At 63.2% G+C, this 132920-nt stretch overlaps 8 protein-coding genes across 13 annotated transcripts in view; 6 read left to right on the top strand and 2 right to left on the bottom strand.

Moving 5' to 3' along the window:
• Positions 1-9590, top strand: part of FAM120C (family with sequence similarity 120 member C) — a 14783-nt gene extending 5193 nt beyond the window's left edge. Inside the window, exons 3-16 of one of the 2 annotated variants that reach the window (XM_074937673.1) lie at positions 1332-1414; positions 1985-2113; positions 2524-2626; positions 3208-3293; positions 3695-4005; positions 4338-4617; positions 4752-4923; positions 5305-5554; positions 5854-5968; positions 7321-7530; positions 7852-8053; positions 8547-8685; positions 9061-9118; positions 9349-9590. In XM_074937673.1, coding sequence (XP_074793774.1) covers positions 1332-1414; positions 1985-2113; positions 2524-2626; positions 3208-3293; positions 3695-4005; positions 4338-4617; positions 4752-4923; positions 5305-5554; positions 5854-5968; positions 7321-7530; positions 7852-8053; positions 8547-8685; positions 9061-9118; positions 9349-9588 — 2378 coding nt within the window. In that variant the 3' untranslated portion in view covers positions 9589-9590. Of the gene's footprint in view, positions 1-1331; positions 1454-1984; positions 2114-2523; positions 2627-3207; positions 3294-3694; positions 4006-4337; positions 4618-4751; positions 4924-5304; positions 5555-5853; positions 5969-7320; positions 7531-7851; positions 8054-8546; positions 8686-9060; positions 9119-9348 lie in introns of both variants that reach the window. The other variant, XM_074937672.1, reaches the window with a different exon arrangement.
• Positions 9591-16640: 7050 nt separating this feature from the next.
• PHF8 (PHD finger protein 8) lies at positions 16641-25269 on the top strand. Its single transcript, XM_074937674.1, is given in 22 exon segments — positions 16641-17035; positions 17976-18061; positions 18223-18340; positions 19070-19230; positions 19415-19556; positions 19836-20022; positions 20119-20281; positions 20717-20804; positions 21058-21164; positions 21253-21344; positions 21701-21790; positions 22478-22711; positions 22886-22983; positions 23493-23646; positions 23648-23669; positions 23761-23791; positions 23793-23846; positions 23931-23989; positions 23992-24029; positions 24031-24056; positions 24590-24855; positions 25085-25269. Coding segments are annotated over 22 exon segments (2484 nt in total). The 5' UTR covers positions 16641-16937; the 3' UTR covers positions 25255-25269.
• A 6458-nt stretch (positions 25270-31727) lies between these two features.
• Positions 31728-90382, top strand: HUWE1 (HECT, UBA and WWE domain containing E3 ubiquitin protein ligase 1). The gene is made up of 84 exons (XM_074937459.1): positions 31728-31884; positions 36547-36691; positions 50803-50873; positions 51619-51717; positions 52240-52446; positions 52663-52815; positions 52899-52961; positions 53674-53751; positions 54371-54418; positions 54514-54582; positions 54913-55012; positions 55222-55322; positions 55556-55706; positions 55794-55921; positions 56383-56523; positions 56593-56704; positions 57201-57362; positions 57454-57555; positions 57768-57848; positions 59262-59368; positions 59678-59855; positions 60183-60274; positions 60940-61151; positions 61834-61891; positions 62333-62509; positions 63046-63291; positions 63399-63532; positions 63907-64007; positions 64219-64413; positions 64722-64938; positions 65441-65563; positions 65767-66001; positions 66400-66630; positions 66859-66981; positions 67096-67191; positions 67355-67624; positions 67772-67924; positions 68657-68784; positions 69036-69117; positions 69479-69655; positions 69743-69902; positions 70188-70546; positions 70766-70961; positions 71218-71385; positions 71477-71622; positions 71735-71801; positions 71975-72189; positions 72333-72544; positions 73063-73245; positions 73408-73580; positions 73898-74046; positions 74139-74214; positions 74630-74728; positions 74955-75088; positions 75292-75463; positions 75881-76109; positions 76227-76405; positions 76488-76577; positions 76657-76811; positions 77026-77071; positions 77882-78148; positions 78299-78554; positions 78698-78831; positions 79210-79424; positions 79907-80195; positions 80459-80561; positions 81720-82263; positions 82477-82915; positions 83170-83285; positions 83368-83524; positions 83713-83845; positions 83925-84127; positions 84818-84945; positions 86060-86156; positions 86491-86640; positions 86744-86989; positions 87416-87533; positions 87875-88015; positions 88418-88705; positions 88844-88949; positions 89086-89203; positions 89453-89634; positions 89823-90013; positions 90226-90382. Exons 3-84 carry the CDS (start codon positions 50829-50831, stop codon positions 90326-90328), a joined length of 13107 nt encoding a protein of 4368 aa, XP_074793560.1. The 5' UTR covers positions 31728-31884; positions 36547-36691; positions 50803-50828; the 3' UTR covers positions 90329-90382.
• Positions 90383-97270: 6888 nt separating this feature from the next.
• Positions 97271-101897, top strand: LOC141976616 (Golgi-associated RAB2 interactor protein 6-like). Its single transcript, XM_074937681.1, has 6 exons — positions 97271-97426; positions 98887-99068; positions 100094-100361; positions 100524-100831; positions 101079-101131; positions 101757-101897. The coding sequence occupies exons 1-6, from the start codon at positions 97271-97273 to the stop codon at positions 101864-101866; spliced, it is 1077 nt and encodes a 358-aa protein (XP_074793782.1). The 3' UTR covers positions 101867-101897.
• Positions 101898-102153: 256 nt separating this feature from the next.
• On the top strand, positions 102154-105054 carry APEX2 (apurinic/apyrimidinic endodeoxyribonuclease 2). Its single transcript, XM_074937679.1, has 6 exons — positions 102154-102291; positions 102807-102890; positions 102993-103179; positions 103405-103551; positions 103865-103934; positions 104111-105054. The coding sequence occupies exons 1-6, from the start codon at positions 102183-102185 to the stop codon at positions 105029-105031; spliced, it is 1518 nt and encodes a 505-aa protein (XP_074793780.1). The 5' UTR covers positions 102154-102182; the 3' UTR covers positions 105032-105054.
• Positions 105055-110377: 5323 nt separating this feature from the next.
• On the bottom strand, positions 110378-117392 carry ALAS2 (5'-aminolevulinate synthase 2). Of its 4 annotated transcripts, XM_074937677.1 has the most exons (12): positions 117322-117392; positions 115875-116066; positions 115476-115637; positions 115179-115301; positions 113663-113870; positions 112940-113124; positions 112514-112693; positions 112259-112423; positions 111297-111565; positions 110951-111030; positions 110868-110904; positions 110466-110606 (listed from the first exon to the last, which is right to left on the bottom strand). In XM_074937677.1, the coding sequence occupies exons 2-11, from the start codon at positions 116050-116052 to the stop codon at positions 110883-110885; spliced, it is 1572 nt and encodes a 523-aa protein (XP_074793778.1). In that variant the 5' UTR covers positions 116053-116066; positions 117322-117392; the 3' UTR covers positions 110466-110606; positions 110868-110882. The 4 variants fall into 4 exon arrangements, with proteins under 4 accessions (XP_074793777.1, XP_074793776.1, XP_074793779.1 ...); XM_074937676.1 differs by having other exon boundaries at positions 110378-110606; positions 110868-111030; positions 115476-115634; XM_074937675.1 differs by having other exon boundaries at positions 110379-110606; positions 110868-111030.
• A 1148-nt stretch (positions 117393-118540) lies between these two features.
• PRICKLE3 (prickle planar cell polarity protein 3) lies at positions 118541-129514 on the top strand. The gene is made up of 9 exons (XM_074937526.1): positions 118541-118609; positions 121320-121405; positions 122628-122811; positions 123242-123355; positions 123926-124063; positions 124890-125093; positions 125310-125496; positions 127037-127453; positions 127669-129514. The coding sequence occupies exons 1-9, from the start codon at positions 118568-118570 to the stop codon at positions 128319-128321; spliced, it is 2025 nt and encodes a 674-aa protein (XP_074793627.1). The 5' UTR covers positions 118541-118567; the 3' UTR covers positions 128322-129514.
• Positions 129515-129727: 213 nt separating this feature from the next.
• PLP2 (proteolipid protein 2) overlaps positions 129728-132920 on the bottom strand; it is a 7964-nt gene continuing 4771 nt past the window's right edge. The window contains exons 2-5 of one of the 2 annotated variants that reach the window (XM_074937527.1): positions 132568-132723; positions 131691-131786; positions 131135-131225; positions 129728-129815 (exon numbers count right to left, since the gene is read on the bottom strand). In XM_074937527.1, the coding sequence (XP_074793628.1) occupies positions 129733-129815; positions 131135-131225; positions 131691-131786; positions 132568-132723 (426 nt within the window). In that variant the 3' untranslated portion in view covers positions 129728-129732. Of the gene's footprint in view, positions 129816-130229; positions 130893-131134; positions 131226-131690; positions 131787-132567; positions 132724-132920 lie in introns of those variants that run through there. The other variant, XM_074937528.1, reaches the window with a different exon arrangement.

Below are 132920 nucleotides of genomic sequence, written 5' to 3'. Positions count from 1 at the left end.
GTAGGTTTCCGGTACAGGGTGGTGTTTATGTGACCATCGTTTATTAGCACTGTAGAATGCTATCAAGCATTCTTACAACTACAACTAAAACCCCTCCAACGCATTATTAAGGATCTACAACCTATCCTGAAGGACGACCCAACACTCTCACAAATCTTGGGAGACAGGCCAGTCCTTGCCTACAGACAACCCCCCAACCTGAAGCGAATACTCACCAGCAACCACACACCACACAACAGAACCACTAACCCAGGAACCTATCCTGGCAACAAAGCCCGTTGCCAACTGTGCCCACATATCTATTCAGGGAACACCATCACAGGGGCTAACAACATCAGCCACACTATCAGAGGCTCGTTCACCTGCACATCCACCAATGTGATATATGCCATCATGTGCCAGCAATGCCCCTCTGCCATGTACATTGGCCAAACTGGACAGTCTCTACGTAAAAGAGTAAATGGACACAAATCAGATGTCAAGAATTATAACATTCATAAACCAGTCGGAGAACACTTCAATCTCTCTGGTCACGCGATTACAGACATGAAAGTTGCGATATTACAACAAAAAAACTTCAAATCCAGACTCCAGCGAGAGACTGTTGAATTGGAATTCATTTGCAAATTGGAGACAATTAACTTAGGCTTGAATAGAGACTGGGAGTGGCTAAGTCATTATGCAAGGTAACCTATTTCCCCTTGTTTTTTCCTACCCCCCCCCCCCCCGACGTTCTTGTTAAACCCTGGATTTGTGCTGGAAATGGCCCACCTTGATTATCATACACATTGTAAGGAGAGTGATCACTTCAGAAAAGCTATTACCAGCAGGAGAGTGAGGTGGGGGGGAGGTATTTTTTCATGCTTTGTGTGTATAAAAAGATCTTCTACACTTTCCACAGTATGCATCCGATGAAGTGAGCTGTAGCTCACGAAAGCTTATGCTCAAATAAATTGGTTAGTCTCTAAGGTGCCACAAGTCCTCCTTTTCTTTTTGCGAATACAGACTAACACGACTGTTACTCTGAAACCTATGATCAGAATGGAGCTGTGCGGGGGTTGGAATTGCATGAAGAAAGGGGATCACTCAGAGGGGATCCCAAGAGAAAGAGGGGATACATTTATGCAAATGACAGCGCCTAGTCATCTAATAGTCAAATCAGGGCTGCCTCATTTGCATAAAAGCTCCAGTTTTCTGGCCCTCTGGCCTGAATCCTCCTCCAATCAGAAGGGTCTGTGACAGCCTCCCCTTTTCTCTTTGGGGCGGGGTGGGGGCACCAAATCCTTTTGGGGTGCAGTAACCAGGGACTGTGTTATTCCTGCCTCCCCCAGGTAACCACATCCTCCCGGACGAGGACCTGGCTGCTTTCCACTGGAGCTTGCTGGGGCCAGACCACCCACTGGCATCGCTCAAGGTAGCCTCACGGCCCCTGGCTCCACCCCGCAGCAGCCTGGTAGGGCTGGAACGAGCTTGGCCTTGTGGACAGGCATTGTGGGTTGGAGCAGAGGGGACTGAGCCAGGATTCCTGGCCCTAGGAGGGGAGTGGGGTCTAGTGGTTAGAGCAGGGGAGGCTGGGAGCCATTGTAGGGAAGAATCTCTATAGTTAGAAAACACATAGTTAGGCTGTGGACTCTGGGCAGGTGTCTATGATCGGGGAGCACACAGGGGGCTGGGGACTCTCTGGGCAGGTGTCTATGATCGGGGGGCCTGGGGATTCTCTGGGCAGGTGTCTGTGGTCGGGGAGCACACGGGGCCTGGGGACTCTCTGGGCAGATATCTGTGGTCGGGGAGCACGGGGGGCCTGGGGACTCTCTGGGCAGGTGTCTGTGGTCGGGGAGCACACAGGGGGCTGGGGACTCTCTGGGCAGGCTTTCTGGTCTGTGGTTGGGGATCACATGGGGGGTGATGGAGGGTGGGATTTCCAGCCCGGCTGCCCATGGGGCGCCAGATGCTGAGCACTGTCTGTGTCTCCCTCCGTGCCCAGGTCCGAGCCCACCAGCTGGTGTTGCCCCCCTGCGACGTGGTGATCAAGGCTGTCTCGGAGTATGTCAGCGCCATCAAAGACCCCTACAATCTGGATGCCTTGGGGAGAGACGTCTTCAAACACTCTCAGGTGAGCTGGGAGGAGCCTGGCTTGCTGACTGGAGCTGCTGATCTGGTCCCCTGGTGCGCCGTGAGACCCCTCTAACCAAGATCGGGGGGGCCCTGGTGTGCCCTGGGCCGTGAGACCCCTCCGGCCAAGATCGGGGGCCCCTGGCGTGCCGTGAGACCGCTCTGAGCAAGATCGGGGTCCCCGGCACGCTGGCTTCTGCCCCATCTCTTTTGGGATCTGACTCCCAAGCCCCACTGGGCTAACACTGCAGTCCTGTGTCGCTCTGTAGCGTCAGAGGGGGCAGAGCAGCTCCTGCTTTTTGAGAGGGTGGGTTCGATTGCCGGGGTGGGGCTTAATGACGCAGCCCCAGTGTTGGGACCCTCTTAGCCCCCAGTTCCCCAGCCAGTCTCCTGTCTGCTTTGCTCCCCCAGTCCAGGACGGAGGATAAGATCGAGCGCTTCAAGAAAGCCGTGAACTATTATTCGGTGACTGCCAAGATGCCACCGGCTCCTGTGGGCCCATCCTCGTTTGTACGTGAGTATCTGGCAGGGGCTGTTCCCCACAGCACCCCCTGTTGGGAGAGGCTGGGGCTGGAGTAGCTGGGAGCCCCCCACACAGCCAGCACCCTGCCCCGCTCCCCACAGCGCCTCCTGCTCTAACCACTAGCCCCCACTCCCCTCCCAGAGCCAGGCAGAGAACCCGGGAGTGCTGGCTGCTCCCACTAACTGCTAGGCCCCACTCCCTTCCCAGAGCCAGGCAGAGAGCCCAGGAGTGCTGGCTGCCCCCCGCTAACCCCCACTCCCCTCCCAGAGCCAGGCAGAGAACCCAGGAGTCCTGGCCGCCCCCACTAACTGGTAGGCCCCACTCCCTTCCTAGAGCCAGGCAGAGAGCCCAGGAGTGCTGGCTGCCCCCCGCTAACCCCCACTCCCCTCCCAGAGCCAGGCAGAGAACCCAGGAGTCCTGGCCACCCCCACTAACTGGTAGGCCCCACTCCCTTCCCAGAGCCAGGCAGAGAACCCAGGATCTTGGCCGCCCCCCGCTAACCACTAGGCCCCACTCCCCTCCGCATGCTGAGCTGGTTTTGACGCCAATGCCAGCCCCGCTCTGTGTCTCAGTGCCAGGCTATGGATCCAACCACTTCGGAGGAGCAGCCCCTGCACAGCACAGCCCGGTGGGATCCCTCCCCATGGGGAAGCCGATGGTATGTTCCAATCCGGGGTGGGGAATGGGATTGGGGTCTCTGGAGTCAGTGGGTTGAAGTGGGGGTGGGGCAGGCTGGGAGCCAGGACTCCTGGGTTCTCTCCCCCACTCTGGGAGGGGAGTGGGGTCTGGTGGTTAGAGCAGGGGGGCTGGGAGCCAGGACTCCTGGGTTCTCTCCCCCACTCTGGGAGGGGAGTGGGGTCTGGTGGTTAGAGCGAGGGGGGCTGGGAGCCAGGACTCCTTGGTTCTCTCCCCAACTCTGGGAGGGGAGCGGGGTCTGGTGGTTAGAGCGAGGGGGGAGGGGATTGGAGCCAGGATGCCTGGGTTCTCCTCGCTCTATCAGGGGAGTGGGGTCTGCCACTTTTTGCTCACCTCTTTCTCTCTCTCTGCCTCCCTCCCCAGTTCCCCCACCACCTGGGGCCAAAGATGCAGTACCAGCCACCGGCCCCTCCCTCCTCCTCCTCCTCCTCAGCCGCCTCCTTCCCCCCGGGCCCCAGTGCCAGCCTCCTCTTCTCCCCACACCCGCTCGGAGACGTGCCCCCCTTTAACGAGGACCCGATCCTGAAGGGCGGCGAGTTCAACAGCTGGCCCAGCGCCTACGACGCCAAGTTCCCCCCCCACCACCGTGGCCCCAAGCCCTCCCCTTCCTCCGGGCCAGCCTCCTCCCCCTCCTCCTCCTCCGATGGCGAAGAGCACAACGGGGGCAGTGCCAAGTGAGTGCGGGCTAGTGGTTAGAGCCAGGTCGGCAGGAGCCAGGACTCCTGGGTTCTCTCCCCAGCTCTGGGAGGGGAGTAGGGTCTGGGGGTTGGCGCAGGGGACCTGGGATCCAGGACGCCTGTGTTCTTTCCCTGGCTCTGGGAGGGGAGTGGGGTCTGGTGGTTAGAGCAGGGGGAGTGGGAAGCCAGGACTCCTGGGTTCTCTCCCTGGCTCTGGGAGGGGAGTGGGATCTACTGGTTAGAGAAGGGGGAGTTGGGAGCCAGGCTGGGTTGTCTTCCTGGCTCTGAGAGGGGCGTGACTCACCACCTTCCCCATGTCTCCTCCCCAGCCACATCTCCGAGGTGCTGCAGCCCAAGTCTGGCTGGGAGGGGCCCGGTGCCGAGAAGCTGAGCCGGGGCTGGGGGCAGGCGGGGGGCTCCGGCGACACCGACGGGCCCCTGGCTGGGCCTGAGCCCTCCATCCCCTCGCTGCTTTCCATGGCCACCCGCAGCCACATGGACATAACCACCCCCCCGTTGCCCCCTGTCGCCCCTGAGGTCCTGCGGGTGGCTGAGCACCGGCACCGACGCGGCCTCATGTACCCCTCCATCTACCATGTTCTTACCAAGGTGAGCCTGGCACCAGGACTCCTGGGTTCTCCACCTGGCTCTGGGAGGGGAGTGGGGTCTGGTGAGTTAGAGCTGGGGGTGCTGGGAGCCAGGACTCCTGGGTTCTCAGTCCCTCTCCTGACGTTCCGGTGTAGGGCGAGATCAAGCTCCCGGTGTGCATCGAGGATGAGTGTAATACTGAGTTGCCTCCAGCCGCCGTCCTCTTCCGCGGCGCCCGCCAGCATATCTATGGGGTGCTGTTCGGCGTGGCTGAGAACCAGCGCCGGGTGGAGCGCCTGGCCATCCGCCGCCGCATCCCCACGGAAGGTAGGGGCCCCCGTGGCAGAGAGCTGTAGCCTCCGGACACCTGGGTTCTGTCCCCAGCTCTGAGAGAGGAGGGGTCTAGTGGTTAGAGCAGTGGGGGCTGGGAGCCAGGACTCCTAGGTTCTTTCCCCAGCTCTGAGAGGGGAGTGGGGTCTGGTGGTTGGCAGGGGGGACTGGGAACCAGGATTCCTGGGTTCTCTTCTTGGCTCTGGGAGGGGAGGGGGGTCTAGTGGGTTGGAGCAGGGAGCCAGGACTCCTGGGTTCTTTCCCCGGCTCTGAGAGGGGAGTGGGGTTCAGTGGTCGGGAGGGGCTGGGAGCCAGGACTCCTGGGTTCTCTCCCCAGCCAGGAGAACCTGAACCCTTCCCCCTCTCATTGCCCCTCAGTGCCGCCTGTGATCATCAAGGAGTGGGCGGCGTACAAGGGGAAGTCCCCGCAGACGCCAGAGCTGGTCTCGGCCCTGGCCTTCCGCGAGTGGACCTGCCCCAACCTGCGGAAGCTGTGGCTGGGGAAGGCGGTGGAGGACAAGAACCGGCGCATGAGGGCCTTCCTGGCCTGCCTGCGGGCCGACACGCCCGGCATGTTGAACCCCGCCAACGTACCCACGCACCTGCTGCTGATGTGCTGCGTGCTACGGTGAGCGGGGGCAGGGCGGGGTGTGTGGGGTGACGAGCGACACAACCAGGCCCCCACTCTCACCACTAGACCCCACTCCCCTCCCAAAGCCAGGGAGAGAACCCAGGAGTCTTGGCTCCCAGCCCCCCTGCTCTCACCACTAAACCCCACTCCCCTCCCAGAGCCAGGAGAGAACCCAGGAGTCCTGGCTCCCAGCCCCCCTGCTCTAGCCACCAGCCCCCCCACCCTTAGCCGGGGCGAGCTGCTCCGTGTGGGCATGCCAGGCCTGGCCGGGTTCACGCTCTCTCTTCCGTTTGCAGTTACATGATCCAGTGGCCCGGAGGGAGGATCCTTCATAGGCACGAGCTGGACGTGTTCCTGGCTCAGGCGGTTTCTTCTCAGCTCTACGAGCCGGATCATCTGCAGGAGCTGAAGGTAGGGGGCTGCCGCGGCGTTCCCCGGGGCACAAGCAGCCGTGTCTCCTCACTTCTCCAGCCTGGGGTGCCTCGCACCCCGCTTCGCTGTGACAACAACTGCTCCTGGCCGGCCCACGCAGCCACCCGCCTCGGCGTCACTGCCTGCTGAGTTACACCAATGCTCCGGCTGGTCCCTCACCGACTACTCCCAGCCCCAGACCTTCCCCAGGACGGTGCGTCTCGTCCTGCCCTGTCTCTCCTGGACAATGCAGGCTCCTCAAAGGAAACTGACCTGCCTGGACCCCATTCTCTCCAGTGGAGGTTCCCAAACATGCTGGGGTAGAGAAAAGAATCCAAGAAGTTGATTAACCCCAGGCAGAAAGATTTGAAGTGATGACAGGTGGGGAGACGTGAAAGTCACACTGGGTCCCAAAGAAAATAAAAGGAGAGAAGATACAAACTGGTACCTAACGTAACAAGCTAGGGGAACTTCAAAGCAAAAAGGTTTCTCTCCCTATAAGGAGCCCACTGGCTCGATCTTTCTGCCAGGACCCCGGCCCCAGTTCAGTGATGCTTCATTTGTCTTTCAAATGGGGCTGCTGCCGTGAGTAGAGATGAGGGGAGAACATGATTTGGAGTCCTCTGTTTCCATTCGTATACCCCTCTCCCTTCCTTGAGGATTGTCTCCAGCTGGGGCGCAGGCGACAGCCAGTCTGTGGGCTGGGAAACCCCAGCCGTATCTTTGCCAATGTGTAAAGTTCTTGCTCGCACCCTTCTTCGCGCCAAAGATTGGCCTCTTACCCAGGTGATAGTCTGCTTTATTATGCTGTCACCTGGCTGGGCCGTTAGTGTGTCCCTTGTCTCTGAAGAACTGGTTTGTGCCTGCATGTCACAGCGATGTTATACAGTGGAGTCTCATAACTTGCCATACAACATCCATAGAATATACACATATTTTACCGGGACAATAATGTTCAGAAGATTGGTTGTCAAATGATACCTCACAAGGCACGTTTTGTACACAATTTATCCTAGTCTGTAAAAGCGGTGAATATGCGGTACAGTTGGTGACAGCCAGCACTGGTGCTGTTTGGGAGAAAGGTGAATGGGAGCGGGGTGCAGTGGTTAGTATAGGGAGTCTAGCAGCCAGGACTCCTGGGTTCTCTCTCCAGCTCTCACCGGAGAATGTGCAGGAGTTATTCCTTTACTAGATTAAAAACTGCTGATCTGCTCTGTTCCCCAGCTGCCCACATCTCAACGCCGGGTGAGCCTCCCCATGCAGTGTTATGTGTGGCTGTTCCCCAGCTGCCCTGCCCCAGAAGTGGCTGCACTCCTTCCTAAGTTAAAGTGATGGGAATGGTTCCCTTGCAGATCGAGAAGCTGGATGCCCGGGGCGTGCAACTGGCAGCCCTTTTCATGAGTGGAGTAGATACGGCTCTGTTTGCCAACGACGCCTGTGGGCAGCCGGTGCCCTGGGAACACTGCTGCCCCTGGATCTACTTCGATGGCAAACTCTTCCAGAGCAAGCTCATCAAAGCCACCCGTGACAGGGCTCCCCTCATTGATCTGTGTGACGGACAGGTATGGGGCAGGACACCTGGGTTCTCTCCCTGCCTCTGGGATGGGGGGTGGGGTCTAGTGGTTTAGAGTGGAGGGCCTGGGAGCCAGAACTCCTGGATTCTATCCCCGGTTCAGGGAGAGGAGGGGAGGGAGGGTCTAGTGGGTTAGAGCGGTGGGGCTGGGAGCCAGGACTCCTGGGTTCTATCACTGTCTCTGTGGGGGAGGGGGTTTGAGAGGCTGCTCTCTTGGTCTGGAAGTACCTGGATGTTCTGACATTGGGGCAGGCTGTGGGGGAGGGGCAGGAATGTGGGGGATGAAGTCAGCTGGATTCATCTCCCCCAGACGGAGCAGGCGGCCAAAGTGGAGAGGATGAGACAGAGCATCCTGGAGGGCGTGAACTTCAACCGCCAGGCCCCGCCCCCTCTGCTCCCACCCCCTCCCTTTGTGCCTGCCATGGCTGCGCCCTTCTATTCGATGCCCCTCTACCCCCGCACCACGGGCTCTGCGCCGCTGCCACCCCCTGGGAGGAGCAGAGGGTTCACAGGTGAGAGATTGTGTATCCCCTGAGCCGTGTCCCTGCCCCTTTGCTCTGTGGCCTCACTCACCGCAGGGCATTGGTGGCAACGGTAGGATCCCCAGAGGGCTGGATTGTGTGCCCTCTTGAAGGCAGGTGTAGGGGAGGCCTCTTTTCTCCCCCCTCCAGTTGTACATATGTGGAGTGTGGGGAGCTAGTGGGGTGCTCCAGAGCAGTGGGGCTGGGGGGCATCATCCTATTGAGATGCATCGGGGCAGATTCCCTCTGTCAGGGCTATCGGCTCAGGCTCTCTGAAGACTCAGGCAGGGATCAGTTATGCCAAGGGCAGTTCACACCTCTCCCAGTGACCGGCTCAGGCTCTCTGCAGGCTCATGCGGACCCTGTTTCTGACCTGAAAGATGATGTTCTGCTGCTGTTCCATATCTGCTGGGGCCTGGACATGACCCTAGTGTCACCTGTCACTCATCTCTTCCCCCCCCCCCCCCCGTCTCCGCTTCCCTAGGTCTCCACCCCATCCCGCCTCAGGGGGGCAAGCTGGAGATCGCCGGCATGGTCGTTGGCCAGTGGGCGGGCAGTAAGCCCTCGCGGGGGCGGGGCTCCTTTGGGATGCAGGTGGTGTCTGTCGGGGGGCCAGGCAAGGGGTAAGTATCACAGCACTGCTGAGGGGTGGGCTGGAGAGAGGTTTTGCTGGCTGCTGGGGGCCAGCATCTTCTCCTTGGGTCATCTCTGCACTGGGCAAGTCATTTGTGTGTGGCGTTCTGTGCAGCTGTTCGCCAGCCGCCCCGCCCCAGAGACGGCTGCATCTCCACGTTGGGCGAACCATCCCTGTTCTCATGAATTATGCTTAGTATTATTTGTAATTATTAGAACTATTAATGACCATTGTTGTTCATCCTCGTTAACGTCACCATGGTTATTAGGCCTATTACTTAATTACTCTTATTACGGGGGCGTCAGTGTAACAACCCTGCTGCTAGCTCATCGGTATTATTGTTCTCCGCCCTGTTCCACCCCAGACGCAGTCGAGACGGGTCTGGAAAACTCCCCAAAGGAAACAAGAAACTGAGCAAGCAGGTACGTTTGCCTCAGCCCCACTGGTCTGGACCCTCCCCCCAACCAAGGAGAGACCCCAGCCCTTCTCCGTGCCCCCCATCCCCCCACAGCTGGGTTGCTGTCCCCATGCAGTGTTATGTGCGGCCGTTCCCCAGCTGCCCCGCTCCAGAGCTGGCTGCATCTCAGCACCGGGCATACTGGGATGGGATTCCAGCGGGTGTCCGATTATGTTGCACTTCTCTTCTCCACAGGGCTCATTGGAGGGAGCAGCCAAAGCAGCGGAGTTGCAGAGCGGGCAGTCCCCGTTGCAGGTGAATGGGGACGAGGATTCGGGGGGCGGTCCCTGCCCCCCAGTCCCATCACAATGTGCCTTAGCCAGAGACGCTGATCCCTGCAGTGACGAGGGCCAGTACTGCGGGCGGCTGGCCCAAGAGGTGGATCGCGGCCCCGACACCAAGCTGCCCCTCCCAGCTCTGCAGAAGGAAGAGTGATGGGGACCTGATTCGGGGATGGGTGGGGCTTTCCGGGGGGGCGGGGCCTGGAGTGTGAAAGCCTCAGGGTACCATGAGGACAGTGGGGTTGGAAAGGCAGCACCCCAGTGCATTGTGGGGGATCGTCCCCTAATTAAAGGGATGATCTCCTACAGCGCCCCAGTGCATTGTGGGAGGATGTGTACCTGTTTCCCTACCCCCGCCCCCTCCTGGCACTGACCCCCCTCCCCCCCCATCGGGTCCGCAACATGGCGTATTTTATTATTTTTTTATTTTAATATTTGTGGGGTGGGGAGCTGATGGTTTTTAGGGTTTTTAACATATTATACATAGCGCCTTCCCCGGCTCTTGCAGCAGGGGGCAGGGAGAAATGCTGTTAAATAAAGGGGGAGCCGTTAAAAGGAAGCCAGCCAGGATGAATCAAAGCGAGTGGGGAGGGGTGACATTTGGGGGCTCAACCCAGGCTGCTAAGGGGTCGTGGCGCCCCCTGCCCTGCAACACGGTGTGCCCTATATGCCCTGGCACCCGCAGCCAGCTGAGGAGCGCACCAGTCATGCCCCTCGCTGCTCTGGAGGGAGCCCCAAAATGTCACGGGGGTGGGGAGGCGGATTTCCCCAATATTTGGCGGGTGCAGATGCCCCCAGCCCGTGTTCATTTTGGGCAGCGCAGAGGTTCATACGTTACCCTGGGGGCGAGTTCGGGGCAGACGTGGTGACGGCGGAAATCCGCCCGGGCTTTGTACAGAGAGAAGAGAGATTATATTTACAGAGACAGATTCTATATAGAAACTACGTATCTCGGGGGGAGGGGGGGAATTCCCTTGTCCCCAGCCGCAGCTCCAGAGCTGTCCACGTCGGACCCAGGAGGGCAGGGGCAGTCGGGGGTCCCTCCAAAACCAGACAGGTCCCCCTTTGCTTCCGCGGAGTCCCCCGTCCTGGCTGCAGTTCCCAGCAGGGCTGATCGATGGAGGAGGGGTTCAGGTTGGTGATTCATGGGGAGGGGTGGGCAGGGATATTGAGGCTGGGCGCTATTAGGGTTTCTGTCCCATGGGAGGGGAGTGCAGGGATTTGGAGGCTCACTGACCGGGGATGTATTGGTGCAGAGGGGGGGGGACCCCTTTAAAGACCCATTAAAATCTGGACCATACAGGGTGGAAAATTTGAAGGTTTTGTGGACTATCCTACCCCCTGCCCCAACTCTAACTTCAGGCAGGGGGGCTGGTGGTGAATTCCTATCCTGGCCCCCCAGACGTGTATAAAAACTGGGCAGTGCGACTCCACACTTGATCAATCCGCGCCCCTGTCGGCACGGGAAGGCTTGAATTCCCCTGTGCTGCGCGTGGCTCGGTGTGGTCCTGCATCCTTCATTTTCTGAGCACGTCACTTCCCTGGTAGCCCTGGCAGCCGCCCAGAAGCCGGGCAGAGACGGCCAGGCCGTGGGGATTTGGGGAACAGGGAGGGGGTGGGAAAGAGCCCAGATCTCGATAAAACTTATTTTCCCCTCCCCTCGGGGTTGGGGGGATGGGAGGAAATCTGAACACGCCCTTGTTTGATCGGGGCACTGAACCCTTTTAACTTGACTGATATGCCAGCAAAGACTCTGGAAAACTATCTCCGGACTCTGATTACTTGAGCTTTCGAACTGAGGCCAATTCAGAATCTCAACGCTCAGAAGACGCCTGCCCACCTGAGGCAGCTCATCGGCAGAGCGATCTTCGACGCACGCCAGCACTTGGAGCCGTCACCCTGTAGTTTTTTTTATAACTTTAACCGTGTTTCAAAGTCAGACCTCAGATCAGGCCTCTCTAAATGTCTGGAGACAATCGGCTGTGTCTGCGAATCACGAAGGAGTTAATCTGAAGCTTTTGGGGTTGGGAATCTTCGGGGCAGACGCCTGGAGTTGCAATCACTTTTATTGCTGGAATAACCCCCCTTTTTGGGGGGAGGGGAGAGAGATGATTTGAAGGAAACTCGGCATTTTACAGAACTTATCCCAATTCAGGGCAGCCATTTTTTCTCCTCTGAAATCCGGAAAATGAAACCCTAAATCACAGCCTCCCAAACTGCTTCCGCTAAACTCCCAGGGGGAAATTCTGAATCGCATCTGCCAGTCATTGGTGCTTTGGAAGATTTGTAGTTTTTGCCATCCCAGAGATTTTAAACACGGAGACGCTTTGGGGTGCGGAGTAGAGCTGTGGAAATGATTTGAGAGGCGTAAGCAGCCCGCCGTGTTTGGAAGGTCTAGAGGGGACTGGATTCTGCTGGAGAATCTTTGGCAGTCACTGTACTACAGGGCTCTTCTTTAGTCTGGTGGGGAGAGGCTGACTGAAAAGCAAGAGGCAGGAGGCTGAAGGCAGACCAATACAAATTGAAAATAAGGGACCAATTCTTACCCATCAAGGTGATGAATAGCTGGGACGAACTCCCAATGGAAGTGGTGCGTTCTCCAGCTCTTGGGGTCTTGCCGTCCAGGCGAGATTAAGTGACATAAACTAAGCTGAAAACACAGAGATAAGCATCCTGCCTGGCAGGGATGAAGCAGTCTTGAATAGATCGGCGGAGAGTCACCTTTTAGATTTACACTGGAAATAAAATTAGGGCAAATCTGAACCTCAGATGGGGATTTGAACTAATCCGAGTTGGGGCTGCTGGCTTGGTTGGCTTTGCAAAAGCCCCTTTCTTGGCACCATTCGGTGGAATCACCGATTCCCCGCGCTGGAAATCACTTGTCCCCTTTGGAAAACCATGGTCAGTTTCTTCGCCTTTTCTGGATCTGCTTTGGGGGCTCAGTTCCCACCCACGGTGCCTTTCCTGATGTTGTGAGGTGCCCCGCAAAGCTGACCGGAGGTAAGAAGTTCCCCTTCTTTCACCGTTGGCATTCAAGAGGCCTCGACTGCCCCACCTAGCAAGGCACTGTTCAGCTTAGCTTGTCAAAGAACAGCTGAGGAGATGATTCGGGAATCCTGTTGTTGGAGGTTTTTAGGGACAGGTCAGACAAACCCCTGTCAGGGATGGTCTAGGTTTATTTGGTCCTGCCTCTGTGCCGAGAGCTGGACTGGACTACCTCTTGAGGTCCCTTCCGGCCCATGGAGTCGTCCTTGCTCCTGGCCTGGAAGACCCTGTGTTTCCATGTCCAAGGCTGGAACTTGAGTCTTGCGCAGGGCAGGGCGTTCGGTTTCGCTGAGCCCAAAGATGGCGGTTGGCCTAAAGGAGACTGAGCAGGTGTGAGGGGCCGCAGGGAATCCATTTAGGTGAGACGTGCCCAGATGATGCCAGCAGGCCCAGGCTGCAGTGGAAGATGAAACTTCCCAATTGCCAATCTGTCGATGCTCCGCGCAGCAGCTCCAAGCACCTTATCCAGGGTCCCGTCTCCAGCCGGGACTGGTCCCAGCTGCTTCAGAGAAGGTGGAAAAGCCCCAGACAAACCCATCAAAGCCCAGAGTCATGCGCGTGGGAAATTCCTGTTGGCTGAAGCATGCGCTTGGCTTGCTGCGGGCGTCGTGTCTGGCAGCCCAGGGCAGTGGAAACCAGCGGACAAAGGCAGGAGGAGAGGTATTTCCTCCCAGTTTCAGCCCCCCAGTGAGCGGTGGAATCGAGAGGACACACCTCTCTCTCTCTCTCTCAGCTGTCAGGCTGGCTGCAGGAGTGACTGGTGAAAGTTGCTGGCCTCGTGTGTCGGAGCTCGGCTCGGCCGGTCGTTCATAAGAGCCTGGGATATGTTGGAGGCTTTGGGATTGTGCTGCTAAATTTCTCCATGGGTTTTTTTCCGTATCTAGGTGAAACATTTTATGACTAGCATGGAGCCCGTTTCCTCTGCTGGTGTCAATTGGGGATTCCCACAGCTGGGGGCCTGGCCCCATTGACCCAACGGAGCTACGGCCCATTGACCCCAACTGGGGGTCCGGCCCCATTGACTCCATGGAGCGATGGATGATGGACCCCAGCTGGAGGTCTGGCCTCACTTACTGCACTGGAGTTACACCCATGTATCCCAGTTCGGGCTCTGGCCCATTACAGCTCTTTGTGTATTTAATCTGGGCAGCTTTTTCCCTTGTGAGCCGGAGAGGAGTGCGTGGGTTGGACCCTTGGCTTGGCCCCAGTCAGCAGCATCTGAATTAACCCTTCCACTTCCGGATTACTGCTTTCGACTCTGATCCAGCGAAGCCCCGTGGACGAAGCCCACGCCGAAATGGAGTTTTCCGTTTCTTTTTCTTGCTGACTTGAAGCTTTAAAAGAGAACAAAAACCACAAAGAAGTTTGAACCAACCCACCTGCAGTTCTCTTGACTTTTAAGCCAGCCAGCTTGCCATGGGCCAGGGTGTGGCTACTGATTTCCTACCTTTGGCCACTAAATCAACCGGCTGATGGAGTAAACTGGCCACTCCGACATTATTCTCCCACTCCTTGTCTGTGTGACTCGTATTAACTCTCCCGTGGATGTCTGTTTTCTCTCTGTGTCCCCTGTTGTGTGTCAGAAACTGGCCCCCGACCACTTTCTCTCGAATTTTCGTTCGACCCGCACCCAGGAGAGAGAATTTTCTCACAAATCAGACAAAACCCGTCCTCGGGAATTGTTTGTGGCCGGCCGGGAGAAATTGCTCAGACCATGGGCTGGAATTGAGCCAGGCCAGCCTGGAAGCAAATATAAAGTCTGACGGCACAGCTCCGGCCCCAGCGTCCGAGACTCTGTGCTCAGATTAGCTGGCCTTTCAGTTCTCGCCGCTGCCCCAGCCGCACGTGAGAAGCAACTGGGCAACGAGCGACCCTGGTTTTTTCAGTTTTAATCTAGTTAGTGGAATTCAGTAGAGCCAGGTCTGGGCACTAGCTGTTTCCTGATCTGTATTTCTGCTAACTAGGCCTGGTCCCCTTTCTGTTCCCCCGGCCTCCCTGCGTCATGGCATCTTTCTCCTGTTGATTTCTTTTGCTGTTGATTTAATTTAACTTTTTAAAATCAAGCCCCATTGCCCTGCCTGCAGGGTAGAAAATCCTTTGGGTTTATACTTCTATTTACGGTTAAGGGTTTTTTTAAATAATTTGTGTTGATGTTAAGAACGTTCCCTCCTCCCCTTTTGAAATAAAATTATTTCAATCTATCCATCTGTCTGTCCTCACCTGGGGCATACACCTTTTTGACGATAGCCATAGCCCTTGTATGTTGCTACAAGCTTTTCTGGATAGAAACTAATGACTAGTGAGATTTTTTTTAAATCAAACCTCAGAAGTCTCAACTGTATTTTTTTGGTTCTTAAATTGTAAACCAGCGGACTTTCCTTTCCACACTTTGCGCCCCCCCCATCCTTCAAATAACTCTGAAGCTTCTGGTTTTTGTAACTGTATCTATCCATATTTTTCTCTCCCCAACTTTTAAAATGCTTTTAGCATAAGAACCTAGGTTTGGGGTTTTTTTTTTTTTTTTTTTTTGTTTAAACCTAAAAGTATCTTTCACTGAAATGAGCAGTCGGGTTATTTTCTTCCTTGCGATCTTGTCAATTTACAGTTGTGTGTTATATTTACGAGGGGAAAAAAAATCCAAGTAAGAAATTTCATGGTTTTTGTTGTTAATCTTATCATTTAAATCCCCACCCCCCCCTTTTTTTTTAAAGCTACTGACATGTTTATTAGTGGATGGATAAATGTTACCTCTACTTCCCTTGCACCTCAGCCCTATGACTGTAAAAACCCTGTTGTCCCGCTAGCCCCAGATCCCACGACTTGCTCCCTAGTTTATCCATGTAAGTTGGGACGGGTCCCGCTTCGGCAGGAAAAGTGGCAGTGGTGGGGACGCGTGGGAAGGCTGCGTGGCGGGTGGCGGAGGTGAAGCCGGCAGGGGGGATGTCTTTGGGAATGTGGTTCGCTTGGGTGGATCTGGGCACGTGGTACGGTCAGCTGTGACCGTGGAGAGAGACTTACAGTACTTAATAAAAGTCTATTCTTTTAGTAAACTGCAGTTGAGCTGGATTATTCTTCTGAGCGGCCGCTGAAGGCAGGGGTCTGAGAGCCAGGACTCCTGGGTTCTCTCCCCTGCTCGGGGAGGGCAGTGGGGTCTAGTGGTTAGAGCGGAGGTGGGGCTGGGAGCCAGGACTCCTGGGTTCTCTCTCCAGCTCTGGGAGGGCAGTGGGGTCTAGTGGTTAGAGCGGAGACGGGGCTGGGAGCCAGGACGCCTGGGTTCTCTCCCCTGCTCGGGGAGGGCAGTGGGGTCTAGTGGTTAGAGCGGAGGTGGGGCTGGGAGCCAGGACTCCTGGGTTCTCTCTCCAGCTCTGGGAGGGCAGTGGGGTCCAGTGGGTTAGAGCGGGGGTGGGCTGGGAGCCAGGACTCCTGGGTTCTCTGGGTGTGACACAAGTGGCCACCTGCCACACTCAAGATGGCGACCAGGGCCCACACCTGAGGGTGTGTGGACTGGTGCCACTCCCAAGATGGCGACGACAGTTACTGGCGTCAGGGCGGCCAGTCCCGCGCTGGGGGCCGGGCCGGGCCGGACCGAGCCCTGAACCCCCGCGAGCTCACACTTGCCCTAGGTCGGGGCCTGAACGTGTTCTTGCCACTCCCAAGATGGCGTCTTCTTCCTGTTCCCTTCCCAACATGGCCGCTTAGCCTGGGCCGTTGCCACTTCCAAGATGGCAGCCGTGGTCGAATTTCTGGCCAGTCCCAACATGGTGCAGGCTGAAGGCCACTCTCAAGATGGCCAACGTGTTCTGCTGCGTCAGGCCTGCCACTCCGACGATGGCCGCCGCTCGCTGGCCCGTGAGCGGTGTCACACTCAAGATGGCTGATGGGCCCGGCCGTTTCCCGGGCCAACATGGCTTCCGCACCCAGCCAGGCCACTCCCAAGATGGCCGCGTCGCCCGGCCGTGGCCTGGGCCGCTCCCAAGATGGCGCCGGGGCCCCTCCCCATGTTTTGAATAAACTTTATTGGGAGGCTGGAGCCGGAGCAGGATCCTGGGGCCTGGCCAGGCCGAGCGGGACCGGACCGGGCCTGGAGAGACCCCGCCGCGGGGCCTGGGCGGGGAGACCCCCGGGCTGCAGGAGGGAGGCCCCCCCGCTCTAGGCCGCAGGGAGGGGCTGTGGGGTGACCCCGGGGGGTGCAGGGGGCGGAGAGACCCCCCCGGGCTCAGGCTCGCTTGGGGGTCAGTGGCCCCAGGGCAGGGCACCCCGAGGGGGCACGTGCTCTTTTGGGGTGCCGCGGGGACCCCACTTGACCCCTAGGGTTTTTTGGGCGGTCGGGACTGATTTGGGGGGACCCCGGGGGTGTCCGCCCCCCTGGGCTGGCCTCTGGCAGGGGCGCGGGGACCCCCACGTCCCCTGCCCCCCGGCTGGTCCTGAGGGGGCGTCAGCCCTTTGTGGGGGGCAGCCATGGCCTCGGTGCCCGTCTACTGTCTCTGCCGCCTGCCCTACGACGTGACCCGCTTCATGATCGAGTGCGACACCTGCCAGGACTGGTTCCACGGCAGGTGGGGCGGGCGTGGGGCGGGGGCCGGGCTGGGGGGCTGGCTCGGGGGCGGGGGCCTGTCCCCTCGGGGGGGCCGGCTCCGGGCCGGGGGGCAGGCTGGCTCGGGGGGTGGGGCGGGGGCCTGTCCCCTCTGGGGGGGGCAGGCTGGCTCGGGGGGTGGGGCGGGGGCCTGTCCCCTCTGGGGGGGGCAGGCTGGCTCGGGGGGTGGGGCGGAGGCCTGTCCCCTCTGGGGGGGGCAGGCTGGCTCGGGGGGTGGGGCGGGGGGCAGGCTGGCTGGGGGAGTGGGCCGGGGGCCTGTCCCCCCTGGGGGGCAGGCTGGCTCGGGGGGTGGGGCGGGGGCCTGTCCCCTCTGGGGGGTGCCGGCTGGCTCCGGGCCGGGCCGGGGGGCAGGCTGGCTCGGGGGGTGGGGCGGGGGCCTGTCCCCTCTCGGGGGCAGGCTGGCTCTGGGCCGGGCCGGGGGGCAGGCTGGCTGGGGGAGTGGGGCGGGGGCCTGTCCCCTCGGGGGGGGCAGGCTGGCTCGGGGGGTGGGGCGGGGGGCAGGCTGGCTGGGGGAGTGGGCCGGGGGCCTGTCCCCTCTGGGGGGCAGGCTGGCTCGGGGGGTGGGGCGGGGGCCTGTCCCCTCTGGGGGGTGCCGGCTGGCTCCGGGCCGGGCCGGGGGGCAGGCTGGCTCGGGGGGTGGGGCGGGGGCCTGTCCCCTCTCGGGGGCAGGCTGGCTCCGGGCCGGGCCGGGGGGCAGGCTGGCTGGGGGAGTGGGGCGGGGGCCTGTCCCCTCGGGGGGGCAGGCTGGCTCCGGGCCGGGCCGGGGGGCAGGCTGGCTGGGGGAGTGGGGCGGGGGCCTGTCCCCTCGGGGGGGCAGGCTGGCTCGGGGGGTGGGGCGGGGGCCGGCTCCGGGCCGGGGGCCGAGCGCTGGGCAGCGGGTAAGCGACTCTCTGTCTCCCCAGCTGCGTCGGGGTGGAAGAGGACGCGGCCGCCGACATCGACCTGTATCACTGCCCCAACTGCCAGCTGGCGCATGGCCCCTCCGTCAGTGAGTAGCCCGAACCCGCCCGCCTCGGGCCGGGGCAGCCAGGCAAGGGGCTGGGCCAGGCTTCGGCCCCCAGGCTGGGGGTGGCTGCCTCGGGGTGGGGGGAGGGGATCTTCGCCCCCCCTGGCTTGATCTCCCTTGACGGGGTCTCCTGTCTCCCGCAGTGAAGCGGCGCCGTGGGCCCCCGAAGCAGCAGGACGCGGGGCTGAGAGAGGCGGGTGCCGCGGTGCGGACGGGCAGCGCCCAGTTCATAAAGGAGCTTCGGGCCCGGACGTTCCCCAGGTGAGAGGGACAGTGGAGGGCACCGTGGGGCCGGGGGGGCTGGCAGTCAGGGCCGGGCGCTGGGAGGTGCCGGAGGGCTGGGCAGGGGGGCCTGTCCCCTGGCAGGGCTGGGCGGTGTCATGGGGCTGGGCAGGGGGCTGGGTAGGGGGTGCTCACCCCTGGTAGGGCTGGGTGCTGGAGGGTGCCGGGGGGCCTGGGTAGGGGGCACTCACCCCTGGCAGTCAGCGCTGGGCACTTGGAGGTTTCTCAAGCTGTCAGCGCTTGTCTCCAGGACCTTAGTTTAATTCTAGGTCCCTGTCCCTAAATCTCACGTCAGCACCAGGCGAGCCATCCCTACGCAGTGTTATGTGTGGCTGTTCCCAGCCGCCCCGCCCCAGAGGTGCCTGCATTTCAACACTGGGCGAGTCATCCCTGTCCCATGTTCTATGCAGCTGTTCCCAGCCGCTGCGCCCCAGAGGCGGCTGCATCTCAGTGCCGGGGGAGTCATCCCCAAGCAGTGCTATGTACGGCTGTTCCCAGCCGCTGCGCCCCAGAGGCGGCTGCATCTCAGTGCCGGGGGAGTCATCCCCAAGCAGTGCTATGTACGGCTGTTCCCAGCCGCTGCGCCCCAGAGGCGGCTGCATCTCAGTGCCGGGGGAGTCATCCCCATGCAGTGCTATGTACGGCTGTTCCCAGCCTTTGCGCCCCAGAGGTGGCTGCACCTTGCTGACTCTCCCTCCCGCCCGGCAGCGCGGACGAGGTGATCCTGAAGCCCAGTGGGGCGCAGCTGACGGTCGAGTTCCTGGAGGAGAACAGCTTCAGTGTCCCCATCCTGGTGCTGAAGAAGGACGGGCTGGGCATGACGCTGCCCCCCCCGTCCTTCACCGTGCGGGACATCGAGCACTACGTGGGTAAGGCCGGGCCGAGGGGCTGCCAGTGCTGGGAACAGCCCTGGGTGTGCGTGTGGGGCAGGGGGCGGTAAGGGTCCATAGCTGGCGTTTCAGGGGGGCCGTGGCTGGGTGTGGGGAGTCAGGGGGCCGTGGGGGGGCCCATAGCTGGCATTGGGGCCGGTCGCTCTCACCCTGCGCCCCCCAGGGCCCGACAAAGAGATCGACGTGATCGACGTGAGCCGCCAGGCCGACTGCCGCATGCACTTGGGCGACTTCGTCGGCTGTTTCTGCGCCGCCCGGCGGGACAAGGTGCTGAACGTCATCAGCCTGGAGTTCTCCGAGAGCCGGTCAGCGGGGGCTGGGGCGGGGGGGTCTGGAGGGGAAGGGGGGCTGGGGTGGGGGGAAGCCGGGGGAGAGCGTATTACCTGTATTGTCTCCCGGACACCTGGGTCCCTGAGATGTAGCCTCCACCCGCTCCATTCTGGGCTCCCAACTCCACCCTGCGCTCCCTATGCCTGGGGGCCGATGGCCGGGCCCCCCTCCCGGACGCCGGGGTCCCGCGGGCGGGCAGCCGGGCCCCCCTCCCGGACGCCGGGGTCCCGCGGGCTGACGGCTCTGCCCCCCAGGCTGTCCAACCTGGTGGAGACCCCGAAGATCGTGCGGAAGCTGTCGTGGGTGGAGAACCTGTGGCCGGGCGAGTCGGTGTTTGAGCGGCCGAGCGTGCAGAAGTACTGTCTGATGGGCATGCAGGGCAGCTACACCGACTTCCACATCGACTTCGGGGGCACCTCCGTCTGGTACCACGTGCTGTGGGTACGGGCCGGGCGGGACCAGGCGGGGGGTGGGCAGGGGAGGCGGTGGGGGGTGGGCGCGGGGAACCCCCTCTCACTGTCCCATCCCCCCCCGAAGGGCGAGAAGATTTTCTACCTGGTGCGGCCCAGCCCAGCCAACCTGGCCCGGTTCGAGGCCTGGAGCAGCTCGTCCAACCAGAGCGAGACGTTCTTCGGGGACCAGGCCGACCACTGCTACCGATGCCCCCTGCGCCAGGGCCAGACGCTCTTCATCCCCACGGGTACCCCCTGCCCCCCGCGGGTACCCCGGCCCCTCCGTCCCCATCGCTCCTGGTGCCCCCTGCGCCAGGGCCAGACGCTCTTCATCCCTGCGGGTACCCCCTGCCCCCTGCGGGTACCCCGGCCCCTCCGTCCTCACCGCTCCCGGTGCCCCCTGCGCCAGGGCCAGACGCTCTTCATCCCCGCGGGTACCCCCTGCCCCCCACGGGTACCCCGGCCCCTCCGTCCCCACCGCTCCCGGTGCTCCCTGCGCCAGGGCCAGACGTTCTTCATCCCCATGGGTACCTCTCTTCCTCTCCCTCGTGGGTACCCCCCAGTCCCGTTCATCCCCACGGGTACCCACCACCCCCTCCTGCTCCCATACTGTGGGTCCCCGATCCCCCATCGCCCCTTCCAGGGCCGGGTTCCCCCAGAGTCTGACCCTGCTCTGTCCCCAGGCTGGATCCACGCCGTGCTGACCCCCGTTGACTGCCTGGCCTTTGGGGGCAACTTCCTGCATAGCCTCAACATCGAGATGCAGCTCAAGTGAGTGTCGGGGGTGCCGGAGACTCCCAGCCCCGCCCCAGGGACCTGGACCCTGCCGGGAGTTGGGCTTGGTGCAAAGCACTCTGGGAAAGGGCTCACAAACGGGCGGGTGTCCCCAGGCTGTGTTATGTGTGGCTGTTCCCCAGCTGCTCCGCCCCGGAGGTGGCTGCATCTCCGTGCCGGGTGAGCCGTCCCCATGCGGCTGTTCCAGAGCTGTCCCAGCCCAACCTGGCCTGGTTGTCTCCTCCCGCAGGGCCTACGAGATCGAGAAGCGGCTGAGCACAGCCGATCTCTTCAGGTTTCCCAACTTTGAAACCATTTGCTGGTACGTCGGCAAACACCTGCTGGACATCTTCCGAGGTGAGCGGGGCCGGGGGCGTCTGAGGTGAGAGGGGCTGGGGGGCCCGTCCCATCCCCTGAGTCCTACCTGTGCCTCTCGCCCCCCCAGGCCTGCGGGAGAACCGCCGACACCCGGCCGCCTACCTGGTCCACGGAGCGAAAGCTCTGAACACGGCGTTCCGCGCCTGGACCCGCAAAGAGGCAAGTGGGTCTGATCGGGGGGGCCGGGAGCAATCCCCGGCTGGGCGGAGCTGGAGAGAGGCGAACGCTGTGTTACAAGGAGCTGTCGTGCCCCACCCCAGCGTCAGCCGCATCTCAGGGCTCTCGGGGGGACGTTGGACTTACAGAGGCGCCTGCTCTGGGCTGTGTCTGTTCGACAGCTGTCACTGTGTTAGCTCGACGCTCAGCCCCCCCAGGAATTCCCGCTGCCCCCCCCCATCCGCCCCCCGCAGCGCACGCCCTCGCAGGGACCCCTTCCTCTGACGGGACTCCTGGCCTCCCAAACCTGACCAGGCCCGAGCGCCCCCAGTAACACCCCCCCCCCCCCCCCCCGCCAGGTGCTGGAGGAGCACGAAGACGAAATCCCCGGCTCCGTGCGTCCTGCACAGCTCATCAAAGACCTGGCCAAGGAAATCCGTCTGGTCGAGGTGAGGGGCAGTCCTGGCGCGAGGGGGCCCCGTGGGGCAGGGGCCACTGGGCAGGGGGCGGTCTCCCCTGGCACTTGGGGCTGGGCGCTGGGGGGCAGGGGCTCTCCCCTGACAAGTGGGACTGGGTGCTGTGCGGCGGGGACAAGGCAGGGCCAGGCACCGGGTCTCCCCTGGTAGGTGGGACTCGGTGCTGTGGGGTGGGGGCCAGGCAGGGCTGAGCGCTGTGGGGCAGGTGGGGGGGGGGGGGAAGGAGGGGGGTCTCCCCTGGCAAGTGGGACTGGGCACTGTGAGGCAGGCGGTGGGGGGACGGGAAGGGGGTCTCCCTGGTAGGTGAGGGGGCACTGGGGGGGGCAAGCAGGGCCGGGCACTGGGGGGCAGGCGGTGGGGGACAGGAGGGAGGGGTCTCCCTTGGTAAGTGGGACTGGGCACTGTGAGGCAGGGCAGTGGGGGGCGGGAAGGGGGTCTCCCCGGTGGGTTGGGGGCACTGTGAGGGCCAGGCGGTGGGGGACAGGAGGGGGGGTTTCCCCTGGCAAGTGGGACTGGGCACTGTGGGCAGGCGGTGGGGGGTCTCCCTGGTAGGTGGGGGGGCACTGTGGGGGGCAAGCAGGGCTGGGCACTGGGTGGCAGGTGAGGGGGGGGCCTCTCCCCGGCAGGCAGGGCCGGGGTGGGGGATTGAAGCCCTCCCAGGATATCTTTCAGCAGAACATCGGGAAGACGGGCAGCCCCTTTGGGGTGCAGCAGGGCCCCCCCCCTGGTGCCAGGAGGGGGGACCAAAGCCCCCAGGAGCCGGGCCGGAGGGGAGGGTGGAAGGGACGCGAGGGCCCAGCTGCCGGCGCCCCCACGAGGCTGGACTTGGAGCTGCTGGACACGCGCACGGAGCCGCCGGTGTTGGAAAGTGCCGAGAGCCCCCACGAGGAGGAGGTGATGGCGGGGCTGGGCGGGGGGCGCCGTGGGGCAGAGGGGCTGGGCAGGGGCCTTGATCTCCTCGCCGGGCAAGCCGTCTCTGGGCAGCGTGGTGTGCGGCTGTTCCTAGCGGGGCTGCGTTCCCCTCAGCCCGGCCCCCCGTTGCTGAGCCCCTCTCCCCTCCCTTGGCAGTTTGACGTTCCCAGCTCCAGCCTGGAGGAGACGGACGTGGATTCGGAGGTGGCCGAAGGGGAGCTCACCTTGGTGCTGGCCGACGGGCGGCCCGTGCAGTGAGTGGGGCTGGGTGGATGTCAGGGGGCGGGCGGAGAGTTGGGGTTGGGTAGGGGGTGCTGCAGGGTGGGAAGTGGGCAGGAGGTGCTGGGGAGCGGGCCGGGGGGCTGGCAGGGGGTGCTGCGGGGCGGGGGGCTGGCGGCTGGCAGGAGGCGCTGGGGAGCGGGGCGGGGGGGTGCTGCGGGGCGGAGGGCGCTGGGGACGGGGCGGGGGGCTGGCAGGGGTGCTGGCGGGGGCTGCGGGGCGGGGGGCTGGCGGCTGGCAGCGGGCGCTGGGGAGCGGGGCGGGGGGGCTGGCAGGGGGTGCTGCGGGGGCTGGCGGCTAGCAGCGGGCGCTGGGGAGCGGGGCGGGGGGCTGGGCAGGGGGTGCTGCGGGGCGGGGGGCTGGCGGCTGGCAGCGGGTGCTGGGGGCAGGCAGGGGGTGCTGCGGGGCGGGGGGCTGGCAGGGGGTGCTGTGGGGAGCAGGGCGGGGGCCGCCTGGGGTCTCTGGACCTGCTCTCCCCCGGCAGGACGAAGCGGGCCAGGGCCTCAGGGCGCCGGCGGCCCCGCCCCTCCCGCTCCCCGTCGCCCCCCAGCTCGCCGGGCGCCCCGGGCTGGACCCTGGACTCGGAGGAGGATTTGCAGATCGACGAGGCGCCGCCCCACACGGACCGGCGGGGCCCACGGCGGCCCCAGGAGACTGGCCAGTAGTCACTGCCCCCGACCCCACAGCCCCCCCCCAGCACGGCAGCCCCCCCTGGGCCATTCGGTGAGTGGCTCTGCCGTTCTCTTTCCCAGAATTCCCCAGGAAGCTGCCAAGGGCCAAACCCTGCTCTGACCCCAACCGCGTGCGGGAGCCTGGGGAGGTCGAGTTCGACATCGAGGTAAAGGGGTGATGGGGGGCTGGGAGGCCGGGAGCAGGGGGCTGCACTTTGCGGGGCGCCCCATGTCTCTCTTCTCCCCCCCAGGAGGATTACACCACGGAGGAGGAGGGCGGCTCAGGGGCTGAGGGGCCGGGGGGCAGCGCGGCCGGGATCCTCGACCTGCTCAAGGCCAGTCGCCAGGTGGGGGGGGCCCCACTACGACGAGCTGAGGTGAGACGCCTGGGGGCTGACTGGGGGGGCGCTGTCCCGGGGGAGGGCAGGGTGCTGGGTGTCGCCAGGGGGCGCTTTGCTGGGGGGGAGGGGGGGCGCTGGGTGTCGGCGGGGGGGTGCTGTGCCAGGGGGAGGGGGGGCGCAGGGTGTCGCCGGGGGGGCGCTGTGCCGAGGGGAGGGGAGAGGAGGGGAGGGTGCTGGGTGACACTGGGGGGGCACTGTGCCAGGGGGAGTGGAGGGCGCTGGGTGGCACCGGGGGGGGGGGCTGTGCCAAGGGGAGGGGAGGGCGCTGGGTGGCACCGGGGGGGGGGCTGTGCCGAGGGGAGGGCGCTGGGTGGCACCAGCGGGGGCGCTGTGCCGAGGGGAGGGGAGGGTGCTTGGTGTTGCCGGGGGGGCGCTGTGCCAAGGGGAGGGGAGGGCGCTGGGTGTCGCCTGGGGGGGCGCTGTGCCGGGGGAGGGGAGGGTGCTGGGCGTCGCCGGGGGGCACTGTGCCAGGGGGGATCCCACCCCCCCTAATCCTCCGCCCCCCCCAGCGACGCACCGGCCTCGCCCAGCACACAGGAGGCGATCCAGGGCATGCTCAGCATGGCCAACCTGCAGGCCGCTGGCTCCTCGCCCAGCCGCCCGGCCTGGTGGGTCCCGGGCCACGAGCGGGGCTGGGCGGGCGGGTCGGGCACCAAGCGCCCCCGCAGGAGACCCCCGAAGCGGGCGGCTGCCCACAGCACGGACAGCGAGGGCGAGACGGGCAGCCTGGACGAGCAGGAGAGCCTGGGCACCTGCTTCAAGGACGCCGAGTTCAGTGAGTGCCAGGCCAGGAGGCAGGAATGGGGCTGGGGCCTGTCCCCTCTGGGGGGCGCCGGCTCCCACCCGGCCCTGGGGAGGGACTGGCAGGCTCAGGGGGGCAGGGAATGGGGCAGGGTCTGTCCCCTCTGGGGGGCGCCGGCTCCCATCCGGCCCTGGGGAGGGGGCTGGCAGGGTCAGGGGTATGGGGGCCCCCCAACTTACCTACTGCCTCCGCTGCCCCACAGTTTACCCCTCTCTTGAGTCGGATGAGGACGACCCAGCCTTGAAATCGCTACCAAAGAAGAAGAAATGTACGGATGATGCCCCCTGGAGCCCGAAAGGTAATGGAACCCAGGCGTCCGGGCTGTGGGTTCTCTCCCCAGCTCTGGGGAGGGGAGTGGCGTGTAGCGGTTAAAGCAGGGGTCTGGGAGCCAGGACGCCTGGGTTCTCTCCCCAGCTCTGGGCAGGAAGTGGGGGGGCCTGGGTCCTGCCTGGTTACCCGCTGGCACGAGACGCCCTCGGGCCGAGAACTCTGCGGTACCTTGTCTGCTCCCCCAGCCCGGGTGACCCCGACGCTGCCCCGCCAGGACCGGCCCGTGCGGGAGGGGACCCGAGTGGCGTCTGTCGAGACGGGGCTGGCGGCTGCCGCGGCCAAGCTGGCCCAGCAGGTAACGGCCTCGCGGGGCTGGGCAGCAGGCACGCTCTGTAGGCAGAGGTGGGGGGCACCGGTGGGGGGCTTGCTGGGGGTCGCTGTGGCGTGGGAGGCAGGCGGAGAGCACTGTGTCATGGGGAACAGGTGGTGGGTAGGTGGGGGAGGGTGCTGGGGGTACTGTGCCGTGGGAGGCAGGTGGGGGAGGGTGCTGGGGGTCGCTGTGGCGTGGGGGGCAGGCGGAGAGCACTGTGTCATGGGGAACAGGTGGTGGGTAGGTGGGGGAGGGTGCTGGGGGTACTGTGCCGTGGGAGGCAGGTGGGGGAGGGTGCTGGGGATCGCTGTGGCATGGGGGGCAGGCGGAGAGCACTGTGTCATGGGGAACAGGTGGTGGGTAGGTGGGGGAGGGTGCTGGGGGTACTGTGCTGTGGGGGGCAGGCAGGGGGCGCTCCCCCGTCCCCCTCCCCATCCCGCGCTCCGTCCCCCAGGAACACCAGCGGCTGCAGCGGCGGAAGAGTCAGGCCAAGAGAAGGGCCCCGTCCCCCAAGGAGCCCGACCCAGAGCCCGACCCCGACCCGGAGCCGGAGCCAGAAGCCGAGCCGGAAGCAGAGCCGGAGCCAGAGCCGGAGGCGCCCGCTGGGCCGGACGGTGCCCCGGGGTAGCTCTGGCGCCCCCCACCCCTGAGCCCAAGGCGGAGCCTTTCGCCGGCAGCCTGGCTGACCACGAGTACACGGCCCGGCCCAGCGTCTTCGGCATGGCCCAGCTCACCCGCGGCACCACCCCCATGGCCCCCGGCGTCTTCCTGTCCCAGCGCCGCCCCTCTGCCGGCGCCCCCGGCACCCCGCCCGCTCAGGGTAAGCCGTGGGGAGCCTGGGGGCCAGGACGCCTGGGCTCTCTCCCCAGCTCTGGGAGGGGAGTGGGGTTTGGGGGCTGGGGGAGCCAGGACACCTGGGTTCCATGGTGGGGCTGTTGGTATCTCCTGTGGGTGGGGGAGGGATCCGTCCAGCTCCCCTAACCCTCCACTCTGCCCCCCAGGAAAGCGCCCCAAGAAGGGGCTGGCCACGGCTAAGCAACGGCTCGGCCGCATCCTCAAGATCCATCGCAACGGGAAGCTGCTTCTCTGAGCCCCATGGAGCCGGGGAGGGCAGCATGGATCACCGCTTCCCCCCCACCCCCGGACTGCACCCCCCCATGGACCTGCACAGGGGAGGGGCTTCCCTGGTGCCTCCAACGATTGGCTGCTGTGTCCTGGTAGCCCCACCCCCAGCCCCCCAAATGCTCCCTCCCCCTTTGGGTCTGATTGGTCTCTTCTGCCCTGGTGGGGGGGCTCTTGGGAACCTGGCTTGAGTGCCCCCCCCACCCTCCTTCGGAAGGTATCCAGACTTCACCCCATTCCCTGCCCCGATCTTTGGGGTCCCCCGGCCTCCCTTCCCCACAGCAGGACAGGCCCAGGGAGGGAGGTGGCTGGGGGATCCTGAGCCCACACCGTCCCTCCCCAGCACTGGAGGAATGACTCCCCCCATCGCTGCCATCAGGGGTGCAGTTGGCCCACGGGGGTGGCAGGAGGGGGACTGTGGTAGAGGGTCCCTGTTCTGCCCCCCACACCAGGAGTCCGGGGCTCCCCAGGGCTGTGGGGGTTCGGGCCCAGCCGGGGCTTGCGCCAGACATTTTATATCCAGGGTTAGAATAAAAATCTGTCAGTTCCGCTCGTCTCGGGGAGACCCCCATCTCTTAACTGCGGCCCCCCGCCACATGGACCCTCAGCGTGCTGCCAAGACACCCCCCGACTGAGATCAGAGCCCCCATCCTGCCAGGCGCGACACAGACCCTGAGCGACGACAAAGCCCCTCGTGCCAGGCCCCCCACTCTACAGAGGGGCTCTGTGCTCCCCACGCCAGCCCCACTCAACACACAGGCTCTGTGTCTGCTATACCAGCCCTGCCACTCCCCTCAGGCACTCTGTGCCCCCCCACCAGCCCCCGCCTCCCCACAGGGCCTCTCTATCCCCCCTACCAGCCCCCGCCTCCCCACAGGGCCTCTCTATCCCCCCTACCAGCCCCCTTCACCCATGGTCTCTGTGCACCCCACAGCATCTCCCCCACTCTCCCCAGGGGGCTCTGTGCCCCCCATACCAGCCCCCCCACTCCCCTCAGGCACTCTGTGCCCCCCCGCACCAGACGCCGCCTCCCCCCAGGGGCTGTACCCCCCTACCAGCCCCCGCCTCCCCACAGGGCCTCTCTATCCCCCCTACCAGCCCCCTTCACCCATGGTCTCTGTGCACCCCACAGCATCTCCCCCACTCTCCCCAGGGGGCTCTGTGCCCCCCATACCAGCCCCCCCACTCCCCTCAGGCACTCTGTGCCCCCCCCGCACCAGACGCCGCCTCCCCCAGGGGCTGTACCCCCCTACCAGCCCCCGCCTCCCCACAGGGCCTCTCTATCCCCCATACCAGCCCCCTTCCCCCATGGTCTCTGTGCACCCCACAGCATCTCCCCACTCTCCCCAGGGGGCTCTGTGCCCCCCATACCAGCCCTGCCACTCCCCTCAGGCACTCTGTGCCCCCCCACCAGCCCCCGCCTCCCCACAGGGCCTCTCTATCCCCCCTACCAGCCCCCTTCACCCATGGTCTCTGTGCACCCCACAGCATCTCCCCCACTCTCCCCAGGGGGCTCTGTGCCCCCCATACCAGCCCCCCCACTCCCCTCAGGCACTCTGTGCCCCCCCCGCACCAGACGCCGCCTCCCCCCAGGGGCTGTACCCCCCTACCAGCCCCCGCCTCCCCACAGGGCCTCTCTATCCCCCCTACCAGCCCCCTTCACCCATGGTCTCTGTGCACCCCACAGCATCTCCCCCACTCTCCCCAGGGGGCTCTGGGCCCCCCATACCAGCCCCCCCACTCCCCTCAGGCACTCTGTGCCCCCCCGCACCAGACGCCGCCTCCCCCCAGGGGCTGTACCCCCCTACCAGCCCCCGCCTCCCCACAGGGCCTCTCTATCCCCCATACCAGCCCCCTTCCCCCATGGTCTCTGTGCACCCCACAGCATCTCCCCCACTCTCCCCAGGGGGCTCTGTGCCCCCCATACCAGCCCCCCCACTCCCCTCAGGCACTCTGTGCCCCCCCCGCACCAGATGCCGCCTCCCCCCAGGGGCTGTACCCCCCTACCAGCCCCCGCCTCCCCACAGGGCCTCTCTATTCCCCCTACCAGCCCCCTTCCCCCATGGTCTCTGTGCACCCCACAGCATCTCCCCCACTCTCCCCAGGGGGCTCTGGGCCCCCCCTACCAGCCCCCCCACTCCCCTCAGGCACTCTGTGCCCCCCCGCACCAGACGCCGCCTCCCCCCAGGGGCTGTACCCCCCCCTACCAGCCCCCGCCTCCCCACAGGGCCTCTCTATCCCCCATACCAGCCCCCTTCCCCCATGGTCTCTGTGCACCCCACAGCATCTCCCCCACTCTCCCCAGGGGGCTCTGGGCCCCCATACCAGCCCCCCACTCCCCTCAGGCAATCTGTGCCCCCCCGCACCAGAGGCCGCCTCCCCCCAGGGGCTGTACCCCCCTACCAGCCCCCGCCTCCCCACAGGGCCTCTCTATCCCCCATACCAGCCCCCTTCCCCCATGGTCTCTGTGCACCCCACAGCATCTCCCCCACTCTCCCCAGGGGGCTCTGTGCCCCCCATACCAGCCCCCCCTCTCCCCTCAGGCACTCTGTGCCCCCCCGCACCAGATGCCGCCTCCCCCCAGGGGCTGTACCCCCCTACCAGCCCCCTTCCCCCATGGTCTCTGTGCACCCCACAGCATCTCCCCCACTCTCCCCAGGGGGCTCTGGGCCCCCCATACCAGCCCCCCCACTCCCCTCAGGCACTCTGTGCCTCCCCACAGGGCATCTCTATCCCCCCTACCAGCCCCCGCCTCCCCACAGGGCCTCTCTATCCCCCCTACCAGCCCCCTTCACCCATGGTCTCTGTGCACCCACAGCATCTCCCCCACTCTCCCCAGGGGGCTCTGTGCCCCCCATACCAGCCCCCCCACTCCCCTCAGGCACTCTGTGCCCCCCCGCACCAGACGCCGCCTCCCCCCAGGGGCTGTACCCCCCCTACCAGCCCCCGCCTCCCCACAGGGCCTCTCTATCCCCCATACCAGCCCCCTTCCCCCATGGTCTCTGTGCACCCACAGCATCTCCCCACTCTCCCCAGGGGGCTCTGGGCCCCCCATACCAGCCCCCCCACTCCCCTCAGGCACTCTGTGCCCCCCCGCACCAGACGCCGCCTCCCCCCAGGGGCTGTACCCCCCTACCAGCCCCCGCCTCCCCACAGGGCCTCTCTATCCCCCCTACCAGCCCCTTCACCCATGGTCTCTGTGCACCCCACAGCATCTCCCCCACTCTCCCCAGGGGGCTCTGGGCCCCCCATACCAGCCCCCCCACTCCCCTCAGGCAATCTGTGCCCCCCCCGCACCAGACGCCGCCTCCCCCCAGGGGCTGTACCCCCCTACCAGCCCCCGCCTCCCCACAGGGCCTCTCTATCCCCCCTACCAGCCCCCTTCACCCATGGTCTCTGTGCACCCCACAGCATCTCCCCCACTCTCCCCAGGGGGCTCTGTGCCCCCCATACCAGCCCCCCCACTCCCCTCAGGCACTCTGTGCCCCCCCCGCACCAGACGCCGCCTCCCCACAGGGGCTGTACCCTCCCTACCAGCCCCCGCCTCCCCACAGGGCCTCTCTATCCCCCATACCAGCCCCCTTCCCCCATGGTCTCTGTGCACCCCACAGCATCTCCCCCACTCTCCCCAGGGGGCTCTGGGCCCCCCCTACCAGCCCCCCCACTCCCCTCAGGCACTCTGTGCCCCCCCCGCACCAGACGCCGCCTCCCCCCAGGGGCTGTACCCCCCTACCAGCCCCCGCCTCCCCACAGGGCCTCTCTATCCCCCCTACCAGCCCCTTCACCCATGGTCTCTGTGCACCCCACAGCATCTCCCCCACTCTCCCCAGGGGGCTCTGTGCCCCCCATACCAGCCCCCCCACTCCCCTCAGGCACTCTGTGCCCCCCCCGCACCAGACGCCGCCTCCCCCCAGGGGCTGTACCCCCCTACCAGCCCCCGCCTCCCCACAGGGCCTCTCTATCCCCCCTACCAGCCCCCTTCCCCCATGGTCTCTGTGCACCCCACAGCATCTCCCCCAGGGGGCTCTGGGCCCCCCATACCAGCCCCCTTCCCCCAGGGGCTCTGCACCGCCATTAGCCTGGGGGGCCATGTGACATGACCGCACGGGGGAGGGACGGGGCCTCGCTCAGGCCCCGCCCCCTCGCGTGTCTGCCTGGAGCCGGCTCAATAAAGTTACATTTGTCTCAAGAACGGCTGGGATTAGGCCTTAGCAGCGAGGTCTCGCGAGACTCGGGATCTAAGGCGGAAGTTCGTCGTCAGAGATCTCGCGAGAGTTGAGAGTGGGCGAGACAGCTTCCTGAGATCTCGCGTGATTAGAAGCGGCCTTGGAGGGAGCGCGATACCGTCGCTGGTCGGAGCTCTCGCGTGGTTTCCTCTCATCGCGATACTTCACGGCGGCTCTTGTCTAGCCACCCCACGCGCAGCCGGCCGTTCTCGCCCCCTGTCGCCCTGGAGACGGTGAGTTCTCGCGCGATTTCCCCTCAGGGCTCCCATCGCCTTCGATCTCCTGGCACGGCGGGGGGGGGCATTCATTTCCCCCCCCCCCGACTTCTCGCGAGTTTTCTCGTTTTCTTACAGCTTGAGGAGTGAGTTCTCGCGAGGATCCGTCTCCAGTTATCGCGCGATTTTCTCACTGGGCCGAAGGTAGTTTAGTCTCATGGGGAGGGCGGGACCAAAGCGAGATCTGCGGCCTCAAGTCTCGTGAGATCTCGCCTCACCACTTTATTCCGGGCCGTAAACGGTTAAAGTGATGAGTCTTGCCACCCCTGCGAGATTTTCACCATCACGTCTCGCGGGATTTTATGCTGAGCAGGCGGTCTCGCGGTGAGGTCTGCTCCCCGAACTATCGCGAGATTTCGCTCGTCCCTTCTCGCTCCGGGGATCGCTACTCCGGCATTGAATGTGCATGGGAACCGTCAAGGTCTCGCGAGATCTCGGCCTCCATTCTTGCGGGAAAGCTCTGCGGCGAAGTCTCACGTGAACTGTCGCCTGAACTCTCGCGAGATCTGTCCGCTCTGCTCCAGCGCGGTGAAGTCATTCCCGCCAAGTCTCGCGGGATCTGCCCCATTCCGTTCTCGCGGGAGAGAGGGGGCGGAACTTGTCTCGCGGGATCCCGTCCCCGGGCGGTAGGCAGGGAGTTCTCGCGGGATGTGCCTGCTGGGCTGAGGCTCGGGGCTGCTATTAAGATGGCGGCGGCGGGAGGCGGCTGGGCCTGGCACTGACCCCGCGCCCGGAGCAGGTACCGCCGGGGCCGGGCAGGGACCCGCCTGCGCTGGGCCCTGCTCCTTGTGGGGGCGGCTCCCCGCCACCCCCCCATATATCCCCCCGGCCGTGGGTCCTGCCTCCCCCGCCGCCCCCCCCCCGGCCGTGGGTCCTGCCCCCCCCCCGCCGCCCCCCCCTCATATTCCCCCCCCGGCCGTGGGTCCTGTCCCCCCCCCGCCGCCCCTACCCCATATCCCCCCCCGGCCGTGGGTCCTGTCCCCCCCCCCCGGCCGTGGGTCCTGTCCCCCCCCCCCGGCCGTGGGTCCTGCCCCTCCCTCCCATATATCCCTCCCCGGCCGTGGGTCCTGCCCCCCCTCCCGCCGCCCCCCCATATATCCCTCCCCGGCCGTGGGTCCTGCCCTCCCCCGCCCCTCTCATATCCCCCCCCCGCCGCCCTCCCCTCATATCCCCCACGCCCGGCCGTGGGTCCTGCCCCCCCCGCCGCCCCCCCTCTCATATTCCCCCCCCCCCGGCCGTGGGTCCTGCCCCCCCGCCGCCCCCCTCTCATATTCCCCCCCCCCCGGCCGTGGGTCCTGCCCCCCCCCCCGCCGCCCCCCTCTCATATCCCCCCCCCGGGCGTGGGTCCTGCCCCCCCGCCGCCCCCCCCTCATATGCCCCCCCGCCGCCCCCCCTCTCATATCCCCCCCCGGCCGTGGGTCCTGCCCCCCCCGCCGCCCCCCCCCATATCCCCCCCCCGGCCGTGGGTCCTGTCCCCCCCCCGCCGCCCCCCCCCTCATATCCCCCCCCGGCCGTGGGTCCTGCCTGCCCCGCCGCCTCCCCCTCATAGCCCTTCCCCGGCCGTGGGTCCTGCCCCTCCCCCCCATATATCCCTCCCCGGCCGTGGGTCCTGCCCCCCCCTGCCGCCCCCCCCATATATCCCTCCCCGGCCGTGGGTCCTGCCCCCTCTCCCGCCGCCCCCCCCCCATATATCCATCCCCGGCCGTGGGTCCTGCCCTCCCCCGCCCCTCTCATATCCCCCCCGCCGCCCCCCCTCTCATATCCCCCACGCCCGGCCGTGGGTCCTGCCCCCCCCGCCGCCCCCCCTCTCATATCCCCCACGCCCGGCCGTGGGTCCTGCCCCCCCCGCCGCCCCCCCTCTCATATCCCCCACGCCCGGCCATGGGTCCTGCCCCCCCGCCGCCCCCCCTCTCATATCCCCCCCCGGCCGTGGGTCCTGCCCCCCCCGCCGCCCCCCCTCTCATATCCCCCCCCGCCGCCCCCCTCTCATATCCCCCCCCCGGCCGTGGGTCCTGCCCCCCGCCGCCCCCCTCTCATATCCCCCCCCCGGCCGTGGGTCCTGCCCCCCCGCCGCTCCCCCTCTCATATCCCCCCCCGCCGCCCCCCGTCTCATATCCCCCCCCCGGCCGTGGGTCCTGCCCCCGCCGCCGCCCCCCGTCTCATATCCCCCCCCCGGCCGTGGGTCCTGCCCCCCCCGCCGCCCCCCCTCTCATATCCCCCCCCCGGCCGTGGGTCCTGCCCCCCCCGCCGCCCCCCCTCTCATATCCCCCCCCCGGCCGTGGGTCCTGCCCCCCCCCGCCGCCCCCCCTCTCATATCCCCCCCCCGGCCGTGGGTCCTGCCCCCCCCGCCGCCCCCCTCTCATATCCCCCCCCGGCCGTGGGTCCTGCCCCCCCCCGCCGCCCCCCCTCTCATATCCCCCCCCCCGGCCGTGGGTCCTGCCCCCCCCGCCGCCCCCCCCCTCACATATCCCCCCCCCCGGCCGTGGGTCCTGCCCCCCCCGCCGCCCCCCTCTCATATCCCCCCCCGGCCCTGGGTCCTGCCCCCCCTCTCATATGCCCCCCCCGCCGCCCCCCCTCTCATATGCCCCCCCGCCGCCCCCCCTCTCATATCCCCCCCCCCCGGCCGTGGGTCCTGCCCCCCCTCTCATATCCCCCCCCCCGGCCGTGGGTCCTGCCCCCCCGCCGACCCCCTCTCATATCCCCCCGCCGGCCGTGGGTCCTGCCCCCTGTCCCCCCTGCCGCCCCCCTCATATCCCCCATGGCCATGGGTCGTGCCCCTTGCCACTCCACTAATCAGGGACCTGCCCCCCATAATATCACCCCTATTCCGCCATGGGTCCTGGGCCCCCCCCCGTGTTCCCCCAGCCAGGGCCTATCCCCCCGCCATGGTTCCTGCCCCCGTCATAGCCCCCTACCTTGCTAGGCTGCCTCCCTGCCCCCCCCCCCCGGGACCTGCCCCCCACAGGGGCAGAGCGGAGACCTGACCCCTGCTGGGAGATGGGGAGCACTGCCCCCACCACCGCCACAGGAGAGAGGGGACTCTGCTTCCCATGGAGACCTGTGCTCCCAGACTGTGACCTGCCCCCCTCCATGAGAGAGGAGATTCTCTCCCATGCTCTGACAGAGACCTGCTTTTCCACTCCCCATAGAGCTCTCACCCCCAGCAAGCCCTGCCTCTCTCCTCCCCCCCTTCCCATAGAGACCTGCCCCTACAGGGTTAACCCATTTTCCTTCGACAGACCTGCCTCTCTCTTACCACCCCCTGGACAGGGACCTTTCCCTCCTCCCCACGGAGACACCCCCCCCCCGAGCCCAATCTGCACCATTCTTCCATAGACCACTGCCCTTCTCCCACCCCCATTGGGCAGGGACCTTCCCCCCCGCCATCTGTGCAGGATGGGTTCCCCCCGCCCATGAGGGTCCATCTCCCCCCATTCCATGCCTGGCCTCCCCACTCCCCTGAAACCTGTCAGTCCCCCAAAGTCTGTCATTTCCCCTTCCTGGGCAGTGAATTTGCTACCTTCCACAGGGTCTTCGCCCTGGAACCCCTCCTCCCATGAGGACCCCTGTCTCCCTCCTTGCAGGGTATTTGCCCCAGTTCCCCTCAACTCCATAACAGAGCTTCCGTACCCCATGAAACCTAGAAGGCTTTGAAGGGGCATGGATGACCCCCAAAGGCAGGGGATGATGGAGGGAATGAAGAGCTCAAAGGGGGACCCCTGAAGCTAGTGTAGGGGGACGACACTAGCTGAGACTTGCCCAAAGGGGGAGTTATTTTGGCGGGTGCTGCTGCGGTAGGGAGATGTGAAAGAGGGTGGGTCAGGGAGGTCTCCCTGATTTCTTTGGGTGGGTGGGGAAATGGTGCCCTGCCCCAAGGTTTGGATGGGAAGCCCACCAGGAAGCTTTGTAATTGGGGAAATCCCTCCCCTCCCAGCTGGGAGAGATGCTATGGGGCTCCCCTCCCTCCCAGGCCAAGCTGTAGAAATCTCTCCAGAGGAGGACCTGGAGCTGGCAGTTCTTCCCACACCTTGCATGTGGGGCGAAGCTGCAGAACCCCCCAATTCTGGGTCTAAATTGAAGTGGCGGCTCGGGGAGGTTTTTCTCCATCTTCTCTCCTCCCTCCCGCCCCACACGCCTTTTTGCCCTGAGAGGAGCCCCAGCTTTGCCTGGACCCATGTCTGGGCTCTGCTCTGGACCTAGCCGTGCTAGGTGGGCGGGGAACTTCTAGAGAAGTAGGGCTGCTGAAATAGCTGGAGCAATTGACAAGCATAGCATGGGGGCGGGGATTGCTCTAGCACTGCAGGGCTGCCCATGCTCGTCCTGTAGCTGCCAGAAGTTGGGTCTGCCGCGGCCGAGCCCTGATCAGCTTCGAGCCCAGCCGGCCTCTCCCTGCTGCTGGCTTTCAGCACAGTTTGGGGGTGACCAACTGCGTAGTGCGTGGTGTGCAGAGGTGGGAGACTCCCTGTAAATAACCGTAGCGCTTACGTTAAGGCAGGATACTTGTTGGGTGACTAGGGCTTGCCTGGCTCTTTATTGTTTTGTTTGCATGTATAACAGCACTCAGTGCTTTTCTCAGGGGGGCTGATGTGGTGTGTGAAGCAAATCTGTCTAGGGTGGGGGGTAAGACTAGCTCACAATGTCCCTTTCTGTGTAACGCAGACCAGGGAATTTCACCCCCTGATTTCCTGCTTTGTAGCAGGTGAGAACATAAGACAGGCCAGAGTGGTGCAGAGCAATGGTCCATCCAGCCCAGTATCCCATCTCCTGTGGTGGCCAGGCCCAGAGCTTCAGGGCAGTTTTGGAAAGACCCCCCAGCATCTTCCCCTCCCAGTTTGTGGCCATCAGAGAGTTGGGCTGCCCCAAGTGTCCCTGACTGTCTTGGCTAATAACTTCATGGAGGATAGATCCATCGATGGGGCTGCCTAGTTCTTTTTGGACCGCAGTGATCTACTTTTGGGCTTCACAACACCTCAGTGAGGTGGCCGTGGGTTCCACAGGTTAACAGCGTGGGATGTGTGAGAAGAGGCATTTCCCCTTGTTTTGTATTGGAGCTGTTGCGTATGAATGTTATCAGGTAATTCCTGGGTTTTGTATGGAGGGAAGGGTAAATACCACATCTAGGTTCACTCTTTCTACGCCAGGCAGGGATACCGTAGGGTGAATGCGATGGTATTGCAGGTACCTCACTTGCCTTCCTGTCTGCTGTTAAGTTGCTTTGACTTGTCCCCCAATATATTGCCCAATTCGCCTGCTAGGGATGTATCTGCTCTTTACCCTGTATAACACAATACCTAGGTCTCCATGGTCTGGCCTCTGCCCCGTGCCCATTTTGGGGTCTCGGTAGATTCTGCCCCACTTGCCCCCAATGCCAGGTCTCTCACGTGTCTCTGGTTCCTCCTAGGCCCTCAGTTAGTCTGGTCGAAGTGGATTAGAGCGACCGCGAAAACCGGAAGGTGTTTCCCTTGGCCGGCTGGGGCGAAGCGTGGGTGCTGGATTAGTGATTCGGACAGCAGACCGGACTGAGCATGGACTGGCTGTGATTCCAGGTGGGTGTCCGCGCCTCTGGTGCTCACTTCTGTCAGCTAGCCATGACTCTGGCTTGTCGGTGACCTAGCTGGGCTTTTTTGCTCTGGCAGTGATCCCTAGGTGTGGTTGTGTATCAAAGGTGAGAGGATGGAGACGGCGACCCACGCCGCTGAAGCTCCTCTGATGTGGGGCCATAAGGGTCCACGGTGAACTGGCTAACACCGCAGCCGGCAGGTGTGTTCTCTCTGGGTTGATCTTTATTCTGAGGGGGTGCCCTCCTCAAGGGCAGGGAGGCTGCCTGTGTGCTGGGGCCCGCACGGATGTGCGGTGAGAATGCCCCTATCCCAAGGTGTTGGTGGGAGGGGAAACTGAGGCACATCTGAGCTCACAACAAGGCAGAGCTAGGCATGGAGCTCTGGTCTCCAGACAGTGCTCTGTCTCATGTTGCAGAGAGGGTGCCTGGTGGCTGAAGGTGAGGAGGTTCTGGCTCTGAAAGCCCTGGAGCCAGCTCTGATGCTGGCCAGGGCATCCACCCTCTCTGAAAGATAAGGCTTCTGCTCACCAATCCCCTGGTGATGTGCTTGGAGATCCTCGCATGGAATATGTGCTGAAGGTGGTGGGTGTTAAGTAAGTCCTTCTGGGGTTTTCAGAGCCTTATGCGTTCTGGCTCTGGGCAGAGGTGAGGTGGAGTGGGTTAGTGGAGGTGGCAGGGCTGGGCGCAGGACTCCGGGGTTCCATGGGTTTTGGACACCTAGGTTCTTCCCAAATTCCCAGCCTACAGCAGCATGGAAAGTTGCCTGATTAAGTCCAGTTAGCTTCAGGTGAGGTGGCGCCCGATGTGATGCAGCGGAGTTGTGTGTCTGAGCTCTGGGTCTTGGCTCAAGTCCCAGGGTTTCAGCCCTAGAAATGTCCCAGGTTCATTCCCTGGGACTGTCGGCCTGCTCAGGGCCTGGAATTGCAGGGAGGTGCTTACAGGCTCCCCTTGGTGTTACTACATTGCCTTAAGAACATTGATTTGGTCGCTGTGTAGTGAAGGGAGTGTGTCTAATGGTTAGCGCAGGGCCCTGATAGCTCTCCTCCTGCAAGGGAGACTGAGTGGTCTGATGCCCCAGCACCTGTGGGATGACCCCCCACTCTGGCCTGAGTGCTGCTGGTGTGAAGTACTGGGTGTCAGGTCTCCTGGGTTCTTTCTCCAACTCCGGGAGCAGAGTGGTGTTTAGTGATTAGAGCAGCAAGGCTGGGAGCCAGGACTCCTGGGTTCTTTCCCTAGCTCTGGGAGAAGGGTGGGGTCCAGTGGCGAGAGCAGGGGGATGGGGCTGGGAGCCAGAATTCCTGGGTTCTGTTTCCAGTTCTGCCACTGACTGTGACCTCTGTCAAGTCACCTAACTTTCTGGTGCCTTTCACTAGTCAGGACCCAGAGGACAGCACGTAGAGGGTGTGTACTGCCAGGTTAGATGTTTTAGGTTCCAGTGGCGATCCGTTCTGGAAGAGTTCAGACCAGCATGACTCCGTTTCAGTCCCTGAGCCAAGTCCAGCAATACCATTCACGCCGCCCGTATGTGCAGTGTCTGCAGCACCCTCTGCTTTGCCCTGTGATCTGGAATGGGTGTCAGACCCGGTGCGAAGAGCTGATTTAGCGGCATTCTCCAGTCTCTTGGCTTGTCTGTGAGGCTTGGGGTTAGCCCTGTGGGGGAGCTATAGTTTTTCTTTGAAAAAAGGCTGATTCAGACGGCTTGGTGTACCGATTAAAATGCAGCGTCACTATGGAATCCCGTATTTAGCCTTGTGAATCAAACAGAATTGAACGAACCTTTTCCACTTCAACTCCCCCTGCTTTGGCATGCCTGTGAGTAACGGCGAGCCGGTCCTGGAGGCAGGCTCACTCGGCGGAGCTGTGCCAGAACTGGAGACCGCCAGCCCTCCGGGCATTGTCCACTGTCGGCTGATGGGAGATTCAGGGTAACTGAGTCCACGATGCCATTTTTTTCAGTCTCTTAAAAGCCTGCATCTTAGAGAACCATGAAACTGATTGGAGCAAGGATCAGACCCTGCAGGTAGTCATTGGGAGTGCGGGGGGTGTGTGTGTGTGTGTATAGAGATGCACTAGACTGGCTTTGTGTCCTGGTGTCTGACACATTTCCTCAGCAATAGCTAAGTGGTGGCTGCGTGGCCAGATAAATAGGACATCACTGGTGGAACCAATTCTGCCCTGGATCTTTCAGAGACTCTTAATCGGATGTGTGTCATAATGGCAGAGTTACTAAAACTTGCTCTACTTGTTGCCTGGCTCACTGGAGCAATTTTCCAGATGAGCCAGTGAGTTGAAGTGAGTGGCTGGGTGTATTCCCAACCCCCGCCTCGTTAAAGTATTGGCAGATTTCTCCTCTCGAACCAAGCGCTCTGCTTCTGTTATGGAGGACAAGACCCCCGGCCAAAAATGTGTGAATGTGCCTTCCAACCTCTGCAGTTTAAGGGTGTGATTCCGAAGAGCTGGCCTCGCTGCTAAAGCCTGCAGCCTACCATATACTGCTGTCACCACATCTAGAACCTGTGCAGAATAAATCACTCTGGGGTAGAGAGATCACTGGTCAGAGTATCTCCGCGCTTTCCGTGTCTCAAACTTCTGCCTGTTTAATCAGTGGGGAAACTGAGGCTTGGAGGTAGTGACTTGCGTGTGGTCCCACCTTGTCAGTGACAGGAATAGAGCGGGGCACAGAACCCAGGAGTCCTGGCACTCAGGCGGGTGTTGTACTTGACAGAGGTAGCCGGTTCTTCCCGGGTAGGTCTTGGGTGAGCAAAGAGAATCCGACTGGAATATTATAAAGGAGCCTGACGTGACCCTGATCGACTCCTCTTAACGAGCAGTCAGACACACTGGCCCCGTTCTCTTTCGCACCCAGGATGCTTCATCCTGTTGCTTGTTAGACACTAAAGGGGATTAAAGTTTCTTGGGTGTGTTTAAGCACCAGTGTGGAGCTACAGCACAGTGTGATCCATGTCTAAGTACCTTCATCCCAGGCTTGATTACGAAGCCCCTTCTAGTGGTGAAACGATTGGAAGCTAAAGCCAGCCAAACTCAAATGGCAAATGAGGCGCCTGTCTCTAAAAGAGAAGATGATTTACTCTTGGGACACACTTCCCGGGGATGGAGATGGAGGCTCCCATCCAGACTGCCTACCTTCTGGGACATGCTTTTGCCAAACACAAGTTGTCGGGCTCCACCCCTGAGGGGAACTGGTGAAATTCTCTGGCCTGTGTTAGCCAGGAGGTCAGGCTTAGATGATCCCTTCTGGCCTTGGAATGGCAAGTTACAAACTTCAGGGGCCACTGTCCAACTGAAATCATGCCAGTTAAAACACTTTGCTGATCATGCACCTGTCCTCCTGCCTTTGCAGGTCCCTATGCCCCCAACTGACCCCTCTTTCACTGGGAAAGCTCAGAACAAATGAGGGCTAACGGCGAAGCTGACAGTACAGAGCTAGAGCTTTACAAAGTGAACCAAAGAGCCTGTTTCTCCCATCGATCGTAGGTGGTGTTAGCAGGCAGGGAAAACTATTAGACATTCGTGGAGAATGGAGGTGGTGCCCCATCAAGGAGCCTCTCTGGACTATAGATCAGGCTAGTGCCGTGTCTTCGCCTGTTGGTTTCCCACGGATGCACCAAGCTGTGGGGTGTTGACTGTAGGGGGGCGAATGTTATACACACCCAGTTTCCTCTTGGGGGTCAGCGTTCGACAAGTGCTTTCATTTCCGTCTAGAACAGCGGCTGCGTAGTGAGGGACAAGGGGCGCGGAGGTTGGAGGCAGGACTCCTGGCTTCTGCTGCTGCCTCTGCCTTGCTGTCTTCACGTCTGTGTGTGTTTTCCTTTCCCCGGCCTTTGTTGGGCTGCAAGGCAGCGAGCGGCCTCCGTACAGCACCTGGCAAAGGGAAGACGCGTGAGCGGAGCACTGCAGGAGCGATGGTTGCTGTCGGGCAGGAGGCGAGAAATGGACTAGCGCGCGCTGAGGGCTGCCGTGTGGCTGATCGATGCCTGTCATTGGAGCTGTTAGTGGCAAGGCTGAAACTGGGAAGCTAGCGAGGGAGGCCTGGGGAACGTTTTACATATGCCAGGGAGTCCCAGCTGCTAAAGTGGGGGGTGCACCTACGCTGGGTACATTAAAAAACCTGCAGAGACGGGGCTGTGTCACTGGGAGGCTGCGTCTGGGTCTGGTGCCCCAGTGGATCTAGAACGATGCTGGGAAAACGAGGAGAGGGTTTGGAAAAGAACCACGGGGGCCATCCAAGTTTCGCGTTGTGAACAACTGAAGTAGCTTTATGGAAATGAAGGTTAAGAGGTGACTTAACCATAGCCTGGGGAGAAGAGATGGGACCTCAGACAGCTCTTGAATCTCGCCCAGGAGGCAGGTTGAGATCGCTGGCTTGGAGCTGATCCGCGATGGATGAAAGTCAGGAGTAAGCTGGCTGGCCATTGGGACAGACCTGTGCAGGGATGTGGTACGAGTGTCTCCATCACGCAGGTCTTCAGTCGAGACTGGGTGTATTCCTAAGAGGGATGTTTGCTTAACTGCAGTTTGTTGAGCTCAGCACATGGGTCCTGTGGTCTCACTGTACAAGAGATCAGACTAGATCTACGGTTCCTTTCTAGCCTTAACGCTTCCGAGGGGATGGCTGCCTTTGGAAGGGCAGGACTGGTTGGGTGGATTCGGAACGTTTGGCCTGTGACCCCACAAGACCGGCAGCCCCGCTGCCTGTCCACGATCTCCTAGCCAGCTCAGCAGTGGGGCAGGGCCTGTAACTGGCAGCTAACAATGTCCTTCAAGACCTGGAATGAAGGCGTTCAATGACAGATCCGTAGGTCTCTCTTTCCGGCTCTGCTTCTCACAGGTGGGCCGTGTTGGGCCAGAATGTCTCTGGTTGGATCTTGGCTCAAAGGGCTCACTCGTCTTTACCGGTGGGTGACTTGTGGTCACACTCTGCTTTGCTATCAAGGACTGAAGCAAACCATCCTGTTTGAAAACAGCAAGCCAGAAAGTGTATTTGAAGACCCCAGCAACATTTGAAGAGTGGAGATGGCCGAGCAGGATTTCTAGCTCAAACAGGGGTACTGACCCTGAAGAGTTTGCCACCTCCCCTGTTGGATTTAAGCACGCTGTCTTCCCTGAAACCAGCTTGACTCCCAGGTCACACTGGACTCAACCTGCATTGATCTCTCCCAGAGCATCTTGCGTCTCACTTTGTTAGCATCTTCAGCCAAGGTCCCTTCTGCTCTGCACAGGTTACTTGTGTGGTGGCAGTCCCGGGAGCCCCTTGTTTTAGCCGCTTCACAAACGCAGAACAAAAAGAGCCCAGAGTCTTAAGTAAGCTGCTAAAGATCCTGTATTGCTCTTCATGGGGCTTCCTTGGTGGCCCAGAATTCCCCCTCCCTCACTGTCCTGCAGCTTGCTGTGTTCTGTTTAGCTGCCGCTCTCTGCACCAGAGGTGGCTGCACTTCCTTCTGCATCGGAGATTTCTCAGATTCCACAGCCCGACTGTTCGCATTAACATGACACAGAAGGCCAGGGATTTGGGGGGAAAAACGCCTTTTAGTCTGATAACGTTGGAGCCATGCAGTGCTGTATTTCGTCCAAGACTTCAAAACCTCCGGCAACAGAGTGCTCACAGCAGCCAGGCCCCTGCCCCCGTGCCACGTGTTAAGTCACAAGTGTCACTGCACAGTCGGATCAACGTGCCATGGGTGTGAGTGGGGGCTCTTGCAGGCTGAAGCAACGTAGCGTAGCGGGTGGGGTCTGTTCCCGCTGCCCCATCTGGAGACTCTTCACTGTCGGTGCCGCTGTCCCTCTCCCATCCTGCGTCTCATTGTCTTTGTACAAAGTGGCTACCGTAATGCCCAAACCACTGCAACTAAAATCGTCACCAGACTTGCACCTGTGGGGGTTTTGCATTGAATGCAGCGTGTTGCCCAGCAGGCTTTTTGGGGCTTGGGTGTGAGCAGAATGACTAAGTGCTGCTTGCTGAGCAGTGTCCCTAGAAGAGACGGTCCCCGCCCCAAAGAGCTGATGTTCTCGCTAGGCTAGGAAACCTTCTGTGGAGATGGGGACTTGAGACACGCCTGACTTGGCCAGCTTCACACGGGAAGGACTGAGATTGTTTCCTTTGGATCTGACACTGGTGTGACCACTGCTGGAATAGTGTGTCCCACTCTGGTGCCCATGATTCAAGGCAGGTGTCGATCAGCTGGAGAGAATGGATTGGAAAACTTGCCTTTGAGCTCCCAGAGTGTTTCTCTCTTTCTGACAGGTTTCGGAGGGGTAGCCGTGTTAGTCTGTATCAGCAAAAACGAGGAGTCCTTGTGGCACTTTAGAGACTAACAAATGTATTTGGGCATAAGCTTTCGTGGGCTAAAACCCACTTCATCAGATGCATGGAGTGGAAAATACAGTAAGAAGGTATAAATACACAGCCCGTGAAAAGGCGGGTGTTGCCTTACCAAGTGGGGTGTCAGTGCTAATGAGCCAATCCAATTAAGATGGAAGTGGGCTAGTCTCAACAGTTGACAAGAAGGGGTAAATACCAAGGGAGGAAAAATCACTTTTGTAGTGCTAATGATGCCAATGTAATCAAGGTGGCCCATTTCAAACAGTTGACAAGAAGGTGAGAGTATCAACGGGGGAAATTAGTTTTTGTAGTGACCCAGCCACTCCCAGTCTTGATTCAGGCCTAATTTGATGGTGTCCAGTTTGCAAATTAATTCCAGTTCTTCAGTTTCTTGTTGAAGTCTGTTTTTGAAGTTTTTTGTTGAAGAATTGCCACTTTTAAGTCTTATTGAGCGTCCAGGGAGATTGAGGTGTTCTACTGGTTTTTGAATATTATAATTCCTGATGTCTGATTTGTGCTTATGCCCAAATTTTAGTCTCTAAGGTGCCACAAGGACTCCTCGTTGTTTTTGCTCTTTCTGGTTAACCTCACAAAGAAGGCTAAGGGGTGACTCGATCCCAGTTTGAAGAGCCCTCTCAGCTCCATCCAACCATTGGAGCTGAACAAATTCAGAGCAAAAATGAGATGCACAGGGAGGCGAATTAACCGCTTGCTGAAGGTCACACTGGATTCGCGAGCGCTGGCAAAGTCTGTCCGGGATGTTTTCAAAGAGCTCTGTTCTGGTTCCAGCAGGAATGAATTCAGGCCTGTCCGGGGTCTCAGGTGGGATGAACGCCATGCGCCCCTCTGGCCTTAGCAGGACTGTCTGGCAGTTAGGGTGCTAGCTTGGGAACTGAGACTGCGGGGGCAAGTCTCTTAGGTTGGGAAACTGAGGCAGAGCTGCTACTGGCACTGCCCTTCCTGACAGGGAGGTTGAGGATCAGTAACCTGCAGATTGAGAGACCCCACATAGGGGACGGGCGTATAAGTATCTAAAAGCCAGGGATCAAACCCAGGCCGCCCGCTTCATTCCGTCCTCCACATGCTGTTCCTTGCTGCCCCTTTGCTGGGGGAGTTTTGGGTGGGGAAGGCTCTGAGCTTCAGAGCCCCAGCAGCTCCCCGCTCCACAGCACAGGGGGTTTGTCTAGCGCCAGTTAGCTACAGCACGGCTGGTCTCGGAAGATACTGCTGCTGGAGCCGTGAGTCGCAGTAGGCAGGATGCAAGAGATGGGGCTGGAAGCCCTGGCGTGCTCCCGGTTTGTCCTATATTTTTGGCGTTGCCGCGTGAGTGGACAGCTATTTATTAGGCGGGGGCTGAGGGCTCTCTTGTTCCAGAACCGAAACGAAAACTCCTCGTGGAGTCATGGCCGTGACTAAGCAGCTGCGGGTTGCAAGGTGTCTGTCTGCAAATCCCCTGGGAGGAAGTCTGTGGGGGACGACGCTTTGGTCCCTTCTAGGGTGTCCAGTGTTGCTGGGGGTGGGGGGCAGGAGGAGACTGGCTTCCTGATCAGTCTGATCTGAACAGATTTGACTGTGGGAAGTGGACGCATAGGTCTCTTGCCATGGGGCAGTCTGGTGAGTGTCGGCCGTGCTCTGTGCAGCTGGGAGCTACCGGCCCAGGCTCTTCAGCTGGGGATGCCGTGGGAGTTTTGGCTTTCAGTTTCAGGCTGGAGCATGGCTCCTCGAGGGGTAGCGAAGGGTGGGTGTCTGTGGGCAGTGCCCAGCTGGGGGAAGCCTATCATCGGAGCAGCAGCCCTAGCTCAGCTGGGAGCTGTGCGGAAGTGTGGCCAGGTGGCTTTTAAAACCAGCCAGTGCAAGGAGAGGAGCGAGCTAACGCAATCTGCCCCACAGCCCCAGGGCCTGCGGCTGGAGCAAAGAGGAGCAGCAGGCTCTGGGAGCAGCCAGCATCCAGGTTCCAGTTGTTTTGCCAAGTTAAGGCAGCCAACCTGGAGCGGTGGGGGCCCACTGGCCTGCAGCCCTCCTGAGATGTCTGGTGGGGTAGGATCACAGGCCTCGCCAAGCAGGGTGTGTACGGACGGGCCCCGCCCCACGACCGGGCTTTGGTTCCCATCGAAGGCTGGTCTCTCTAGCAAACTGGGTCACCCAGCAGGAAGTGCTTTGTCGGCTTTTTTGAGCCGGCCGGGGGGTTAGGCGCGGCGTTTCTGCTCTGAAGGCTGCGTTGACTCCAGCGAATGCTTGCGGAAGCTCCTCTCCCAAGGGCCTAGCCGGAACATGGGCGCGGTGCTGGGAAAGGTGGCCAAACTTAGCAGTGATCTGTAGCCCAGGCTCGGAGCCCAAGTCAGTCGCCATCAGAAGAGGGACAGGAGCTTTCAAGGGAAGCCTGTCTCTGTGTCCCTGTTAATTGAAATGCTGCAGAGCAACGGTGCCCAGTCAGGCTGACTGAGATGATGGCAGCCCCCGGGGCTTGGCTGTGGGGCCTGTGAAAACCCCGGCTTTATGGGGTGCTGGACAGACACCTAGTCGGACAGTCTCTGCCCTAAGGAGTTCACAGTCTAGACCGGTGAAAGGTGGGAGGGGAAAGAGACAGAAAAGCAATGTGAAAAGCTGGCCCCAGCCACTGGCCTGCGCCGGAGTCTGTGCCAGGATCAAAGGGGCGGGTGTTAAAACAAGTGACAAATCCGCACGGTTACTCAGATTGCCTTGAAATTCAGTGCCCCTCGTGTGGGCGAAGGATAGGCTGAGTGGCCCACATTTGGGGCTGTTTGAGTGGATTGGGCCCGAGATACACCCTCCCCCCAAGTCAGCTTTTCTTACCAGTGACATTCATCCAACTGTCCCCCACCCCCGACCTGGGAATCAAACCACAGCTCTTATTCTGGCACAAAAGTCCCAGCGCATGGCACCACCTGCCCTTTGGGGAAGCAAAATCCACTGTCACGTGGGCTGCCTGGGCTAGAACCTAATCAGGCCAGGATTGGCTCAGCGTCTCCTTGGGTTTCTACCCTCAGGCTGCCTCCCCGTCCTGGGTCCTGTGCTCTATAGGGTAGGATCCTTCTGTCCGGCCCCAGGGCTGGCTGGTGCCCAATTCGGAGCAGGAGAGCACACTGGTCATTAGAACTCAATCTGCCGTGGGGCAGACTCCACGAGCCAGGACGGTCACCACTAGCGACCTGACCAGCGATGCAGGAGTCAGAAGTTCCTCTGGCAGGCGTCTGGAACCGGGAGCCAGGACTCCTGGGTTTGGTTGGTCTGTCTATGCCTTGAGCTTCCCTTCTATAAAATCAGGGGGAAGATCCCATTGTTCCAGTTCTGGATTCCTAGCTTATGTGGCCGGAAGGCTCCTCTGTGATCGTTCAGTTTGGCCTGACCATGGCGTCTAGAGTAGTCAGCTGTGCAGGGAGCTGAGCAGGTCCTGGCTGGAGGAACTTAATCTAACCACCCCCCAAAGGGGTGTGAAAGAGTTTTGGACCCAAAAGGGACCTCAGTTCGGTCTGGTCCGACCTCCTGTGCATTGCAGGCTGTTGGAGCTCATGTTTATAGAGCATGTGGTTATTTTAGAAAGGGTAAATTGAGGCACAAGACCGCGTGATCTGTGAGGACCTGGTTCCCAGTCCTGTGCTGTGTCAGGCTATAATTAACGACTTCCTTTGGGTGGGAAGGAGTGCTGGCTGTGCTCCAGAAGGTCAGAGCTCTGAGATTGGCCTCGGTGAAGAACGTCTCGACCAGTACATTTCCACAGCTTCCAGGAAGGTGGGCTCCTTTGTGTCCAACCGGCATGTGGGCTAACAAACCTCCCCCCTGGCCCAGCCCCGCTGTGACATGTGGCCTTGGCTGCTGCTCCCCCAAGACCTGCCTTTCAAACACTTGTCCTGGCGGCTTGTGAAATCATACTCCAAATAGACGTCTGGCCTCCTGTTTACCCCAGCCATAGGGCTTGTCTGAATTCATTCCTGCTTAAACTAGAGCCGATCTCTTCGCTGACTCGCTTTTAAGAAAAGCGGCACTTTCTGTGCTCCTCCAATCTGTCGGGTTGCTCTCATTTTTGAATGAGTCGTCCAATTTATTCAGTCATGTTTGCAGTGCTGCAAAACCAGGACTCCTGGGTTCTGTAGCGAGTGAGAGCCAGGGGGCTGGGAGCCAAGACTCCTGGTTCCCAATGGTCTCTAACTCCAAACTGATCAAAGAAAACTTCCTTTAAGTGCGCAGCACCCAGTTAGCTGATGGAACTCCTGGCCGAGAGCTTAGCAGGCATGGACACGTGTACCGGTCACATGAACATACAGAGATACTGTACAAGGTAAAGAAACTCTGGGAAGGGATCTAAATTCTCCTCCTTTGGCTTGAGCCAAACTCTGGTTATCTGGAAGGGAAACTTAAACTGTAACTTCAGGGCTTCTTACAGTGTCCACTGGCCACTGACTGAGACCAAGCCTTGGTCTAAGGCTAGCCGGGCCGTGGCTCGGCTCCAGGAGGGTGGGCGGAAGGTTAAAAGGATCTTGAAGGTCAGACTAGATCTAAATAATACAACGCAAGTCAGTTTCCCACAGAGTCCTAAACTTGGCTGTCTTCAAGCAAGGTGTGTGGTCTTGATCTCGGCATGCCAAGCGATGGGAACGTCGGTCGCTTCCCTCAGGAGTCTGTGTCAGTGGCTAATTCCCCCTTGACTGTTAGAAACTGGTGCTTGGCATGTGCCCTACAGTCGCTGAGCCTGGGTCTGCCTTTCTCTGCTCCGTCCAAGAGCCTGTGAGTCTCTGCTGTTCTCTTCCCTGGCAAGCTGTGTTCCTTTGCTTAGATCATTTTTCTTCTGGGCTTGGGGTCAGGGGTCTTTGGCGCTTCTGACAAGCGGTCCTAGCAATCTAGGAGAAATTTCGTGCACCTGCTGCTTCCTGGCCCTCTCCTGGCCACCAGCTTCGTCTAGTGTCTGAAAGCACTCGGCGTGGGCTTTCTGGACCGCAGCCCCATCCCCTGATCAGAGGGGGGTGGTTTCGTCCGTTGCCTGGCCCCAAAAGAGCTGGCGACAGGCATGTGAAGCGAGAGATGAGGCAGTTGTAACGCAGGCAGGTTGGTTCGTTGCCCGCCGACCTAGTGCTGTGTACGCCGACCGGTGCACGGGCCGGTCGAGCTATGGTGCCCAGGGGCCCAAGTGATTGCATAGCGTGGCCCTAGCCTAAGCTCACAATCTACATGGGGAGCCTCTGCCCAGGGACCCGAATGCTTCACCTGGCTTGGTGCAGGAAATTGCTTGCTGCCAAGGTGGGAACAGAACCCAGGAGTCCTCGCTCCCCATTCCACTCCTCTCGCCTCCGAGCTGGAAGTAGAACCTAGGAGTCCTAGTTTTCAGCTCCACCTTCCCAGCCTGACCCAAGAGTGAGCAACCAAGGGAGCGACTGATTCTCCATCTGTAAATCAGGCTCCCTCCCCCAAAAGATCTGCTCTGGGACCTGTTGGGGGCAGTTCCCTCCCCTGTGCGATACAGGGGGCCAGATGAGATCCCCCGCGGGCCCTTCATCCTGTGGTGAAAGACTGAGAAGAAGCAGGCAGGGCTGCTCCTAGTCTGTAGGCTCTGAACGACCCAGTCGGCTCCTTTGCCAGAGCCGGGAAAGGCAGGGAACCGTCAAAACACGGAAGGACGCGCTGCAGTTCTTACAGCTCAGGTTCCCCTGCTGCGCACGTGCTGCGGATTGGAGCGTGCACACTGGATTTTGGGACCCGAGTCTGCTCCAGCGGCCCTGAGCATGGCCTTCCTCCCGCCACCCCCCCCAACCCCAACCCTGTTTCTTCAAACCGCTCCCACTCCTACTCCTGCGGGGTTTTTTTGCACATTCATTGTTCCAGAGCTGGAGCTGTGATGTCATCAGCCAAGGCCGAGGCAAGCCCACTGCCTTCTGGGAGCTGTAGTTCCGGCCTGACTGGCCCCGGCTTTGTTTGCAGGGAAGCCTGACCCTAAAAAGCAGATTGCAAGGGCAGGGGTCAGCGGCCAGTCATGTGCCCGAAGGAGAAGTGGCTAGTTCTGGCTCAGGCTCTGGCATGAGGCCCAAGGTCTCCCTCCCACGCTGTTGTCCAGCTCACACCGTGGTCTGTGCTGTTCCCAGTTGGTACTGTGAGGCCAGGCTCGGCTGGTCTGACCTGCGTGGCCACGCCTGTTAGATCTTTCTCTGCAGGATCCAAGAGCCCGTTCCTGTTCTCAAATGTTGGTTCCCCATGGCTAGACACCTTCTCATTGGGGAGCTGAAGAGCTGGAGCTCCTGGAGTCTGTCGCTTGAAAGCCGGTTTGCTAATCCTTTTAATTGTGGCTTTTCTCCAACCCTTCTCTGATTGAACTGGACACCGCAATCCAGCAGTGGTGGCATTGGTGCCGAATAAAGCATTGCGGGCCCGTGGCTGCTAGGGAAGACGGTGAAGCCGCTCCTGAAACTAGACGCTGTGGCTGTTTGGGTCCCCTTTTCTGATTTGGTGCCTTGCTCAGGCCCCGATCCCTCCCCTCTGGGCTGATCTGCGGGCCGGGAAGCTGTCTGTCTCGCTCTGACTCTGAAGGCAGATTGTGCTTGGGGTGACGGGTTTTTTTGTTTTGCTGTTGTTTTCCCTGGGGTGGGTTCCAATCCAGCCATGCTGCTGGCTTGCTCGGCCCTTGTGATGCAAACAGGGCCCAGGTGTTTCCTCCTGTTCCCCCAATCAAGGGGGCTCAGCTGAGATTGGGGCCCCTCCCTCCCCGTGCTGCATAGCCAGTGCCTGTCCCGAAAATTGTGCTCCTTGGACAGCTGGTCAACTGCAGCCCAGAGCAACAAAGCCGTTTGGATGCCCGGGGGTCAGACCCAGATCTCAAGAATTGCCGGCTGGCGGGGGACCGTCGGGTTCACCCCAAGCGTGTCTTCCGGGCTAGCTGAGTCAAGGTCGGGACTGGAGCCTGAATCGAGGGTCAGAAGCAGATTCCTTTCTGAGGCGCTCAAACCCCCGGGGGCTCAGGTCTGCTGCTGCCGGAGTGGGGACCCTGCCTGGGTTTGGGGGAGGGGTGAAAACAGTGAATGGGTTGGAGGGGAGGGGGCATTCCCATAACTCCAGGCTATTGGACAGATATGTGGGCTGGCTGGGGACAGAGTCCGCCTTGGCTCTACCCATACGTGGCACTGTCACCCTGCCCTGCCCGGTGTAACTCTTGAGGGTCACCCTTCCCCTCTCCAGTGGGATGGGCCGCACTGGGCATGGTGGGAAGGGGGCTGGAGCTGGGCTGGCACAATGGAGGGGGATGAGTTTGTTTGGGGAGGGGGGAACTGAGTGGAACCTGGTGCAGTGGGACACCCCCCTGATCTGGGAAGCGGGTGGGTCAGCTGGAGTCTGTGATTAGGGGGACCCTGGTCTGGAGGCTGGCACCCTGGTCTCAAGTCGGGGTAACTGCGGCGTGGCCACATGGGGTCCTCAATTTTGATTGGCTGAGGGTGGGGGGTAGCAGTTAGGGGTGGGGGGGGAGAGACTAGGAGCCAGGACTCCTGGGTTCTGTCCCCAGCTCTGCCACTAACCTGTGACCTTGGGTGAGACCCGTGGCCTGTCCCCTTGCCTTGTCTCTCTAGATTGTCCCTGGTGGGGGAAGGACCCGCCTTGGTGAGCTGTCTGTCCAGGCCTGGCATGGTGCGGCCTTAGGCTGGGACTAGGGTTCCCAGACCTTACAGCAGCCCAAATAGAACAAACCCCTCAGCCGGCAGCAAGGCTCCATACCTGGCCCCCTCTGTGTTCACCGTCGGTTCTCCACTCTTCCCTTCCAGGATCAGAAAGTGGAAAAGAATAAAAAATGAAAGTGGACCGAACGAAACTGAAGAAAACCCCCACTGAGGCTGTGAGTATCGCTGTGGGTTGGAACCCCTGGCCTTCCAGGCATGACTGGGGGGCTGGAAGGCTCCTGGGGAAATGCTCCATTAAACACAGGGGTTGGGGCTGGCTAAGGAGCAGAGTGCTGGGCTACTGGCCAAATGGGCCATCACGCTGACAGAGATGTTACTGCTGCAGGCGGGATCTTGCCTTCGCAATGGAATGTACATTCTCTGGCCTAGGAATTGCCAGGCCGTGCTTGGGCTGCCATTTTTACTGGGATCAAACTGAATCCAGAGCTGGGGAGAGAACCCAGGAGTCCTGGCTCCCAGCCTCCTGCTCTAACCACTAGGCCCCACTCCCCTCCCAGACCCAAGGATAGAACCCAGGAGTCCTGACTCCCAGCCTCCTGCTCTAACCACTAGGCCCCACTCCCCTCCCAGAGCCGAGGATAGAACCCAGGAGTCCTGACTCCCAGCTCTCCCATACTAACCACTAGACCCAGCCAGTGTGAAAACTGTCGCTCCCTGTAGGGTGCGTTCTGGGGGCCCTGCTATGTGAAGGGGGGGTGCTCTCCCTTGATGCCAGAGGTCTGGGCTTCAGTCCTGTGGGTTCATCTCTGATGCCCCACAGAGCCGCTGGGTTCTCCCAGTGTGTGTGAAATCAGCCCTGGGGCTGTCGGGACGCTGGAGGAATCCTGGGGCGAGGGGGTCCAGCCAGACCATTGCCCCAGGCCCGAAGCAGCCTGGTCCCCCTGACCTGTCTCTCCCCAGCCTGCCGACTGCAGGGCCTTGATTGACAAGCTCAAAGTCTGCAACGATGAGCAGCTGCTGCTGGAACTGCAACAGATCAAGACATGGAACATCGGGAAGGTGGGTCTCCCAGCCCCAGGCCGCCTGCCGTTCGGCTGGTACTGCTTCCGGCTTGGCGCCCGTCCAGCTGGGACCTTGGCCCCTTGGCCAGCCCCAGGTGTTGCCGGGGGTTTGGCAGGAATCGCTCGCTCGCTGTCAGCGGTGGCCCGCTGCTTCCAGGGGTCCCCTGCCAGGGATCTGTGAGGACTGAGGAGGGGAGAAGGTACCATGTCCCCGCTAGGGGGCGCCAGCTCTGGGGGCTGGCTGGCTCGGGGGGTGGGGGAATGGGGCATGGGGCCTTCCCCTCTAGGGGCGCCAGCTGTGATCTAGGCCAGCAGAGTGGTGGCCGCCAGCCAAGTCCATGGCTCAGGAGAGGCTACCTGGTGGCCGGTCTAAGTTCTAGTGTATGGTAAGAGCCTCCCATCTTGGTATGGGGCTGGGGCGGGGAAGAGATGTCGGGGCAGGGGAGAGCCAGGGCTCCTGGGTTCGCTGGCTGCTTCCCTCACCCCCGTCTCTCCTCCTCCCCCCCCCCCCCCCGTTCAGTGCGAGCTGTACCACTGGGTGGATCTCCTCGACCGCTTTGACGGCATCCTGGCCGACGCCGGGCAGACGGTGGAGAACATGCTGTGGATGCTGGTGTGCGACCGGCCGGAGAGGGAGCAGCTCAAGGCCCTGCTGCTGGCTGTACTCAACTTCACCGCCCTGCTCATAGAGTACAGCTTCTCCCGGCATCTCTACAGCTCCATCGAGGTGGGGCTAGTGGGTAGAATGGGGGGGCTGTGAGCCGGGACTCCTGGGTTCTCTCCCTGGCTCAGGAAGGGGAGTTGGGGCTAGTGGTTAGAGCGGGGGGAGGGGGGACTGTGAGCCAGGACTCCTGGGTTCTCTCTCAGGCTGGGGTCCCCCAGCTCTGAGCCCCGAGAACCCCCCTCGACCCATGCAGCGTCTAACCCCTCTGCTGTCCCACAGCACCTGACCACGCTGCTGGCCTCCTCGGACATGCAGGTGGTGCTGGCCGTGCTGAACCTGCTCTACGTCTTCAGCAAACGCTCCAACTACATCACACGCCTGGGCTCCGACAAGCGGGCGCCCCTGCTGTCCCGGCTGCAGCACCTGGCTGAGGTGAGCGCCCCCCACGCTGCGGGTGGGGGGGGGCGGGCTTGGGGGGCTCTGTATGTCACTAATCCCCCTCTCCTCTCCCGCAGAGCTGGGGCGGCAAGGAAAACGGCTTTGGACTGGCTGGGTGTTGTAGAGACTTACTCATGGTGGTGAGTTCCCACCCCGGCTTCCTACTCTTTGGCTAACCGGCCCTGAGCTGCGGCTTCCAGACCCCTGAGCGCCTGGCCCAGGGCTATGGCCAGCGTGGCACATGCCGGCCCCCTGGCGCTGTCCGTGCCCTGACCCCTCATAGGCTGAGTTCCTGGGGGACCCCCAGTGCTGCCCTCCATTGAGTATGACCGACGTCACTTGTTCTCTCCTGGACGCCTGGGTTCTGTCCCCAGCACAAGGAGGAGACTGGAGTCTAGTGGGTTAGAGCAGTGGGGGCTGGGAGCCGGGACTCCTGGGTTCTATTCCTGGCACAGGGAGGGGGGTGGGGTCTAGTGAGTGGGAAGGAGGGCTGCGGGCCTGGACTCCTGGGTTCTCTCCATGGCTCTAAGACAGGATTCCTTGTAATGGTAGCTGCTCCATCTCCCCTCCCTGAAATAGCAGCTCACAGCGCCTTGCCAGGGCGGCTCGAACACGAGGCTGGCGCTCCGGACTCCTGGCTTCTAGTCCCAGCTCAGCCTGCTGGGCTCCCTGCCTCAGTTTCCCTCTTGAGGGGGAGCTCTGAGAGGCGAGAGGAGCGGGGTAGTATCACCGCAATACCGGGGGTAGCTGCTGGTGCTAGGCAGGGGGTGGGGCTCTCCCTGGTCTGGGAAGGGGCAGGCCGGCCCCTGCAGTGCTCTGACCCCCCCCCCCCGTGCTGTGCTCTCTATGTAGAAATACCCACCCAGTGCCACCACGCTGCACTTTGAGTTCTATGCAGATCTGGGCACCGAGGTCAAAGTGGATAAAAGGGTGAGTGTCCGGCCGGGGAGGGCTGATCCTCTAGGGGGAGACCCCCGCGTGGGGCAGCGGGGGGATCGTAGCTTGAAAGGCCCTGGAATGAGGCCAGTTCTGGGGCCCAGCCCAGCCCCGCTTGGCTCTGGCTTGCAAGCTCTGTCCTTAGTGCCCCTGAGCTGTCAGCACTCATCTGGGAAGGGCAGGTTTCCTTAGCTGTGCCCGTGGCGCCAGGACGCCCACCACCCTCAGCAGCTTGTGGCCCGTCATGCCCCCTAGAGCGAGGTGGGACTGGGAGCCAGGACTCCTGGGTTCTCTCCCCGGCTCTGGGAGGGGAGTAGAGTCTATTGGTTAGAGCAGGGGGCTGGGAGCCAGGACTCCTGGGCTCTATCCTTGGGTCTGGGTGGGGAGTGGGGGCTAGTGGTTAGAGCAGGGGGCTGGGAGCCAGGACTCCTGGGCTCTATCCCTGGTGCCAGGAGGGGTGGGTGTGGGGGAGGTTGGAAGTCAGGACTCCTGGGTTACATCTCCTAGCTTTTCTGTGGGGAGACACAGCAGTGGACAGCTTCCCCCTCCCCATTCCCACCCGCAGGCCCTGTGCAGAGCCGTCCCTTAATGCCCCCGCCCCCTTTCTTTGCAGACGACCAGCAACACACTGCATTACATCCACATAGAACAGCTGGACAAGGTAAGGCCCGGGGCCCGGAGCGGGCGGGGAGCGTGTGTTGTACGCGGGTTTGAAGCTGCCTGGTGCTGAGCGCCTCGTCTGGTCTCCTCCCGCAGATTTCAGAAAGCCCCTCCGAGATCATGGAATCCCTCACCAAGATGTACAGCATCCCCAAGGACAAGCAGGTCAGTGCTGGGGCATCGCCCGGGGCCTGGGAGCCAGGACGCCTGGGTTCTATCCCTGAGGGCGAGTGGTCAGAGGAGGGGTCCTGGGAGCTAGGACTCCTGGGTTCTATCCACAGCTTGACTTGACTGTGGGGAAGAGCCCGTTCCTCTCTCTGCCTCAGTTTCCCCTCCATCTGTTGATTAAAAGTTACTTGGGGGGAGCCTCTTGCCTTGTGGGTGGGGCGGGGGGGGCTGTGCAGTGCTGGGAAGGGTGGGGTGCAGTTGTAGGCTGTACTGTAATCCCCCCCCACCCCCCACCCCCAATACTCACTGTTCCCTGCCCCACTCCAGATGCTGCTGTTCACACACATCCGCCTGGCGCACGGCTTCTCCAACCACAGAAAGCGGCTGCAGGCTGTCCAGGCCCGGCTGCATGCCATCTCCATCCTAGGTAAGGGGGCCTCTGATGGTCCCGGCTGGCTCCGCCCCCGAGGCCTGGAGGGCAGAGCCTGGCGCCAGCTGTACCCGCTGGCGGCTGGTTCCTGTGCAGCCTGGCGCTGCTGCCCAGTGGCCCTGCTCGATCCGAGGCAGCTGCCTCTGGCTTGGGCCCCCTGCCAGCTACGCGGTCCGGCCTGATGCGCTGCCCCTCTGTGCCCGCAGTGTACTCCAACGCCCTGCAGGAGTCGGCCAGCAGCATCCTGTACAACGGCCTGATAGAGGAGCTGGTGGACGTGCTGCAGATAACGGACAAACAGCTCATGGTGAGTGTCCCAGGTGGGGGGTTGGGATGGCTGGTCACCCCATGGAGTTGGGGTACCGGGATTCTCAGGGCACCTGTGCTTGTCAGCTCCGCTCATGTGGGAGGGAAACCTAGCCAGCCACTGATGCATTACGGCCTTGGCGGCTGATCCCTGGGCTGCCTCAGTTTCCCCCTGAGGGTGCTGGGAAGCCAGGGCCCGGCTTGGCATCTCACACCTCTCGTCACCTCTCGCAGGACATTAAGGCGGCCTCCTTGAGAACCCTCACCTCCATTGTCCACTTGGAGAGGACCCCGAAACTCAGCAGCATCATCGACTGCACGGGAACCGCCTCCTACCATGGCTTCCTGCCGGTCCTGGTGCGCAACTGTATCCAGGCTATGATCGGTGAGCAGGGGGCGGCTGGGTGTGGGGCTGGAGGGTGTGGGGCCGGGGGAGACGCAGGCGAAAGGCTGACCAGGATGTCCCTTGCAGACCCGACCATGGAGCCGTACCCTCATCAGTTCGCCACGGCCCTCTTCTCTTTCCTCTACCACCTGGCCAGCTACGATGCCGGCGGGGAAGCGCTGGTCTCCTGCGGCATGATGGAGGCCTTACTGAAGGTGACGTGTGGAGGAGGGCCTTTGTCCTCTAGAGGGCGTCGGCTCTGATCAGGCTGGCTCGGGGTAGTGGGAACAGGACATGGGGCCTGTCCCCTCCAGTGGGCCCCAGCTCCCATCTGGCCCGAGGGCAGAGAACTGGCTGGCTCACTGGAAAGGCTGTGGCCAGGGGGTTGGGGTGTAGAGGACTTCTGCCCTCTCTGGAGATTGTCACAGAGCCTGAACTGAAGACCCCAGGAGCTGGAGAATCCCCACCACCACCCCCAGGCAGATCCATGCGTTCCCAGGGTCACAGATTGCAAGGCCGGATGGGATGGGTGGTGGTCTCGGCTGTCCCCACTGGCGTTCACCCTCACACTGAGTGGGCTGAACTAGGGCTGGTTTCAAAGCCCCGCTGGGTGAGTGTGTGGCCCCGATCCTCGGCGCACCCCGTAACCAGGGATCTCGCTGCTCCCCCACACCAGGTGATCAAGTTCCTGGGGGACGAACAGGACCAGATCACATTCGTGACCCGAGCAGTCCGCGTGGTGGATCTCATTACCAACCTGGACATGGCGGCCTTCCAGTCCCACAGCGGCCTCTCCATCTTCATCTACCGGCTAGAGGTAACCGGCCCCCTGCTGGCCGCGGCTCCCCCCCACCTGGCCCCCACTAATGCCCTGCTCTCTCCCCAGCACGAGGTGGACTTGTGCCGCCGGGAGTGCCCCTTCGTCATAAAGCCAAAGATCCAGAGACCACCCACCGCCCCTCTCCAGGAAGGGGAGGAGATGGAGACGGACATGGAAGGTAACTGGAAATGTCTCAGAGCACTGTGGGGTGCTGGGCCGTGCGCCCTCTGGGCCCCTCTCGCGTCCCCCATCCCACCCATCACCCAGCGGTTCCGCCCTGTCTGCAGCCGGGCTCAGAACTGCGGCTGAAGCCTCGTGGAGATGGATGCTGGCCTGGGTTTGGCTGAGCTGCAGGTCTCCTGCCCAGGAGATGAAGGGGTTTGGGAGTGAAAGAGCTTCCCAGAGGTCTTTGCTTCCAGCCCTGCTCCTGCCCTAACCCACAGCCCCCATTACCCTGCCAGAGCTGGTGAGAGAACCCAGGTGTCCTGGCTCCCAGCCCCTCCTGCTCTAACCCACCAGACCCCACTCCCCTCCCAGAGCTGGGGGGAGTAGCCCCCACTCCCAGAGGTCTCAGCCCCAGAGAGGTGGCAGCCCTGTGGTGCTGGAAGGAATCGGTGCCAAGGAATCCCGGTGCGTGTGGTTCCCGGCGTGTAATGCTCTGTGTCCCCCTGCAGTGTCGGACGTGGCCATGGAGAGCAGCCCAGGCCCCTCCACCTCGGCAGAGCCCCGGCCGGAAGCGGCAGTGGTGGTGGTGGCAGAAGCGAGGATGCCGAGCGCCATTGCCCCCAGCTGCAGCATCAGCGGCGCGACCAGTGCTGTCGTCACCCCCCGCAGCGGTGGGTGCGCCGGCTCGGGCGGGCGGGTGGGGGGCAGTGAGCAGTGGCCCGGGTGCTGACCTCTCCTTCCCTGCCTTCTCCCTGTCTGCAGGCGTGCAGTGTATCCCGCAGCGAGCCGCCCTCCTCAAATCCATGCTCAACTTCCTCAAGAAGGCCATCCAGGACCCTGCCTTCTCGGATGGCATTCGCCACGGTGAGGGGGCGCCGGTGGCGGGCGAGGGATGGGCTGCAGCAGGTGGGCTTGCGGGGGGAGCAGGATCTGAGCTGCCTCTCTCCTCCTTTGCTCCCTCCCCCAGGGAGAGAACCCAGGAGTCCTGGCTCCCAGCCCCCTTCCTTTCTCCCCATATGAAGGGGAGTAACACCCCCCCCCCCCCGCTGTGTCTCACGGTCCCTCTCCCCTCACAGTGATGGATGGCTCCTTGCCTACCTCTCTGAAGCATGTCATCAGCAACGCGGAGTACTACGGCCCATCTCTCTTCCTGCTCGGTAAGTAACGGGACAGGGCCAGGGGGAACCTGCAGTGCCCCCTCCTCCAGAGCGATATCCTCCCGAGGCCCCTTCAGGGGAGACGGGGGGTTGATTCTGGTCCTGATTCTCATCCCGCAACTGCTCCGTCCCGCTGGAGAGCTGCTTTTCAGTACAGCAGCCCACCCTGCGTCTGCAAATCCGCCGCGCTGTCCGTGGAGCAGAGGCTGGTCTAGCGGGCTGGCGTGATCCGGGAGGGGGGAATGGCGGGGCGTTCTCGGAGGAGCCCAGAGGTTATTTGAACTCCTGGTGCGGCCGCGGCTGGGATTCCAGTTCCGGTGCCCACTATTAGAGGATGTGGATAAATAGGGATGGGTCAGAGATGAGCCGTGAGAAGGATTCAAGCGTTGGAAAACCTGCCTGAGCAAGCAACATGGGGAGTTAACGAAGCAGGCTGCGGGGTGACTTCATCCCCACACACAGGCAGAGACGGGGATCAAAAGTATTTATGGGCCGGCTCTGCAGGACGGTAGATTCCGATCCCCGTTCAATTGGCGTGGGATTTCTCATTAGTGTCCAACTTCCCCTTCCAGCCAGCAGCTCTGGTTCAAGGAAATCGACACAACTCTAGGGCAGGTTTCCCAGACCTGGGGTCGGTCTTGGCGCTCTCTTTGAAGTGTGGGCGCCGGACCTGGGCAACGACGGGTAACTGGCCCGCTGGCTGCTTTGGGCAGGCCCCAAGGGGTCAGGTTCCCCGTCGGTTGAAATGGGGGAGCGACCCTGCTGAAGTGAGATCTGTGGCTGCTGAGAACTAGAGCGGGGTTAGCCAGTATCCCCAGCACAACCTCATGATGCCGCCTCCAGATGGACTGTCCTAGAGCGTGGCAAGCCCTTGCCCGGCTGTAGTGGGACAGGGAGGGCGGCCTGCTGCTTGTGTGAGTTAGGGTAGTGTGCAGAGTTGAACAGAGACCAGGGTGCCCTTACGTACAGCGCCTGGCACAGGGGAAGAGCTGGGTGAAGCTCAGGAATGTCTAGCTTCCCTGTCCATCTGATCTCCGCACCCCACAGCTGAGCCAGGCCCCTAAAAGAGGATTCTCAGGAGCAACCCAGGCTGTCAGATGGCCTGTCTCCACCCTCCCTGATGCTTCAGAGGAAGATGTGTGGCGGGGGGGGGGAATAAATAGCCCCATTGGGCATGAGGGGAGGGGAGGGAAATTCCTTCCTGACCCCCTGCAGGCCCCTGGCTGAAGCCCTGAAGCATGAAAGTGGGCGAGAGTGGTTTCCGTGGGCTCTTTCCCAAACGGGTGGCTGGCCACAATAGCTGATCCCTGGCCCAGCTCCTTCCTGTCCGGGAGGGCCCCAGCTGGGGGCATCTTTCCGAGAGGAGTGGGACAGCCATCGCTCACCCACTGTGCTCTCTCCTTCGCCCCGCAGCCACCGAGGTGGTGACGGTCTTCGTGTTCCAGGAGCCCTCGCTGCTCTCCTCGCTGCAGGACAACGGGCTAACGGACGTCATGCTGCACGCCCTCCTCATCAAAGACGTGAGTCCGGGCTGCCCCACGCCCTCGCCTGGCTGGCTGGGGAGGGCTGTGGGTCCTTGCTGGGATTGAAGCTCTTTTTGTTCCCAGCTGCACAGGCCCCAGGGGGCTGCCCCCTCCCCTGGCTGGGGACTGACCCACCTGCCTGGCGTGCTGTGAGCTAGTCACTGGAGGCTGGCGGAGTCCCTGCTGTGGGGTGGCTGTCTGATTCCCCGGCCAGTCCCCCTGTCTCTTGGGAGGATGTGGGGGCGGGCAGCTGAGTTCCAGCACCCCGCCCCCATGGCTGACTCTGCTCTCTCCCCCCTCGGGCAGGTCCCGGCCACGCGGGAAGTCCTGGGCTCCCTCCCCAACGTGTTCAGCGCCCTGTGTCTGAACGCCCGCGGCCTCCAGTCCTTCGTGCAGTGCCAGCCCTTCGAGCGGCTCTTCAAGGTGCTGCTGTCCCCGGATTACTTGCCCGCCATGCGGCGCCGGCGCAGCTCCGACCCGCTGGGTGAGTACCGGGGGGGAGCGCGCTCACCTGCCATGCCCAGGCTTCTAAGCTTGGCACCCTCCTGGCAATGGGCATCGGATGCTTTCCTGGGGGAAGGGACTTCCCCAAGATCACACAGCTAGAGAACCCAGGACTCCCTGCCATAACCACTAAGCCACAGTCCCCTCCCAGAGCCAGGGAAAGAACCCAGGAGTCCTGGCTTACCTCCCCCACAGCTGTGGCCAGACCTGACAAGCTGCCCTGCCACAAGGGGGCGCCCTGGCCTGCATGGGAGGCTGGCAGCTCTGGGGCTCTCCTGTTGCCTGCTGAGCCTGCTCTACCCTGCAGGGGACACTGCTTCTAACCTGGGCAGCGCCGTGGATGAGCTCATGAGGCACCAGCCCACGCTGAAGACGGATGCCACCACCGCCATCATCAAGGTAGGGAAGGGGCCTGGGCCCTCCGGCAGTGGGGGAGGGGGAGGGAGGCTGGATCTGCCCCCACCCGTGTCCCATTGGCCCTCGACTCGTCCGGCCTGCGGCGTTGGAGGGGACGGGCGGCTGGGGGCCACACTCTGTGCGGTGCAGGGGAGGAGTGGGGCGCGGGAGTGGGGCACGGCAGTGCCGTCCTGCAGCGCTGGTTGTCATGAGTCCATAGTACATGGCTCTGACACACACCCCCCACCAGTCCCTTCTGGCCCCACCCCGGGCTCGGGCCACCATGAGGAGCCATTTGACTAGTATCACCTAGTTAGTTGAAATCTTCGTAAGCCCCTCCGCTCCTTTTTCCCCCAAATGCCGCCACCCCCCCTACCCCCCCCCCCCCCCCCCCCGTCTGAGCGCTTCTGTACACGCCGGCCAGGCCAATCCAGAGACAGTTGGGATCCCAAGGGACGGGTCTCCTCCCCATTTCTGTCTGTCCAACCTTACGCTGGGGTCGTCAACCCCTGGGGCCAGGGCCTCTTATGGTGTCTGTGCAGCACCTGGCATGATGGGTCTCCTCCGCTGCCCTAATCCCCCCCGGCATCGGGCACTGGGCTCTGTCCGGCAGCCCCGGGACTCTGCCGTCGGTCCCGGCTCACTGCGCCATCTCCTCCTTGCCGCAGCTGCTGGAGGAGATCTGCAACCTGGGCCGGGACCCCAAGTACATCTGCCAGAAGCCCTCCATCCAGAAGGCCGACGGCACGGCCACGGCCCCGCCGCCCCGCTCCACCCACGCGGCCGAGGAGGCCTCCAGCGAAGACGAGGAGGAGGAGGAGGTGCAGGCCATGCAGAGCTTCAGTGCCACCCAGCAGAGCGAGGCAGAGCCCAGCCAGCAGTGAGTGCCACCCCCGCAGCTAGGGGGCGCCAGGCTTCGCCCTCATCCCCTTAGACATGGGGGAGCCCTTTGGCAGCTGGGCCAGTCCCCTGTCTTTCCCGAGCTCGTGTTGGGAAAGGGTTAACTGGCCTTCACAGCTCCACTCGCAGAGAACCCAGGAGTCCTGGCTCCCAGCCCACCCATGGTCTATCCACTAGAGACCCTACTCCCCTCCCAGAGCTGGGAGAGAACCCAGGAGTCCTGGCTCCCAGCCCCCGCCCCCTGCTCTAACCAAACATGGTGAATTAGGCCGCAGAGGCTCTGCCACCAGAGCACAGCTAAGCTATCTCCAGCTTGATAATTGTGGAGGGAAGGAGGGGGAAACTGAGGCACAATTGGGGTAGGTGGCTTCCCCAGGGAGGAGGCTAGGACCATCCCAGCCCTGGGGCCTGCCCCCACCCTCCTAGAGTAACTTGGAAGCTTCTGTCCTGCCTGGGGTAGGGGCAGGGGCAGATCTGGTCCTGCCACGTTTCCAGGCATGGCAGTGATCCAGCCACTCATGGGTGGGCGTTGGAGCTAGACGCTGCACGGGCATGCAATCTCCATGCTGGGGGCTCCGGATCCCACCGCTGCCCCTCAGTGCCAGGCTGGTCAGGATGCTAACTGGGGGGCGCTAACTCGGGTGCTCTCCTTCCTCTTCCAGGGTGGTTGGGACAGAGGAACGAATCCCCATCCCCCTCATGGACTATATTCTCAATGTGGTGAGTTGGGCAGGGTTGGGGGGACGTGGGGCCCCTGGCCAGCTGCCCAGCCTGGGCATCGCTTTGCCCACTGGCCTGTTATAGCCCCGGGGGCGGGCTCCCAAATCTGTAGGGCCCCCCATCCACATGGCGAGTCTTGTGATGGGGCCAGCATCTATGCCACGTGCCATGGAGGGGATGGGGGCACAAAGTCAAGACAGTTTCCCACGCGCATGGGCCCATCCCCCCCAAGTCCATCTGTGCAAGAGACCTTTCCCCATCTCCCAGTACCCTTCGGTCCCCATCCCTTCTAAGTCTTCTCTCGGCTGAGCACAACGGGTTGTGGTGGGGGGAGATCTGGGGAGCGGTGACTGTGTAGCAGGCTGACAGGGCGGGGAGATCATGGAGGGAGGGGGGCATGGTGACTGTGCCCCAGGCTGACCCTCCTCTTTCCTGCCCCAGATGAAGTTCGTGGAGTCCATTCTCAGCAACAACACCACGGACGACCACTGTCAGGAGTTTGTCAGCCAGAAGGGGCTGCTGCCCCTGGTCACCATCCTGGGCCTGCCCAACCTGCCCATCGACTTCCCCACCTCGGCTGCCTGCCAGGCTGTGGCCGGCGTCTGCAAATCCATCTTGGTAAGTCGGGGGAGCTGCCCGGGGCTGCCGGGCACTGGGCTATTGGATCTGGGATGGGGGAGACAAAGCAGGTGGGAATCGGTCTGTCCCCCATTTCTGAAATCACTTTCCTGGGGCTCTGTTAGTACTTGGCACCCCAGATCCTTTCCAGCAGGGACGTGGTCCTCTGGAACTCCATGGAAACCAGGCCGACCTCTTGAGGGGGATTTCCACGTGAAGGCCGGCACCCTGCTGGGGGTGGATAGGAATGCAAGTGGGACCACAGCCCGCTCCACTTCGAGGGGTGCTGTGGGCACCCTGGCTCCCATGATGCAGCTGGTTCAGCAGAATCAGCGTTTGCCCTCAGGGTAGGCAAAGGGCAGCTGGCAGCAGGGGGCGACTCGTGGCACCTTGCGACTCCCACCCCAGCACGGAGCTGGCCATGTCCCTGGAGTCGGGGCTGGAACCCAGATCTGGAGGCACTGGGAGAGGAAGGGGCCCAGCTCCCAGGGGGGTGGCAGTGTGCCAAGCCAGACTCACCCTGCTCCCTGTTCCAGACGCTCTCCCACGAGCCCAAGGTTCTCCAGGAAGGGCTGCTGCAGCTCGACTCGATCCTCTCTTCCCTGGAGCCCCTGCACCGGCCCATTGAGGCGCCAGGCGGCTCGGTGCTGCTGCGGGAGCTGGCCTGCGCGGGCAACGTAGCCGACGCCACCCTGTCGGCACAGGCCACGCCGCTGCTCCACGCGCTGACAGCCGCCCACGCCTACATCATGATGTTCGTCCACACCTGCCGGGTGGGCCAGGTGAGCCGGCGGGCAGGCGGCTGGGGGCGGTGGGGCCACCTGAGCCAGGCGGTGGGGCCGAGTCTGCAGCTAGAGCTCTGCTCAGCCCCTGGCACCGTCTCTTCCAGAGCGAGATCCGGGCCATCTCGGTGAACCAGTGGGGATCCCACCTGGGCCTGAGCGTTCTCAGCAAGCTGAGCCAGCTGTACTGTTCCCTGGTGTGGGAGAGCACCGTGCTGCTGTCCCTCTGCACCCCCAACAGGTACAGGGGGCCTAGCCAAGGCTGGGGGGGCCTGGGGAGCCCATCTGCCACCCCTCCACACACACACACACACACGCTGCTCCAGCTTGGCCGCATAGAGCCCCCGTGTGCCACCAGAGCCCCTGTCTGCACCCAGACACTACTTCCGGGCCCATGGCAGCCCCAAAGCGTCAGGAGCAAAGGGGCAACTGCAGCTATCGGGCTAGACACTAAGGGATGGGAGTTAAATGGGGTCTTGGCTGGGGTCACAGGTCTGATATGGCCGCGGGGGAGGTACCGGGCCGGGTGGGCCCACAGGTCTGATTGGGGGGTGGGGAGGAGGTACCGGGTCGGGTGGCCCCACGGGCCTGATGCCCCCTCATCCCTGTTCCCAGCTTGCCGACAGGCTGTGAGTTTGGCCAGGCCGATATGCAGAAGCTGGTGCCCAAGGAGGAGAAGGCGGCACCCAACGCCCCCCAGGGAGCCAAGAAAGCAGGTATGGACTCGAGGACAGGGCGCTGTAGTGGGGCTCGCTTCAGCTTCTCCCCATGCAGGTTCCTGGCGTCTCCCTTCCCTCTGGGAGGGCAGTGGGGTCCAGTGGATCCTGGCGTGAACAGCTCTTTTGGGGACTGGGTCAGTGTCTGGGGGGCTCCTGGCTAGTCCAGGGCTCAAGCCCTGCCCAGCACTCATCTCCCCCCACCCCCCAGAAGGTGAAGCGGAGGCAGTTGCGGGAGGGAGCGTGGAGCCCTCGGCCCAGGGCCTGCTGGAGGGGATCGGCCTGGACGGAGACGCGCTGGCCCCCATGGAGACGGACGAGCCCAGCACCGCCGACACCAAGGGCAAAGCCAAGATCACACCGGCCATGGCGGCCAGGATCAAGCAGATCAAACCCCTCCTGTCGGGTAAGCGATGCGAACGGGCCTTGGACGCTGCCGGGGTTCTCTGCTTGGCTCGGGGAGGGGACGGGCCTGGGGGTTAGAGCGGGGGGGCTGGGAGCCAGGATCCCTGGGTTCTCTTTCCAGCTCTGGGAGGGGAGTGGGGGCTGGTGATTTAGAGCTGGGTGGGGGGGTGGGGGCTGGGAGCTCGGACATCTGGGTTCTCTCCCCAGCTCTGGGGGGCGGGACGGCAAATCCTACATGCCGGGGGGCTCTGGGCCTTGGGTAATGCCCAGTGTTGGCTGCCGCTCACCTCCACCCCATGCTCTCCCCAGCCTCGTCCCGGCTGGGCCGCGCTCTGGCTGAGCTGTTTGGGCTGCTGGTGAAGCTGTGTGTGGGCTCCCCGGTGCGCCAGAGACGGAGCCACCACGCTGCCAGCACCACCACTGCCCCCACGCCGGCTGCCCGCTCCACTGCCTCGGCCCTCACCAAGCTGCTGACCAAGGGGCTCTCCTGGCAGCCCCCGCCCTACACCCCCACGCCCCGCTTCCGGTGAGTGTGAAAAGCAGGAGCTTTTGTCTCCCCGTCGCAGGTTGGGGCTCCATCCAGCCTGGGACCCCTCCCCCTTAGTTCAGTATCCCTCAGGTGTTCACTGGTGTCACCAGCAGGGAGAGGGGAGGTGGAGGCCCGTGGTCACCCCTAGCTGGGGTGCAAGCGACAAGCCAGCTCTTTTGGGTGTGAGGCTGTGTCTGATGGCCAGGCGTTACGCAGAATTACAGCCTGTTTCAATAAGAATCTCTCAACTTCGTGTGCAGTGTTACTGCTCCTGTTTCACCACGACTACGATGTTCAGCAGATTATGACTTTTCAAATAGCACTTGTTAGGTTCACAAAGTGGTGATCATAATGGTATAGACTGTCACAGGGGTGTGTGTCGGAGGAGGGCGTGGGTGCGGGGCTGGAAGGGAGATGGCTTTGGTCTGCCCGGCAAGGGGGGTCTGGGACTGTCTTGGGCTCCCTACTGTGGGGCTGACCTCTCTCCCGCCCCCCGCAGGCTGACGTTCTTCATCTGCTCCGTGGGGTTCACGTCGCCCATGCTGTTTGACGAGCGCAAGTACCCCTACCACCTCATGCTGCAAAAATTCCTCTGCTCTGGCGGCCACAACGCCCTCTTCGAGTGAGTGCCCCGGGCAGCCCGCATGCCTGACTCCTGTCCCTGGTGCCAGGGGGAGTGGGATCTAGTGGTCGGAGCAGGGGCGCTGGGAGCCAGGATGCCTGGGTTCTGCTCCCCTGAGGGTGGGGGAATCCCAGCCTGGAACAGAAAGAGGCCTGCAGACCATTAACCTGCCGTTCTCCTCTTCTTCCCCCCCCACACCCCAGGACCTTCAACTGGGCCCTCTCCATGGGGGGCAAGGTCCCTGTGGCTGAAGGGCTGGAGCACCCGGACCTGCCGGACGGGACAGGGGAGTTCCTGGACGCCTGGCTCATGCTGGTGGAGAAGATGGTGAACCCCAGCACGGTGCTGGAGTCACCCCATGCTCTGCCCGCCAAGCTGCCGGGCGGGCAGAACTACCCACAGTTCAGTGCCCTGCGCTTCCTGGTGGTGACCCAGAAGGTGGGTGCTGAAGCCGGTCGGTGTCCCGTCCCCCACCAGGCTCATTGCTCAGTCTCTGTCATGCCAGGGGGCAGCTGCATGAGGAGATGGCGCCAGGCCGTATGCCCCAGCTGCTGGGGGTGGGCATGTGTGCACCAGTGGGGTACAGGGGATACTTCCTGCTGCTGAAGGGGTGAGGCTCCCTGCCCCCACCACCCACTGCCATGGGGCCCTGTTGGCCCCACTCAAGAAACAGGCAGGAGAGAGCACGTCAGGTCAGATGCTGTGGCTCTTGGGTGAGGGGATATATGGGGGATCCTACTTCTGACACCAGTAGTTCCAGCTGGTGTTGGGGGGTGGATCCCACCGTGGGCACCAGCAGTGATGGGGATCCAACCTTTAACGCCTTCTGCCCCCAGGCGGCCTTCACCTGCATCAAGAACCTGTGGAACCGCAAGCCCCTGAAAGTGTACGGGGGGCGCATGGCAGAGTCCATGCTAGCCATCCTGTGCCATATCCTGCGGGGCGAGCCCCTCATCCGCGAGCGCCTGGGAAAGGAGAAGGAGGGGGCGCGTGGTGAGGAGGAGGCAGGGCAGGAGGAGGGTGGAGCCCGGCGTGAACCCCAGGTCAACCAGCAGCAGCTACAGCAGGTAGGTAGGGGGTGATGCCAGGGCAGGGGGGCTGGGAGCCTGGGCTGACTATGCCTGGGTTCTTGCCTGGGTCGGGGAGGTGAGTGGGGAGTGGTGGCGGAGTGAGGGGGTTGAGAGCCAGGATGCCTGGGTTCTCTCCTGGCTTGGGGAGCGGAGTGGCGGGGGGCTGGGAGCCTGGATGCCTGGGTTCTCTCTCTGCCCCTGCTGAGGCTCGCCTCCCTCTCCCAGCTGATGGACATGGGTTTCACGCGGGAACATGCCATGGAGGCCCTGCTGAACACCAGCACCATGGAGCAGGCCACCGAGTACCTCCTGACCCACCCGCCGCCGCTCGTGGGTGGGGTCGTACGGGTAAGCCCCCTGTGGCCCGGCTCCGGGTCCCCCCCACCCGGCCCCTCTGGCCCCCAGCTCCCTCTGGGGCTGCCTGGCGCCCACCCCTCAACTGCCCTGTGGCTTGTGCTGCAGGACCTGAGCATGTCGGAGGAGGACCAGATGATGCGAGCCATCGCCATGTCGCTGGGCCAGGATATCCCCATGGAGCAGCGGGCCGAGTCCCCGGAGGTAACAGACCCGCCCAGGGCTGGGATAGCAGGGGGCTGTGGGGTGCCGCGGATACGGTGTAGGGGACCGGGCAGTGCTGGGGGGAGATCCGGCAGTGGACACGGCAGGGGGGGAATCCGGCAGACAGGCAGATCTCACCCCATGCCCCCCACCCCCGGCGCAGGAGGCAGCCTGCCGGAAGGAGGAAGAGGAGCGCAAGGCGCGGGAGAAGCAGGAGGAGGAGGAGGCCAAGTGCCTGGAGAAGTTCGAGGACGCGCAGCCGCTGGACCCGGCCGAGCTGCACGGCTTCACGGACGCCATGCTGCCCGGCTGCTCCCAGCTGCTGGACGAGCTGCCGGACACCGTGTACCGCGTCTGCGACCTCATCATGACGGCCGTCAAGCGCAACGGTGCCCCCTACCGTGACACCATTCTCAAGCAAGTGGTCAAGCAGGTGAGGAGCCCTGCCCCTGGCCAGACTGCAGGCATTTGTCCTGGGCCGGTACCCATGGAGGGGGCCGTGTGGGTCCTGGGCGTGGGTCACTTGGGGGGCCTGGGTCCCAGGGTCTGATGCTTGCCTGTGTCCCCCCTCCCTCCCCAGGTGTGGGAAGCGGCCGATGTGCTCATCAAGGCGGCCCTGCCCCTCACCACCAGCGACACGAAGACGGTCTCGGAGTGGATCAGCCAGATGGCAACGCTGCCCCAGGCTGCCAACCTGGCCACCCGCATCCTGCTGCTCACCCTGCTATTCGAGGTGAGGCCACAGTGCCGGGGGAGAGCCCAGGAGTCCTGGCTCACAGCCCCATTGCTCTAACCACTAGACACCACTGCCCTCCCAGAGCTCGGGGGAGAACAAAGGAGTCCTGGCTCCCAGCCTCCCCTTTCCTATGTGCCTGACTCCCAAGGGGGGGCTCCCCCCTCATCCAGGGCCGGCCCCATGGCCTCCAGCCGCCTCAGACTGAGCCCCTGGGCTCCGGTCCTCCGGCTCCCTCCCAACCCATGCTCTGCTCAGCAGGCCCCACCGAGCCAGGCTCCCGGGAGAGCCTGTGACCCTCCGCGGGGACCCGACTGGGCCGTGATACCTGGCTGCACTGCCAGCATGGCTGGTGTATTACCCGCGGTGCAGGAAGCCTGGGGGTAACACAGCCCAGAGCCAGCCACCCTCCATCAACTCCCAGGGAGACTCCCCATCTGCTACCTGCCGCTGCTCCAGGGCGGGGGAATCGCCCTCCCTCTGGGGTCTGGTTTGTCATCGTCTCGGGGTCAGCCTCAGCCAGCCCTTTGCAGCTGGGGAAACCCCCCCTCGCCCCCACCCCCCAGTGCCTGCCGTGCAAAACGTCAGGGAAACTGAGGCATGTCTGGGCTTCCTAAATCGAGCACTAACCATTCCAAGCGGCACTCGTCCCCTCCAGCAGGGGGTGATGCTGTCCGGGGGGTGGGGCCAACCCACTGGCCCCACCCCACATCTCTCCTGTGCCCTGTGCAGGAGCTGAAGCTGCCGTGTGCCCGCGTGGTGGAGTCGAGCGGTGTCCTTAACGTACTGATCAAGCTGCTGGAGGTGGTGCAGCCCTGCCTCCAGGCTGCCAAGGAGCAGAAGGAGGTGCAGACCCCCAAGTAAGGGCCTAGAGGGTTCCCTGAGCCTCCCCACATCTTGGGCAAACGGGACAGGGTCCCCATAGGACTGACCTGGGGTGCTGCTCAGACCCTGCAAATGCACACCCCATAGGGGACGGGCCCGTGCCCCATTCCCCACCCCCTTGAGCCAACCAGTCCCTGCCCTGGGGCCAGATCGGGGCTGGCGCACCCTAGAGGGGACAGGCCTGGCCCATTCCATGGGACTGACTGCCCTTCCCTCCCTGCCCCAGGTGGATCACCCCAGTGTTGCTGCTCATTGACTTTTACGAGAAGACGGCCATCTCGTCCAAGAGGAGAGCCCAGATGAACAAGGTACAGGCCTTGTCGGCTCTGCCCGGGGGGATCTGTGCCCGTCACCTCCCTCTCTGCTCGGCCACCGGGCAAGGAGCGTCCCTAGTGGAAAAGGCTGGGGGGATCAGGGAGGGATCCTGGCAGCGGGTGGGAGGATCCAGGTGGATGGGAGTGGGGGGAAGAGCAGGCCAGGTGGGTCGGGGGGATCTGGGCTGCTGGGGGTGCCGCGGGCTTGGGGGGGATCTGGGCGGCTGTGGGGAGCGCAGGCCGGGGGCTGGAGGGAGCGCAGGCCTGGAGGGGCATGGCAGGATCCCAGGAGAGGCAAGGCCCCCGCCCCCCGGTCCGCTGGGCTCTGCGAGCGGCTGGGTTCTTTGCCCCCCAGTATCTCCAGGCCAATGGGAACAACTGGCGCTGGTTTGACGACCGCTCGGGCCGCTGGTGCAGCTACAGTGCCAGCAACAACAGCACCATCGACGCGGCCTGGAAGGCCGGCGAGACCAGCGTGCGCTTCACCGCCGGCCGCCGGCGCTACACCGTGCAGTTCACCACCATGGTGCAGGTACGGAGAGCGCTCCCCAGGGACCCCCGGCTGGCGGGCATCCCCAGGCCCGCCGACCCCATGCTGAACCCCCGCTTCCCCTGCCAGGTGAACGAGGAGACCGGTAACCGGCGCCCCGTGATGCTGACGCTGCTGCGGGTGCCCCGGCTTGGGAAGGGAGCCAAGGAGAGCAACGGGCAGGAGCTGGAGAAGACCCTGGAGGAGGCCAAAGAAACGGAGGGCAAAGCCAAGGAGGAGAAGGCAAATGGTATGCCCCTCGGGCTGGTGGCGGGGCTGTGGGTAGAGTGGGGGAGCCCAGGCTGGGCTAGCAGGGGCTGCGGGTTGGGAGTGGGGGGCACTGGTAGAGCTGGGGGGAGGGGAGCCCAGGGAGCTGGCTGGGGCTGCGGGGTGGGAGTGGGGAACGCTGGGGGAGCCCAGGCTGGGCTGGCGGGGGGGCTGTGGGTCGGGAGCGGGGGAGCCCGGGCCAGGCTGGCTGGGGCTGCAGATCGGGAGTGAGGGGCAGCTGCCATCCCCAATGTGCCCTGCCCCCCAGAGGCCCCAGTGCCCGCGGAGCCCCTGCCCCCCGAGAAGGAGGCGGCCCCTGAGGAGCCGAAGGCGGCAGAGATCCTGCTGGAGGGGCTGACGGAGGAGATGGTGACGGTGCTGATCCGGGCCTGCGTGAGCATGCTGGGGGTGCCGGTGGACCCCGACACGCTGCACGCCACCCTGCGCCTCTGCCTACGGCTGACACGCCACCACAAATACGCCCTGATGTTCGCCGAGCTGCGCAGCACCCGCATGATCCTTGGCCTCACCCAGAGCTCCGGCTTCAACGGCTTCACGCCCCTGGTCACGCTGCTCTTCCGGCACATCATCGAGGAGCCCTGCACCCTGCGCCACACCATGGAGAAGGTGGGTGCTGCCAGCTGGGACACTGGGGACCCCATGATTACTCCTGGCCCTGCCCCCCTGGCACTGCGTGGGGTCCCCTGGGGAGATGGTGGGTGCTCCCAGCCCCGCCCCCTGTCACCTCATGGGCTCCTGGGCCACGCTGGGGAGAAGGTGGGTGCCCCTGGCCCAGCCCCCCCGCCCCACCTCCCAGCAGCTGCATTGTGGCCTGTCCCCCTGCAGGTGGTGCGCTCGGCGGCCACCAGCGGCGCGGGCAGCACCACTTCCGGGGTGGTGTCGGGCAGCCTGGGCTCTCGCGAGATCAACTACATCCTGCGTGTGCTGGGCCCAGCCGCCTGCCGCAACCCCGAGATCTTCACCGAGGTGGCCAATGGCTGCATCCGCATCGCCCTGCCCGCCCCCCGCGGCTCAGGCACCGGTAAGTGGGGCACAGACACCCCCTGGCTCCCCCCGCCCGGACCGGGCAGGCCTGGGACCCAGGATGCCTGGGTTCTCTCCCGGGCTCTGGGCAGGGAGTGGGGTCTAGTGGGTTAGAGCAGGGGCCTGGGAGCCAGGACTCTTGGATCATACCAGGCTCTGGGAGGGGAGTGGGGTGGGGTCTACTGGTTAGAGCAGGGGGCTGGGGGCCAGGACTCCTGGGTTCTATTTTGCTTCCCTTTCTCTCCCTTTGGGAGCATCGGACGACGAGTTTGAGAACCTGCGGATCAAAGGCCCCAACGCAGTGCAGCTGGTGAAGACGACGCCGGTGAAGCCGTCAGCCCTGCCCGTCATCCCCGACCCCATCAAGGAGGTGATCTACGACATGCTGAATGCGCTGGCCGCCTACCACGCCCCTGACGAAGGTACCCGCCCCCCTCCCGCTCTGCCAGGCTCCCCGTGGGCCGGAGCTCTGGGCCGGCCGAGCTGTGTCTCACCCTCTGCCATTCTTCGCAGCTGAGAAGAGCGAGACCAAGCTGGGCACGGCCAGCCAGGAGGTGAGCCAGCTGCTGTCGGACGTGGGTGACGACGTGTACCAGCAGTACCGCTCCCTCACCCGCCAGGGCAGCGACTTCGACTCACAGAGCGGCTTCGCCATCACGGTGAGTCCAGCCGGGCGGCGCCAGGGCCGGGGGGGTAGGGCCTGAGATGTGGGGGTGGGGGGTTACCCCACACCAAGGTGACCTGGCGCTGACCGCTCCTCTCCTTTCCCAGGCCCAGGTGTTCAGCGCAGACGGGGCAGCCGCTGAGACGCCACCGTCTGGGACCCCCCAAGGAGAAGGTAACAGTGACTTCCTGGGCTAGGGGACCCCCTGTACCCCAATACTGCTGGAGGTCCCCAGGATCCTTCCCTCAGCCACCCCTTGGGGATCTCTGCTGGCACCAGGTTCCCTGAGGACCCCTTTCTGTGCACACCCCACCTAACCATCCTCCCCCCCCCCCCCCCCCCCGCAGCCTCTACCCCCGAGGAGTCGCGGGAGGGCCGGAAGGATAAGGAGGGAGACAAGGCGACAGAGGAGGGCAAGCAGAAGGCCAAGGGCAGCAAGCCGCTCATGCCTACCTCCACCATCCTGCGCCTGCTGGCTGAGCTGGTGCGCTCCTACGTGGGCATCGCCGCCCTCATCGCCAACTACAGCTATACCGTGGGCCAGTCCGAGCTCATCAAGGAGGTGAGGGGCAGCCCGGACACCTGGGTTCTCTCCCCAGCTCTGGGAGGGCAGTGGGGTCTGGGGGGATAGAGCTGGGGGGGCTCGGTGCCAGGGTTCTGGGGTGTGGCATGGGGACCCACTCACCCCTCCCCATGTCCCAGCAGGACTGCAGTGTGTTGGCCTTTGTCCTGGACCACCTGCTGCCCCACACCCAGAACGTGGAGGACAAGGATACCCCCGCACTGGCCCGCCTCTTCCTTGCCAGCCTGGCTGCGGCAGGCAGTGGCACGGATGCCCAGGTGGCGCTGGTGAACGAGGTGAAGGCTGCGTTGGGCCGGGCACTGGCCATGGCAGAGAGCACAGAGAAACATGCCAGGTGAGTCGGGGCTGGCAGCCCTGGGTTCTCTGCCCAGCTCGGGGAGAGGAGTGGGGGTCTAACAGGCTGGGTCAGGAATCAGGGCTCCAGGACCTGGTAAAGGCCGTGGCTCCTGGAATCCCCTCTTCCAGTTTCTGGCCCTGATGGTTGGGGAGAAAAGCTTAAAAGGCCAAAGCTGCCGGAGTGTGCTGAGAGCCTGAGCCAGTCACTTGGGGGGTGGGGCAGGGGGATCTGCCTCGATGCACCTCAGAGGGGTGTCAAGTCATTTTGGGAGTTCTGGGCGGTTGGTGCTTCACCAGCTGCGCCCCACTGAGAGGCAGGGGTCTGTGTGGCAGGAGAAGAACAGCCCCACTCCCCCCCCCGACTGTTGGGAAGAACATATCGGGGTATCCCACTGCTGACACCAGCGCCTCGCTGGGGGTGATCTCCCAGTGCAGACACCAGTGCTTGTCCGGATGCATTGGGGGTGATTCTAGCGTAGGGGTGGTGCAGCTCTGATCCCTCCTTTCCCACTCCAGGCTGCAGGCCGTGATGTGCATCATCAGCACCATCATGGAGTCCTGCCCCTCCACTTCCAGCTTCTACAGCAGCGCGGCCGCCAAGACCCAGCACAACGGCATGAACAACATCATCCGCCTCTTCCTCAAGAAGGGGCTGGTCAGCGACCTGGCCCGGGTGCCCCACAGCCTCGACCTCTCCAGGTGCGCTCGGGGGCTGGGCACCAGGACACCTGGGTTCTCTCCTGGCTCTGGGAGGGGAGTGGGGGCTGGTGGTTGGAGCAGGGAGAGCTGGGCACCAGGACTCCTGGGTTCTCTCCCGGCTCTGGGAGGGGAGCAGGGGCTGATGGAGACTCTGCCCCGCAGCCCCAACATGGCCAACACCGTGAACGCGGCGCTGAAGCCCCTGGAGACGCTGTCGCGCATCGTCAACCAGCCCAGCAGCCTCTTCGGCAGCAAGAGCACGGCCAGCAAGAGCAAGGCGGAGGGCGAGGCTCAGGGCGCTGCCCGGGATGCCAACAGCAACCAGCAGGACGTGGGTACGTGAGGCCGGGATCCCTCCCCTCGCCCACAGTCTGTGAGCCCCTGGCCTGCTCCCTCCCACCTCCCCCTGCTGCTGGGATCCCTGCCCTCGCCCGCAGTCTGTGAGCCTCCGGCCTGCTGCTGCTGCTGCCTCCCCCCGCCGGGATCCCTCTCCAATTTTTTCCCCCTACTCCACTGGGATCCCTCTCCTCATCACTGCTGCCAGTTCCCCCCAGCCTGCGCCCCTCCCCATGCTCCCAGGATCCCTACACCCCAGAAGCCTCATGCCCTCTCCCCATCCGTGGGCTGTCCCCTGATCGCACTGTGCCCCCAGGGGAGCCGGGCGAGGCGGGTGCCCATGAGGAGGACCAGGACGCAGGCCAGGCAGAGGTGGCCGACGGCGACATCATGGACGGGGAGGCGGAGGGCGACGCGGTGGTGATCGCTGGGCAGCCCGAGGTGCTCAGCACCCAGGAGATGCAGGTGAGGGGCTGGCTAGAAAGCTGGGAGGGGGGCCCCAGGATGGGGCATCACTGCCGGCCTGGCCCCCACCTACCACCCCTCTGCCCCTGCAGGTGGAGAATGAGCTGGAGGACCTGATAGATGAGCTGCTGGAGCGGGACGGCGGCCCTGGGAACAGTACCATCATTGGTGAGGGCTGTGGGGCAGGCACCGAGGGGCGTGCGCCGGGTCTGGGGCAGGAACTGCTGGGGCACAGCCCAAAGGAGGGCATCTGGGGACGAAGCAGAGCCTGATGGGTTACTTGCTGCTCTGGGAGCCAGGACTCCTGGGTTCCCTCCCCAGCTGTGGGAGGGGAGTGGGGTCTAATGGCTAGAGCGGGGTGGAGGCAGCGGGGGGCCTGGCCCCTATCTTGAGTGGGGCCCCTGCTCTGATACGGTCAGCGGATGGGGGCCCATGTAGAGGGGGATCTCGGTCAGGAGCCTGGGGGGCTGAGCTCACCCCCCCCTTCCCTGCCTCACCCTGTGGCCCTGGAGCCAAGGGCCTAGCCAGCACTGCACATGTAGCCTCCTGCAGGGCCTCCCTCACCCCATCCCTCCCCCCACAGTGAGCCGCAGCGGGGAGGAAGACGCCCCGGAGGACGTGCTGATGGACGAGGCCCCCTCCAACCTGAGCCAGGGCTCCACCCTCCAGGCCAACCGGGAAGGTAAGGGTTAACCCACAACGCTGCCCCCGGTGGCCAGCGTGGGGCACTGCGGGAGAGACCAGAAGCTGAGCCCTGCAACCTGGGAAACACGTGGGCTGTGTCTGCTGAGAGGAGCCCGGACTCCTGGGTTCTCTCCCGGCTCTGGGAGAGGAGTGGGGTCTAGTGGTTAGAGCCAGGGGGCTAGCGAAGGGCAGGGCTGACCTGTGGCCCCCCGTACTGTCCCCAGACTCGATGAACATCCTGGACCCCGAAGATGAGGAGGAGCACACGCAGGAGGAAGACAGCAGCGGCAGTAATGAGGACGAGGATGACAGTCAGGATGAGGAGGAGGAGGAAGAGGAGGAAGATGAAGACGATCAGGTGAGGCGGGGGCCAGCAGCTGGCATCACCCCTGGCTCTGAGAGGGGAGTGGGGTCTCATGCTTAGGGTGGGGGGCTGGGAGCCAGGACTCTTGGGTTCTCTCCCGGCTCTGGGAGGGGAGTGGGGGCTGGGCTCCAGGGTTCTCTCCCGGCTCCGGGACGGGGGCTCTGGAGGCTGGCTGTAAGCAGGCTGCGCTCCGGCAGGATGACGAGGAAGGCGAGGAGGGGGAGGAGGAGGAGGAAGACGACGATGGCTCGGAGATGGAGCTGGATGAGGATTACCCCGACATGAACGCCTCGCCCCTCGTGCGCTTCGAGCGCTTCGACCGCGAGGATGACCTCATCATCGAGTTCGACAACATGTTCTCCAGCGCCAGTAAGGGGACGGGGGGCTCGCTGGGCGCCCGGACGCCAGGGTTCTCTCCTGGCCCCGTACTGTGGGCCGGACAGCCAGTCAGAGAAGGTGGCCAGGTTTCTCAGCCCCCAGAGTGCAGGGCTCGCGGTGGGGTCGGCTCAGCCCTGGGGTTGGGTGGGCTGCAGTCCCCAGGCTTTGTCCCAGAGCTCAGGGTGGGGTGGGGTCCCCAGGTTCTCAGCCGTGGGGTGGGTGGGACCCCAGGCTCTCGGCCAATCCCTGCCAGGCCCCTGAGCCCCATGGTGCATTGGCACCCCACAGCAGGTGGCGCGGGCTGCTCTGAAGGGGCTCTCTGTGGCCTTGAGCTAGCCCAGCCTGGATAGGGCTAGCCTAGGCAGCTGCTAACTTGTCTCTTCTCTTCCCACCCCCACCCCCACCCAGCGGATATCCCCCCCTCCCCAGGAAACATCCCAGCCACCCACCCGCTCATGGTGCGGCACGCGGACCACGGCTCCCTGACCCTCGGCAGCGGCTCCTCCACCACCCGCCTAGCCCAGGGCATCGGGCGGAGCCAGCGGACGCTGCGCCAGCTGACGGCCAACACCGGCCACACGATCCACGTGCACTACCCTGGCACGCGGCAGCCCAACCCCCCCCTCATCCTGCAGAGGTGAGACGCACTCGCTCCCGCCTGGCTGGGGGCCCAGCTGCTCCGCCCCAGAGGTAGCTGCATCTCGGCGCCGGAGAAGTACCCTAACCACTCTTCCCCTCCCCCTACCCCCCTCAGGTTGCTGGGTCCCTCGGCCGCTGCCGACATCCTCCAGCTGAGCAGCAGCCTCCCGCTGCAGAGCCGGGGCCGCGCCCGCCTCCTGGTGGGGAACGACGACGTCCACATCATTGCCCGCTCCGACGACGAGCTGCTGGACGACTTCTTCCATGACCAGAGCACGGCCACCAGCCAAGCAGGCGAGTGCCAGGGGGCCGGGCCTGGCCCTTGGGGGTCACCAGCTCTGAGCCAGCCTCCTCACCCTCCCTCTTCCCTCTGCAGGGACCCTCTCTAGCATCCCCACCGCCCTGACGCGCTGGACCGAGGAGTGCAAGGTGCTGGACGCGGAGAGCATGCACGACTGCGTCTCAGGTGAGCCTTGTGCCCCCCCTCCCGCCCAGCCCTGCCCCCTCCTGGTCCAGCCTCCTAACCATGGCTCTTCCCCCGGCAGTGGTGAAGGTTCCTATCGTTAACCACCTGGAGGCGCTGCGGGATGAGGAGCTGGAGGAGCGCCGGGAGAAGCGCCGTAAGCAGCTGGCCGAGGAGGAGGCCAAAGCCACGGACAAAGCCAAGGAGGAGAAGGATGGGAAGGAGCAGAACGCCCAGGTGGGGAGCTGCTGCTGAGCTTGTCTGAGCCTTGAGGGCTTAAAGGGCTGGCGGAGAATTAACCATTCCCTGTCTGCCTGGGCTGGATCATAGCCAGCGCCCCCCAGAGAGGACAGGCCCTATTCCCTGTCCCCCCGAGCCAGCCAGCACCCCTAGAGGTTCCAGGTTGTATTCCCCTCTCCTAACTCCATTCTGTTCCTCTTTTGCTTTCCAGGGGGCGGTGCCCACACCTAACACCGCCACCGAGCAGTCTCTCTCAGGTAACTGCCCCGCCCGTCACCCCCACTTCCCCCTCCGTCCCGGCCGGGCCCAGCAGCGCCCCGAGGCCCTGGGGGATGAGGTAGTAGATTGTATAGTTTTAGGGTCACACCCGGTCTCGGAGATAACTATACAGTCTACTGTCTTTCCCGCGGGGTCACCCTCAGCACTGCGAGCAGGAGCCAGGAACCGCCGTCTCCCCCAGCTCAAGGGGCAGAGGGGGCTGGGAGCCAGGACGCCTGGGTTCTTTCCTGGCTCTGGGAGCGCGGTGGTGGTGGTGGTGGGGGGGGGGAATGGTGTGTAGTGGATAGAGCATGGGGGGCTGGTATGCCTGGGTTCTCTCATGGCTCTGGGAAGGGAGTGGGGGCTGATGGTGGGAGCACAGGGGGTCCTGCCCTTAATCATAGGTCTCCATAGGACTATGAAACAAGCCGTCTGTGCATCCTGCCGAGCCGCGCGTGTGTGAGATGCGGGGCAGCGGAAGGGCCCCCGGGGGTGGATCCAGCCCCTGCAGCATGTGGGTGTCAGATGGGGGGCAGACCCCGCCCCCGCCGGGATGAGGTAGTACGTTGTATTGTTGTGGGGTCAGGATTCATGCCCCAATCAGAGATAACGATACAACTTACTACTTTCCCCAGTGCCGGGCCCTCACCAGCAGGAGGAGGAGCCTGGTGGGCTGGAAGCCAGGACTCCTGGGTTCTCTTCCAGCTGTGGCAGGGGAGCAGGGATCAAGGTGGGGAGGGGCTGGTGTGGCCCAGGTGTGGGGTGTCCCATCTAAGCCCTGTCTCACGGACCCTCCCTCCCCGCCCCAGATGTGGCCAGCCGGACTGATGGCTTTCCTGCCGCCCCACCCACCGCCGAGGGCCCCTCCACTGGCCCCAAGCAGACACTGGTCACCCTGGAGACCCCGCAGCCGGCAACAGCAGGTGGGGAGCTGCCTCCAGAGCTCACCGGGCAGCCCAGCACCGACGCCTCGCGCCAGCTGCTGGTGCCGGCTGAGCAGGAGGACTCGGGGCCGGGAAGGCCCAGTGCCGACGCGGAGGCCACCCAGATGGAGCTGTCACCCGCCCCCACCATCAGTAAGTGGGGGAGATTGCGAGGCTGGGAGCCAGGATGCCTGGTTCTATCCTGGCTGGGTCACTGGCTGATTTTGGGAAGGCATCCTTTCCCTCTCTCTGCCTCAGTTTCCCCTTTGGGATCCCCCTGACCCACCCCCGTTTCTCCCCTAGCCTCGCTGTCCCCAGAGAGGGCAGAGGACTCAGATGCCCTGACAGCTGTTAGCAGCCAGCTGGAGGGCTCGCCCATGGACACCAGCAGCCTGGCCTCCTGCAGCCTGGAGGAGGGGGTCGGGGAGGGCGCCGTGCCCAGTGGGGCAGAGCAGCCTCCTGCCCACAGCGCCCACGGGGCGGAGCCAGCTCAGCAGCGCCCTGAGGGCCAGGCCGGCAGCGACAGCCTGGCCGACGCCAGCCAGCAAGGGGAGGACAGGTATGGGCCAGAGTGTGCGGTGGGGGGGTAGGAGGGCTCTGGCTGTGGGGCAGGGGAGTGGGGATCTGGCTTGGGGAGGGACTCACTAAGGAGGGGTCTGGGGTCTGGCCCCCACTCACCCCCTGCTTCCCGTCCCCCCCCAGTTCACCCCCTGCTTCGTCCTCCGAGAGCTCCTCTACCAGGGACTCGGCCGTGGCCATCTCCGGAGCCGACTCCCGGGGCATCCTGGAGGAGCCGCTGCCCTCCACCAGCAGTGAAGAGGAGGACCCGCTAGCAGGTACCGGGGGCGGGGGCAACTGACCAGCCTCTTGGCAGAGGGGCTGGTTAGCTGCGATGCTCTAGCATGGCTGTAGGGGGCGCTGTGCTGCGGGGGGCCTCAGCAGGGGGGCACTCTCCCCTGGCAGTCAGGGCCAGGCTCTTGATCCCTTCTGGGCATTAAAACTGTGGAGTCAGGGGATGAATCCTGGTGTCCTCGTCAATTCCCAGCTGTCTCCGTTGTCCCGCTGTAACCCCACAGTGCACAGCCTGCCCCAGAGGTGGCCGCATTTCAGCGTGTGGCGAGCCATCCCCGTGCAGTGTTGGGTGGCTGCTCCCCAGCTGTCCCACCCCAGAGGTGGCTGCATGTTTTGCTGACACCCCCCCATCTCCTTTTCAGGGATAAATCTCCCTGAGGGCGTGGACCCCTCCTTCCTGGCAGCCCTACCAGACGACATCCGCCGTGAGGTGCTGCAGAACCAGCTGGGCATCCGGCCGCCGGCCCGGCCTCCCCCCACCGCTACCACCCCCACCCCGCCTGTGGTGAGCAACCCCGGGGTGACAGAGGTCAGCCCCGAGTTCCTGGCTGCCCTGCCCCCTGCCATCCAGGAGGAGGTAAGTGCTGCTCCTGGGGAGGTGGAGGGTGGTCTGTGCTTGAGGGGCGGGGTTGGGTGGGATGGGGGAGGGCTCTGTCTCAGGCTGGGGGCCTGGGGTGAAAGCCGGGCTGGGGCTAGGGCTAGGTGGATTGGGGCAGACCTGAGGGGTGAGAGGGTGGGTGGGGCTGGGGGCCATTTCCCTGTGCAAGGGAGTCTCTGCATGGCTGGGCCATGGGGCGGGGCTACGGCCCTGTGGGTGGGGTCTCTGGGTGGGGACAGGGCTACGGCCCTGGGGGCATGGTCTGTGGATGGGGTCTCTGGGCAGAGGTATGGCCCCTTGGGCAGGGTCTCAGCATGAGAGGGGCTATGGCTCTGTGGGCGGGGCTATGGGCATGGGTGGGGCTTTGGCCCCATGTGGGTGGTGTGGGCGGGGCTGCAGGCGTGGGCGGGGCTACGGCCCTGTGGACAGGGTCCCCCCCAGCCAGTGACCTGTCCCCCCAGGTGCTGGCGCAGCAGCGGGTGGAGCAGCAGCGGCGGGAGCTGGCGCAGGGCATCAGCTCGGACACGCCCATGGACCCGGTGACCTTTATCCAGACGCTGCCCTCGGACCTGCGGCGCTCGGTGCTGGAGGACATGGAGGACAGCGTCCTGGCCGTCATGCCGCCCGACATCGCCGCCGAGGCCCAGGCCCTGCGCCGTGAGCAGGAGGCCCGGCAGCGCCAGCTCATGCACGAGCGGCTCTTCGGGCACTCCAGCACCTCAGCCCTGTCGGCCATCCTCCGCAGCCCGGGTACGGCCCCCCAAACCCCCCCAGCTCCTCGGCCCTGTCGGCCGTCCTCCGCAGCCCGGGTACGGCCCCCCCCAGCTCCTCGGCCCTGTCGGCCGTCCTCCGCAGCCCGGGTACGGCCCCCCCCAGCTCCTCGGCCCTGTCGGCCGTCCTCCGCAGCCCGGGTATGGCCTCCGCAGCCCGGGTAGGGCCCCTGGCACCCTCAAATCCCCACTCCAGCACCTTGGCCTGCAGCCCCCCAACTCCTGTCTCTTCTCTCCCCACAGCTTTCACCAGCCGGCTGAGCGGGAACCGCGGGGTCCAGTACACACGCCTGGCTGTGCAGAGGGGGGGCACCTTCCACATGGGTGGCAGCAGCAGCCACAGCAGGTACCTGCCCCGGGGGGTGGGGGGGCACAGCTGAGGGGAGACCTCTTAGCTAGGAGACTCAGTCTCCTCTCCTGAGGGGAGACAGGACACCTGGGTTCCATGCCCGGCTCTGGGAGGGGAGTGGGGGCTGGTGGTTATAGCAGGGGGGTGGGGGCGGGCGGGCTGGCAGCCAGGACTCACGGGTTCCATGCCCAACTTTGGGAGGGACGTTGGGGCTGATGCTGACAGTGGCGGGGGAGGGATAGCAGCCCAGAGGCCTGGGTTCCACACCCAGCTCCAGGAGGGACGTGGGAGGGGCTGGTGGTTATAGCAGGGGCCTGGCAGCCTGTTACAAATTACACCTGGTAGGACACGCACACCAATGCTGCGAATTACACCTGGTAGGGGGGACACAGCTCGAATCTAGGCTGAGGCACATAAACAAAGCCCACAACTGCAGAGTTCCCAAAAGACACTCAGTTTATTACGCTCGAGCGTGGTGCCCCCCTGCTAGCCGGGGGGGGACCCCGAATACAGATTATACAAAGGTTATGTACTTTTTAGCAAAGCATGTTGCCCTCGTGCATCGGAAACCTTAGATAAGACAAGGGTTTGTTTACTGGCTACCACCTATCCCTGCGTGGTGCATTCCTCGTGCTACACCAGTACGTTAATTACGCAGCATGGTCCTAAAGCCACGCATCAGTAACCTTTATTATCAGGATGGGAGGCCTCACATCAAGGCCAAGAGACAGGGAGTAGAGACTGACAAAAACCAGATACCGGGAGTCAAGGCAGGCTGGAGACAAGGAGGAGGATTTTCACAGGGATTCAGTATCTGAGGATCACTCCTCCTGGTGTATGATGTGCTGGCATTTAAACAATGGTGGGCCCCAAACCAAAATGGAGTCACATGTGCTAACTTTTCCTTAACAAGCCCGGACTCCTGGGTTCCACGCCCAGCTCCAGGAGGGATGTGGGAGGGGCTGGTGGTTATAGAGGGGGGCAGGGGGCCAGGCAGCCCGGACTCCTGGGTTCTGTGCCCAGCTCCGGGAGGGACGTAGGGGTAGCAGCTCAGACATCTGGGTTCCATGCCAGACTCCGGGAGGTGCGGGGGCGTAGCCTCCCGGCCGTGTGGGTTCCTTGCCCCGCTGTCTGAGCCGCCGCCTCCTCCCGCAGGCCGTCGGGCAGCATGGTGGACAGCCTCCTGCGGCTGCGGGGCCGGCTGCTGCTGGACCACGAGGCGCTCTCCTGCCTGCTGGTGCTGCTCTTCGTGGACGAGCCCAAGCTGAACACCAGCCGGCTGCACCGGGTGCTGCGCAATCTCTGCTACCACGGCCAGACGCGGGGCTGGGTGATCCGCAGCCTGCTGTCCATCCTGCAGCGCAGCAGCGAGAGCGAGCCCTGCCTGGAGACGCCCAAGGGGCCGCCGGACGAGCGGGGCAAGCGGGCCGCCAAGGCCGGTGCCCCCGAGGGCCGCCCCCTGGAGCTGCTGCACAAGATGGAGGCCCGCAGCTCGGGCCAGCTCTCCTGGCTCTCCGTCTCCATGGACGCCGCCCTGGGCTGCCGCACCAACATCTTCCAGATCCAGCGGGCCGGCGGGCGCAAACACACGGAGAAGCATGCCGCCGGCACCGCCGCCGGCGCCGCCGTCCACATCCACCCGCAGGCCGCCCCTGTGGTGTGCCGCCACGTGCTGGACACCCTCATCCAGCTGGCCAAGGTGACGGGGCAGGGCCGGGGGCTGGGGTCTCCCCTGGCAGGCCTGGGCCTTGGGGGCTGCAGGGTGAGAGGCTGGGCAGGGGGCACTCTCCTGGCACTCAGTCCCACGTGGCGTTATGTGTGGCTGTTTCCCCAGCTGCCCCCGCCCCAGAGGCAGCTGCGCCCCAGAGCTGGTCTCCTCCCCCCAGGCTGTGACTCTCTCCCTTCTCCCCAGGTGTTCCCCAGCCACTTCACGCAGCAGCGGCCCAAGGAGGCGCCCTGCGAGGGGGAGCGGGGCGCCAGGCAGTCAGGCAGCCCGGGCCAGGCCAGCGGCATCTCCACCGACTTCTGGGACTTGCTGGTCAAACTGGACAACATGAACGTGAGCCGCAAGGGCAAGAACTCGGTCAAGTCGGTGCCGGTGAGCGCGGGCGCCGAGGGCGAGAGCTCCCCCTACAGCCTGGAGGCCTCGCCGCTGGGCCAGCTCATGAACATGCTCTCGCACCCCGTCATCCGGCGCAGCTCGCTGCTGACCGAGAAGCTGCTTCGCCTACTCTCGCTCATCTCCATCGCCCTGCCCGAAAACAAGGCGCCCGAGGGGCCGGGCGCCGCCCCCGCCCCGACTGCGCCCTCCGCCGGGGCCGCCGCCGCCGCCCCTGCCCCCACCGTGCCAGGTGAGGGGCTGCGGGGATTGAGGGGGCAGCTGGTGTCTCCCTGCCCCGGGGGTGCTGGGATTAAGGGGGCACCTGGGGGGCTGGCCTCTCCCCACCCCTGCAGACTGCTGGGAGTGTGGGGTAGTGGGATCCTGATACCGCCCTGCCCCAGGGGGGTCTGGGGGCAAGGGGCACAGGCTCCTGCCCAGGTTGCCGTCCATGCTCCCCATGGATCCTGGGCGGGGCCTTGCTAACCCCGCGATGTCTCCCTGCAGCTCCTGCCAAGGGCAGCAAGTCTCCGGCCAAGGCGGGCGAAGCGGGTGGCGGCGGGACGGACCCCAAGGTGGTGGCATCAGGCCTGACGGAAAACCAGCTGCAGCTCTCGGTAGAGGTGAGCACGGGGCAGTGCCCAGGCAGGGTCGGGGCCGCCCGGTGCCCTCGCTCCCCGCTCACCCCATCTGCCTCCCCCCCAGGTGCTGACGTCTCACTCCTGCTCGGAGGAGGGGCTGGAGGACGCAGCCAATGTCCTGCTCCAGCTGTCGCGGGGCGACTCGCCCACCCGGGACACGGTGCTGCGGCTCCTGCTCAGCGGTGCCCGGCAGCTGGGCTACACCCTCTGCAAGCAGATCGGTAACGGGGCAGGGTCACTGGGGCCTGGGGCTGGGAGAGCAGGGTGTGGATGGGGGGCAGGTGGGTTCTGAGAGGGGGCGGCTTTGGGAAGGGTCCACGGGGGGGAGGGTGGGGCATAGGGATGCTGGGAGGGGCCAGCAGGAAGCAGGTGTGAGGGCCTTGATGCCAAGCTCCCCCCGGCCCCCCAGGCACCCTGCTGGCGGAGCTGCGTGAGTACAACCTGGAGCAGCAGCGGCGGGCGCAGTGCGAGCTGCTCTCCCCCGACGGGCTCCCCGATGAGCAGCCCCAGACCACCAAGCTGAAGGGCAAGATGCAGAGCCGGTGAGTGACCCCCCACGCACGCATCCCGTGGCACACCCCCACCCCCCCGGCACCCCTGCTAACGCCCCCTCCCGGGCAGGTTCGACATGGCAGAGAACGTGGTGATCGTGGCCTCCCAGAAGCGGCCCCTGGGCGGGCGGGAGCTGCAGCTGCCCTCCATGTCCATGCTGACCTCCAAGACCTCCACCCAGAAGTTCTTCCTGCGCGTGCTGCAGGTCATCATCCAGCTGCGGGACGACACGCGCCGCGCCAACAAGAAGGCCAAGCAGACGGGCCGGCTAGGTAGGGCCTGGCCCAGGGGCCTTGGGGATAGAGGGGCAGCAGGCCTGAGGGGGGCATCTGCCTTGGGGGTTTGGCAAGAGGGGGACCAGGGATGCCTGCCGCAGGGGGTTCTGGGCCGGAGGGGGAGCAGGGCCGAGGGGGGCACCTGACCCGGAGGGGTTTGGGCTGGAGTGGGACCAGGGCCGAGGCGGGCGCCTGTCCCAGGGGGCTCTGGGACCAGAGGGGGAGGCCTGCCCTGGGGGGTTCTGGGCTGGACAGGGACCAGGGCTGAGCGGGAGGCCTGCCCCGGTGGGTTCTGGGCTGCAGGGAGACCAGGGCTGAGGGGGAGGCCTGCACTGGGGGGGGGTTCTGGTTTGGATGGGATGCTTGCCCCGGGGGGGCTCTGGGCCGTAGGGGGACCGGGGCCGAGGGGAAGGCTTGCCCTGGGGGGCTCTGGGACCGGAGGGGGAGTCCTGCCCCGGGGGGGCTCTGGGCTGTAGCGGGACTGGGGCCGAGGGGAAGACCTGCCCCGGGGTGCTCTAGGACCGGGGCCGAGGGGAAGGCTTGCCCTGGGGGGCTCTGGGACCAGAGGGGGAGTCCTGCCCCCGTGGGTTCTGGGCTGGAGGGGGATCGGGGCCGAGGGGAAGGCCTGCCCCAGGGCGGAGCGGGGGCCTGGCCGCTCGCTGACCCGTCTCCCCCCCCCCCCGGCAGGTAGCTCCGGTCTGGGCTCAGCTAACAGCATCCAGGCCGCTGTCCGGCAGCTGGAGGCTGAGGCTGACGCCATTATACAAATGGTACGTGAGGGGCAGCGGGCGCGGCGGCAGCAGCAAGCAGCAACGGTTAGCATGGGGCCTGTGGCGCTTGGGGGCCCCTCCATCCGTGGGGCCCTGCCCCCCTTCCGGGGACCCCCCGCCCTGCCTGGCCTGGCCTCGGGGGCTGGGAGCCAGGACATCTGGGTTCTCTCCCTGCCGCGGGGTGGGAGCTGGCAGCCGGGACGCCTGGGTTCTTCCCTCAATTCAGGGAGGGGGGGCCTGGGAGCCAGGACTCCTGGGTTCTCTCCTGGCTCTGGGAGGGTGTGAGGCTTCCTGGGGGTACCCAGGGCTGTGAGCCCCCCCCCCGCATGCCCTTCGAAACCCACCTGCTGGCATGTGCCGACCTCCGAGCGCCTGGCTGCCCCCAGGGCTCCCCCCAGTCCCAGCGAGAACAGGAGACGTTCGCCTGCCGGGAGCAGAGTCCTGAAGACGGGCGCGCCGGGCTCCAGGGACGATACCACGTGCGTCATCTCACCCCCAGGCCCCAATCCCCGGCCTCCACCCCTCAGGCACAGTCCTGGGGTGTCCCTTCGCTGCCTGGGAATCCCAGGGCCTCCGTGTGTTCTCCTGGGGGGCCTGGGAGCCAGGACTCCTGGGTTCTCTCCCCAGCTCTGGGAGGGGAGTGGGGCAGGCAGGGAGCCAGGACTCTCTCCTGGGTTCTCTCCTGTGGGAGGGGAGTGGGGATCGGTATACATCTAATGGCTCCCAGCCCCAGGGTCCCCCACTTCACAGGCCCTCGGGGAGGGTGGGAATCCCCAGCCAGATAATTATTCCGCCCCCTCTTCCCCCCCCCCCCCCCCAGCCCTTTTCACCTGTCTGGAAAGTGTCCCCCCCGCATGCCCCCGCCCCTGTCCAGCTGCAGTGGGGCTGTGCCATCGCTGATCCATGCATGCCATGCTGGAGCTGCCCCCAACCCTGGGAACAGGTTGGGGGGGGCACCTACCCATCATCCCTTGCAAGATCAGCTTGTGTGTGTGAGCTGCATGTTAGGCGGTGGGGGGAAGCGTGGCATGCTGTCAGTCAAATCATTCCCCCCCCCCCCCCCAACCAGCCACTTCTGGAGTGACAGTCCTTCTCTGTCCACCATACATCTCCCAAAGAGGCCCCCAGCCCCGCCCTGACCCCCTCTTTGTCCGCGCAGTCTGAGTCGAGCCAGTCGGAAGGGGCTGTTCGGAGGGACGAGTCACCTATGGACGTCGATCAGCCCTCGCCGGTCACACAGGACGCCCAGTTGGTTGGTGAGTGTCCTGCTGTCACAGCCATGCCTGGGGCCGGCTCGCCCAGCGCTGAGATGCAGCCACCTCTGGGGCGGGGCAACCAGGGAACAGCAGCACATAATGCTGCATGGGGGTGGCTCGTTCAGAGCTAAGAAGCAGCCATTGCCCACCTGCCTTGCCCCAGAGGTGGCTGCACATAACGCCACACTGGGATGGCTCACCTGGTGCTGAGATGCAGCCACCTCTGGGGCGGGATGGCTGGGGAACGGCTGTGTATGCATAGCTCAGCCAGTGTTGGGGTGGGGAGGGCTTCTTGTTGCAGGGACCCCTGGGTGACCCTGCCCCCCCTTTGCAGGTTCGGAAGGATCCCAGCCCGGGGAGAAGGACGAGCGCCCCCCGGATCTGCCCCTCCTTAGTGAGCAGCTGAACCTGGACGAGCTCTGGGCCATGCTGGGCGAGTGCTTGAAGGAGCTGGAGGAGTCCCACGACCAGCACGCTGTGTTAGGTAAGGGTCCGGGCTCTCGGCCCCCTCCTCATCCCCGCAGAGCTGCAGCTGGCCGTGGGGTGGGGACCCCCGGATCTCACCCTCCCTCCCTCCCTCCCCGCAGTGCTGCAGCCAGCAGTGGAAGCCTTCTTCCTGGTGCACGCCACGGAGCGGGAGAGCAAGCCCCCAGTGCGGGACACCCGCGAGAGCCAGCTGGCCCACATCAAGGATGAGCCCCCGCCCCTGTCGCCCGCCCCCCTCACGCCCGCCACCCCCTCCTCGCTGGATCCCTTCTTCTCCCGCGAGCCATCCTCCATGCACATCTCCTCCAGTCTGCCCCCTGACACCCAGAAGTTCCTGCGCTTCGCAGGTGAGGGGCTCAGGGCCTGGGGTGGGAGAGAAAGGGGGGGCTGTGGTGTGGGGGGATTGGGGGAAAGGAGGGGCTCTGAGGGGCATGGCCCAGGGTCGGGGGGGTCACGGGGCTCCAAGGATGAGGCAGATGGGGAATGGCCCCACATAACGTCACATGGGGAGGGCTCGCTTAGTACTGAGATGCAGCCATTTCTGGGGTGGGGCAGCCTGGGAACAGCTGCACATAACGGGGGGCACACAGGGCTGCGAGGGGCATGGCCTGTGGTCAGGTTGCCGGGGGAGGTGTGTAAGGCCCAGCATTGTGGGGGGAGGGGGGAGTGGTTTTGGGGTCACCCCGGTGTGTGTTTGTGTCGGGGGGGGGGGTGTCTCATGGCACAGGGGAGAGCAGCAAGTGACACCCTCCCCTTGTGCGCCCCCTCCCCAGAGACCCACCGCACAGTGCTGAACCAGATCCTGCGCCAGTCCACCACCCACCTGGCCGACGGGCCCTTCGCCGTCCTGGTCGACTACATCCGTGTGTTGGACTTCGACGTCAAGCGCAAGTAGGGCGGGCCGGGGGGGTGGGTGAGGGGGGCAGGGCATGCCTGGGGGCGGGACAAGGGCCATGTCCAGTGGTGGTGGGTTCCCCAGGCAGACACCCTGCTCCTGGGGATGGGGGCTGTGTCAAGGAGGCAGGGGACAGGCCATGGTGTGTTGGGTGGGGCAATGGGGCCGTGTCCAGTGGCGGTGGGTTCCACAGGCACGGACACCCTGCTCCTGGGGATGGGGGCTGTGTCAAGGAGGCAGAGGACAGGCCATGGTGTGTTGGGTGGGGCAATGGGGCCGTGTCCAGTGGCGGTGGGTTCCCCAAGCCCTGACACCACGCCCGCCCGCCCCCTCCCAGGTACTTCCGCCAGGAGCTGGAGCGGCTGGACGAGGGGCTGCGCAAGGAGGACATGGCCGTCCACGTGCGCCGTGACCACGTCTTCGAGGACTCGTACCGCGAGCTGCACCGCAAGTCGCCCGAGGAGATGAAGAACCGATTGTGAGCCCGGCTTCTCCGGGGTGGGGGGGGCAGCAGCCGGGTACCCCACAGCTGGGGTGGGGGTGGGCAGGGAGTGTGAGTCCCACCCACTAACCCTCTCCCAGGTACATCGTGTTCAAGGGGAAATGGGGGGAGGTGCCTGGTGGGGGCGGAGCTACGCCCCCCCAGGTACATCATCGAGGAGGGGCAGGATGTGGGTGGGTGGAACTGGGAGATGGGAGTGGGGCAGGGGGCACCTAGTGGGCACGGGGCTGCGTGGGTCCCCCCTGCCCCCGCAGGCATATCATATTGGAGGGCGAGGAGGGGCAGGACGCGGGTGGGGGGAACGGGAGATGGGAGTGGGGCGGGGCACCCGGCAGGGACGGGGCTGCGTGGTCCCCCCCTAACCCCCTGTCCCCGCAGGTACATCGTGTTCGAGGGCGAGGAGGGGCAGGACGCGGGCGGGCTGCTCCGGGAGTGGTACATGATCATCTCGCGGGAGATGTTCAACCCCATGTACGCCCTGTTCCGCACCTCGCCCGGCGACCGCGTCACCTACACCATCAACCCCTCGTCCCACTGCAACCCCAACCACCTGAGCTACTTCAAGTTCGTGGGGCGCATCGTGGCCAAGGCCGTGTACGACAACCGCCTGCTGGAGTGTTACTTCACCCGCTCCTTCTACAAGCACATCCTGGGCAAGTCCGTCAGGTGCGCCAGGGCCGGGGGGCAAGGGTCTCCGGGGGCCTCGGCCTGGGACTGCGGGGACACTGTCTCCAAGGGGCCCGCCAGGGGTTACTGGGGCTGGGGGCGGCTCCGTGACCCCACTGACCCCCGTGTCCCCCCCAGGTACACGGATATGGAGAGCGAGGATTACCACTTCTACCAGGGCCTGGTTTACCTGCTAGAGAACGATGTGTCCACGCTAGGCTACGACCTGACCTTCAGCACCGAGGTACCGGGTGCCAGGGGGCTGCGGGACACCCTGTGGGGAGGGTGACGGGCTTGGGGAAGGCTGGATGGGGCCAAGGGTATGGGTGGCATTGGCTGGGAATGGAGCCCCACCCTCACCCGCTGCCCCCCCTCCCCAGGTACAGGAGTTCGGGGTATGTGAGGTGCGGGACCTCAAGCCCAACGGGGCCAATATCCTGGTGACGGAGGAGAACAAGAAGGAATACGTGCACCTGGTCTGCCAGATGAGGATGACAGGTAGGCGCCTGGGGGGTGGTTCTGGTGGGGAGCCCAGGTTTCTTCAGCCCAGTGCGAGTGAGCTGTAAATAGAGTGCTAAGCAGGAGCTAGGACTCCTGGGTTCTCTCCTGACTCCAGCCCTGCCTTCCCTCCTGGGGGTTGGAGCAGGGAGCCTGGACTCCTGGGTTCTCTCCCGACTCCAGGAGGGAAGGTGGGGCTTGGGGTTGGAGCAGGACGGGGCTCACTGGCTTCATTCCCCCACACCCCAGGAGCCATCCGCAAGCAGCTGGCTGCCTTCCTGGAGGGTTTCTACGAGATCATCCCCAAGCGCCTCATCTCCATCTTCACGGAGCAGGAGCTGGAGCTTCTCATCTCGGGGCTGCCCACCATCGACATTGACGACCTCAAATCCAACACCGAGTACCACAAGTACCAGTCCAACTCCATCCAGGTGAGGGGCCGCCCCAGAGCTGGCTGCAGCTCCACACCGGGCGGTGTTATGTGCGGCTGTTCCCCAGCTGCCCCGCCCCAGAGCTGGCTGCATCTCAGCACCGGGCAAGCCAGCCCTGTGCAGCGTTAGGTGCCGCTGTGTCCCAGCTCCTCTCCCCCGGCTCTGACCTGCTCCCTCTCCCCTGGCAGATCCAGTGGTTCTGGCGAGCCCTGCGCTCCTTTGACCAGGCAGACCGAGCCAAGTTCCTGCAGTTCGTGACGGGCACCTCCAAGGTTCCCCTGCAGGGCTTCGCCGCCCTGGAGGGTATGAACGGCATCCAGAAATTCCAGATCCACCGAGACGACCGCTCCACCGACAGATTGCCTTCCGCTCACACATGGTGAGGGGCCAGGGCAGGGGGGCCAGGCGGGGACACATGGGGCTGGGTCCCACCCATGGGAAGGGGGCGGACAGGCGCCGGGGCCGGGGGTGAGCTGTAGACTCTGCTCTCCTGGGAATTGGGGGGTGGGGTGGGCAGTGCCCAATCCTAGAATGGGGGGGGCTTTGTTGGCCTCCTGCCCCCCCTCACTGATTTCTCCTCCTCCACCCCAGTTTCAATCAGCTGGACCTTCCCGCCTACGAGAGCTACGAGAAGCTACGTCACATGCTGCTACTGGCCATCCAGGAGTGCTCGGAAGGCTTCGGCCTGGCGTGAGCCGGGCTTCCCGCCTCCACGGCTCTTTTTGTACTGAGGCAGACTCGGGGGAAAGGGAGGGGCGTGGGGGGGAGGGGCCAAGCCATGGGGGAGGGGCCTAGCAGATCTCCACCCCCTCCCTTTGAGGTGGCGCCCCCCCCCACCACACACACACATCCCCACACATGTCCGGAGAGAAGACAAATGATATATATAAATATATATATATATTTTTTTTGGTTTAGTTTGCATTTCTTAAGTTGTGCTTGGAATGTGTTGACGTGAGCCGGACAGACGAGACGATGATACAATCTGCTTTGGTTTCTCGATCCTTCCCCTTGCCCCAGCCCCCTTCTGTCCCCGCCCCCACCCTGTTGGGCCCCTGCAGAGGGGGAGGGGAAAACAAGGGGGGGTGGGATGCCCTGAGGTTTAAAAAAAGAAATCCTTCCCCCCTCCAAAAGAAGAAAAAGACAAAAAAAAATTAAAAAATAAAAGCGCACTCTTGGTAAGAAACCCGGCTGTCGTGTCTTCGTCCGGCGCTGCCGCGTGTGGGCAGAGAGCTCCTGGGCCCCAAAACCGGAGGGGCCTGTGTGACCCAGGCCAGGGAATGGCCTAGAGCGGCTCTGTTGGAAACACACCATGTGTTGATGGGAAAACGGTCGGCACCAGAGACTCCCCCACACCCCTGGGTCGGACTGTCCATTGCAGGCTGTTTGTCTCACTTCCGCTTCCAGCTTCGCACTGGGAGCTCCTTTTCTGCCAGTTCTCCGCCACGACCCCCAAATCTGCCCAGGACTCGCTGCTTTCCGGGGAGAGCCCCCCCAGCCTGTACGCATGCCCAGCCTCTTGTTCCCCGATGGACCCATTTCCGTTTCGCTGGATTAAAGCACTTTGCGCTTGGTTTGCCAGTCTGCTCCGGAGCAGTGACTTGCCCTCTGCATGATTTCCCACAATGCTTGTGTCGTCTGCAAACTTTATCAGCAAGGATTGTTTTCAGCCATGTCATTGATCAAAATGTTTCTTGGCGTTGGACCAAGAACCAATCCCTGTGGGACCCCGCTGGAAACAGACCCACTTGATGACGATTCCCTCGTTAGTCACATTTTGAGACCTATCCGTTAGGCAGTGTATCTATTTAATGTGGGCTGGGTTCATATTTCATCGTTTGAGGTTTCTAATGAAGATGTCTTGTGGTACCAACTGAAATGCCTCACAGAAGTCTGTTACGTCAGCACTATTACCTCCGTTGACCCAACTTATAATCTCATCAACAATAGATATCAAGTTAGTTTGACAGGATCTAATTTTGATAAGCCCATCTTGATTAACATTACCCTCCTTTAATTCCTTACTAGTCGAGTCCTGTTCTAACCTCTCCATTATCTTGTCCAGGACTGATGCCACACCATGCACCCTCTTTAAATATTGGCATAATATTTCTTCCACTCTTCTGGAACTTCACCTGCGTGCCAAGGGTTACTGGAAATCAGCATTAATGGTCCAGCGAGCTCCTCAGCCTGCTCTTGTAAAACTCTTGGATGCAAGTTACCTAGAGCTGCTGATTTAAAAATATCTAACTTTTTAGTAGCTTCTACTGAATATCCTCTAGAGATATTAGTGGAATGGAAAGTAGTGTTGTCACCATATGACTGTGTCATCTGTTTTCCTCACAAACAGAAAAGAATTATTTATTGAAAACAGCTGCCTTTTTCTGCATTAAAATTGATTATTCTACTGTTTCCATCTAGTCATGGATCCATGCCAGTGTCAGGGTTCTTTTTGTTCCTGATATATATGAAATACTCCTTTCTGTCCTTAATTCTATTGGCTCCTTGTGCGTCTCTTAGCTTCCCTCATCAGTTTTCTACAATTCATAACTTCTGGTTTATATTCATTACTATCAACTTTCCCTTCGCGTGTGTGTGTAATATATAAATAAATAGCTCCCTTCACATCCCCACTCAACCTTTGTCAAGGGGGAGATTGTGGCTTTTAGGACATCTAGTACGTGGTCCTTAAATGGTTCCCAATTCTAGTCACATTTTTGTGGTTAAATTCTTCCTCCCAGCTGCCTGGGCTCATCACCTCTTTCAGCATTGTGAAACTGGCCCTGTCAAAGCACCAGGTGTAGCTGTCACTAGGCTGGCTGCAAATCGCATGGACCGCCGCTCCCATTAACTTTTAGTGCTGTGAGGTTTGGACAAGGCCTAAAACATAAGAACGGCCCTACTGGGTCAGCCCAAATGACCATCTAGCCCAGTGTCCTGTCTTCCGACAGCGACCCGTGCCAGGTGCCCCAGAGGGAATGAACAGAACAGGGAATCACCAAGTGATCCATCCCCTGTCACCCATTCCCAGCTCCTGGCAAACAGAGGCTCGGGCGACCATCCCTGCCCATCCTGGCTAATATGAATTTATTTAGGTCTTTTTTGAACCCTGTTATGGTCTTGGCCTTCACAATATCCTCTGGCAAGGAGTTCCACAGGCTGACTGTGAGTTAGGTGAAAAAATACTTCCTTTTGTTTGTTTTAAACCTGCTGCCTGTTAATGTCTTTTGGTGACCCCTAGTTCTTGTGCTACGAGAAGGAGTAAATAATGGTTCCTTATTCACTTTCTCCACCCCACTCATGATTTTATAGACCTCTATCACATCCCCCCTTAGTCGTCTCTCTTCCAAACTGAAAAGTCCCTGTCTTGTTAATCTTTTCTTTTATTGCTCTTTTCTGAAGCTTTTCCAATTCCAATATAACTTTTTTGAGATGGGGCGACCACATCTGCATGCACTATTCAAGCTGTGGGCGTGCCATGGATTTCTATCGAGGCAGTACGATATTTTCTGTCTTATTCTCGATCCCTTTCTTAATGATTCCCAACACTCTGGTCTCTTTTTTTGACGGCCGCTGCACATTGAGTGGATGTTTTCAGGGAACTCTCCACAATGACTCCAAGATCTCCTTCTTGAGTGGTAACAGCTAATTTAGCCCCCATCATTGTATGTGTGTAGTGGGGGTTATGTTTTCCAATGTGCATTACTTTGCACTTATCAACATTGAATTCCATCTGCAATTTTGCTGCCCAGTCACCCAGTTTTGTGAGATCCCTTTGTAGCTCTTCGCGGTCTGTCTGGGACTTAACTATCTCGAGTGCTTTTGTATCATCTGCAAATTTTGCCACCTCCCTGGGGGATACCACTATTTACCTCTTTTTTTCCAGATCATTTCTGAATATATTGAAAAGGACTGGTCCCCATACAGACCCCTGGGGGATACCACTATTTACCTCTCCCCATACTGAAAACTGATCATTGATTCCTACCCTTTGTTTCCTATCTTTTAACCCGTTATCAGTCCGTGAGAGAACCTTCTCTCTTATCCCGTGGCAGCTGACTTTGCGTAAGAGCCCTTGGTGAGGGACCTTGTCCAAGGCTTTCTGAAAATCTAAGTACACTGTATCCACTGGCTTCCCCTTGTCCACATGCTTGTTGACCCCCTCAAAGAATTTGAGTAGATTGGTGAGGCAGGATTTCCCTTTACTAAAACCATGTTGATGCTTCCCCAACAAATTATGTTCATCTCTGTGTCTGACAATTTTGTTCTTTACTATAGTTTCAGGCTTACCGGCCTGTAATTGCCGGGATCGCCTCTGGAGCCCTTTTTAAAATTAGTGTCACGTTAGCTGCCCTCCGGTCATTGGGTACAGAAGCTGATTTAAATGCTAGGTTACAAACCACAGTTAGCAGTCCTGCAATTTCACATTTGAGTCCTTCAGAACTCTTGGGGATCCCATCTGGTTCTGGTGACTTATTGCTGTTTAATTTATCAGTTTGTTCCCAAACCTCCTCTAATGACACCTCAGTCTGGGACAGTTCCTCAGACCTGTCACCTAATGAGACCGGCTCAGGTTAGGGAATCTCCCTCACATCCTCAGCCGTGAAGACCGATGCAAAGATTTCATTTAGTTTCTCCGCGATGACCTTATCGTCCTTGAGTGCTCCTTTAGCATCTCGATCATCTAGTGGCCCCACGGGTTGTTTAGCAGCTTCCCACTTCTGATGTACTTAAAAAAAATTTGCTTTTATTTTTTGAGTCTTCGGCTGGCTGTTCCTCAAATTCTACTTCGGCCTCCTAATTGTATTTTTACACTTCATTTGCCAGAGTTTAGGCTCTTTTTCTATTTTCCTCACTAGGATTTAAATTCCACTTTTTAAAGATGCCTTTTTGCCTCACTGCGCTTTTACTTTGTTGTTGAGCTAGGGTGGCTCTCTTTTGGTTCTCTTGCGATGTTTTTTTTAATTTGGGGTGTACATTTAAGTTGAGCCTCTATTATGGTGTCTTTAAAAAGTTTCCAGGAAGCTTGCAGGGATTTCACTTTTGGTGCTGTACTTCTTAATTTCTGTTTCACTAACCTCCTTGTTTTTGTGTAGTTCCCCTTTCTGAAATTAAATGCTACAGAGTTAGGCTGCAGTGGTAGTTTCCCCTCGCAGGGATGTTACTGAGTTATATTATGGTCACTGTTACTAAGCAGTCCAGTTATATTCACCTCTTGGTCCAGATCCTGTGCTCCACTTAAGGACTAAATCAAGAATTGCCTCTCTGGACTAGCTGTTCCAAGAAGCCATCATTTAAGGTGTCAATCTTTATATCTCCATCCTGTTCTGAGGTCACATGTGCCCCATCAATATGCAGATAGTTGAAATCCCCCATTATTATTGTGTGTTGTTTTTATTGTCTCTGTAATCTCCCTGAGCATTTCACAGTTACTGTCACCATCCTGGTTAGGTGGTCGGTAATAAATCCCTACTGCTATATTCTTATTATTCGAGCATGGAATTACTATAGAGAGAGATTCTGTAGTACAATTTGATCCATTTATAATGTTTACTTCACTTGATTCTATGCTTTCTTTCATATATAGTACCAGTCCCTCACCAGCACAACCTGTTCTGTCATTCTGATATATTTTTGTACCCTGGTACATTAATTATCCTCATTCCACCAAGTTTTGGATGCCTAATATATCAATATCTTCAATGAATACGATGCACTCTAGTTCACCTATCTTATTATTTAGACTTCTAGCACTTGTCACTTTTTAGCTCTCTCCCATTACATGATGTAATTGAATGGGACTCTCATTTGATTAAAGAACAGGAGGACTTGTGGCATCTTAGAGACTAACACATTTATTTGAGCATAAGCTTTTGTGAGCTACGCCTCACTTCATCCGATGAATGCATCCGATGAAGTGAGCTGTAGCTCACGAAAGCTCATACTCAAATAAATGTGTTAGTCTCTGAGGTGCCACCAGTCCTCCTGTTCTTTTTGTGGATCCAGAGTAACACAGCTGCTACTCTGAAACCTGTCATTTGATTGTTTCTCATCAGATCTTACCCTTATTTTATCCTCTTCCATCCTCTCCCCCTTCTTAGAACATAGAGACTCTCCATTAATAATCCTCCCCTCAGGGATGGCTCTGGCTAGACCACGTGCTCCCCTGCACCTGGTGGCTTCCCCCCAGCCCTTAACATTAAAAAGGTCGCAGAGTGGTTTTTAAACTAAGTGCTGGCACTCTGGTTCAGGTCTAGCCCGTCCTTCCTGGGCAGGCTCCCCTTTCCCCAAAGTTTCCCCAGTTCCTAATAAATCTAAACCCCTCCTCCCTACCCCCTCGTCTCAGCCACGCATTGGGACCCTGCACTTCTCCTTCGCAAACTGGTCCTGCGTGTGGAACTGGGAGCAGCTAGAGATCCTGGGGTGGGTGGGCGGGGGATTCATAGCCTAGGCCACTGCTCTGTTAGTACCTGACCCCCAGCCCTGTTGGTGCCCCTTACTCCTGACTTGCAGCCCCTGGGGTGTTGCAGCCCCTGGGGTGTTCCAACCCCAGCTCTGCAATCTTGGCTCCAGGCTGGGGGGTGGCCATGGGGTGGCAAGAGCTGGGTGTAGGGGTGAGACACTGCTGGGGCAGGGGGGAGATGTTAATACCCCCTTTCCCCAGCCCTTCTGCGGGGAACCAGGCTGGAACGTTAATCACGCAGCCTCTGTTGCATGGGGGGGCAGAATGAGCACTGGAATGCCGGCGCCATCTTGGTAGAGGCCTGGAAAGGCTGTTGTGTGGGCGCCATATTGGGTGTGTCGGATGAATACTCAGTGCGGTGGGGAGAAGGACGCCATATTGATTGTGTCGGAAACAATGGAGGGCGCCCCCTGTGCGCCATCTTGGGTGTGGCCCTGCCACAATGGCCGCTACTGATGCGCCATCTTGGGTGTGGCACGTGCTAGATTTGCTCTCCCCTGCATTATGTCATAGAGAGGAGTGTGACGTTATAATTTGCCCTCGCCAGGCACGGGGAGGGGGGAAAGGGGGTGGGGCCAGTGGGAGCTGGAGACCGCCCCCAGCTGCTGTCGCTGCGAGCGCCCCCTAGAGGGGCCGCAGAGGTGAGCTGCAGCCCCATATGCAGGGCGGGGGAGTGAGCTCCCCTTCCTCTAAAATAGCGGCTACAGAGACCCCCCCACCCCAAAGGGGCTGGTCCCTCCCAAGCCATAGAACTGCCCCCATAGGGGGCGGGGCATGGAACTAGGGGGCGGAGCTTGGACCTCGGGAGGCGGGACTATGGGAAAGCCTGGAGCTGGGGGAGGGCTTCAGAGCTGGGAGGGGGTCTCAAGATAGCTGGGAAATTTCCTACTGCTACAACCCCACCCCACATTGGCTGCGACACCCCCACCACTATCACAATGGGGTGGGGGGGGCAGAGGCACCTGGGGGTGCAGGACCAGCAGGTCTGGGGAGGGGGAGGGTCTCAGCTTACACGCAAAAAGCCTGGCACTCTCCAGGCTGCAAACAGAACCCAGGAGTCCAGGCTCCCAGCCCCCCCGGCTCTAGCCCACTAGACCCCACTCCCTTCCCAGAGCCATGGAGAGAACCCAGGCGTCCGGGCTCCCTGCCCCTATATTGTAGGCTGGTGGGAAGATGCATGAGGAGTTCGTCCTGCCGTATTACACGGCGGATTGCGACCAGGCGCGAGGGCTGATGAACACGGCCATGGGGCCACTGCAGCGCCAGCTCCGGGCCGGCGAGTATGAGATCTTCCAGTACGCCCCCATATTCGAGAGCGACTTCATACAGGTATCAGAGTAACAGCCGTGTTAGTCTGTATTTGCAAAAAGAAAAGGAGGACTTGTGGCACCTTAGAGACTAACCAATTTATTTGAGCATGAGCTTTCGTGAGCTACAGCTCACTTCATCGGATGCATACTGTGGAAACTGCAGAAGACATTATATACACAGAGACCATGAAACAATACCTCCTCCCACCCCACTCTCCTGCTGGTAATAGCTTGCCTACAGACAGCCAGGTAATAGTCTACATACTACAGACAGGTAATACTCCTTGCCTACAGACAGCCCCCCAACCTGAAGCAAATACTCACCAGCAACCACATACCACACAACAGAACCACTAACCCAGGAACCTATCCTTGCAACAAAGCCCGTTGCCAACTGTGCCCACATATCTATTCAGGGGACACCATCACAGGGCCTAATAACATCAGCCACACTGTCAGAGGCTCGTTCACCTGCACATCCACCAATGTGATATATGCCATCATGTGCCAGCAATGCCCCTCTGCCATGTACATTGGCCAAACTGGACAGTCTCTACGTAAAAGAATAAATGGACACAAATCAGATGTCAAGAATTATAACATTCATAAACCAGTCGGAGAACACTTCAATCTCTCTGGTCACGCAATTACAGACATGAAGGTCGCTATCTTACAACAAAAAAACTTCAAATCCAGACTCCAGCGAGAAACTGCTGAATTGGAATTCATTTGCAAATTGGATTCTATTAATTTAGGCTTAAATAGAGACTGGGAGTGGCTAAGTCATTATGCAAGGTAGCCTATTTCCCCTTGTTTTTTCCTACCCCCCTCCCGCCCCAGACGTTCTGGTTAAACTTGGATTTATGCTGGAAACGGCCCACCTTGATTGTCATGCACATTGTGGGGAGAGTGGTCACTTTGGATGGGCTATTGCCAGCAGGAGAGTGAGTTTGGGGGGGGGGAAGGGGGGGGAAACCTGGATTTGTGCTGGAAAAGGCCCAACTTGATGATCACTTTAGATAAGCTAAAAGAACAGGAGGACTTGTGGCACCTTAGAGACTAACCAATTTATTTGAGCATGAGCTTTCGTGAGCTACAGCTCACTTCATCGGATGCAGGAGAGTGGGGTGGGAGGAGGTATTGTTTCATGGTCTCTGTGTATATAATGTCTTCTGCAGTTTCCACAGTATGCATCCGATGAAGTGAGCTGTAGCTCACGAAAGCTCATGCTCAAATAAATTGGTTAGTCTCTAAGGTGCCACAAGTACTCCTTTTCTTTTTTCATACAGGTACGGAGCAGGGGCTCAGAACTGGGGGCAGGACTATAGGGAAAGGGCAGAGCTGGGGGCGGGGGCTCAGCTGGGGGCGGGGCTATAGGGGAAGGGCAGAGCTGGGGGCGGGGCTGTAGGGCAGCAAACAGCTGGGGCCAAGCGGCTGAGGGGGGATGCACTAACCTGCCCCTCTACGCCCCACCCGCAGATCAGCAAGCGCGGGGAGGTGGTGGACGTGCACAATCGTGTCCGAGTGGTCACGGTGGGCGTGGCCTGCACCAGCCCCGCCCTCCTGGTGCCCAACGTGCTGCTGCTGGCCCGGCCCGTGGTCCTCTCCGAGGAGAGTCGGGGCCGCCGGGGTCCCCCTGCCAAGGCACTAGAGCTTACCAGGTGAGACCTCCCCCCATAAATGGTGCTCCTCACTCCTGACCCGCAGCCCCTGCTAGCCCAGCCCTGGGCCTCCCCAGCCCTGCCGGTGCCCCTCACTCCTGACCCGCAGCCCCCTGCTAGCCCAGCCCTGGGCCCCCCCCCAGCCCTGCCAGTGCCCCTCACTCCTGACCTGCAGCCCCCTGCCAGCCCAGCCCTGGGCCCCCCTGCGCTGCCGGTGCCCCTCACTCCCGACCCGCAGCCCCCTGCTAGCCCAGCCCTGGGCCCCCCCCAGCCTGCCGGTGCCCCTCACTCCTGACCCGCAGCCCCCTGCTAGCCCAGCCCTGGGCCCCCCCCCAGCCCTGCCAGTGCCCCTCACTCCTGACCTGCAGCCCCCTGCCAGCCCAGCCCTGGGCCCCCCTGCGCTGCCGGTGCCCCTCACTCCCGACCCGCAGCCCCCTGCTAGCCCAGCCCTGGGCCCCCCTGCGCTGCCGGTGCCCCTCACTCCCGACCCGCAGCCCCCTGCTAGCCCAGCCCTGGGCCCCCCCCAGCCCTGCCGGTGCCCCTCACTCCTGACCTGCAGCCCCCTGCCAGCCCAGCCCTGGGCCCCCCAGCGCTGCCGGTGCCCCTCACTCCCGACCCGCAGCCCCCTGCTAGCCCAGCCCTGGGCCCCCCCCAGCCCTGCCGGTGCCCCTCACTCCTGACCTGCAGCCCCCTGCCAGCCCAGCCCTGGGCCCCCCAGCGCTGCCGGTGCCCCTCACTCCCGACCCGCAGCCCCCTGCTAGCCCAGCCCTGCCCCCCCCAGCCCTGCCCGGTGCCCCTCACTCCCGACCCGCAGCCCCCTGCTAGCCCAGCCCTGGGCCCCCCCCAGCCCTGCCGGTGCCCCTCACTCCTGACCTGCAGCCCCCTGCCAGCCCAGCCCTGGGCCCCCCAGCGCTGCCGGTGCCCCTCACTCCCGACCCGCAGCCCCCTGCTAGCCCAGCCCTGCCCCCCCCAGCCCTGCCCGGTGCCCCTCACTCCTGACCCGCAGCCCCCTGCTGTCCCTGCAGGCTGCTCCCGCTGCGGTTTGTGAAGATCTCAGTGCACGACAGCGACATGGGGCAGCTGCGGCTCAAGCTGGCCAGCGGCCGCTCGTTCTACCTGCAGCTCTGCCCCCAGGGCGACGCCCACTGCGAGCTCTTCGACATGTGGGTGCAGATCATCAACCTCCTCCGGCCGCCCGCCGAGGGGAGCTACGGGGGGGGCCAGGCTCTGCCCGGCGACCCCGGGGCTTTCGGGGAACCCCTGTTCCGAGGCATCAGCCAGGACACCACCGGGGTGAGACATCACCAGCTGCTCCCCCCAGGGCTGGGCTAGTCTAGTGGTTAGAGCAGGTCGGCTGGGAGCCAGGACTCCTGAGTTCCCTGGCTCGGGGAGGCGGGGCTGGGAGCCAGGACTCCTGGGTTCCCTAGCTCTAACCCATCCCGTTGTCCTCCCCAGAGCCTGGAGTCACTGGCCGCCGAGGAAGGGGGCCCGGATGCCTTGAGCGTCCGCAGTCTCCGGACCGCCAGCCCCTCCCGGGATGACCCAGAGAGCTTGCGCAGCCGGACCCCCCCCAGCCTCAGCCCCTCGCTGCCCCGCAAGCCGCCCAGCGTGGGGAGGGGGTCGCAGCGGGGCGGGTCCACAGGGGAGCGCAGGAGCCAGGCTGAGTCGCCGGGGGGGTCACCGGCCCCCCAGGAGAGGAACCAGGGCAGCCTGCAGGGCAGCCAGGGGAGCAGCCCCTCGAGCAAGAAGAAAGAGTCCAGCAGGTGAGGGGGTGGGGGGAGGGCCGAGGAAATTGGGATCCGGCGGGTTGGGGACAATGGGAGGTGTCGGGGGTATGGAGCCGTGAGGGTCGGAGGAGGTTTGGGGGGGGAGGCATGGGGGGGGAAGGTGGGGGAAGATGGGAAGGTTGGGGCGAAGGGAGGCATGGGGGGGAGATGGAGGGCCTGGGAGATCAGGGGAAGGTGGGGGGAGGCGTGGGGGGATCTCAGGGTCTCATCGTTTCATTTCCAGGCGGGCAGATCGAGGAGGGGGAGCCACACGGAGCAAATCATCGCAGACCCGGGGTAGGAGCCAGACACGGGCTGGGGGAGGGAGTCCCCCCAGCTGCTCTCCCTGCGTGACAGCCCCCTAGCCCAGCCCTCCCCCACTGCATCCCCCAGCTAGCCCCTGCGGCCCGACCCCCGTGCACTCCGTCTGCCCATCCCTCTGTCACCGAGGGTTGCCAACTTTCTAATTGCAGAAAACCAAACAACCTTGCTCCGCCTCCTGCCCCACCCCTTCTCTGAAGTCCCGCCCCCATTCACTCAGGCTCCCGCCCCTCCCTCTGCCCCACCCTCGCAGGACTGGGGCCCGGGGTTGGGGTGCGGGAGGGGGGCGTGTGAGGGCTCCAGCTGGGGGTGCGGCAGGGGAGAGGGGTTGGGGGTGTGAGAGGGGGCTCCGGGTTGGGGTGCGGGGCGGGGGGTGCGAGCTCCGGGAAGGACCTGGTGGCCACTTCCGGGAGCCGTGCGGAGCCTGGCAGGCAGGGAGCCGGACCTCACCCCGCCGACCGGACTTGTAACAGCCCGGTCAGGGTGCCGGCGGGAGCCGCCAGGGTCCCTCTGCGAAGGGGCGGCCTGGGGTCCGAGTGGGGCCACGCCCGGCCCCCCCAGGCAGGCTGATGCCCGGCCCCGTTCTCTGCCCCGGCTGCAGGCAGGAAGCCCAGCCGGATCCTGTCGCTGGTGAAGTCTCTGTCCCGCGCCAGCCTGAGCCGGGGCGACAGCCGGAGCCGCCCCCCCAAGGACAAGAAGAAGAGGTGCTGAGGGGAGGAGCCAGCGGCACGTGGGAGGAGCCAGCAGAGAAGGGGGAGGGGCATGGTGGAGAAAGGGGCGGAGCCTCCTGGGGCAATTGGGGAGGAACGTGCCTGGAGCCCAATAAAGTCTCAGTTACCAGCAAGGGGCGTGGTCCTGAGGGGGAGGGGCTACCCCATGGGGCGTGGCCATACGAGGGCGGGGCTCTGGCCGCAGGGGGCGGGGCAAAGTGCGGGGCGGGGCTCGGAAGAGTCCGCTCCCGCTTCCCCGACCATCACTGGCGGGGCGGAAGTGACGGAGGCGGCGTTCCCGCGCGGCGGGCTCGGGGATGCGGCTGCTGAGCTGGAACGTGGCCGGGCTCCGGGCCGGGCCGGGCCCCACGGGGCTCGGGGCGCTGGGCGGGGACGTGATCTGCCTGCAGGAGACCCGCGTCACGCGTGAGCGGGGTCAGGGGTCGCGGGGTCAGGGGTCACAGGGGCGGAGCCAGGGGAAGGGAGCAGGGCTTGGGGCGGGAGGTCCCGTGGGGAAGGGAGTCAAAGGTCAGGGGGTCACAGGGCATGGCCGGGGAAGGGGGGGGTCACAGGGCAGGGGGTCAAAGGGCATGGCCAGGGGAAGGGGGGTCACAGGGCATGGCCAGGGAAGGGGGGGGTCACAGGGCAGGGGGTCAAAGGGCATGGCCGGGGAAGGGGGGTCACAGGGCATGGCCGGGGAAGGGGGGTCACAGGGCAGGGGGTCACAGGGCATGGCCAGGGGAAGGGGGGTCACAGGGCATGGCCAGGAAGTGCGGGTGGCGGGGGAGGGGGGGTAGAGGACAAAGGGCAGGGCTAGCGATGGGGGTCAGGGGTCAAAGGGCACCGTGTACAAGGGGCCGGCCCAGCCCAATCTGCCCCCGGAGCGATGGGGAGAGGGGGGCAGAGCCCAGCCTGACCCTGCGGTGACCCCGTGTCTCCAGGGGACCTGCTGGAGGAGCCATTGGCCATGGTGGACGGCTACAACTCCTACTTCAGTTTCTGCCGCACCCGGAGCGGCTACTCAGGTAACCGGGGGGGCTGGCTTCTAGCGCCCCTCCCCCAAATCACTAGACACCCGAGCTGGGGCTGGCACCGGACTCCTGGGTTCTCTCTCTCCCCTCTACCAGGTGTAGCGACCTTCTGTAAGGACAGTGCCACCCCGCTGGCAGCGGAGGAGGGGCTCTCTGGGCTCCTGGCCCAGCCTGGGGAGGGCGGTGCCGTGGGGTGTTACGGAGACCTAGGGGCCTTCACACCCCAAGAGCTGAAGGCGCTGGACAGCGAGGGGCGCGCGGTGATCACCCACCACCGCATACGGTGAGGGGCGCGAGGACCCCTGGGGGCCATGGGGTATTGTCCCTGAGGATTGTGGGGTGAGGAGCTGTGGGGCAGGTGCCCACAGAGTGCTGGGTTGGGAGGGGCAGGGGGCCAGGTGAGGGGGGATGGTTGTTGCCAAATGCTGGGGCCAGGGGGGGCAGATGCCAGCCTGACCGCCCCCCCCTCGCCTCCCCCCGCACACGTGTTTTCTGCACTCCCCCGCAGCACCTCAGCACAGCAGGAGACCACCCTGACGGTGATCAACGTGTACTGCCCCCGGGCCGACCCCCAGCGCCCCGAGCGCGCCGCCTACCAGGCATCCTTCTACCGCCTGCTGCAGGGCCGGGCCGAGGCGCTGCTGAGAGACGGGGGGTAGGTACCCTGCCCCCCCAATCCACAACACCTCCCTACCTGGGCCGAGGCACTGCTGAGAGACGGGGTTCGTATTCCCCTCAATCTCCCCTGACCTCCCCCTCAACCCAAACCCAAGCACCTCTCAAAGCCAGAGGGTCCAGGCCGCCTGCACATCTCCTGGAGGGTCCAGGCCCCTCCCCTCCCCATAGCCCCATCCAGTCTCTCCACCACCACCACCCTTCAGAGCCCCTCCTGGGTCTAGAGACCTCCCCATCCTCTCACTGCCTGGGCTCCTCCTTCCAGACCCCCGGCCCTGTTTTTTGTCTTCCAGCCACGTTGTGATCTTGGGGGACATCAACACATCGCATCGGCCCATCGACCACTGCGAGCCAGGGGACCTGGTTAGTGCCCAGGGGGGGTCCCCCCTCTAATCTGGGGGGTTGGTGGGGAGCCAGGCCGCCTGGGTTCTCTCCCCAGCTCAGGGAGGGGCCGTGGGGTGTAGTGGTTAGGACGGGGAGCAGGGAGCCAGGACTCCTGGGTTCTCCAGAATACTGACTCTCCCCTCTCCTTCCCCCAGGAAGCGTTCCAGGAGCACCCAGGCCGGCGCTGGCTGGACGGGTTCCTATGGGTGCCAGACGGGCCCCCCGGGCAGGGGCTCTTTGTCGACACCTTCCGCCTCCTGCACCCCAGCCAGCCCTATGCCTTCACCTGTTGGCGCATCGACACCGGCGCCCGGCTCACCAACCACGGCACACGGCTAGACTACGTCCTGGCTGACCGGGCCCTGGCGCTGGCCGAGCTGCGGGACGCCCGCGTCCTGCCCGAGGTGCCCGGCTCCGACCACTGCCCCGTGCTGGCCGAGCTGGCGGCCACCTTCCTGCCGGCACGCCGCTGCCCCCCGCTCTGCACCCGCCACATGCCTGAATTCGCCGGCACCCAGCAGAAGCTCAGCCGCTTTTTGGTCAGGGTGGAGCGGGGCGCGGGCGTGGGCGCGACGTGTCAGGGCGCCGGGGCGGGGCGGGGGTGCTCCCCACGGAGGGGGAGACACCCACCCAGGGGGCAAGGGGACCTGCTGAGCTACTTCAGAGCCGCACAGGGCCAGCTGAGGACAGGCACGACCCTGAATGCACTGGGGCAGAGCGGACAAGGGCCGGCCCAGGATGTCCCGGGGCACAGGACACAGGAGATGGCCCATGATGCACCAGGGCAGGGCGGACAACGGGAGCCCTGCAATGGCTTGGTGCCCAGGGAGCTGATGATGGGGCTGGCACCCGGCACCCAGGACAGCTGCACGGCCCGCTGGCGTGCGGTGCTGCCCGGCCCGGCCCCCCCACCCTGCTGCCCGGCCCACAGGCAGCCCTGCGCCCTGCGCACCGTCCGCAAACCCGGCCCCAACCATGGGCGGCGTTTCTACGTGTGCGCCCAGCCCCCTGGGCGTTCCAGCGACCCCCGCGCCCGCTGCAACTTCTTCCGCTGGGCCAGCAAGGGGCACTCGTGAGGAGGGGGGCGTTGTGTTTTTTTTTTCTTCCCTCAAATCATTCCTGTAGGAATTCCACCCCCCCCCCCCCCCCCCCCCGCCCCATGCTTAGGAACCTGGGAGCCCAGATTCCTGGGTTTGCCACCCCAATATGGTCTAAAATCACCAGGGTGCTGGGCATGTACAGAAGGGGAAACTCCGTCTATTTTTTATTTTTATAAATAAAGAAGATGAAAGACACTGGGTTGGTGTCATTGTTTGTGGGGGAAGCCAGGGTTCTCTCCCCAGCTCTTCCGGGGCACTGATGGCCTATGCCATTGGCCTTCAAGAATGGCCCCCTCAAGGATTGTTGAGCATAAGCTTTTGTGAGCTGTGTATATTTACTGGATCTTCTACACTTTCATCCAGACTCCAGCGACCTACACCCCCCCCGACGTTCTTGTTTGTTAGTGTGCAAGATCTTTTACTGGATCTTCTACACTTTCCACAGTATGTGTAGGCAAGGACTGGCCTGTCTTTTGTTAAACCCTGGATTTGTGCTGGAAATGGCCCACCTTGATAAGCTATTAATTACCAGCAGGAGAGTGAGTTTGTGGGGGGGGCGGAGGGTGAGAAAACCTGGATCACACTAACTTTCCACAGTATGCATCCTCCAGATGTTCTTGTTTGTTAGTGTGATTTGCGCATAAGTACACAGCTCACAAAAGCTTATGCTCAACAATCCTTGAGGGGGCCATTCTTGAAGGCCAATGGCATGAGTCCCCCCCCCCCATTCAGTAAATTGTGGAAAGTGTACAATTGGGAGAGAAAGCACAGGACTCTTTGTTAGTGTGATTTGCGCATAAGAAAGCTCACTTCATCGGATGCATACTGTGATGTCGGGGGGGGGGGGTAGGTCGCTGGAGTCTGGATTTTGCACCCACTGTGGGCACAGTTGGTGTGTCTGGGGGGGGGGCGGGGTGGGGGGTGAGAAAACCTGGATTTGTGCTGGAAATGGCCCAACTTGATGATCACTTTAGATAAGCAGAGACTAACCAATTTATTTGAGCACGAGCTTTCGTGAGCTACAGCTCACTTCATCGGATGCAGGTGATGAATCCGATGAAGTGAGCTGTAGCTCACGAAAGCTCGTGCTCAAATAAATTGGTTAGTCTCTAAGGTGCCACAAGTCCTCCTGTTCTTTTTGCGAACACAGACTAACACGGCTGTTACTCTGAAACCTGTCATCAGTAGTAGGCTAGTGTAGGGCCCATCTTTAAAAAGGGGAGGAAAAGAACTCTGAGGAGGTTCCACAAGGACACTCTGAGAATCCCGACTGAGGTTCAGGAACCAAACACGGACACCTGCAGACTCAGCCCTTCGCTCGCTCCCTGGGCGGCCGCCAGTGGGGACAAGGGTGGCTCATTTCCAGCCCCTGGGGGCTGTTCAGGGGCGTGTTCGCGCTGTCTCTTTATTCACGGATTTGGACGCTGCAGCGAGAGCTAGGCAGAGCTCGGTCCGGCCCGGCCCGGGGGCCCTAATCCGCCGGACCCGCCCCCGCGTCCTTCCGAGAGCGCCCGTCCGGCCCCGGGTCGCTGCGGCGGGCCAGAGCCAGGGCCGGGTCCCAGCCCGACCAGCACCCCCGGACGCCTGGGTCCCGCAGCCCAGCCCAGCCCAGCCCACTCCCTGCAGCCCCCTGCTCCGGATGCAGCAGCAGCCGCCGCTCCCCCCGCGGGGGCCGCGCCCGGCTTTATAGCCCGCCGCGCCGCAGACCGGCCAATGGGGCGGCCGGACGAGCCGCGCATGCGCCCTTCTGCCGGGAGGGCGCGGTTCACTAGAGCGGCCGCCAGGTGGCGTCCGAGGGGCGGGGGTCTGATATAGGCTCCTTCCCCCAGCTCGTCCCCTCCCCCACCTGGATCCTGGGGCGGTGCCCCGCGGCGTGTCTGGGGCTGCGCCAGGGTTGGGGGCAGCCCCACCACCGAGTCTGGGGGCGGAGGGTGGTCCCGGCGGGCGCCTCGGGTGGCCTTGGTCTGGCCGGAGATCGAAATATTGTGCCCAGAATTTGTCATGTCTTGGGGCTGAAGGGCCCCGGCCCCCCAGGGACGTTTGCACCCCAGGGCTGTGTCGTGGCCAGAGCAGAGCGACGTGCTGCACATCGGGGGGGGTCCCCCGTAACAACCCGGGCACCCCCGTCAGTCTCCCCCCCGCCCCCCCCATGGAAATTGCCCGGGCACGTGTCTCCTTGACCCGAGCAGGGACGATCAAAGCCGGGCTCTTGCCCCTTTATCGGTGATGAAAAGGGCAGCAGGCTTCCGAGCCGCCGCGTCCGGGCCCCTCAAACAGCCGGAAGGGGTTTAGGCGCCAACTGAAAGGATTTGGGTCTTGAGCCGTCCGGGCAAAACCCACCGGACAGCGAAGCGTCGACTCGCTCTTCTTCATCCCCATCATTTTAGGACCAACCCGAGCTGCCTCGTTCGTTTTAAAAGCAGCAAAATAATCGCCGCGGAGAGAGGAGCCGGCTTTGGGCGGCTCGGCTCTTGGAAGTCCAGGGGCTCCGGGCTGGGGGGCCCCAGGGACAGCTCTGTCTGTCCCCCGTTAGGGGGGGTTCTCAGGGAAAACCCCCCCTAGCATTTCACGGCCACCAGTTTGGGAACCCGTGAACCAGGCAAATCTCTAGAGGAGTTGATGGACCCCCTGGAAGACCTCTGAGTACCCCCAGGGGCCACTGGTCTAACCCACTAGCCCCCCACTCCCCTCCCAGAGCCGGGGAGAGAACCCAGGAGTCCCAGCCCCCCACCCCATCTCTGCATCGCCCCACCTTGGGGCAGCCACCAGGGACCACAGCCCGTGCCCTACTCAGCCCTCCACTCCTCCCGCACCCCCCAGGCCCTTAATCCACCCGGCCCCCAAGGGCCTCCCCCCCAAGACTAGAGCATAGACCCAGAGCTCGAGGGCGGCAGGGGCGTGGGCCCCTCTTGCTTCCCCTCCCCGCGACGGCACAGGCCCCCCCAGTACCCACCCCTTGCTATCCAAGTCCCCCGCGCCTCGTTCACCACCCCCAGTACCTGTTCCCCATCCCCCCACACCTGCGTCTCAGGGGTAAGGGACGGACGCCTGGGTTCTCTGGGAGTGGCGTCTTGTGGGTTGGGGTGCGGGGGGAGCCCGGACGCCTGGGTTCTCACTCACTCGGGGGCCGGGGGGCGGAGGGGGGTCCAGATGCCGATGGCTCCACCCAGCGCTTGCCCCGGCCTCCAGCAGCGTCCGTAGGCTGGGCCCGGCCCGGCTCGGCTCGGCTCCCTGGCCAGACGGACTCAGCGGAGGCGGGGAGCGGAACCCAGGCGTCCGGCCGGCGCCTAGCTGCTTCCCCCCCGCCCCCGCCCCCGCCGTGTTGGGGCGACCCTCCCCAATGGGGGGGGTCAGAGACAGAGAGCGGGGTGGGCAGGAGCTAATAGGGGCGGGAGCTCGGAGGAGGCCCATCGAGACCCACCTGTGGGGCTGGTCATGTGACCAAGTCAGCTGATTTCCCCCCTCCCAGTACAATGCGAAAGACCCGGGGGGGGCGCCACCGCTCTGTGTCTGTAACCTCCACAAAGGGGTTTTAACAGCCCTCCCCCCCGTGCTATGTCTGCTGGGAGGGCAGAAGGGGGGGGGAAGCAAAAGTCACCCCCATAAAAGACCCAATGGACTAATTACTGCGATGTCATTTAAACCCTGCCTTGTGCCCCCCTCCGTGAGCAGGGAGCCCCCCCCTCCTGGGGGGGCACAGTCCGCTGGAGGGAGGATCACGGAACCGTCCCCCCCTTGGGCTTTTTTTCTTCTTTGCCCAAAAAGAAAGTTTTATAGAAAATAAAGTTGTTTTCCAAGGGTGGGAGGCAGGAGCCGCCCCCCAGCCCCACGCGCTGGGGGGGGGAGCCGGATGCTCCAATCTGGGGGGTGGCAAGCGAGCTGGCCAAGGGCACATGGGGCTGCATTAGCAGGAGCGTTGCCAGCCGATCGTGGGGCGGGATCGTTCCCCGCTATTCGGGGGGCCTCGTCTGGAGTCCTGCGTCCAGCTTTGGGCCCCCCACGACAGAAGGGACGTGGACAAATCGGAGAGTCCAGCGGGGGGCAATGGAAACGATCAGGGGGCCGGGGCACATGGCTGAGGGTCACGAGGAGGGGCTGCGGGGGCTGGGGTTATCTCGTCTGCAGACGAGAAGGGGGGGGTTGACAGTAGCCAGTGAAGGGGGGTCCCCAAGAGGACGGCGCTTGGCTGGTCTCAGCGGGGGCCGAACAAGGAGCCATGGCCTCGAGTTGCAGTGGGGGGGTCTAGGTGGGATATTAGGAAACACGGTTTCCCAAGGAGGGGGTTCCCTAGGGCAGTGGGGGAATCTCCATCCTTGGGGGGTTTAAGGCCCGGCTGGACCAAGCCCTGGCCGGGATGATTTAGTTGGGGCTGGTCCTGCTCCGAGCAGGGGGTTGGACTAGAACCTCCTGGGGTCCCTTCCCCCCCGATCATCTGTGAGTCTAGGTGCTGGAGGGGGGGCCCTGATATTCATGACGCAGTAGAACCCCCCCTTTCCTCTACGGCTCGGACACTAAAGGGGAAATCGGGGGGTGAGGGACGCGCCCCCGAAATCTGCCACCCCCCACTCATGGGACACCCAGGAGGTGTGGGGACACACAAAAGAACTTAATTCCAGCAACTGCAACATGTAAAAAAAATTTTAAGACCCCTGCCCCCCCAAATCCTCCCAGCCCCGCCGACGAGCCCCTGTCCCCAAGCTGCCAATGGGGGTGGGCGGGCTGATACTGTGAGTGCCTGAAGACTTGGGGGGGGGGGCTGTGGTTCATTGAGCCGCCCCCCCCAACTAAATGTGCTTTCATTGGCAAGCGGGGGTGGGGGAGGTACCCTGGCTCTGGAGCAGGTGGGGGGCAGAGAGGGAGCAAGATGGGAAACACCATCCCCCCCGGCACCTAACCAGGACCAACACTTCCCACGCACAGCCCCCCCCCAGCACCATGGGGCTGCCCCATGGCCAAGTGCAACCGTGATTATCTTCCCCACCCTGCCACATGGGGCCACTAGATCCCACTGGCCACCCCCCTCGGGCCTTCACTCCCCCACCAGTGCCACCCCCATTCTCCTCCCCCCAGCCCAGAGCCAAGGGAGGCCGCAGCGCCAGGGCCAGCCCCACTCCCCCAGCCCCGCCACCAGGCAGGGAGCCCAGGGGCCCACATGGCGGGGGAAGAGCTGGCCCAGGATTCCATGGGTGACAGCGGGGGCGGGGCTGGGAGCCCGGACGCCTGGGTTCTTTCCCCAGCTCTGGGAGGGGAGCAGTGGCAGAGATGGGTGCCCGGACGCCTGGGCTCCACGCAGTCAGGGACACAGACACAAGCTGAGATGCTTTATTTTGAGCCCTTGTCAGGTGGCGCCGCGGGGTCCGTCCCGCGCTGGGGGGGTCCGTCCGGGCTCACGCGCTGCTGGTGACGTACTGGGCCCCCAGGCTGCCGAAGGAATCCCGCTCCCACTCGCTCATGAGGGCGAAGTGCAGGGGCCGCTGGCAGAAGTGGCAGGCGGAGGACGCGGGGGGCTGCAGGGGGAGCCCCACGTCGTGCCAGCCCTGCACCAGCCGCTCTGGGGGGGGGAGAGATGGGGTGAGACCTCTGTGCCCCCCCCAGGTACCCGTCCATCCCCTCACTGCACCAGCCATAGGAGGGGACTGGCATGTGACCCTGACCTCTGACCCCTGCCCCCTCCCCCGCTGCCCCTAATCTCCCCTCCCCCATGGGACCTCCATCCCTCACCTACTGCCCCCCCATATGCCCCCTCCCACCTCCAGTTTGACCCCCCCAGCTCCAGCTGGCCCATCCCCTGCTCCCAGCCCACTGCCCTCACCCACGAAGTAGTCCATCATGGGGGGTGTGTGGTGGGGGGAGGGCGCCAGGCGCAGCAGCTCCTCCCCCCGGGGCACCGTGGGGTAGTTGATGGCCTGGACATAGATGCCATGTTGGGACAGGAGAAGGTCGCAGAGCCGGGAGTTCAGGGCCGCGTCGCCCACCTGCGGGGGGAGCCGGAGAGACAAGGGTGGGACCCAGGAGTCGGGAAAACAGCCCCTCCCTCCCACACCCAACACACACACACACAGACACCTCCAACCCACTAGGCCCCGCTCCCCTCCTGGTGTCCCGGCTCCCCGGCCCCCCCCCCCCGCTCTAACCAGCAGACCCCGCTCCCCTCCCAGAGCCAGGGAGAGAACCCAGGAGTCCTGGCTCCCAGCACGTCCCTGCTCAACCCAACCCCCGTCCCCGAGGACCCAGGCCGTACCCGGATGGGGATGATGTGGCTGGGGCAGTTGACCACGGGCAGCCCGGCGTCCATCAGCAGCTGCCGCAGGTGCTTGACGTTGCGCTGATGGGCCCGGCGCAGCCCCCGGCCCTCGGGCCCCGCCAGCACCCGCAGCGAGGCCAGGGCGCCGGCCAGCACCGCCGGGGGCAGCGAGGTGGTGAAGATGAAGCCGGCCGCGTAGGAGCGAACCGTGTCCACCAGGGCGGCCGTGCTGGCGATGTACCCCCCCACGCAGCCAAAGGCCTTCCCTGGGGGCGGGGGGGAGGGGGGTGAGACGGTGCCCCCTGGCCAGGTCCCCGCCCCACAGCACGGCACCCCTCAGAGCCCCCTGCCCAGCCCCCCAAATCACAGCGCCCCCGAGTGCCCGCCCGCCCTGCCTGCCGGGGGACAACGCCCTCTGCCCAGCCCCCTGACCAAGCCCCCACCCCACAGCGCCCCCGGGTGCCCGCCCTGCCTGCCGAGGGACAATGCCCTCTGCCCAGCCCCCTGCCCAAGCCCCCACACCACAGCGCCCCCGGTTGCCGGCCCTGCCTGCCGGGGAGAGCCCCCCCACCCAGCCCCCCACATCACGGCGGCCCCTAGTGCCTGACCCTGCCTGCCAGCGCCCCCTGGCCAGCCCCGCACAGCCCCCAGCCCCCCACCATGCAGCACGGCACTCCCCTGCCCAGCCCCCCACATCACAAAGCCCCCCAGTGCCCGGCCCTGCCTTCCGGGGAGAACCCCCCACATCACAGCACCCGCTAATGCCCACCCTGCCTGCCGGTGCCCCCGGCTCAGACACCCACATCATGGCACCCCCTAGTGCCCAGCCCTGCCTGTCAGGGGACACCGCCCTCTGCCCTGCTCCCTGTCCCACAGCGCCCCCCAGTGCCCGGCACTGACTGCCAAGGGAGAGTGCCCTCCTGCCCAGCCCCCCAGAACCCGCCCCCTTGCCGACTCACCCAGGGTGCCGGAGACGATGTCGACCTTGCCCAGCACCCCGTCACGCTCCCCGATGCCAGCCCCATGGGCGCCGTACAGCCCCACAGCGTGAACCTCGTCCACGAAGGTGAGGGCGCCGTGCGCGTGGGCCACGTCACACAGCTCCTCCAGGGGGCAGATCCCACCTGCGGGGGGAGAGGGAGCAGCTGTGGGGGGTGTCCCTGGGATGTGGGGGAGGGGTGGGACCGTGGGGGGGCAGGGCAGGGGGTCCCTACCATCCATGGAGTGCACGGTCTCGAAGGCCACAATCTTGGGGGTGCCGGGGGGGCTGCGGCCCAGAAGCTGGGCCAGGTGCTGGGGGTCGTTGTGCCGGAAGACGTACTTGGGGACCCCGCTGTTGCGGATGCCCTGGATCATGGAGGCGTGATTCCCCGCGTCCGAGAAGATCTCACAGCCTGGAGGGGGGTGGGTTAGTGCTGTGACCAGAACCCAGGCGTCCTGGTCTCCTCCCAGAGCTGGGGAAAGAACCCAGGCATCCTGGCTCCCCGCCCACCCCCGCGCAAACCCCCAGACTCCACTCCCCTCCCAAAGCCAGGGAGAGAACCCAGGAGTCCAGGCTCCCAGCCCCACCCCCCCCCGCTCTAACCACTAGACCCCTCTCCCCTCCCACAGCCGGGGCAAGAACCCAGGCGTCCGGGTACCGGGCATCATCCTGGCCAGGGTGAAGAGGGTGGAGTCGTTGGCAACGTAGCAGGAGGAGAACAACAAGGCAGCGTCTTTGCGATGGAGCTGGGCCACCTCCCGCTCCAGGTCCACGTGGTACTGGCTGGTGCCCGAGATGTTCCTGGTGCCCCCAGCCCCCAAGCCATGGTGCTGCAGGGCGTCCCTAAAGGGGAGAGAGGGGTCAGCATACAGGGATGGGCTAGCAGGGGCTGCGGGTCGGGAGTGAGGGGCACCGGCAGGGCTTGGGGGGCAGGGGCTGCGGGTCGGGAGTGAGGGGCAGCGGCAGGGCTGGGGGCAGGGGGCTGTGGGTCGGGAGTGAGGGGCACCGGCAGGGCTGGGGGCAGGGGGCTGTGGGTCGGGAGTGAGGGGCACCGGCAGGGCTGGGGGCAGGGGGCTGTGGGTCGGGAGTGAGGGGCAGCGGCACGGCTGGGGGGGCAGGGGCTGGGGGTCGGGAGTGAGGGGCACCGGCAGGGCTGGGGGCAGGGGCTGCGGGTCGGGAGTGAGGGGCACCGGCAGGGCTTGGGGGGCAGGGGCTGCGGGTCGGGAGTGAGGGGCACCGGCAGGGCTGGGGGGCAGGGGCTGGGGGTCGGGAGTGAGGGGCACCGGCAGGGCTGGGGGCAGGGGCTGTGGGTCGGGAGTGAGGGGCACCGGCAGGGCTGGGGGCAGGGGCTGCGGGTCGGGAGTGAGGGGCACCCTCTCACATGGCAGCCTGCAGCACCCGCGGGTGGCGGCTCATGCCCAGGTAGTCGTTGCTGCACCAGACCGAGACCTCGGGGCCCGCGGCCGCCCGGGCGAAGGGGAAGGCGTCCGCCCGGCGCGTCACCGTCTTGAAGACGCGGTAGGTGTGATCCCGGCGCTTGGCCTCCAGCCGCCCCTCCAGGAAGGAATCGTAGGAGAAGGTCCCGGAGCCTGCAGGGGGGAGCAGGGTCAGAGACAGACCCCGCCCCAGACACAGCGGTATCCCCCCCTCCAGAGCTGTGGGGCGAAAGGGGGGGCCTGCAGAGTGGGGGCGTGAGGGAGGGGTCACAGAGTTGTGGGGCAAGCGGGGGGGGCTGCGCAGCAGCGGAGGGCGGGGTCCCTGAATCCATGGCTCCCACTCCCACAAGAGACCTTGGCGTCTAGGACAGGGCTGGGGAATCAGCCAGGGAATATCCCCGGGCCCCCCAGCCCTGGCCCGCTGGCCGCCCCGGCTCCAGAGAGCTCTGTTCGAATTGGCAACGGTGCAGAGACGGGCAAGGAAACCGACCCAGGGGCTGGAGGAGCCGCCGTAGGAGACTGAAAAGTTCAGCTCGGAAAAGAGCCCACGGAGGCGGGAGGTGAGCGCGGGCTCTGTACTCAGGACTGGTGCGGAGAGAGGGAACTGGGGGGCATCATTCACCCCTTCCCCTAACACAAGGGCCAGGGGTCCCCCCACAAATTCAAGAGGCGGCTGGTTTCACACAAACACAAGGCCATAGGTCTTCACGCAGCGCAAGCCGACCTGCGGAACTCCCTGCCGCGGGATGTTGTGAAGGCCGGAACTATAACTGGGTTCAGAGAAGTTCCTGGAGGCTAGATCCAGCAACGGCTGGTAGCCAGGAGGGGCAGGGAGGCAACCCCATGCTCCGGGTGTCCCTAAACCTTCACTGGGGTCACAGGTTTGATTTCTTAAGTCAAGCTGGGCCGGTTTTTCCGAAGGGATCTGCTCCAGGAATTATTATTGTGGGGGCGGGGGGGTGTTCTCTGGCCTGCGCTATACTGGGGGGGTCCCTTCTGGCCTGGGGGGTGTCTATGAATCTCACCTAGGGGGGTCCAGGGTGGAGGCTGAGCTGAATGTTCAGGGGGCCCCAGGAGAGGCGGGGGGCGGTCATTCCATGAGCCGGATGCCCTTGGCTCCCTGCCTGCTGATCTGGACTGAGCCCGGGTTGAAAGGCCGCTGGCAGAGGAGGTCAATTAACCAAGCAGGCTAATTGCTGAGGGAGCTGATTGGGTGGAAGGAGCCCCCCCAGCTCCCCCCACACACCCACACTAGGGCTATATAAGCCAAGGGGGAAGACAGGGGAGGCTCACAAAACCTGGTTATGGCTAGCTGGGAAGGAAGGGCCCCCCAGAAGAGCACCCCACAGTCAAACCACTGTTGTCCATCCCCTCTCCGTATCCCCCCCAGGCGTCTCCTCCGTCCAACCCGATGGCTCCCCTCAGACCCAGGGGCCCATCTAACCCAGTATCAGGCCTCACCTGGCATGTTGTCCTGGAGCAGGTGGGTGGGGAGGAGCCGGGCGTCGGGCCCCGGCCCCTCATGGCCCAGAAATTTCTTCCGGAGGCTGGACTGGACCTCGAGGAGCAAAGAGCTGAGAGGGTCTGGAGGGGCACAGAGATGGGGGGCGAGTGGGTTAGAGTGTGTGGGGCTGGGAGCCAGGACACCTGGGTTCTCTCCCTGGCTCTGGGAGGGGAGTGGGATCTAGTGGTTAGAGCGGGGGAGGGGCTGGGAGCCAGGATGCCTGGGTTCTCTGAGGAGGTCAGAGCAGTCCTCACCTGCCTTGTAGACCTTCACATCCTCCTGCACCTCTGGCCCCGCGCACTGAACGATCCGGCTCCGTCCGCCCCGCACCTCCGACTCCATGAAGGGGCAGTGGGTCTGGGAAGGGCTGGAGGCTGCTTCTGGGGACCCTGACTCCTGGGGGACAGATCCTGCTGCTGGGGAGAGACAGCCAAGTGAAAGGGATGGAACCCAGGAGTCCTGGCTCCCAGCACCCCCCCACACCCACCCCGCTCTAACCACTAGACCCCGTTCCCCTCCCAGAGATGGGGAGCGAACCCAGGTGTCCTGGCTCCCAGCCCCCCCCCCCCGCTCTAACCCACTACACCCCACTCCCCTCCCAGAGACAGGGAGAGAACCCAGGAGTCCTGGCTCCCAGCCCCACCACTGCTCACCAAGTGGGATGGGGTTGTCCATCCCCCTCTGCAGGTCTGGGGAGGAGTCCATCAGGGTCCGAGCCACCATGACGGGACATCGCTGGGCGCTGCTCACCAGCAGGGGGCGAGCTTTGACCAAGAAGACGCTAGGGTCCCGGGTCAGGAAGGGGCAGCGCTGGAGGAAGGAAGCCATCATGCCGGATTGTGGTGCTGCCCAGGAGAAAGAAAGGGCGTGAGGAACTCAGGCGTCCGGGACCCCCACCCCGCAGCACGGCACATCCCCACGCCCCCAGCTCTTCGGGGGAGGAGGGAACACGCAGATACACCTGGCCAGTTGTGCCTGGAGGGGTATGGGGGAGGTGGAGAATTTCCTTCCTGACCCTGGGGAGCCCTGAAGCATGTGATTGGCCTGTTGGCCAAATTTGCCCCTCCAGGATTTTTTTTTGGGGGGGAGGGGCAAATCTGAAAATGGGAACGGGGGGGGCACCTTGGCTCAGTACAGCCACACCGGTAAGCACCTGTCTGTCGATAGATCAAGGCGGGCAGAAATCGACGCCTTCCAGCACACCAGTGCCCCCATGGAGACCCCCCTCCGAATGACTCATCCCCCCCATCCCAGAGAGGTAACAATAGGGGGACAGGTTGAGTGGGGGCATTGGAGGGGACCATCCACCGAGTGGGATTGGAGGGTGGGTGGAGGTGGGTGGACAGGACCCGTCTCCATCCCATGTGCTGTCGGTCTTTATGGAGCCGAGGTTGTGTGAAAGTTGGCAGGGCTGGGAGCCAGGACTCCTGGGTTCTGTCCCAGGCTCTGGGAGGGGAGCGGGGTCTAGTGGTTAGAGTGGGGGGGAGGTTGCTGGGAGCCTGGGTTCCACCCCTTTCACTTGGCCATCTCTCCCCAGCGGCAGGGCGGGGCCATGTCTGCTGGAGGCTGATAAGAGCCGTGGGGGGGCCCACCCAACGCAGCTGTGGGGAGAGGGTTGCGGGGGGGGGCACGGATGGACAGGGAGCAGAGGGGAGGCCCTAGAAGAATGATGCCCCAAATGCCTAGGGGATTTTATGGGGGCAGCACCGCCCAGGCCCCGTTCCCTGCCCCTCAGGACTCAGCCCCCCCACCCGCTGTGGGGCCAGATCAGAGCCGGTGCCCCCTCGAGGGGCAGGGCCCCCTAACAAGCCATGGGGCTGAGTTATTGGCATCACCGGGTTGCTGATGGCCCCCAGCTGGCTGAGCCCCCGCAGTAGAAACACCCCCAAAACCCCTCCAGGCTTAATCGCTTCTACCAACTGAGCCCCCCCTTAGGTTATGCCCTGCTCCCCCCATCCCTCCAGGCATGTCCTCCTCAGCTGCCCCTTCCCCCTAACCAGCCCCGCAGATGAGTCCCCCAGCAGCCCCCTGCCCTCCCTAACCATCCCCCCATGCTCCCCCCCACTGGCCCCCCATGCCTCCCCGGCTGACCCCCATTACCTGTTGTCCTGCACTGAGGACGAACAACCAGCACTGACTGACGCACCCCCTGCAAGGGCTGCCCGGGCCCCCACTCGCCAGCCCCACCCCATAACGGAGCCGCCCAGGCCCACAGATAAGGGCAGGCTCTACAGGGCCGGGGGCGGGGAGGGAAAGGCCCGTGTCGCAGTTTGGGGGGAACAACAGGCCCAGAGGCTGAGCCCCAGATGCCTGGATTCTATGTCCCAGCACACCCCCAGCCCCAAAGTCGCCCTCCCTGGGAGGAATGGGGCTGAGATCCAGCAAACTCATTTCATGCGCACAGGCCAGCTCAGAACTAATCACCCGCCAGCCAGAAATACAAGGAGCCCTGGCTCCCAACCCCCCCCCCAACCACTAGGCCCCACTCCCCTCCCGGAGACAGGAGAGAACCCAGGAGTCCTGGCTCCTGACACTCCCCCCCACTCTAACCGTTAGAACCCACTCCCCTCCCAGAGTGGGGGAGAGACCCCAGGAGTCCCTGGTGTTTGTAGGGGAGGCTCTGGGCTCGCGGGGGCTGTGGGTCGGAAAGGGGGCAGGGGCACAGCTATGGGGGGTTCGGGCGGGGGGGGGGAGCTGCAGGTGGCCAAGGGCAGGTGTTACAGGGTCGATGTTACCTCCCAGCACCCCGGAGACTGGGGGGGGCGGGGCCGGGACAAGCGATGGGGGGAGAGCAGGGGGGCGGGAGGGATGCAGCAGAGGACGGAGGGGCGGAAAGCTGAGGGGGGGGCAGGGCGCGGGGGAGGAGCGGTGTGGGAGGGGCCGGAGGTGGAGCGTGAGGACGGGGGAGGAGCTTGGGGGGGTCTAAGGGGAGGAGCAGGTGGAGGGGGGACGGAGTGAAGGACAGGGTGGGGGGAGGAGCTTGGCGGGGGAGGAGCTGGGGGGCGAAGGAGGAGCGTGGTGGGGGGGAAGTAGGGGGAGGAGCTGGGGGGGCGGGAGAGGAGCGTGGCGGGGGAGGAGCTGGGGGGCGAAGGAGGAGCGTGGCGGGGGGGGCAGGGGGATGAGCGGGGGGGCGAAGGAGGAGCGTGGTGGGGGGGAAGTCGGGGGAGGAGCTGGGGGGCGAAGGAGGAGCGTGGCGGGGGGGGGCCGGGGGAGGAGCTGGGGGGCGAAGGAGGAGCTTGGCGGGGGGGGAGGAGCGGGGGGGTGAAGGAGGAGCGTGGTGGGGGGGGGCCGGGGGAGGAGCTGGGGTGGGGGCGCGGTGCCGGGTGCCGTCTGCCGTCACCAGACGATGTTCACCCGGGGGTCTCGGCGCCGACGCTCCTCCCGCCCCGTGAGTGCTGGGGGGGGGTCTGGGGGCCGGGGGGGAGCGCCCAGGGGAACCAGGCACGGGGCCTCCGATCCCGGACACACGGGCTGGGAGAACGGGGGGGGGTGCTGTGCTTCGGGGGGGGGGCGCTGTCTCCTGGCAGTCAGGGCCGAGCGCGGGGGGCGGGGGGGGGGGCCGTGGGGCAGGAGGCTGCGGGGAGAGCAGGCGGTTGGGGGGGTCACCGTCCCCTGGCAGTCAGGGCCGGGCGCCGTGGGGCAGGAGGCTGGGGGGAGAGCAGGAGGTTGGGGGGGTGGTGCTGTCCCCTGGCAGTCAGGGCCGGGCGCCGTGGGGCAGGAGTTCGTGAGGGGGCTGGGGGGCGCAGGCCCCTCTCCCCTGGCCGCCGGTATCAGCCCCGGCACTAGGGAGCTGTGTGGTTTGCTGTTGACAGATGGGGAGCTTTCTCCACTCCCGCTGGAGATGGGGCAGGAATGGGGGTGTTACCTGCTGACCCAGCTGGTTGACTCAGTTTCCCTCCCCTAGGACAAACCAGCTGTGACATCTGCCCTACATGGGCGCAGGGCAACTCCTGGTTACGATTGCCCCACTTCCCATGCTGCTGCCCCTCGTCAGACCCATGGGCCCATCTACCCCGGTGTCCCCCCTCCATCACCCGGGGTCAGACCTGGGGGCCCATCTACCCCCGTGTCCTGCCTCCATCACCCCCGGTCAGACCTGGGGGCCCATCTACCCCGGTATCCCGCCTCCATCAGACCTGGGGGCCCATCTACCCCGGTATCCCGCCTCCATCAACCCCGGTCAGACCTGGGGGCCCATCTACCCCCGTGTCCCGCCTCCATCACCCCCGGTCAGACCTGGGGGCCCATCTACCCCCGTGTCCCGCCTCCATCACCCCCGGTCAGACCTGGGGGCCCATCTACCCCCGTGTCCCGCCTCCATCACCCCCGGTCAGACCTGGGGGCCCATCTACCCCGGTATCCCGCCTCCATCAGACCTGGGGGCCCATCTACCCCCGTGTCCCGCCTCCATCACCCCCAGTCAGACCTGGGGGCCCATCTACCCCCGTGTCCCGCCTCCATCACCCCCGGTCAGACCTGGGGGCCCATCTACCCCGGTATCCTGCCTCCATCACCCCCGGTCAGGCCCACAGGCACTTCGAGCTCAATACCCCCCATCCCATTCCCTCCAGGGGGACAGTTGAGTGGTGGGTATGGGGGGGTTAAATGTACCCCCCCATGGATGGCGTTAGAGCCGGGGTGGGGGATAATCCAGGCTGTTTCACCGGACAGCGTCACTTCCCCGGTGTTGGGGGTGGGGATTGTCTCTCATCTGGGTCAGGATTAACTCGCTGGTGGTATTAAGGGGTCAGGTTTAATGCGGCTTTGGGGGTCAATCCCCTCGCGAGGGGTGTGGGGAGGGGGCCGTGGAGTGGGAAGGGGTCTATGTGTGTAAGGGGAGGGGGCCATGTAGGTATGGGGGGGGTCTGTGGGGGAGGAAATGGGGGCCTGTGTATGTATGGGGGGGGTTGAGGAGGGGGAGGGGAGGACAGGGAGCTGTGGGGGCAGCGCCAGGGGGCTGTGTCTGAGGGCAGGGGGACAGGACTGGGGGGGGGAATGGGGGGCTGTGGGGGGAGAGGGTTTCCTGAATGGGGGACTGTGGGGGGGGAAGATGGGGATCTGTGTCTTGGGGGCCCCTGAGTTGGGAGGGGTAGTGCTTGGGGGTGCTGTGTCAGGGAAAGGGGTCCCAAGTCAGAGGCCATGGGATAGGAGGGGAGGTTGGGGGGCTGTGTATGGAGACCCGGAGTGGGGAGGGTTGTGGGGAGGGACGGTGGGGGTTGGAGAGGGGGCACAGGGTCGCTGTGGAGAGCGGGGCAGGAGCAAAGGTTGTGGGGGGAGCTCCCGGCTGCTCCAGCCCCGGCCTCTCCCAGCAGGGGGTGCTGTGGGGAACGGGGGTTTATTGGGGTGTGAATAGGGTCGGGGGGAGCTTTGTCTTTCTCTCATTCACCCCCCTCCCCGGCTCGTCTCCTACCCGCCCCCCTGCCAGGCCGGGCGTTGCCCCGACCCACCCCACCTCGGACATGGGGGTGGGTTCCTCGGCACGACCTCCCCATATTTGGTCTCCCCTTGACATGACCTTCCCCAAGGGGAAGGGGTGGGTCCCCCCAATTACAACCCCCAGCCCCTCCCACTCTCTGCCCCCCGCCCTTGGCCACGGCCCAGCTCTCGGCGTGTGTCACGCTCCGCTGAGCCGAGCTGGGGCAGGTCCTGGCGTGTGGGGCGGCTCGCGCCTCCCACAATGCCCTGGGTCGGCCCAGTTGCGTCTGAGTTTCCACAAGCCCCAGCGTGACCCAGGTGGCCCGGCGCCGCGGCTCCCACGAGCCCCCTGCATGGCTGAGGTTGGGGTCTGGACTCCCACCATGCCCTGGGGCGCCCGGGTTGGGGTCTGGGGTCCCGCCATGCCCTGGGTGCAGGGGTTGTGGCTTCTATCCCTGCCCCAGACCTGCCCCCCGGCTCTGGCCTCTGCCTTGGCAGCTCAGAGACTGGGCGCGTGCCCGTGGGGCTGGAGAGAGACACCCCCGCCCCGTCCAGAGCTGGTGATGGGACCCAGGAGTCCTGGCTTCCGGACCCCCCCCCCTTCTGCTTTAACCACCAGACCCCACAGTGTGGGGGCGGGGGGGCCGTGGCGGGTGGTGACACTCTGTGTCTGTGCCCCGCAGGCGCCCGACGATGCCGACCCTGACCGGGGGCAGCCGTGCCACGTGTGTGGGGACCAGTGTCCCGGCTTCCTGGTGCACGGATGGAGGTAGGGACCCTGCGCTGGCCTGCTGGCCCCCTGGCATCTACCCTGCTGCCCCCTGGCATCTACCCTGCTGCCCTCCTGGCACCCTGCCCATCCCACCCCACTGCCCCCCCAGCACTCGCTGCCTCCCAGCACTCTGCCCATCCCACCCACAGCTGCCCCCCGGCACCCACCCTGCTGCCCCCCCAGCACTCTGCCCATCTCACCCCGCTGCCCCTGGCACCCACCCTGCTGCCCCCACTGCCCTCCCAATATGCGGCGGCCCCAGAGTAAAGGGCCTGGCCTGGTGCCCTGGGTGGGGGGGGACTCAGACAAGCTGGGCCCTGTCCCCAGCCCTTTAGCACTGTGGGGCCCAGACCATTGGGGTTAATGGGGCGGAAGGAGACTCTCTGCACCTGCTGCATGGACCCCCCACACTCCAGACACCCTTTGGGGACCCCCCTCCCTGTGACCCCCTCCCCAAGAGACTTCTCACCGCCCCCAGCCCCCACCCGTGCCCAGGCTGCAGCCCCACTCTCCGTCCTCCAGGAGTCACCCTCTGCTCCAGTGTGTTTATTGTAGGGCCTCTCATGGGGGTGCATGTGTTATTGTAGGGTCTCTCCGGGGGGGGGGGCGCGTTATTGTAGGGTCTCTCCGGGGGGAGGGGGGGCTGTGTGTTATTGTAGGGTCTCTCCAGGGGGACGGTGCGTTATTGTAGGGTCTCTCCCAGGACGGGGGGGCGGTGCGTTATTGTAGGGTCTCTCCGGGGGGGGGGGCGCGTTATTGTAGGGTCTCTCCGGGGGGAGGGGGGGCTGTGTGTTATTGTAGGGTCTTTCCAGGGGGACGGTGCGTTATTGTAGGGTCTCTCCCAGACAGGGGGGTGGTGCGTTATTGTAGGGTCTCTCCCAGGCCAGGGGGCTGTGTGTTATTGTAGGGTCTCTCGGGGGGGGGGGCGGCTTTGTGTTATTGTAGGGTCTCTCCCAGGCCGGGGGGCTGTGTGCTATTGTAGGGTCTCTCCGGGGCGCGGGGGGGCGGTGCGTTATCGTAGGGTCTCTCCGGGGCGCAGGGGGGGGGTGCGTTATTGTAGGGTCTCTCGGGGGGGGGGGCTGTGTGTTATTGTAGGGTCTCTCTGGGGTGCGGGGGGGGGCGGTGCGTTATCGTAGGGTCTCTGCGGGGGGGGGTGCGTTATTGTAGGGTCTCTCCGGGGCGGGGGGGGTGCATTATCGTAGGGTCTCTCCTCCCCCAGGAAGATCTGCCAGCACTGCAAGTGCCCTCGGGAGGAGCACATGGTGCGGGCAGTGCCCGTCGACCTGGAGCGCATGATGGGCCGGCTCATCTCGGACTTCCAGCGCCACTCCATCTCCGACGACGACTCGGGCTGCGCCTCCGAGGAGTACGCCTGGGTGCCACCCGGCCTCAAGCCGGAGCAGGTGAGCCCCGCCCCCTGGGGGAGCCCTGCCCCTGTGGTCAAAGCCCCGCCCCCTGGAGGGAGCTGTCCCATAGCTCCACCCCATGGCCACAGCCATCGGTCCCGGAGGTGGAAGTCACGCCCACATAGGTACATGGGCACCGCCCCCCATTGGGATCCTAGACCCGCCCCCAAGGGGGCCAAAGCCACGCCCACGTAGGGACCAGAGATACCTTCCCCGGGGGATCCTAGCCCTGCCCCACGGCGGGATCGAAGGCAGGACACCGCCCTTCTGGCTCCTCCCCCTGTGGCGTCCCAGCCCTGCCCGTTTGGCTTCAGGCCCCTCCCATCGCAGCCCCAACCCAGCTCTGTGACTCCGCCCCTTGGGGTGGCCAGGCCACGCCCCCTGAGCTTGACCACACCCCCCCCACCGGCCCTTCTCCCCACACCAGGTGTATCAGTTCTTCAGCTGCCTCCCTGAGGACAAGGTGCCCTATGTGAACAGTCCCGGAGAGCAGTACCGGCTCCGCCAGCTCCTGCACCAGCTGCCCCCCCACGACAGCGAGGTGAGGGGCCAGGCTCTGGGGGGCGGGGAGCAGGTTGGGGGCCTGGGCGGGGGGCACTCTCCTCTGGCCGGCCGGCTCTGTGCTGCGGGAGGAGTCCCTTAATGAGGTCCTGATCTCTTAAAAATTCCCCTGGCGTGTTTTCCCCCAAGAGACCAGGAGTGAACCCCAGCGTCCAGGCCAAATCCCAGCTCAAGGGATTCCAGTTGGCCTCCCTCGGTCGCTCTTCCCACCCCAGACTGATCTGGGATGTCCCTGTGCGGCTGTTCCCCGGCTGCCTTTCCCCAGAGCTGGCTGCATCTCAGTGCCGGGTGAGCCGGCCCCATGTGACGTTATGTGCGGCTGTTCCCCAGCTGCCCCGCCCCAGAGCTGGCTGCATCTCAACACTGGGCGAGCCATCCCTGTGCAGCGTTATGTGCGGCTGTTCCCCAGCTGCCCTGCCCCAGAGCTGGCTGCATCTCAGTGCTGGGCGAGCCGTCCCCATGTGATGTTATGTGTGGCTGTTCCCCAGCTGCCCCGCCCCAGAGCTGGCTGCATTTTGGCCCTGGCTCAGTCGGTCTCTCTGTGTCCCAGGCTCAGTACTGCAGCTCTCTGGAGGAGGATGAGAAGAAGGAGCTGAAGGTTTTCTCCCAGCAGCGGAAGAGGGAGAATCTTGGGCGAGGGACGGTCCGGCTGTTCCCGGTCACCATTACTGGCGCCATCTGTGAGCAGGTACCCAGCACACCCCCCGCCTGTGCCCTGTCTCGCCGCTCCCACCCCACACTCCGCTTCCCCTAGTGGGATTTTGGGAGCAAACACCTCTACCCCTGTGGGCTGTGCAAAGCATTGTGGGGGCTGGGACGCCACCCTTGGCCAGGCAGCGAGTTGTGGGTGCTGACTGGGAGCTCTGGGAGGGGAGTGGGGGATAGTGGTTAGAGCAGGGGCAGCTGGGAGCCAGGACTCCTGGGTTCTCTCCCCGGTGCTGGGAGGGGAGTGGGGGCTAGTGGTTAGAGCACGGGGGGGTGGGGCTGGGAGCCCGGACTCCTGGGTTCTCTCCCCGGCTCACGTGTTGGCAGCTCTAATCCCATACTGAGCGCTCAATCCTGGCCAGGCTGCCCAGACCTGTCTGTCTGGGGGTCAAGGGGGGGGGAAGAGGGGGCGGGGGCTGCACCCAAAGCCCCACCCAGAGCTTGGCTCCCCTCCCCCTGCCCTTGGAGGCCCCTGTCAGCAAGCAGCTGAACAGTGACATCTACAGGCCAGAGGGGGCATTGCAGCATCTGACGATATCCCACTCCCCGCCCCCGAGGCGAGCCAGTCCCCTGCCCTGGGGCCGGGTGGGAGCCGGCGCCCCCTGGAGGGGACAGGCCCCAGTCCCATTCCCTGCCCCCCGGAGCCCGCCAGTCCTGCCCTGGGGCCGGGTGGGAGCCGGCGCCCCCTGGAGGGGACAGGCCCCAGCCCCGTTCCCTGCCCCCCGGAGCCCGCCCGTCCTGCCCTGGGGCCGGGTGGGAGCCGGCGCCTGGCTCTCTGTGACCGGTCTCTCTCTCTCTGTGCGGGGCAGTGCGGGAAGCAGATCCGTGGCGGGGACATCGCGGTGTTTGCCAGCCGGGCGGGGCACGGGGCCTGCTGGCACCCCCAGTGCTTCCAGTGCACGGCCTGCCGGGAGCTGCTCGTGGATCTCATCTACTTCTACCAGGAGGGGAAGATCTACTGCGGGCGGCACCATGCCGAGCGCCTCAAGCCCCGCTGCCAGGCCTGTGACGAGGTGAGGGGCGGGGGGCCGGCTGGGGGGCAGGGGCCTGGGGCCGACACCGGGGGGGGGGAGTTTGGTGGGGGATCAGGGGGTCCGGACGGTTCTCTGTGGGTGGGATTGTGGGGTCTGGGAGGATGGGCCCGGGGGGGTCCTGTAGGGGACTGAGGGGGACCCCGCAGCGGGTCAGAGGGCCGTGCCTCCATCTGCCCCCCTCCCCCCCCCCTGCAGATCATCTTCGCCGACGAGTGCACGGAGGCCGAGGGCCGTCACTGGCACATGCGCCATTTCTGCTGCTTCGAGTGCGAGGAGGCGCTGGGGGGGCAGCGTTACGTCATGCGCCAGAGCCGCCCCTTCTGCTGCCGCTGCTACCAGGCCCTCTACGCGGAGTACTGCGACGCCTGCGGGGAGCCCGTCGGTACGGGGCCGCCTCCGGGCGGCGGGGGGACCCGGCGTCTGGGGACCGTGGAGAGCGGGGGACCCCAGCGTCCGGGCGGCGGGGGGACCCGGCGTCTGGGGACCGTGGAGAGCGGGGGACCCCAGCGTCCGGGCAGCGGGGGGACCTGGCGTCTGGGGACCGTGGAGAGCAGGGGGACCCCAGCATCCGGGCAGCAGGGGGACCCAGCATCTTCAGAGCAGGGGGACCCTGTGTCCGGGCAGCGGGGGGACCTGGCATCTTCAGAGCGGGGGGACCCTGCATCCGGGCAGTGGGGGGACCTGGCATCCAGGGACTGTGAAGAGTGGGGAGACCCCTGTGTCCGGGGACGGTGGAGAACAGGCGGACCCCGGCATCCGGTGTTAACCTGATTATATAGGGCTGATTTATTATAGGCTCGCCAGTGATCTGACCAGCAGATACTTAGGTTCTTGTCCGAAAATCAGGCTACAGAATTTGCGAACATCCTGAGTTCAGTACGTTCAACTATATGAGCGAGTAACCAAAGCTCTGAACCACGGAGCCACAAAGACGACGTCCTGCTCTAGCGTGTCTGGCGGTTTGCTCTCTCACAGCGTCCTGGCACGATAAAGAGTATCTGTAACCGTGCCCAGCCGTCCATGCCCAAATCTGATCTCCTCTCCCGGATAAGTCTTGGGGGATGTTTACTCCATGGGATGGCACCTTCTCACATAGTCACACACATATTCACCTCAAGTATCTTGTTCTCGAAAGCGTTTCCTTTGGCCTGAGCCGTTACTTCCACGTCCTTGCGGTTACTGGTCCACCCCAGTGTATTGGTAAACACATTTGGTTCCCCATTTGGAGTCACAAGGGGTAACCGGTGGGCCATTTCTCTATGCCAAAGGTTATAGACTAGCTAGAGCGAGTTAGCACAAGAGTTAATCAGACAGGATACAGGCCTGCAGGTTCCTTGCATTACAGCTGAATCGAATGAGATAATGGCTGCTGAAATGGAAAAACCGAAATCATATAATCGATCAAACCGATTAAAAAAAACCCAACAGATTTTATAATATAGCAAGCTAGGAAAGTAACCCCATGGGCTACACCGGGCAGGGTGGGGACCTGGTGTACGGGAACCGTGGAGAGCTGGGGGGACCCTGGCATCCAGGCAGCAGGGGGACCTGGTGTCTGGGGATCTGGAGAGCAGAGCAACCGGGCATATGGGGACAATGGAGAGTGGGGAACCCAGGTGTCCGGGCAGCAGGGGGTCCCCAGTCTCCAGGCAACAGAAAAGGAGGGAGCACCCAGGCAGCAGAGGGACCCAGATGTCCAGGGACTCATGAAGCAGGAGAGCAGATGCCCCCGGGGAGCAGGCAGGGGGGTTGTAAGGAGCACCCCAGTATCAGAATAGAACCCAAGAGTCCTGGCTCCCAGCCCCGCCCCCCCTGCTCCAGCCCCCGCTCCCCTCCCAGAGCCGGAATAGAACCCCGGAGGCCTGGGAATTGAGCTGATGTGTCCCCCCTCTCTCTCCTCCCCCCATCTCTGCCCCCCGCAGGCATCAACCAGGGCCAGATGACCTACGAGGGCCAGCACTGGCATGCCACTGACGCCTGCTTCTGCTGCACCCGCTGCCGGCTGCCGCTGCTGGGCAAACCCTTCCTGCCCAAGGCGGGGCAGATCTTCTGCTCCCGGGGCTGCAGCCTGGGGGGGGACGACGCCAGCGCCTCGGACTCCTGCGACTCGGCCCTCCACGGCCCCCGCTCCCAGGACGGGCGCCGGGCCCCCGCCCGCCGCCCACCCGTCGCCCGCTCCATCTCCTTTGCCGGCCGCACGGCCCCAGCCCGGGGTGCAGGCCCCGGCGGGCGGCGCAGCTGGAGCGGGACCCCTGGGGCGGAGGAGGGGGGCGAGCTGGCCGGATGCACCTCGCGGGGCACCTCCGCCTGCCCAGGACCCCCGGAAGAGGAGGAAGGAGGTGAGGCTGGGGAGGGATCCTGATGCGGGGGAGGCAGGTGGTGTGGGAAGCGCAGACGGGATGGGGATCCAGGCGGGGGAGAAGGTGGGGAATGTGGGGGGGGGAGGTGGGTAGTTTGGGGAATGTAGACGGGGGGGGGATCCAGGTGTGGGGGAGGCGGGCAGCGTGGCAGCTTCTGTCTCTAACCCCCCCACCCTGGTCTCTTCCCCCCGCAGGTTCTGAGTCCCGCTTCCTGCGAGGCGTCCCCCACCGGCACTCCATGCCCGAGCTGGGCCTGGCCCCGGCCAAGGGGGCCGACTGGACCAGCAGCTCCGCCTCCAAGCTCTCGGTCTCCCCCCGGCTCAGCCAGGGCCCCCCGCTGGAAGGCAGGGGGGCGGGGGGCTTCCCGCGGGGTACTGCCCCCCGGGTGAGCTTCCGGGAGCCCCTGGTGGCGGGAGAGCCGGGGGGGCCCCACAGCAGCCAGCTGCATCGGCACCGGCCCCGCACCCGGCCCTGCTCCTCCTCCGACAACGCCCTGCACCTGGCGGGGGAGGGGGAGCCCGAGGGGGGGCTGCCCCCGGAGGAGCAGGGCCGGGGGGGGCGGCCCCTGGTCTGTTCGGCCTCAGAGGGGGCCTTCCTCCCCAGCCACCGGCGCCGCTACCTCCGGGGCCACGGTGGCGCCTGGCGCCACTCCTCCTCCTCCTCCTCTTCCTCCTCGGACTCGGAGGAGGAAGGCTACTTCCTCGGGGAGCCCATTCCCCTGCCTCCCCACCTGCGGGGCGGGGCCGGCCCCCCGCTGGCCGCTGCGGCGGGCCCCCCCCGGCAGGGAGGGGGCAAAGGGCACCAGGGGCTGCGGGGGGCTCGGGACAGGAGCTGCGTGGTGGCCTGAGTCGACCTTTGAACTTCGACCCTCCTGCTGGCAACGACCTCTCCCAGGTGACCTGTCCACGGCGGCCTCTGACCTGCACTTGTGACCTTTGAACTTTGACCCCCATGCCGGCAACCTTTGACCTCTGCTTGTAGCCTTCGGTCCTTGCTCACAACTTTTGAGCTTTGACCTCTCCGGTGTGGCCTCTGACCTTTCCTTGTGACCTTTAGACTTTGCCCTCTTTGCTGTGAGCTCTGACCTTTAGTGGTCACCTTCCATGGAGGACCTTTGAACTTTGACCTTTTCTGGTGTCACCCCCTGGGACTCTCAACGATCGGCTTCTGCATTGGAACCTCTGACCTTTTGATCTGTGACCTTTCCAGATCTATGACCTTTGTGACCTTTCATCTGGAATCCTCAGCCATTGACCTCTGTGGTGACCTCTGACCTTTGCTGTGAATGCTCAGTGGTTGGTCTTTCCACTATGACCTTAACTCGTCACGTATCACTGGGGACCTTTGGACTTTGACCTTTCTGCTGTGACCTCTGAACTTGTTCACCTGGGATGTTTGCACTGTGACCTTTCAACTTTAACCTCTGGCCAAGAATCCTGGGGCAAAGACCTCTCAACAGTGACCTTGACCCTTGTCTTTGCCCTGGGGCTGTGGAAGGTTGGACCTCGTCTGTGTGATCTTTGACCTCTCCTCAGGGACCTATGAGCATTGACCTACCCATTGTGACCTTTGAACCCTACTCAGGATCTTTGGATTGGTGACCTTTGAATTCTGGTTGGCACCTTTCCGCTGTGGCTGGTTAGATTTGGTGATGACCTTTGACCTGCTGGTGGTGAGCTTTCCCTTGTGGCCTTTGACCTTTCCACTGTGCCCCTTGACCTTTGGCTGTGAACTTTGACCTCTAGCCCCTGAAAAATGCCCTCCCATTCTCGCCCTTTACCTTTTGGCTGGGAGCTTTGCACTGTGACTTTGGGGCCCTTGACCTGTTGACTTTTGCGCTTTGACCTTTCACCCCTATCACATGATCTTTGGGGGATCATCATTGACCTGTGACTTGTCCATTGTGACCTTTGAACTTTGATCTGGGAGGGGGTCAGCAGGATTTTGGCTTTTTTTTTGGGTGTGTTTCCCCATTTAGATCAGGTTTTTTTTTATTGTTTAATAGTGGAACATTTGGGGGGTTCAGTTCCCACCCTCCAGACCCCCTTGGGGGCTGCGCTCGGGGGCAGGTGGAGGGGGGGTTTCAGAGAATGGGGGGTACAATTATATATGGGGGTACACCCTGTACTGGTCTCAGTACAGAATTGGGGTCCCCAATGTGTCTGGAATTTAACCTTCCAATTTGTTTTTCTCTTAAAGGGTTAATTTAAAGGGGGAAAAAGCAACCTTTTTAATAAAAGAGCCCTTTAAAACCTGGATCAGAGTCTGAGCCGTCCCCTAGTGGTGTTATACGCTGCTGTTCTCCTGATGCCCTGCCCCAGAGGTGGCTGCATCTCAGCACCTGGTGAGCAATGGAGGGAGTTATTTCTTTTTCTGGCAGTAGAGGGCGCCCGTGTCATTGCAATGTGATAATTGATAAGGCCCGATGTGACCTGTGTTTTAATAGAATCTGGGGAGGGGGGATCCAGGCTGGCTGGGCCCATGGTTCTCATCCGGGGTGGATGGGACCTCTGACCCCACCCCCAGTTCAGAATCCCCTTTTAGTTACCTCTCCACCCCCCCCCCAACATCACTGGGATCAAACAAAACCATTTATCAGTATTTTTATTAACCCTTTTCCCCCCCAAATAAGCAGAAATTAACACAAGCCACATGCAGGACCGGGGACTGGGGAGGAGGGGGGAACGTGAAAGGTTTCGGGGGGGGAGTCAGTGCCCTGAGCGTCACCACACGAATCCCCCCATGTGACATTCCCCACCCAGTCCCCCACCCTGGGGCCGGTTTCCTTGCATTAAGTTTAATTAATTTAAAAAATCTCCTTATATTAAAATTTATTTCCCTTGAATACATCCCATGGGCTCCAGTTCTGGTAGGCCCTATGTAAACACATGGGTCCTTCTGCCCCAAACATCTGGCAGTGTAACACCCGTTAGCGCAGAAGAAACTGAGGCACAGAAAGAGTAAAGGCACTTGATAAGGAATAAGTGGTAGGGACAGAAAGCACTAGACCCCGCTACCTGCCCTGAGCCGGGGATAGAACCCAGGAGTCCTGGCTCCCAGCAACCCCACCTCCCCGCCCACACCTGTTCAAAACCACTAGACCCCACTGCCCTCATCCTCACTCCAGCCAACCTAGGAAAGTGGGGGTGGCATTGCTGGGATGGGGGGCTGGCTCCCCCCATGCGATCCCCATTGTCAAGGCTTCTAAACATGGGTGGGGTGGGGCCCTGAGGTCAGGGCCGGAATTGGGGATGGGGAGCTGGAGGGAGATTAGTTGGGGGCGGGGGAAATCTCTTATTTGCCCCCCCCCCAGCAGTATGTACAAGAATCCTTTAGAAACAGCGAGGTGGGGGGGGGGGGCAAAGACAGCAAAGTGGGGGCTGGGGTCGTGCAACTCTTCAGACAGCCTCCGGGGATTCTGTATAAGGAGAGAGAGACCACAAGGGGGCGTTAGAGAGTCCCAGGGATCACCCCCTATCTTCCCTCGTCTAGCCCCCCCACCCAGCCCCATGGTCAGGCAGGGTCGCTCTCTCCCATCTAGCCCCCCCTCTTCCCCCCCGGCCCCGTGGTGGGGCAAGGTCGACCCCTCCCAGCTCCATGGTGGGGCAGGGTCGCCTCCTCCCGTCTAGGCCCCCCATCCTGGGGAGTGGGGGCACTTACCAGTGGGGGCAGCTGTGTGGGTTTTCCGGAGGGTGGGGAATGTAATATAGGCATCATATGCAAACAGGATGCCGGCCAGGAGCCCAAAGACCTGTGGGGGATGGGACCAAGCGGGAGTTAATTGCTGTATCTGTTGATTGCTGGTAACGAGTAGAGGATTTGCAGTGGGAGGCACTGCTAGGATCCAGGATTGTGGGGGGCGGTTCAAGGCCCCTGGATCAAGAGGAGCAAAAGATTCGCCCCCTCCCCAATTTTGGGCAGTTCGCCTCATTTCTTCCCCCACCCAACATTATGATGCGGCCACCTCTGGGGTCAGGCATGGCAGCTGATTGCAAGGAATGAATGACAGACATGCTGCAGCACAGTGCCCCCTATTGCCAAGGCCAGCACTGACTGGTGGGCAGTGTCCCCTGCTGAGCCCCATGGCGCCCCCCAGCACCCAGCCCTGACTTGCATGGGAGAGCACCCCCTGCTGAGCCCCCTTGCCCTGCTCCCTGCCCCCACGGTGCCCTCCAGCGCCCGGTCCTGGCTGCCAGGGGAGCCACAGTTGCTTTACCCCAGCTGCGATCCCAGCTCCGTCCCTGTGGCGAATGACAACGATGAGGGAGGTGATGAGGAAGAGCAAAGCACCAATCATAGCACGGATGAAATCCTGGGGAAGAAAGAAACCGAAGGTAAGAAGCAAGAGAGATGCACCGACCTGTCTTTGGTACGATGCACTTGACCTACATTAACGAAGTTTTTGGCACAGGAACTTCCTTGCATTTTAACGGGCTTTTTTGGCATACGAATGTGCTTGCATATTAATAAATAAATGAAATTGGTTGCAGGAAATTGTAAGTTTAACAAAGCTTCCTGCATAGAAATTTCCTTGCATTTTTATGGAGTTGTTTCCATGGGAATTCCTATGCCTGTGATAAATTAATTAACTAGTTTGCACAGAAATTTCCTGGCAGATGAATAACTTGGCCACTTTTTTATCTGAATTGCTTTGCATTTTAACAAATTTCCCATGGAAAATCCTTGTATATTAAGAAATTAACCAGGGTTTCATGGGGGGATTTTCTCAGTATATAAACCCCTTTAATGGACTTGGGGTTTTTTTTACATTGACATTTCTTGTATGTTTGGTTTTACCTTAATATTTTTTCCCTATGGCAATTTCTTCATTTATTTATTCTAAATTAACAATCTGTGTGTGTAGCAATCTCTTTGGGGGTCACAAATCCGCCTTTAAGAATTTGATTGCATTTTAACATAGGTTTTTGTGCTGTAATTTTCTTGCATGTTAATCCATTAAAACCAGTTTGTTAGGGGAACTCCCTGCTTTTTAAGGGTTATTCAGAACAGCGGATTGTACGGCCACCCCGAAGAAGATTACAGCTGCATGTTACAGCACCCCACAATGGTGTGAATAGAATAAAACTCCTTACGCTCCAGCCCCAGTGCACAAAAGCCAGCTGCTTGTTTAATCCTAGGGTGTAGATGATGAAGAAGACGATGGAAAACACCATCTCGAAGATGGCCAAACCCGTGTAACTAGGGGTCCAAGACGCACCGTAGCAGATCAGGATAACAATACAGAGGCCCTGGGTGGGGTGGAAATGGACAAGAGTTAGGAAAATTCTTTAGCCACTGCCAAGATGCAGCCACCTCTGCAGCGCGGCAGCTGGGGACCAGCCGCGCTTAATGCCGCTCAGGGATGGCTCGCCTGGTGTTCAGAGGCAGCCACCTCTGGGGCAGGGCAGCTGGGGAACAGCCGTAGACCTTTGGGACAGGAAGTGAA

This window comes from Natator depressus, chromosome 23 (assembly GCF_965152275.1).
Source record: "Natator depressus isolate rNatDep1 chromosome 23, rNatDep2.hap1, whole genome shotgun sequence".
NCBI classification, from domain to species: domain Eukaryota; kingdom Metazoa; phylum Chordata; order Testudines; family Cheloniidae; genus Natator; species Natator depressus.
This window is presented reverse-complemented; position numbering and strand designations above follow the sequence as displayed.

Excerpts from the sequence above, each read along its gene's own strand:
- HUWE1 (XM_074937459.1), top strand. The coding sequence starts at position 50,829 with ATGAAAGTGGACCGAACGAAACTGAAGAAAACCCCCACTGAGGCT. Across the intron at positions 55,922-56,382 it reads TGATGGAGGCCTTACTGAAG|GTGATCAAGTTCCTGGGGGA; the intron begins GTGACGTGTGGA and ends CCCCCACACCAG. Across the intron at positions 67,925-68,656 it reads TGCTCACCCTGCTATTCGAG|GAGCTGAAGCTGCCGTGTGC; the intron begins GTGAGGCCACAG and ends TGCCCTGTGCAG.
- LOC141976616 (XM_074937681.1), top strand. The coding sequence starts at position 97,271 with ATGCATGAGGAGTTCGTCCTGCCGTATTACACGGCGGATTGCGACCAG. Across the intron at positions 99,069-100,093 it reads AAGGCACTAGAGCTTACCAG|GCTGCTCCCGCTGCGGTTTG; the intron begins GTGAGACCTCCC and ends CTGTCCCTGCAG. Across the intron at positions 101,132-101,756 it reads CAAATCATCGCAGACCCGGG|GCAGGAAGCCCAGCCGGATC; the intron begins GTAGGAGCCAGA and ends CCCCGGCTGCAG.
- APEX2 (XM_074937679.1), top strand. The coding sequence starts at position 102,183 with ATGCGGCTGCTGAGCTGGAACGTGGCCGGGCTCCGGGCCGGGCCGGGC. Across the intron at positions 102,292-102,806 it reads GCAGGAGACCCGCGTCACGC|GGGACCTGCTGGAGGAGCCA; the intron begins GTGAGCGGGGTC and ends CCGTGTCTCCAG. Across the intron at positions 103,180-103,404 it reads ATCACCCACCACCGCATACG|CACCTCAGCACAGCAGGAGA; the intron begins GTGAGGGGCGCG and ends ACTCCCCCGCAG.
- ALAS2 (XM_074937675.1), bottom strand. The coding sequence starts at position 116,052 with ATGATGGCTTCCTTCCTCCAGCGCTGCCCCTTCCTGACCCGGGACCCT. Across the intron at positions 112,424-112,513 it reads GACCGTGCACTCCATGGATG|GTGGGATCTGCCCCCTGGAG; the intron begins GTAGGGACCCCC and ends CTCCCCCCGCAG. Across the intron at positions 111,031-111,296 it reads GCCACATCATCCCCATCCGG|GTGGGCGACGCGGCCCTGAA; the intron begins GTACGGCCTGGG and ends CTCCCCCCGCAG.
- PRICKLE3 (XM_074937526.1), top strand. The coding sequence starts at position 118,568 with ATGTTCACCCGGGGGTCTCGGCGCCGACGCTCCTCCCGCCCC. Across the intron at positions 118,610-121,319 it reads GCCGACGCTCCTCCCGCCCC|GCGCCCGACGATGCCGACCC; the intron begins GTGAGTGCTGGG and ends TGTGCCCCGCAG. Across the intron at positions 125,094-125,309 it reads GCTGCCAGGCCTGTGACGAG|ATCATCTTCGCCGACGAGTG; the intron begins GTGAGGGGCGGG and ends CCCCCCCTGCAG.